The following is a 138,794-nucleotide window of genomic DNA, read 5'->3' as shown; positions in this document are numbered from 1 at the left end:
CGCAGGCGGCCTGTGGATAGGTGGTCGTCCAGCTCTGTACTTGGGGCAGCAGAGTTGCCCGCCAGCATCCCAGGCGTCTGAGCAGCCCTCTTGAGGACAGCACTGCTCACCCTAGTAAGGGAGGGGCCTAGAAAAGGTGGCCTAAAAATTGCCTGCCCTACAACAACTGGCCAGCAAGCCGCAGCTGGCAGTTTAACCCAATCTGCGGCCGAAACCAAAAGAAAAATTTGAGAAAACTCACCATTGGTGTATGGAATGTTCGTACTCTCGTGGATTGAGAAGCTGTTGCAAGACCTGAGAGAAGGACAGCTCTCATTGCTCGAGAACTAGCCCGCTACAACATTGATATAGCGGCATTAAGTGAAACAAGATTGCCTGGGGAAGGTTTCTTGAGCGAACCAGGAAGTGGTTACACCTTCTTCTGGAAGGGTAAGACTGAGACAAAGGACAGAATACATGGAGTTGGTCTGGCAATAAAAACCTCATTGATGCATCAACTCCCAGACCTTCCAGTGGGTATCAATGAAAGATTGCTGAAACTACGCTTCCCACTAAATGCCAAATGTCATGCCACTATCATTAGTGCATATGCACCCACTCTAACATGCTCTGACAACTCAAAGGAACAATTCTATGAAGATCTCAACAGACTGATCAAGGCCACACCTGTAACAGACAAACTACTACTACTTGGAGATTTCAATGCCCGAGTCGGGGCTGACAGCAAGAACTGGAAAGGAGTAACCTGGTCACATGGTGTAGGCAAAATGAACAGCAATGGACTACTCCTTTTGAGCCTTTGTTCTGAAAATGACCTGACCATTACCAACACTCTGTTCCAACAAGCAGCCAAGCAGGGGAGGGATAGCTCAGTGGTTTGAGCATTGGCTTGCTAAACCCAGGGTTGTGAGTTCAATCCTTGAGGAGGCCACTTAAGGATCTGGGGCAAAAATTGGTCCTGCTAGTGAAGGCAGGGGGCTGGACTCAGTGACCTTTCAAGGTCCCTTCCAACTCTAGGAGATTGGTATATCTCCAATTATTACCTATTACAAAACAATGTGGATGCACCGTAGGTCCAAACAGTGGCATCTGATTGATTATGCCATTGTCAGAAGGCGAGATATCCAAGATGTACTGGTCACCAGAGTAATGCGAGGCGCAGAATGCTGGACAGACCACAGATTAGGCAGGACGTCTCTTCAACTTTACATCGCTCCCTCTCGGCACAAATGCCCTAAGCATGTGCGACCTGCTTTCAACATAGCCAAACTGAAGGATGCTCAATGTTTCAACAATTTCCAGAAGAGTCTTGATGACAAACTGACATCCCACGGACAACTGGTCGGTATTGTAACCGAAAAGTAGGACCAGTTCAAGCAGATAATGACTGACACAGCAATAACATCTCTTGGACCAAAGAAAAGAACACATCAGGATTGGTTTGATGAGAACCAAGAAGAAATATGCTCAGCACTGGAAGTAAAGAGAAAAGCCTTTATCGAATGGCAGAATGATCCCTCCTCAGTCTCTAAACAGGACCATTTCAAGTACCTTCAGAGCAAAACACAGAAAGACCTCCGTCAGATACAAGACAAGTGGTGGGAGAGCAAAGCCAAAGAAATTGAGCACTATGCTGAGACCCACAACTCAAAGATGTTCTTCAGTGCTATTAAGACTGTCTATGGACCTTCTAAACTAAGGACCACCCCATTGCTCTCATCAGACAACACAACGCTGATTAAAGATAAAGAAGGCATCAACGAAAGATGGCGAGAACACTTTAGCAACCTTCTCAATAGACCATCAACCATGAATAATAATGTCCTCAATGAAATTCCACAATAACCTACTCTGAAAGATCTTGACTCTCTGCCCACTATAGATGAGATTAAGAAAGCCGTTAGCCAGATGAGTTCAGGAAAAGCTCCTGGAAAAGATGGGATACCAGCAGAGATATACAAAGCAGCAGGTCCAGCAGCACTAGCAGCATTCCACAGCATGATCATCAGCATCTGGGAGGATGAAAACATACCACAGGACCTCCGCGACGCTACTATTGTCTCTCTTTTCAAGAACAAAGGCAGCAAAGCAGAATGTGGAAATTATAGACGCATATCCCGAGTGTAACTGATGGGATTGAGTCATACAGTCACTTTAAACAAAATGGAGGCCAAGGTCTCTCGTGTCATTCCCTTAATCAGGTCATGATTTAAGGGCACACAATTTGGGGCTTTCATTTCCATTCAAATGTAGTTTTGAATTTGGCATTTTTTAAAAACCATACAGGGTAGAACGGCCCAGTCCAGTTGCTATCAGCTTCAACGACCCATGAGTTGGGCAGTGCCCTGACTCTGAAGTGGTGATTACACCCTCACTGGCTCTTGTGACCCTCTCAGGACCAATTCTCCGCCATGTCCTTCAGCAGAGCCAAGTGGAACCATAGGAGCCCCTGTGGTCAGAGCAGGTTTCAGGAGCTCTATTGGTTTTCAGGAGCTCTAAGGTGCTCACTTGCTGTAAATCAGTATGGTCACTTCACCTTTGAGGAGGCTGAGGACCTTAAAATCAAAGCAAGACACTTCTGCCCAATTCCCTGGATATGGAACCCACTCTTGGTGATATTTTTTAAACAACATTCTGGTTCAGGCAGGAATTTTTTCTGCAACATCCCCTATGGCTGGTCAGACTTTTTGGCAAATCTCATCCCACAGCCATCTCCTCATTCACCGAGAATGTGTCATTTTCCTCTCTCCTGGGCTTCTTGCTGGGCTCACTCAGCTGCATTGTCTTACAAGACCTCAGTTCCGTGGCTGCTCATGGATGGAGGGATGGTTTCTGGTAGTGCAGAGGTTCCAAGACTTAACTCAAAACCTTTCTGAAAAAGAGCACTGCTTCCTTTCCCTCTCCGCCACCCCTGCCCTTGACCCATGAGCAAATCTGCTCTAGGCAGTCCTTTGAGACGGCACTGGTGACCCAAGTGGAGGTCCAATGTTAGGCCAGTTTTACTCACAATAGGGTAAGATTCACCTCTGGGCAGACGGTCACCACAAAGGCTGAGACTCCACTTAACTCCCTGCTGAGACCCAGTTTGAAAGTTTCAAACTGGACTAAAGTTTTTCATAGGCATCGTACTGTCCCCCTGCCGAAACGTGAATTTCAGACTTAAAGTCATGACAGGAAACATGCTGGAGGAAATGGAATGAGTCCCATTGATTTCAAAGGGAATTGGATCTCACCTGCTGGGAATGAAGGTGATAAGAATGGAGAAAAGTGGCTCCTTGCTTCACAGTACATTTACATGAACTGCCCAATGCCCCTAACCATGACCAGCATGAATTGAAAAGACTATACTGGATTCCTTTCATGACACCCACTTGTGCTACTGATGCCGCTCAGAATCGCATTGACATTCATTCTCATTGCAGCACCAATAAAGTCAGTGGAATGACATAAGAAATGCAGTTGGCCCGTACAATTCTAAGATGAAAAAAAGCTGAAGAGTGCAACATGCATGTCACACCCTCTGAGGCTGAGATTAGCCCAATAATCACCAACGCTGAGGAAAACAGCTCCATCAAAAGGAGGATTTTGCAAGGCAATCAAGTTTCTTTGGTAACTAATTAGGACCTCCCTGACAAACAGCATCACAGATTCTCCAGGCAGTCCTAGGAACTGTATAAAAGCACACAAGAATCAGCACTCTTCTAAACACTTCTTCAGACTTCATCTCCTCAGTGAACCGGGTGAGTCCAATTCCACTCAATCTCTTTCTAACCTCAGAGATATCACAATAGGGCCTTTTTTCATTTAAGACAGAATCTTGCATGTACTCACTGTGATTTTTGTTAGGGATCAGGGTGTTCTTCCACAACTATCTTCTGTCATTATTCAGTTGTAGATGCTGGTGGAAAAATATTTCCTATTAACTGGACAAAGAATTAGGGCATTTAAATCTTTTCAGAAACTTTAGAAAGTCCTTTAACCATTTTTCACTTAGCTGGATTTCTCAGGTTAATCCAGAAAGGGCCAATTCAGTGGTTTTCTACTTTACTCTGAAGCAGCTGTTACTCCTCACTATTTGAGAACCAACAATAGATTTAGGTGACAAGTGGTGTGATCCAGTCGAGCAATTCCTATGTTCTCCTGAGCAGAAATACCCACTGAAGGTTCTTCTCCTCGGATTGAGTAATTTAGTGTCACTCCATAGAAGTCAGTGGACCTGAGCCCATTTTACCCCATCTGAGGAGTTTGTCTTTTGTGATTTGTTTGGAGAAAAGCAAAGTTTCTGTTTCTTCATCAGCAAGTATTGGTGACTCCCAAGGTTTGGAAACTCAAAGAGCCACACTCTGTCACTGGACTCAACTGGTGTCCATGCAGAGGTTAAATCCTCAAGGGAAAGGATGTGATTACCATGATCCCAGCCATGTTCTCTTTGATAAATGTCTAAAATGGACCCAGAATCCCAGGTGTCCAGCACAGAAATAGTTACACTTAGTCTAGTCAGTCTTTGAGAGGAGATCAAAGAGGCCAGTTGGGAGGGAAGTTTAGTGCGAGTGGACAAGAGGTGTAGAAAAAGAAAATAGGAACAAATACACGACCAGGCACATAGAGACTAAGTCCATTTCTCCTCTCTCTCTCAGGCCCCGTGCAGACCTCACTGCAACACTAACAGAGCTTTTAAGTCTTTCTTCCACCGGCACTTCTACCTTCTCTTTACTCTAGTCCTTGTTGTGTGTTGCAGGTTTACCTCCATCCCAGAAAGATGACTTTCTCCAGCCTGTCCTATCCAGAATGCGGGGTGGCCCGACCCAGTCCAGTTACTGGCAGCTCCAACGAGCCGTGCGTTAGGCAGTGCCCTGACTCTGAAGTGGTGATCAGACCCTCACCAGTAGTTGTGACCGTCCCAGGACCAATTCTCAGCAATTTCCCTCAGCAGAGCGAAGTAGCAGCCGTAGGAGCACCTGTGGTCGGAGCCGGTTTTGGAGGCTCATTCGGTTTGGGAGGATTGTACGGTTATGGAGGCCATTATGGAGGGTTGTATGGTTTAGGGAGATTAGGTGGATACGGGGGCCTTTATGGTTACGGGGGATTATTGGGCTATGGGGGACACTGTGGTTACCCGGGCCTTTATGGTTATGGGGGATTATTGGGCTATGGGGGACACTGCGGTTACCCGGGCCTTTATGGTTATGGGGGATTATGGGGATATGGGGGATATGGCCGTAGGTATCTTGGTGGATATTATGGGCCATGTTAAACCCAGCAGGAACATCTGTGGAAGAAGGAAGAACCAGGAAATGAACCGCAAGATACAGAATCACCCCTGATCTTTTGGGCATGGCTTTCAGAAGTGCTGGGTAAACATGGTTCCAGCTGAACTCAGTGGGAGCTATGTGTGCTCAGCACCTTGGGCTGATAGCCATGCTGCATTTCTAATGTTATGCTTTATGACTCTTTCTGCCAAGGCTTTCCCACCCGTTTGCTGATTCTCTTATTCACATGTGGACTCATTCTGAATTACACGCAGGCTGTTTACACTAACCCTGCAGGGTGAAGGCAACAGGAGCCTTAAGATAGTCATCATTTATGTTCATTATCACTTTAAGTCGCTTTGCAAGGGGAAAAAGAGAACTTGCTGTCAAGAAGAATTAGGCCCTACATGTTCTATCACTACGTACCTTTCCATCACTACGTACCTTTAACGCCTTTGCTGCGGCAGATGTCTAATGGAGAAGCTGCATAGTCTCTGCTTCTATTTTGCTTTGTCTCATTTCCCACCCACTGGGGTAAAATAAAGAACTTACAGTGGTTACAAAGGGGACTTGTTTGTCAACCTCTGCAGCTGCAACAAAGCAAACAGAACATCTTGTCTGAAATGCTCCCCATTGAGGCGTGTGATCGGTCGCAGCCCTTCTTGAAACACTGGAAATACATTCTTTCTGCTCTGTAATATTTCTTCCTGTAGCTCTGTACAGCCAATTTCATTTGCATTAAAAACTCTGCTGCATCTTAATATCAGTCTTCTAGTTGTCCTTGTTCCTCCCTCCTTACTTAAAAATTGTGTAGGATGAAATTCCTCCCTGTGGAGCCAACACCATCAGGCACTTCTCAAATTGCAATTTTCAAAGCCCTGGAGTGATAGGAGAATCAGGCCCTTGGAGTGCTTGAAAGCATTCTGAAGGCCCTAAGTACCAGGGTGGAGTTTCTCCTTGCATTACCTGCTTTAGCAACAAGTCTTTTCCTTCAAAGATAGATTTTCTTTGATTTCAAGAAGGCCAATCACATGGTTCACTGTAAGAGTCTGTGTGAGTCTTTGCAGGACAGTGACCCAGGTTCTCATAAACTTGAGTGAGGAATGTGGTAAATTTTGTGCTACTCTCAGCTTCCGCCCTTGGGCAGGATGATTAAGATAACAAAAGGCTTGCTATTAAATTAAATTAAGGATGATCCTGAAAGCATTGCCAGGCAACCCAGTTAAAAGATAGGAAACAAAAGGTTGGAATAAATGGCCAATTTTCAGAACGGAGAGAAGTAAATACAGTAGTGGTGTCCCCCAGGGGCCTGTACTGGGATTAGCATTCTTCAACATATTTATAAATTATCTAGAAAAAGGGGTGAACAGTGAGGTGACATAATTTGCAGATGATACAAAATTACTCAATTGAGTGACTTGGCAACGAAATGGCAGATGATATTCAATGTTAAATACAAAGTAATGCAAATGGCAAAATATAATCCCAACTATACATACAAAATGATGGGGTCTAAATTAGCTGGTATCTATCAAGAAAGAGATTTTGGAGTCATTTGCAGTACTGAAATTTATAAGAATCCTTCTCACTGTGCCTGTATCATCCTGAACTGCAGAATGCTCATTCTCCAGCTTCAGAAACTTACAAATTATCTCCAGTCACCAATGGGACAGATGCAACTGAGCAATGCAGTTATCCTTAACATGCAGCAAGACCATACCAGGGAACTAGATGTAAATAAGATTGCTGACAGTTTCATCCAGAAAGCTACAGTGAGACATAATGTCTTTAAACTGGGACGTTAGTGAAGACAACTTGTAAGCTATTGCAATGATTTTAATATACTGCAATTCATAATTTAATTAAAATTATAAAGATACCAATGATAGACACATATTCAATAACTGCTACAAACACAGACCCAGGTCTGAACCATGTCTCCCAAAAGCTGCAGGCTTAACTGAAAACAGCTTAAGAAGTGCTCCTGTCTCCAACACCCAGATACCCAGTTCCCAATGGGATACAGGCCCCAAATAAATCTATTTTACTCTGTAAAAAGCTTATATAGGCCGCTTTGGTCACCATCTATAACACTGATAGAGAGATATGCACAGCTGTTTGCTCCCCCAGGTATTAATTACTTGCTCTGGGTTAATTAATAAGTAAAAAGTGATTTTATTAAATACAAAAAGTAGGATTTAAATGGTTCCAAGTAATAACAGACAGAACGAAGTACGTTACCAAGGAAAATAAAATGAAATACGCAAGTCTAAGCTTAATACAATAGTAAACTAAATGCAGGTAAATCTCACCCTCAGAGATGTTCCAATAAGCTTCTTGTACAGATTAGACTTCCTCCTAGTCTGGGTCCAGCAATCACTCACACCCCCGTAGTTATTGTCCTTTGTTCCAGTTTCTTTCAGGCATCTCTTTGGGGTGGAAACATTATCTCTTGAGCCAACTGAAGAAAAAATGAAAGGGTTTCCCAGGGCCTTATATAGTCTTTCTCTCGTGGGTGGAAACCCCTTGTGTTCCGTGCAGAATCACAGCTACAAGATGGAGTTTTGGAATCACATGGGCCAGTCACATGTCAATGCAGAACTCAGTTCTTTACAGGCAGACGCCATTGTTTACATGTTATTTTGAGTGTTCCCAGAAAAGCTCAGATGTGGATTGGTGTCTCTCAAGGTCCATTGTTAGCTAAGTACTCCCAATTACTTGAATAACCCCTTCACACTATGCTGACCAAATCTGCCTTAGGTGCTTTCTACAGCAAACACTTTAAATACAAGCATAGAGCCAACGCTCATAACTTCAGATATAAAAAAGATACATGATTATGAATAGGATGAATACATTCAGTAGAACATAACCTTTACAAAGGTATGTTACATGGCATATGTAGCATAAAACATATTCCAGTTATGTCATATTTACACTCATAAGCATATTTCTATAAAGTATTATGGGGTGCAACATCACAAAAGTCATCTGCAGGAGTCAGGAATCTCATGTGTGATATGAAGAGATTCGTGCCCAGACCATTCATTCCGTACAAGAATCTCATGGTTTTTGAGGTAACTGTGACTCACTACGTTCCATATTACCAGTCTTGTATAAAATCCCCTGGATGTAACATGGCTTGATATTGCAGGTATTGAAGATAAAAAGATTACACTTTCCACTACATTTTTCGTTAACATTTTTGTGGCTCTCAATTCCCAGAAGATGAACATTTTCCACTAATGAAATTCTTGATTTTACAACACAAAAGTAAAAATGTATCCAGACCATCCTGCCTCTTTAAGGACATGATACAATACTCAGGTAGGGAGGAGAGATTTAGCTGTCTAGGGTTTTGTATAAAAGCAATACAGCTCTAGTCTTCAATATCAGACCATACCCATGGACCCCTCTTTGGAACAGAAGAACATAGGCATTGCTGCAGAAGATAGGCGTCTTTCCCATAGTGGTCAGTACGAGATGCTTCACAGGGAGGTGAAAGAAACCCAGCAGAACACCTGCTTCATTTGCACATTACAGTGTGGTGTAAAACCCATTGTGTAGTTGAGAATCAGGCCCACTGGGTTGATAATAGAGGAAGCCCATAGCCAGGAAGGTATTAGAAGAAACTGATCAAGGGTAACATGGCAAATATTAGGAATGATGAATGAGGTGCTGATGAAATGCAGCTCTCTCATTATTTCACACAGAGTTTGGTGCACTCAACACTTTTCAAACCCGGGCCTATGCGATCAGACGTGAATCTGTATCTTGCCATTCATTTCCTGCTTCTTCCTGTTCCCATGGATATGCCTGCTGGTCGTAACATGGTTTACAGTTTCCATTAAGGTACCTATGACCCCATCACGATCCCCCCAACCCTGTTTTCCCCAACAACCATATGGGCCAGTCAGAGGGGTGGTCAGGAGGGCCATTTGGCCTGGGCCTCAAGCTCAAAGAGGGCCTCAAATTTAGACACTTCTTAATTTTTTGGCATTTTATAAGTTTCGCAATTTGTTTTTATGTGCATTCCTATCGAACCAAAATGTGACACACTCTCTCAGCTTAGAGCTGCAAATTTAAGCAAATTAGAGATGTGATTTGGTAAAAGACATAAATTTTTTGTTAACTGATATAGATTTTGTCATATTAAAGAGTTTTAAAAGTACATAAATATTAATAAAAATATATTGGTTCTGATGGCACAAGATTAGACAATGATAAACGTGTCCTCTCAGATCAGTTGATTATATAAACAAACCACTACTAATGGCTGATGCCTGATCAAGTGCGTGTTGAAAGGTAGATAATTGTTACATTTTAGTGTCTTTGTAGTTTTATGTCTAGTTGACTAAGGAATTGTTTATGTGTGAGAATTCCTCATTACTATCTTCATGTGGTAGCTAAAAGAGGTGACTGGTTTGTTGGTTGAGCCCTCACTTGGTAGCTTGGCCATCATCATAGGCTTTTGTAGTCTATAGGCCCAGATTCAAGGTGAAAATTTGTGAGGACAATCTTGTATAGTGAGTTTTGTGAGGACACATGTTTGAAATTTTTGGACATTATCGCTCTGTCTGTATCCATGTCTGCGTTTACTGTATATATGTCATCCCTTTGTTTTCAACTCAGCCTGTTATATTATACCTTGCATGCTTGAGTTTTGATTCAGTGATAAGGATAATAACCTGTTGGACTGTTTTATTTTGTGTTCTTAATTAGTATTCCTTCTTTTTCAGTCTTTTCAGCATTTGTATACCATTTGGCATTTGTGTACATGTTTACAGTAGACGATTTCAAGTGTAGATAAACTGCTTATTTACAGCAGAATATTTCAAGTGTGGATAGGCTACACAATGACCTATAGAGCACTATGAAGAGGAAATTTGAAAGTGGTGCAAGCAAGAGACGGCGAAAACAAATGAGTGAAGCAGCAGCTAAGAGCTCAAAGCCAATAACTTCATTTCTCAAACCACTAGAAAACACACCTTACCCAACAAACAATGCTACAGATAATGAAAACTCCGCAGCTGCAACAGGTGATATTTCAATGCCAATACGTGAACACAAGTACAGTAGTCAAGAAGGAAATGTGCCAACAGTAACAGATGCAGCAGAAGATCCTGTGTACGATGAAGAAACTCAACAGCAACGGGAAGATGTAGATCTTATGCAGCAAGAGCAATTCATGAGTACTACAGGTTTGACTGTGACTGACATTGGAATTATTGACAAGAGCAATGTTGCCCAAATGCAATCTTTTCTTCAAATTAGTTGTTTTGAAATTCCCAGTAACATTCCACGAGATGTTGATAATCATGCCTTTCCTACTCATCTGCTGACAAAAACTCTTCCAAATGGTGAGACCTGCACAAGAGACTGGTTATGCAAGAGTATGGAAAAGCAATCACTGTACTGAGAACCATTCATCATTCACATGTCCAAATTTGAATGCATTCTGAAGTCATCTTTGTGGATGAAGCTACTTACAATGATCCACCAAACTAATCTGATAATTGAACCACACAATACTACACTTGATGTTGAGAGGGATAACACTGAAAGTCTTATCAATGATATTCAACAAATTCGTGAAAAATGGGATGCGATCCGGACTGAGTCCAAATTAGTAGCACAGAATATTGGCATTTCATCTGAGTTCTCCACCAATTGCAACTTACCTACTGAATCCGATACCGAGCAGCATTACAGGGTCCATGTCTTTCTTGTCATCATTGACTCTATTCAATCAGGTCTTACATGGCAATTTGAGTCACTGCGACTAATTTGTACCCTTTTGGGGGTATCTTTAGCAGTTCAACAGGCTGAGTAATGAAGATCTGCTTTCTGCAGCTGAACAATTTCAGCAACAGTATAACAAAGAAATCTCAAAAGATCTCAGTGACGAGGTCATCTTCCTTAAACGAACATATTCCACGAACTTTAAATTGGATTGCAAGCCAAAGGAACTGCTTTAAGAAATACTCAAACTTGGACTCTCTGGGGTGTTTCCTAATATCACAATTGCATTGCATATTTTTATCAGTTTGCCTGCATCAGTGGCTTCAGGTGAATGCACCTTCAACAAGTTGACACAGGTAAAGAACTACCACCGTTCAACTATGGGACAAGAGCATTCGAATGGGCTCGCCATGCTTAATATCAACTGTGACATTGCACGAAAGCAAGGTTTTTCCTCAATAATTAGTGCATTTGCACAGAAAGAGGCTAGAAAAGCATTTGTTAAATAAAAAAAAAATCAAATTATGTTGCACTCTTTTTTTGGTGCCTTATTTTGTTTTCATGTGTCGTCATTTTTTATTTTATTATGGCTAAGGGCCTCAAAAGCTGCAAGTGGCCCAGGCCTCTCTGGACCTCTGCGAGGGCCTAGGTACCGGTCTGCTGCCCTCGATTCAGACAACAAGAATAACAAACATTTATTACTCCTGACCCGATAACAAGAAGACTGGGGATCCAGCACCAGCCACAAGAGATCATTTGGGCAAACAGTCCCATCATGTTGAGCACGTAGGCAGAGTGGGTGTGCCCATGCAAATGAGATAGGGTGACCAGACAGTACATGTGAAAAATTGGGACGGGGGTGGAGGGTAATAGAAGCCTATATAAGAAAAAGACCCAAAAATCGGGACTGTCCCTATAAAATCAGGACACCTGGTCACCCTAAAACGAGATCAACTGTCCACAGCTTACCACTAGATGTCAGGGAAGAGCTCATTCAGACTCTGCTTAAAAAAGAAAGAAAGAATGAGAGACCTAATGAGCTCTTCTGAATCCTTGTTACACTCTTTGACCTAAAAATATCCTGTCTCTAAGAAGCATAAATACATAAAATTTCTATCATTAATGCCTGGGATTTTCACTCCATTAAAAAAATATTGCACAGAAGATGGCTGGGATAGCATTAATAATGCTAGTTTCCTTGTTAGGATGTAACCTCTACATGAGTGGGGGATGGTCTCACGATAGCCAGGAACTTACCTGGCTTATACACTCCTCCAGTGGAATTGGCTAGAGAAAGAATCTGAGTCCTCGCTCCCACTCCTTTACCCAGAGGCTGCCTGACCTTGAGGACTCCCCTTCCACTCTCCTGTGTGGCAGAGACCTTGTAACCCCGACAAGGCTGGGCCCAGGATTCCTGAGGGACTCGACCCGCAGTCTTGTCATGGACACTTAGGACAGGGGTAGGGTGTCCCCACACCGGGGTGCTCTCTTCACACCAGATGCTTCCCTGGCCCAGTGATCACTGCATATAGTTCAAAGGAAAAACAATTTATTGAACAGCAACTAATAAATATATAAGAAAAAAATGGGAAAGGTTAAGGGAACAAGTCACCCCATGCTGTGGGCTGAGGGACACCATGTGATGTTGCACCCCATAAGGCTTTATGGAAATATGCTTATGGATGTATATATGACATAACTGGACTATGTTTTATGCTACATATGCCATGTAACGTATCTCTGCAAAGGTTATGATCTACTGAATCTATTCATCCTATTTATATGCATGTGTCATGTTTGTATTCAAAGTTATGAATATTGGCTGTGTACTTCTTAGATTTTAAGTAGCCTTAGTAAGGCATTTGGTCAGCTTCTTTACAAAGGAATGTGCAAGTTAAGTGCCCAGTCAATAAAAACTTAAGCTGACAATAGACCTTGATAGACGCCAATCCACATCTGAGCTTTCCTGGCTATGTGGCTTGGCCTGTAAAGCTCTGAGTCATGCATGGACATGTGACTTACCCATGTGACTCCAAAACTCCATTTTGTAGCTGTAATTCTGCACAGGTGGAGGGAAGGGATCAGACCCACAAGGAGAAACTATATAAATCCTTGGAAGACCCTCTCCATTTTGTCTTCAGCTGGCTCAAGAGATAGCCTCTCCACTCCCAAAGGATACATAAAGAAACTGGAACAAAGGACAGTAACCACAGGGGTGTGAGTGATTGCTGGATCCAGACTAGAAGGAGGCTAGTCTGTAAAAGAGGCTTATTGGAACATCTCTGAGGGTGAGATTGTATCTGTATACAGTTTCTTACTGTATTAGGCTTAGACTTGTGTGTTTTATTTTATTTTGCTTGGTAATTCACTTTGTTCTGTCTGTTATCACCTGGAACCACTTAAATCCTACTTTTTATATTTAATAAAAATCACCTTTTACTTATTAATTAAATCAGAGTATGTATTAATACCTGCGGGGGGGTGAGAACAGCTGTGCATATCTCTCTATCAGTGTTATACAGGGTAAAATGGATTTATGTGGGGTTTGGACTCCATTGGGAACTGGGCATCTGGGTTTTGGAGACAGGAACACTTCTTAAACTGTTTTCAATTAAGCCTGAAGTTTGTGGGACGTTGTTCAGACCTGGGTCTGTGTTTGCAGCCAGCAAGCCTGTCGGGCTCAAACAGGCAAGATACTGGAGTCCCAAGCTGCCAGGAGAAATGACTCAAGGGTAGTCTCAGCATATCAGTTGGCAGTTCTCAAGGGGTTTTCTGTGGTCCAATCCATCACAGTCACCCCATGCCGAGGGCTGAGGGACACCACGAACAGCCGTCTCTGGAGTGTAAGGGCAGTTCACAGTCTGCTCCTCACATGCGCCAGGCCTCCTGCCCAGTCCCTGACTGTGCTGCAGGGACACTGCGGGTCGGACACTTGCTCTGGCGGTTCCCACACGCCCTCAGGCTCTAGGTAGCAGGACCCTTCTTCCCAGCATCAGGCCCCATGTCGGGGTTCTGATCCCCATCTTCGCTAGAGGCATCTCCCTGTGCTGGACCCTCTGCCCAGGGTCCCCCCCACTCTCCCCAGCTGGTCACCACACCCGGCTCTGGACAGCCCCAGTCCCAGCTCCACTCTGCCCCAGCATGGCTGCGGCTCTGCCTCCAGCTCAGCTCAGCTCTCTGGGCTGCTGCTCTCGCCTTAGCTGGGCCCTGCGCTGGCTCAGGCAGCTCCCACTCACACGGAGGACGGGACCCCAGGCTCCTGATTCCCTCATTGGCCTGCCTGCCCTGTCAATCAGGCTGACCTGCAGCATTAGGCTCTCCCCATTTCCCCTGGAGACTGTCAGTCTCAGGAACCTGATTTCTCATTGGGCCTTGCCCTTTCTTTTGGTACTGGGAGATGGCCACAAAAGCCCTCACTAGGTTTTAGTAAGGGGCCAACAGTGCCCTTACACCTACTGACAGACACACGAGTTCAGTCCAACATCACAAGACGATGCTTTGGTTTGTAAACCTCAGCAAGTCACCAACACTTGCTGATGAATAAACAAAAATGGGTTTTTTTAATCAAAACACAAACCCCCACCTCCTTCTCTGGTGCAAATCTGCTCAGTTCCACTGGCTTCCGTGCAGCTAAACTAAGTTAGGTCAGACAAGGATCTGCACCTAGAATTACTTCTGCACATGGGAACGTAGCAGTTGCCAGGCTGGAAGAGATGAGTGGCCCATCTAATGCAGTATCCTGTCTCAATGAGTGTCACTCACCAGCTACTTCAGAAGAAAGCAGAACAATGAAATAGTCCTTTATGGAGGAAACCTGGGGAGTTTCTTCATAAACCCTTGTCAAGGCTGATTCCCCACTCTGGCACTTCAAGTGCAGATGGTGGGGGCCCACAAGGATTCTAAAAATTAATACTGGCCACTCCAGGCTTGTATTAAACTCCCAAGGCTACAGCTTTTCTCTGACCTGGGATGGGTAGATGCTGCCACCACCCAAGTGCAAAAACCCCTTAGAAAACCCAGGAAGGTGCATTTGGGAATTCCTTCTGGTGGGGTACCCTCAAGTCATTTCACACACACACACACAGAAGAAGAGCTGAGAAAGAAAACAAAGGAAATCAGCTGTTGCCACCAGCTAATTAAACAACTGAAAACTGTATGGGCCAGCTACATTCCTGGGCTTATTCTACTGACTTCACTGATGCTGCAGGGGGATATTCAGAAGCCTTGAAAGGGAACTGTCCAATGTAGTTCAGGAGCACTGGTGAGCATGGGGGTGAGAAATCGCCATGACTGATTTTATTGCTGACTCTACCACTTGCTCCCTGTGTAACCTTCACCTCAATGTGCTTGTTCACCTCCACATAAACCAGATCTCATAATGATATTATGCTTGATGATCAGAGACTCCCTCAAATCAAAGGACTTCAAAGCACTGCAGGCTCATTAAAGTTGTGTGTGCACAGGGTTGAATTATTTTAATAGTAGAATTTTTTGTGGGGTTAGATTCTCCCGAATTATGGATTAGGTTTCAAGGGTTTTCGCAACAATTTTTTTCATGGCCTTTGACAAACCCGTCTCTCTGTCCCTGCCTCCCAGAGCCCTTCACCGAGAGCCTGTGGTGGGGAGGGTGGGTTGGGAACTCACTGGCTGCAGAGTTCCAGGCTCCCCATGTCCCATCCAGGTGAGAGCCGAGAAGCGGCCCGGTGACCAAATGCCACAGCCACCTCCACTGACAAGAGCTGCTCATGTGCTGTGCACACCGGCCCCACATGTCTCCAGAGGCACTGCCTGGAGCTCCAAGGAGGTTGCAAAGTACAAGACGCCAATCACTGCTGGCGATGCCACTGCAAATACCAATGTGGTGCATCTCGCTGCCTTTGGTAACAGCTACTCAGCAGCAACAGGTGGGGCTGCCAGGAGGGGTTGCTTCTTTGCACCCCACCAATCCCTGCCCATGCTTTTGAGGCTGACATAGCCGCAGAAAAATACGCTGGATTAAATGTTAAGATTTCTGATGTCATGACAATAGTCAGTGGATGATTCCTAGCTTCTGAATTTGGGGCTGTTTGATTTTCATTCAGTAAAGCTTTGCATTTCCCTTTAGCAAACATTCCTTTACAAAGCTCAAGAGGCACATACTGAGCCACCAGACATCAGTACAGCTCCATAGACTTCAATGATGTTCTGTGCCTTAAAACTGAGGGAAGGTATTTAATGCTGCTTGGATTAGAAGAAATCCTGGTGGGATGTATTTTCCACTTTAAAAATCATTCTAATTCTGTCTGAAAAGCTTTGTATGGGAGATGGGTCTTGCAGAATTCCCTAGGTTGGTCAGAATTGCAATTAACCCCGTCTCATCCCACAGCAATGTGACCTTTGAATAAGTTGTGCTTAACTCTGTCAGCCTTGTGCTTCTTCCTTTGCTTTATTAGCTGAAGTCTCTCACAAGACCCAGTTCTCTTGGCTGCTCATGGGTGGAGATGCAGCACCTGACGTTTCCCATTGGTTTCACTATATGTTGGATCTGAGCAGCAGGGGGTAGAGGTGCCGCGTATGCACAGAGAGAGAGACATTCCCAACAAAGTTTCTTTCCGCCAGGCTAGATAAAGTGCGTTCCTTCAATCTGAAGTTGATGGAACTGTTCCCTTTTACACTGGTTCAGTATCTACCCTTAAATTTTAAAATATATAGAAAAGGGAAATGCAAAGGTACATGGAATGAAAGTCAAAAAGCCCCAATTTGAAAGGTTAGGAATCACAAACTGAGCACTGGAGTGACACCTGAGACCTTGACATACATTTTTAAAGTGAATCTAAATCTTCAGTGTTGGAACATCTAATCCCAGTAAAAAGTTATTAGTACTTTAGTAATTCATCTCTTTAGCTGTATATAATTTAATTAGTGTTTGTGAAGTGCTTTGAAATGTTTAGATCACAGGAAGACTCAATCCACCCTGAAAGTTACAATTATACCTATTTGCCATGGAGATAAAGGGAGGCACATTCAGACGAAGGTCAGACAGGGAGCGATTGGCAGAGTCAAAAATAAACCCGAATAGTGGGGACTACTCATGCCAAATCTGTTTCTCCTGAACCCTTCTGGATGCAAACATTTTGTTATCAGACATGATACTAACATCTTCTAACACAGTGTAACAGGGATCACCTAGAGCTCAGCCTGTGGTACGAGGAGTCAGAAGTATCAGACTGTATTTCTGTTTCTGCAACTTTCCCCATGTGACCTTCATCTCAATGTGTCTCTCTTTCTAGGCCTATCAAACAGAGGGAGTCAGGGTGTTAAGACTGGAAGTTCTTAAGCGTGCTCAGAACTCCAGAGTTCAAAGCCCCTCACAAACTCTCACTGGTGTTTCACACACACAAAGGGTTGAATTCTTAGAATATTAATAAATTGTTGTTGGGATTAGACGCCTCTGCACTGAGTCAGACAGTCACTTTAAACAAATGGAGGCCAAAGTCTCTCGTGTCATTCCCTTAATCAGGTCATGATTTAAGGCCACACAATTTGGGGCTGTTTCATTTTCTTTCAAATGTAGTTTTGAATTTGGCATATTTTAAAAACCATACGGGGTAGAACGACCCAGTCCGGTTGCTATCAGCTTCAATAACCTGTGCATTAGGCAGTGCCCTGACTCCAAAGTGGTGATCACACCCTCACTGGTTCTTTTGACCCTCCCAGGGCCAATTCTCCACAATTTCCCTCAGCAGAGCCAAGTGGGACCATAGGAGCCCCTGTGGTCCAAGTCGGTTTCGAAGGCTCTATTATTTTTGGAGGAATTTTTTAGATGGAAAATGAAGGTGCTCTCATGCTGTAAATTACCAATCAAAACAAGACTCTTCTGCCCTCTTCCCTGGTTATGGATTCCAGCCGTGGGGATGTCATTTACACTTTAAGTAACATTCTGGTTCACGCAGGAATATTTTCTGCAACATGCCCTATGTCGGGTCAGACTTTATGTCAAATCTCATCCCACGGCCATCTCCTCCTTCACCAAGAATGCGTCATTTTAATCTCTCCTGGGTTTCCTGGTGGGCTCAGTCAGCTGCATTGTCTTACAAGACCTCAGTTCCGTGGCTGCTCAAGGATGGAGAGATGGTTTCTGGTAGAGTAGATGTTCCAAGACTTAACTCAAAACCTTTCTTAAAAGAGCACTGCTTCCTTTCCCTCTCTGCCACCCCTGCCCTTGACCCATGAGCAAATCTGCTCTAGGCAGCCATTTGAGACGGCATTGGTGACCCACGTGGAGGTCCAATGTTAGATCAAGCTTTACTCACCATAGGGTAAGACTCACCCCTTGGCAGATGGCCATCACAAAGGCCCATGTGCCACTTAACATCCTGTTAAGACCCAGTTTGAAATTTTATAATTGCACTCCAGTTGTCTATAGGTGTTGTACTATCCCCTTGCCAAAGGGGGAATTTCAGACTTAAAGTCTTGAGAAAAAACATACTGGAGGCAGTGGAATGATTCCCATTGATTTCAAAGGAAATTGGATCTGACCTGCTGAGAATAGGGGTGGTGAGAATTGAGAAAAATGGATCCCTGCTTCCTAGGACATTTAGAATGAACTACCCAATGCCCCTAATCACGACCAGCATGAATTTAAAGGACCAATCTGCATTCCTTTCATGACACCCACTTGTGCTACTGATGCCACTCAGAATCATCTTAACATTCATTCTCATTGCAGCACCAATAATGTCATTGGAATGACACAAGAAATGCAGTTGGCCTGTACAATTTTAAGATGAAAGACAACTGAAGAGTGCAATGTGCATGTCACACCCTCTGAGGCTGAGATTAGCCCAATAATCACCAACGCTAAGGAAAACAGCTCCATACAAAGGAGGACTTATGAAGGCAATTAAGTTTGTTTGGTAACTAATTAGGACCTCCTCCACAAACAGCATCGCAGATCCTCCAGGCAGTCCTAGGAACTGTATAAAAGCGCTCACCACTCAGGGCTCTTCTAAGCACTTCTCCAGACTTCATCTCCTCGGTGAACCGGGTAAGTCCAATTCCACTCAATCTCTTTCTAACCACAGAGATATCACAGTAGAGCCTCTTTTAATTAAAAATGCAATTTTTAATTTACTCACTGTTATTTTTATCCGGGCTCAGGGTGTTCTTCCATAACTATCTTGAGTAGTGATTCAGTTGCAGGCGCTGGTAGATCCATAATCTGAAGCTAAAGGAGGGACTTTAAGAGCAACATATGCAATTCGGAAAAATATTTCCTATTAACTGGAAGAAGAATTAGGGCATTTAAATCTTTTCAGTAACTTATGAAAGTCATTTAGCCATTTTTCACTTTGCTGGATTAGGAAAAAAAATTCTCAGGTTAGTCCAGAAAGGACCACTTCAGTGGTTTTCTACTTTACTCTGAAGCAGCTGTTACTACTACACAACAATGGATTAAGCTGACAAATGGTGTGACCCAGTCGTGCAATTCCTATGTTTCTGTTTATTCATCAGCTGGTGTTCTTCAGGCAAAGTCACTGAGAGAGGATCAAAGGGGCCAGTTGGGAGGGAAGTTTAGTGCGAGTGGACAAGAGGCGTAGAAACAGAAAACAGGAACACGTACATGGCCACACACATAGAGACTAAGTCCAATCCTCCTCTCTCTCTTGGGCCCCATGCAGACTTCACTACAATTGTAACCGAGTTTTGAAACCTTTCCTCCACCAGCACTTGTATCTTCTCTTTACTCTAGCCCCTGTTGTGCGTTTCAGGTTTACCTCCGTCCCAGAAAGATGACTTTCTCCAGCCTCTGCTATCCAGAATGTGGGGTGGCCCGACCCAGTCCAGTTACTGGCAGCGCCAACGAGCCGTGCGTTAGGCAGTGCCCTGACTCCGAAGTGATGATCAATCCCTCACCGGTTGTTGTGACCCTTCCAGGACCAATTCTCAGCAATTTCCCTCAGCAGAGTGACGTGGGAGCCGTAGGAGCACCTGTGGTTGGAGCCGGTTTCGGGGGCTCATTCGGTTTGGGGGGATTGTACGGCTATGGAGGCCATTACGGAGGATTGTATGGTTTAGGGAGATTAGGTGGTTACGGGGGCCTTTATGGTTACGGGGGATTATTGGGCCATGGGGGATACTGTGGTTACCCGGGTCTTTATGGTTATGGGGGATTATTGGGCTATGGGGGACGCTGCGGTTACCCAGGCCTTTATGGTTATGGGGGATTATGGGGATATGGGGGATATGGCCGTAGGTATCTTGGTGGATACTGTGGGCCATGTTAAACCCAGAAGGAACACCCGTGGAAGAAGGAAAAACCAGAAAATGACCGGCAAGATACAGATTCACCCCTGACCTTTTCAGCATGGCTTTCAGAAGTGCTCGGCAACCAGCGCTCCAGCTGAACTCAGTGGGAGCTGTGTGTGCTCAGCATCTTGGGCTGATAGCCATTCTGCATTTCTAATGTTACGTTTTATGACTCTTTCTGCCAAGGCTTTCCCACCCGTGTGCTGATTCTTTCATTCACATGTGGACTCATTCTGAGTCACACGCAGCCTGTTTACACTAACCCAGCAGTGTGAAGGAAACAGGGGCCTTAAGATGGTCATCATTTATCTTCATTATCGCCTTAAGTCCCTTTGCAAGGGGAAAAAAGACCTTGCTGTCAAGGAGAATTAGGTACAACATGTTCTATCCTTTCTATCAATATGTACCTTTAATGCATCACCTTGACCTTTGCTACGGCTGATGTATAATGGAGAAGCTGCATAGTCCTCTGCTTCTATTTTGCTTTATCTCATTTCCCAGCGATTGGGGTAAAACAAAGAACTTACAATGGTTACAAAGGGGACTTGTTTGTCAATCTCTGCAGCTGCAACAAAGCAAAAATGACATGTTGTCGAAAATGTGTCCCATTGAGGCGTGTGATTGGTCGCAGCCCTTCTTGAAACACTGGAAATACGTTCTTTCTGCTCTGTAGTATTTCTTCATGTAACTGTGTACTGCCAATTTCATTTACATTAAAAACTCTGCTGCATCATAATATTGGTCTTCTGGTTGGCCTTGTTTCTCCTTCCTCACTTAAAAATTGCATAGGACAAAATTCCTTCTTGTGGACCCAGCACCACTGGGCACTTCTCAAATTGCAGTTTTCGAAATGCTGGCCCTGGGAGTGGTTGATAGCATTCTGCAGGCCCTGAGTACCAGGGTGGGGTTCCTCCTGGCATTGCCTGTTTTTGCAAAGAGTCTTTTCCTGCAAAGACTTAGCTACATTTTTCACTTTAAGAATGTAAGTGTTTTTTTCTTTGATTTCAAGAAGGTCATTCACATGGTTCAAGGTAAGAGACTGCCTCAGTCTTTGCAGGATGGCGACCCAGGTTCTCCTAAGCTTGAGTGTGGAATGTTGTAAGTTCTATGCTGATCCCAGCTTCTGCCCTTGGGGCAGGGAGTTTTTTATAATAGACACAGGGTGATTATTATAACAAAAGCCTTGTCATGAAATTAAATTAAGGATGATTCTGAAAGCATTGCCAGGCAACCCAGTTAAAAGATAGGAAACAAAAGGTTGGAATAAATGGCCCATTTTCAGAATGGAGAGAAATAAATAAAATAGTGGTGTCCCCCAGGGGCCTGTACTGGGACCAGCATTGTTCAACATATTCATAAATGATCTAGAAAAAGGGGTAAATAGCGCAGTGGTATAATTTGTAGATGATACAAAATTCCACAAGATAGTTAAGTCCACAGCTGACAGCAGAGGACTCACAAAACTGGGTGACTTGGCAACAAAATGGCACATGACATTCAATGTTAAATTAAAGTAATCCACATGGCAAAATATAATCCCAACTATAAACACAAAATGATGAGGTCTATATTAGCTGTTACCCATTAAGAAAGAGATCTTCGAGTCATTTGCAGTACTCTGGATGCACTATGCTTCCAAAGTACTGCAAATTTGTAAGAACCCTTCTCACTGTGCCTGTATCATCCTGAACTGCAGAACGCTCATTCTCCAGCTTCAGAAACTTACAAATTATCTCCAGTTATCAATGGGACAGACACAACTGAGTAATGTAGCTGTCCTTAACATGCATCAAGACCATACCAGGGAACTAGATGCAAATAAGATGCTGACAGTTTTATCCAGAAAGCTAAGAGATGTAATTTCTTTAAACTGGGATGTTAGTGAAGAAAGCTTGTAGATGATTGCAATGATTTTAATACACTGCAATTCATGATAATGTAATTATGTCATTCATAATAATGTAATCATTAAAATAGTAATGATACCAATGATAAACACATATTCAATAACCAGAATATGAAAGAAGTGTATAATTATGCTGAAAATAATCTATGCCAAAATTACCCCTCCCCTCCCCTAAACACACACACCTCTTCAAAAGAAACCACTGGCAAAAAGAAAAGTTGGTGTCTCTGCTTGACACCTCCTTTGCATGAATTTCACAGCACTGAAGATGAACTGAGAAGATTTAGGGCAATGAGGCAGAAATAGTTCAACTTCATACTGAGATTTTGGATTTCATTGCACCAATAAAACTCAGTTAAATTAATCTTCTCATTCTATACCCTCATGTGTTTATCAGCTGGTCAGCAGCAATGTCCATTCCTTGGTCAAATGACATGACCAAAAGTTGATTTCACAAGGTTGTTGCCAGCACACCTCACTACGCCAATGTCATCTGCGGGAGTCAGGAATCTCGTGTGTGATATGAAGAGCTTTATGCCCAGACCATTCATTCCATACAAGAATCTCATGGTTTTTGAGGTAACGGTGACTCACTACGTTCCATATTATCAGTCTTGTATAAAACCCCTGGATGTACCACAGCTTGATATTGCAAAAACTGCAGATACAAAGATTACATTTCCCACTATATTTTTCTTCAACATTTCTGTGACTTTCAGTTCCCAGAAGATGAACATTTTCCACTAATCAAATTTTTGATTTGACAACACAAAAAGAAATACCTATCCAGACCATTCTGCATCTTTAAGGACATGATACACTACTCAGGTAGGGAGGTTTAGCCGTCTGGCCACAGGATTTGTGTATAAAAGCAATACAGCTCTAAACTTCAATATCAGACTGTACCCATGGACCGCTCCTTGGAACGGAAGAACATAGGCATTGCTACAAAAGATCAGGCCTCTCTCCCACAGTACCAGATACTTCACTGGGAGGTGCAAGAAGCCCAGCAGAACACAGTTCTTCTGAGATCACCTGCCTTTTATATTATCCCCTGTCAGTCAGATCTGTCTTCACGATTGGAGGATACCCTGAAGCACAAAAGTTTATGCCCTTGTCAAACTTGAAGAAATGCAGTAAATCGATCTGTCTCCGTTTGCTCCAGAGTGCTGCAAGCACCATTCCGTCCGCGTCCCCAACAGACAGGTCTCAACTTCTCCGTCCCCTTTGAAATACACCAAGATCAAAAACGAATTTAAAGCTGCAGCATTAAAGAACTGAACAGCCCAAGAATAAACCTTTTGATATTAAGCGATGAGCCTTTCACCACCAGATCACACACTTCATTGAGGACAAATGCCCAAATATCACCAAGATGCCTCTCTAAAATATCTACTTAGTTCTTTTTTCTTTTCTTTCGTTTTCTTTTCTTTTAAATTGGAAGGCCTGGGAACTCGGATCCTTAGAATTGAAGTAACAGCATTTCATGCAAGACTGAAGACTTAACAGAAGGGAGCCTGGGCTAAATCAGCATCTATTCCAATTATCTTACTTGCAGAAGCAGCTTAGCCAACCTTTTTCCAAAGGAGCCACTGATTTTAGATGCCTGATCATAAAATATAGAATATCATAGAATATTGGGGTTGGAAGGGATCTCAGGAGGTCATCTAGTCCCACCCCCTGCTCAAAGCAGGACCAATCCCTTGATAAGAGAGGTTGCAACCAGGCCCATTTTTCTGAAGTACTGAGCACTCAAAACTCCCATTGAAGCTAATGGGAACTGTTCATGCTCAACTTTTCTTGATAACAGGCCACAGGTTTTCCTTACTTGTGCACCACATTGGGGGCATCCAAAACTGGAGCACATTTTTGGTCAAGAGATGTGGAAGCCTTTGGTGATATTACTTGATAACAAATGGAAGAGCAATTAAACCCAAACACCAATAGTATGATATAGTATATATCTGAATTTGAAATAAAGAGTGTGATGGGTTGGATCACAGAAACTCCCCTGGGATCTGCCAACCAGGGACGGTTCTAGACCCCAGCGCGCCAAGCGCGCGCTTGGGGCGGCATGCTGCGGGGGGCGCTCTGCCTGTTGCCGGGAGGGCAGCAGGCGGCTCCGGTGGATCTCCCGCAGGCGTGCCTGCGGAGAGTCCGCTGGTCCCGCGGCTCCGGTGGACCTCCCACAGGCGTGCCTGCAGAGGGTCCGCTGGTCCCGCGCGGCTTCGGTGGCCATACGGGACCAGCACACCCTCCGCAGGCACGCCTGCGGGAGGTCCACCAGAGCCGCGGGACCAGCGACTGGCAGAGTGCCTCCCGTGGCGTGCAGCCCTGCTTGGGGTGACGAAATGTCTAGAGCCGCCCCTGCCAGAATGCTCCCTTTTACAGACTAAACTCCTTTTAGCCTGGGTCCAGCAATCACTGACACCCCTTGCAGTCTCTGTTCTTCATTCCAGTTTATTTCAGTATCCTGGGGGGGGGGGTGTGTGCAGAGGCTCTCTCTTTAGACAGCTGAAGACAAAATGGAGGCGTCTCCCAAGGGTTTAAATATACTTTCTCTTCTGGGTAGACACCCCTCCCTCCCCCTGTGTAGAATCCAGTCACAAAATGGAGATTCTGAATCACATGGGCAAGTCACATGCCCATGCATGACTCAGGACTTGCAGGTAGCAGCCATTACCCACATGCTACCTTGAACATCCTCAGGTAGACTTCTTATGTGGACTGGAGCCTTCCAACTCTTTTGTCTGTTAAGTGCTTCCTGACTGAGCACTTAACTCGCACATTCCTTTCCCAAGAAGTGACCAAATGTTCTAACTAAGGCTACTTAGAAATCAAGCAAGTATACAGCCACTGTTCATAACTTTGAACACACTAATGGTACCTGCATACAACTAGGATGAACATAACCAGTAGATCATAACCTCTACATAGACGTGTTACATGGCATATGTAGCAAAACCCTATTCCAGTTATATCATACATACATTTATAAGCACCCCTCATAAAGCCTTATGAGGTACACTGTCGCAAAGAGGAGTGGAAAATTGTCAAAATAAAGAATAAAGAAAGAAAGCAGAGTAACAAGACTATATTTCCATGAAGTGCTATGTCCTATCCCCAGCTCCAAAGTGGGGTATTTCTCACACAGTTCTCTTCTTCCTTTATTGCAGATGTAGAGTTTGACAATCAAGTCTGTCTGCCACCATTTTTAATTACTTGTTTCACCCTCATCAGTCTCAACTAAAACAAAACACAATAAAAGTAGAGGTTCAAAAAACTTCTCCATTATGCAGCTGTTGTTAGAAAGAAAGAAATGCTCCATATTCATAGATAGGAGATAACCTGGCCTAATTCTCATTGACACTAAAGCCTTTTGACACTGCTCTGGCATGGGAAAGAGCCATTTAAGTTAATGTAGATGTAATTAACATACATACTATGCTCTTCTGCTCCATTTGCACTTCACAGAATGGTGTAAGACCCATCGTGTAGTGTTTTCAGAGTAAACTATGAAGAAGAACCTCTAGAAGGCAAGGCTTTCATGAAGGCATCACAGCACCTACTAGTCAGCGTGGTCTTATGCTCTGATGCCATTCCTGGAAGCAGCAATCTCAGTTTGTCTTTCTAGGAGATATCTCATTCTGTTGGCTTCCAAACAGACTTTTCCTCTGGTTCCACATTCCTCTGAGGGTTTCTGCCCTCAGCTCCCTGGGTTTGTTCAGGCACCACTATCAAATCACAGAAGGTGCATTAAGATTCAGTCTTAAGTTCATAAAAGATGGGAAATTTAGAGTTCAGGCTGAGCCGTTTTCCTTGTTCCATGCCCCACTGTCCTATGGCAGGTGGAATGTGTCTGACTGAGGTGTACATCAGTTCCCAAGGGGTGTGGTGTTGGTGAGTGAGTATAGCTTTGCCTTTAGCTCAGTGTGGAAAGATCTGTGCTGCAGTTAACTGATTATGTTGCCTGTTTATGTGACTAGGTATTAAAAAAAAAAAAGTTGAGAATCAGGTCCACTGGGTTGATAACAGAAAAAACCCATAGCCAGGAAGGCATTAGAAGAAACTGATCAAGGGTAACATGGGAAACATGAGGAATGTTTGCAGAGGTGCTGATGAAATGCAGCTCTCTCGTTATTTCACACAGAGTTCGGTGCACTCAACACTTCTCAAAGCCAGGCCTATGCGCTCAGACGTGAAGCTGTATCTTGCCATTCATTTCCTGCTTCTTCCTGTTCCCATGGATATGCCTGCTGGGCGTAACATGGTCTACAGTTTCCATTAAGATACAGATGACCCCATCACCATCTCCCCATACCCTGTATTCCCCCACAACCATATGGGCCCCTGTGACCATAAAGCTCCTCCTAACTGTATGGGCCCCCATAACTGTATAATCTCCCATAACCACTGGGACACAGGTTACAATATAATCCTCCATAACATTATAAGCCTCTATCAGCACATGTGCCCCCATCACCACCTCCGATGTCAGCTGCACCCGAGGATTCCACTCTGCTTTCCTGAGAGATAGAGCTGAGAGTTGCTCCTGGGAAAGTCATGAGGGTGGTGGTTGAATCAGCATTGTAGAGTCAGGGCAATCTAGAGTCTGCCTTACGTCTGGCTTGTTGCAGCTGTCACGCATGATTTGTGGAATGTCACTTCACACATTTGTGACGCAAGGTGTCTTTCTGCCATGGAGATAAATCTGAAGCACACAGGTGGCAAGACAGTAAATTTAAGGTACATGGGTCGGTGGAATAAAAATTTTAATGATAAACTCCTATTGCAGCTGAGCTCATGTAGAGACCTAAAGAGAAAGACACAGAAAGAGAGAAAGAAATAAAGGAAGGAAGGAAGGAAGGAAGGAAGAGGGACCTAATCAGCTCTTTTGAATCCTTGTTATTTTCTTTGTCCTAAAAATATCCTGTCTCTAAGGGCTGGTCAACACTACAGCTGTAAGTTGGCCTAAGTTACGCTACTTCACTGATGTAAGTAATGTAACTAATAAAGGTAATAGGTAATAATTGGAGATATACCAATCTCCTAGAACTGGAAGGGACCTTGAAAGAAGAAGGGACCCTGAAGAAGATGTAACTTAGGTGGACGTACAGTGGTGTTTACACTGCACTGTGTCGACTGAATCTTCCACAGACATTTTGATTATGAGGCACAGGATAATCCCATAAGAGACCCCAAACAACAATTCAAAGTTGAATTCTTTAACCAGGTGCTAGACTATGCAATACAGTCAGTTGAAGAAAGTTTCATGCAGCTCAAGGAACACAGCAGTATATTTGGGATGTTGTACGATATTCCCAAACTCCTCACTATACCTGAAGAAGCAACGCAGGGCGCTAGAGACAGTGTTGACACATGATGACATGAGCAATATTGATGTGAGTGATTTAGGTGATGAACTGAAAGCCCTTTCAAGATACATTTCAGCAGGATCAACTCCAAAGGCTGTTCTGGAATAGATGTGCACAAATAAGATGTTCACCCTCTTTCCAAATGCTTTGGTTGCTCTGCGCATACTTCTAACACTTCCTGGAACAGTTGCCAGTGGAGAATGCAGCTTCTCAAAGCTGAAGGTAATAAAAACACTTCTACGCCCCACAATGACACAGGAGAGGCTGGTCGACCTTGCAACCATCTCAATAGCGCATGCACTGGCCCAGACTGTGGACCTTCAGCAGGAAGCAGTTCAAATCTTTGCAACCAAGCTGGCCCGGAAACCACCACTTTGATTATTCAAACAGATAAAAATGCCAGTGTTTACTATGCAGACAAGAAAAGTTACATTTGCTGTTCAGGCGTTTGAAAGTTAAGTGTTACTTAACATTTTTGAACAAGGCAACTAAGTGTTAGTTCTCTTTTACTGGGGTAGGTAGCAGAGCAGGGCCATGAGAGGAGCAGAACAGGAAGAAGGCAGAATTGAGACCTTTCAAAGTTTTGGCCCAAGCGAGGGGACATGGGGGTGTCATTTGAGCTCCTCGCCTCAGGTGCCAAAATGTTGTGGGCCGGCCCTGCTGCCCAGGTACCCCTGGAAAAGCAAAGGACATATGGCGACACATTTCCTGATAGGGCCAGACATCAAGGTGGAAGGTGTCCCTATTCCATTAGTCCCACTGCCCCTTGTGTAGTACAGTGCCCTGCACCTTCTCTCGTACGGGCGTGCCACACCTATTCCAGTTAGAGTTCCAGATTTCCCATTGTAGTGGGCCCGAGAAGGTTGGATCCGGATTGTCTAGTACACTACGGGGTGGAGAGGGCTTACTACATTACTTATAGGTTATTTTTACATGCAGCGTAACACAAGTACAGTTACCAATACACCAGCTGCTATGATAATTTACAGCAACACTGAGTTTTGACCACTGGTTTAACATTTTGGCCACCAGCAAAATACTGCCTCTCCTCCTTCGACAGGGTTAAGACGTTAATGTGTTTAGTTGCTGGCAGTTGCAACAAGCTGCCCCTGCAGGCTTTGCGGGCTTTTGTTTATATGATAAGTTTATTGAATGTTTACAGAGAAATGGGCTATTGTTTAAACCAACTTAACCACTTGGTATGGAATCAGGCAGTTGCCCTGGTTTAATTATTTACAGCAATAAGATTTACAGATTTATTTGTGCACCAAAGTTTATATAGCCGCGTGTCGGTGTGTGTAGTGTGGCTATGGGCTGGTGTAATTGTGTCCCCTAGTCATATGTACGTTCCCAGCAAAACACCTCATACACAGTACACCCCATTGTCCACCCCTTGCCATAGGCCATTGATTCTGCTCCTCCACAGTCATAGGAGAGGGGCACAGCCAAACATCTTCTCTTGATTTACACCATTTTACACACCCCTTCATTGATCTGTAGAGAGCTTCTTCTCTTCTTATTTCCATAGGGCTTGTGGGGCCCACCTTAGCTGCCGTTTTATTTCCAGGTACCATGGTAGCTATTACACTGGTGTGCATTTTGCATTCCCACACACATCTCCCCCCAGGTCAGACTTGTGAAGCCATCCCCCACCCACGCCATGAGGTTTTCTGTTTATTGAAACACAACAATGCTAGAAACAAGAGAAACACCACAGACAAACAACACAAAACATAGATCCATGGTATTCTGGGTTATTTTTTTGCTGGCGCCAGCTTGCTTGTAGAGTGTCTGAAAAACAAAAGAAACAATTTCCATCCCCCTGGTGGGGACAGATTATTGCTTAATAATAATACTCTGACTTGCTGCACCCAACCAGAGAGTGAGAACTGTTTTTCTCCGACAATACAAATTCCTTGACAAATTTTTTTGCTAACTGCAGGAAAAGCAGAAGAATTACCCCCAGGCTGTCCTTATTTTGTTTTATAGTTAGGCTAGTGAATTACCCCACTTATTGGCTATTTATGAAATTCATGAGGTGGTGTGCCTCAGTTTCCCCTCTTGTACAACAGACCGGGTTTGCAATCGTTTTTTTTGCTATACCAAGCTCTAAGTTTATTCTTAGGTAATAGCTGAGAGACACCTTTAGATTTTAGCACCATCCACTCACCCACCCACCTACCTTAGGGTGAGCCTGTCCCCCTTATTTTTAGGCTTGACTCGGTTTTTTACTTTTCTTTTCTGGAGGGCCATAATTTGAGTTTTTTAGATGTATTTATTATTTGCAGGTTTTTTGTGCTGCCACTTATGGGCAGTTTTTTTCTCCCCCCCCCCCCCCATCAGCTAGGTAATTTGCATTTACACAGAGGCTTTTTGGCTTGCTTTTGGATTTAAAGCTATGAGCAGCTTAGAGTCTGTTTTAAAAGGGACACATTTTACTTTTGATTACTTTTCACTTTCATTTTCTGCTCCAAGACGCACACAGATCTGAAAAAGAAAGCACAACCGATTGTGGCCTCTTTTGGAGCCCTAATAGGATTTTAATTAAGTACCGTGTTTTGTTTGCATTTCTTTGTCCTCTTCTTTAATATACACATCACACATCCTGGGAAAATGCACATTTTCCCCATAGTTTAACCTCCATAACATGATATTAGCCATATTAATTCTACACAAGGTGTAACTGCCTCCCCTGTGCCCACAGAGTTTTTATGAACCTCCACCAGAGCAGCAGTTTGCTCCCCCAGAGCCACCCCAAGGCTTAGTTCTTTTATTATCGCTCCCCTTTTCCTTTTCTTTTCCCTGTGCGCACACCCAAAATTCTCTTCTGTCTAACATCCCTTGCACTGCGATTACTTGTTTTTCCACAACTGTACCCCGATCACACGCCCATCTTGTACAACCAGAGACAGCCAGGGGCAGCCAAGTTAAGTTTCAGTAGAAACCCCTGACAATCCTTCAGTGATTTTGATTACATCACCTAATAGTTAAATAATTTTGATTAGATTATGTCTCCGCCTGCTGCCTGCAGCAGTTGCTCATAGACCGTTTCTGTGGGGAAAGGGCCCATTTTGTCTAGAATAGCTGTACAGGTTTCTGGGGACAGAAGCGTAGTGGTGGTAGTAGCAAAACAAAAGTGTGGAAAGGTGGGGGTGGGTGGGGGGAAGAGGTGGAAAGAGACCAGTTAACCCTGCGAGGTCAGTTTGAAGTACAGGCTCCCAGCAGCAAATTAAGTAACCTGAGAGAAAGAAGACGGGAAAGAAGCAAAGGACGTAGTTAACTCTGAGCCAAGCGTAGGCTCCCCGGGTTGAAACAGCTGGGAACCCTCCCCCTCCAGGTTCTCATCCTGGCTCTGGGCGAAGAGTGGGGGCTGTCAGCTGCTCCTGCCATTTTCCACTTTGAAACCTTCCCCCCAGGACCAAGTCCCAGCTCCTGTCTCTAAAGCTGGTCTGTTAACTCTGCGTTTGACTCTAAACCTTGTTGTGCCAAATCCTCTTTAACCACCCTAACTAATTTATAACCCTTCAGCAGCCCTTGCTGAAACAGCACCAAACCTGAAAGATTCCTGGCAGCTTCCCATAATGCTGCCCTCACTTCAAACCTCTCACAAGTGGACTTTCCCTGGAAGGCATCCAGTCCCCAGGGGCAGGGACCTTCTTCCACTACCCATATACCCAAGGAGAGTGGGCTCCTCAACCACCCCCCTTTCTTCTGGGTCCCCTGACACTTCCTCCATATCCCTTTTAATCTCATCCCAGGCTGACCCCTGCACCTGGTATGGGCCCTGGTTCTTCCTTATCCAGTTATTCAAAAAATCCTTTACCCTGGCTTGCCAGAACCCGCAACTACCACCACGAGAGTTTGTTATACCCCCTCCAAGCAGCCGCCCGGACTGTTGGGGAGGGGGACTTACAGGCTGCCACTCACCTATCCGATGTGATGCATCCAAGTCACCGGCACCAAGATGTTAGGGGCTTATTCCTTCACCTGCTCACTTCCCTGGTCCTTTTCGCATGAACAGAGAGCCACAATACCCGAAGTCCAAAGGTGCAAACAATTCAATGTTTATTGAGGTGAACTTTTAGCAAGCAATGATTCCAGTTTTCTTCCTCAGCGTCCCCTTTCCCAGCTCTGACACCACAGAGCCTTGTCTGTGTCCCTGTTCCCATTCCCCCTTAGCAAAACATGATTCCAATTCCCCCACCCCCCATTCCCTGTTCCCATTCCCCCCTTTACTTCCTGATTGACTGCAAACTATATAGTAAAACTTGTGTTTTCCTTAGCTAGACCTTAACCAATTATTTTACTAAAATTTAACTAACCAATCCTAACATATTGTAACATAATTATTTAACCAATTATATCCTACCACCTTAATTGGTTTACACCCAACAAAATTAATTATACAGCAGAGAGAAACAATCCCAGAACCAGACAGAGATTATACAGCCAAACAATAGGGAAGTGGGGACTACAGTCATAAAACAACAAAGAAATAAGGATTTTACAGTTTAGCTATTAATAAGTGAGTTTTTGCCAGACAGAATGCTATTAAGCTATGGGGGGGGCTACATCTTTTAGGCTTTTTTCTTTATTTGGAGGTAATAGACTTTATCAGAACAAAATTGTATTTCTAACAGCCCAATAGCACCTTATTTTAATGTAACCAGTTTAAAATGTAAAAATGTAACCATACGCTTCCCAGCTTATGGCTGCCTCTGCTGCTTAGCCAAAAATCTTAGCCTAAAAACACGGCCTTAAACTATCATAGTAAAAAAAGGCCTATAAACAGGCAAACTGTAATTTTAATTCTTTCTTTTATACCTCTATAACTAGCTAAATAATAAACACATACCTAAATTCTTACAGTATAGGCCTTTAGAAACAGGCCTAAATATCTATATCCTAACAGCCGCGTATCTAGTCCTCGATTGGCAAAATGGATCCTTGCTTTGTTAAACAAAAATGTAGCTATGGAAAAAACCCCAGAGCTATCCCCAATACCTCATGGCCTCCTGACAGAGGGGGAAGAGCACGAATGCCCGTTACTTGAGCCACTGCCTGAGGAGCCGTCGCTCTTCGAGGGAGGGGCTGTGCTGAGTGAAATTCTGGGAGTAGCAGATATTGTTTGGTTTGTGGACTGGATGGCTCTTGTTTTTACAAAAGCGGCATCTGCATGCGGGCTTTGCTGCTGTAAAAGTGCCTATGGGTATTTATCAGGAATCACAAGTTCTTTGCCAAGGTGGGCTTCATAGAAGGGATCGTGGGTTTGGCAAGATTTGTGAGTGATATATATTTACTCAATTAAACTCTTACTTAGAAACCATGTGATTCTACTCATCAGTATATTACCAAACAAGAGAAGGCCCCACACAGAGCCACTGCTTTTAAACCATCCGGGAATATAGCATACTTACAACATGCGGTAATTACAACAATCAGAAGAAATAACGAGATGCTGACATAGACAGTCGAACAGTACAGAAGACCACAAATCAGTTGACAACAATTGAGGAACCTGCAGAACCTAATAATAGGGAACTAGATTGGATTTTTTCATACCCCTTCATTATACCACTCACCAGATACACAACCATGTTTGATCCATTTCCATGACCATAACAAGATTGATACCTGCCAGTTACCCTTATGTGGCATTCCAGGTGTTCATAACCTCACCTCTAATCACTAATATTAATAAACTGTCAATCATTCTTTAATCATACCTATACATTATTGCAATCTAACTGCCTAGTTACCAAATTGCAAAAAACAAACCAACCCCAAAGCTGCATCTAATTTGTGAAACTTATGGCGTAACTGTCCTTTTGTGGTTATTTGTTTACTTGTGTAAACCTTCTGCCTGTCTGAGTTGGCAGCAACAAGGGCCGGGTTCAGTATCTAGGGGTTCCATTTTAATAACACAATGCAAAACCAGCTCAAGCCCCCACTCAGTGATATGGGACAATTACATACCACCCCCCGGGTGTCTCTAAGAGGCAATACTTCCCCTCTTGCAAGCACGGAGTCTGAGTGTAGCAAAATCCTTTTAATAAAGGAGGGAAACAATGCGGCATTATGTTGGGGAAACACCACAAAAAGGATTCATAACACAAACCATGAGCAGAAGACCCACCCCCAAGTAAGTTTGGAGGTGTCCTTTTCCCCTCAGGGTCTTAAGTCCAGCAACCCAAAAAAACACCAAAGTCCCAAAAGTCCAACACCCCAAAAGTCTCTTGGGTCCAGAAACCCAAAAATCACCCAAAAGTCCAACAACATAAAAGTCTCTGACCCTGGCCAGTGGACTACCAACCTCCAAGGTTTTTGTGTGTTTTTTCCTTTTTCTCTTTTTGACTGCAACATACTGTTGTTAGATGTTTGGCTGCGTGTGTGTGTGTTCTCCCTGTGTGCTATCCCAGATCTGCGCAGACAGCCGGCACAGCAGTCCTTGAGTGAACCACCCAATGACCACAAGTTCCGTTAAGGTACGAAGGTGCCCAGCCAGGTTTATTGTGGACAAAGCATGCTAATAGCACCTGGCAGACTCTACAAGGATACTAAGACAGGTATGGCCATGACAATGGACACAGCTCAGTGAATGGCTGGATTTTCCATTCCCCCCTCAGTTGGCCAAAGACACTCCCTCTGAGACTCCATTTTATGCATCAATACAAACAAGTTACATACTGCCCCTCTGACGTAGTTAGCTGACACCCTCTGACATAGCCAGTTATCACCCATCACCTTATACATCTCTATCCATCGCACTATTATTCTGACCTTGTCTTTAGGATAGGTCAGCGTGTTCCTGTTATCTTTAGGGAATGTGTTGGTATCGAGGTGTTCTGATACCATCATTCTGGAATGCGTTTGCGTGAGTGCTCTGTGCCTAATTGTGACAGGTTGGGTCACAGAAACCCCCTTGGGACTGCCACCTGATGTGTTGAGACTACCACTGAGCCTGTTTTCCCTGCCAGTTTGGGACTTCAGTACTTTGTCTTGTTGAGCCAGACACGCTAGCCTGCTACAAACACAGACCCCAATCTGAACCATGCCCCCCAAAAGCCACAGGCTTAACTAAAAACAGCTTAAGAGGTACTCCTGTCTCCAGCACCCAGATACCCAGTTCCCAGTGGGGTCCAAACCCCAAATAAACCCATTTTACTCTGTATAAAGATGATACAGAGTAAACTCATAAATTGTCCGCCCTCTATAACACTGATAGAGAGATATGCATAGCTGTTTGCTTCCCCAGGAATTAATTACTCGCTCTGGGTTAATTAATAAGTAAAAAGTGATTTTATTAAATATAAAAAGTAGGATTTAAGTGGTTCCAAGTAACAACAAACAGAATAAAGTAAATTACCAAGGAAAATAAAACAAAAACACACAAGTCTAAGCCCAATACAGTAGAAAACTCAGTGCCGGTAAAGCTCACCCTCAGAGATGTTCCAATAAGCTTCTTTGACAAACTAGACTCCTTCCTAGTCTGGGTCCAGCAATCACTCACACCCCTGTCCTTTGTTCTAGTTTCTTTCAGGCATCTCTTTGGGGTGGAGAGGTGATCTTTTCAGACAGCTGAAGAAAAATGGAGGGGTTTCCAGAGCCGTATATAGTCTTTCTCTTATGGGTGGAAACAGGGCCAGCTTTAGGAAGTGCGGGGCCCAATTCAAACAGTTTCGACGGGGCCCTGGTAGGGATGACTAAAAAAACAAACAAACAAACAAAAAAAGTGGGGCTTGTACTCACCGAGCAGTGCTCCGAGTCTTCGGCGGCACTTCGGCGGTGGGTCCTTCACTCACTCCAGGTCTTCAGCAGCACTCAAGGACCCGCTGCCAAAGTGCTGCCGAAGACCTGGAGCGAGTGAAGTACCTGCTGTCGAAGTGCTGCCGAAGACCCGGAGTGCCGCCGGGTGAGTAAAAATTGAAAAGGCACCTCTAGCCAGGGAAGGGATTCTCACTGGGCGCGGGGCCCTCTTAGGCGCAGGGCCCGATTCGGAGGAATTGGTGGAATAGGCCTAAAGCCGGCCCTGGGTGGAAACCCCTTTGTTCTCCTGTGTAAAATCCCCTCAATAAGATGGAGTTTGCAGTCACCTGAGCAAGTCACATGTCTATGAATGATTCAGCTTTTTGCAGGCCGACGCCATTGTTTACGTTAGTTTGAATGTTCCCAGGAAAGCTCATATGTGGATTGTATCAGAGGGGTAGCTGTGTTAGTCTGGATCTGTAAAAGCAGCAAAGAGTCTTGTGGCACCTTATAGACTAACAGACATTTTGGAGCATGAGCTTTCGTGGGTGAATACCCACTTCATCTGATGCATGTAGTGGAAATTTCCAGGGGCAAGTATATGTAGATTGATGTCTCCCAAAGTCCATTGTCAGTTAAATGTTTCTTGATTGGGCACTTACTGAAAATAGTCCTTTCTCAAGAAGCTGACCAAATGCTTCACTGAGGCTACTTAGAATCAGACAAATACATAGCCAATATTCATAACTTCAAATACAAAAATGATACACACATACAGACAACATAATCATAACCAGCAAAGTACAACCTCCCATAGACTCCCCACTTGGCCTCCTCTGTATAAGAACTGGTGCAACCATAGGACCCTGGGTGCAACAATGATCTATATGGCCACAGTTTATGTCAACAATGTCACACTAACACCTCTTAGGAATGGGTGTTTCTGCAATATCAGCCCTGTTCTTGCCAAATTCTGTGAGCTTGCAAGCAGGCAGAGACTGACTTCTCTTTGCTTCTTTGCTTTACATCAGCAAAGCTTGAGCTACTTTAGTTCAGGCCTTAGGCCTTACACCAGGCCTCTGATACAAGGCCTAATGTTTTAGGCTCTCTTTCTACTATACATACCAATGCACCAGCTTAACCATCTTTTAATTTCATAATGTGGTTGGTGCTTTGCATTGTCCATAAGGGAAAGGGACGTTCTGTTAGAATTATAATCATCATCAATAATCTTGGAATATTTGACCAGTAATGTGAGTCTCTTGTTCTGATTTTATTTTTGATTAAATTGTTTTTTCTGTTGTGTAGGAGGCGGTGGGTCCTACAAAATCAGCTGGAGGGTTATTTGATTCCCTAACGTTTTTCAAAGGGAACCGCTGCAGTCTAAGGCCTTTTTGCATTAAGGAGCAGTAGTAGCAACCATTAGCTAAAAGTGGGGAGTCACGTCCTATCTAAACTGTACAAAACAATAGAATAGCTGGTTGCTAAGAAAGATTCCAGCTGTAAGGAAATATCGCGCCAAGATCGACGGACAGACATTAAGGGCACGGCTACACTTGCAGATGTAGAGCACTGGGAGTTAAATCCACCCTCGGAGAGCGCAGCAGGGAAAGCACTGCCGTGTGTCCACACTGTCAGCTGCAAGCGCAGTGGCGTGGCCACATTTGCGGCACTTGCAGCGGCATTGGGAGCGGTGCATGGGGATGGGAGTTGAGTGCAGTGGGTAAGGGTCGTAGTTTGCAGGGCTGCGTGCTGAAGCTACAGATGTTGGAGGCAGCTGGTGGCAATAAGACCCTGGATGTTGGGGAAAGTGGGTTGGCGGTGACATGGGGGCACAAGGGAAAGTGTTTTGGGACAAGGGCTGCGGGGTGGGAGGATGGAAGTGCTCCATCTTCATTGCTACAAGAGCCTGTATCGAGTCCGCTTGGCGCTCCACGATGCTTAGCAGCCGCTCTGTGCTTTGGTGCCGGCGATCCGCATTCTGCTGGTGGATCCTCCTTTCACTCTCCTGCCACTCCTGCACTTTTTGATTTTCATTAAGGGACTGCTGCATTACTTCATGCAGCAGGTCCTCTTGGATTCTTTGCAGACGCTTCCTGATTCTTTGGAGTCTTTCGGCCGTTGATAACAAGGACGGCTGGGATCTCAAGGTTGCATCTGTAAAGCCAAAGTGCAACACTTAACAGAGGCAGCATTGTTCACACTAGACAGAGCAATGATTCGGCTGTACTTAAAGACAAGTACAGTGTAGGCAATAGCAGAAATTGCCCATCCCAAAGCGAGCACACATAACCATGGGGAGCCCCAAAATGGTGAGTAAGATTGTTTGACGGCTGTACTGTCCTCTGGGTTCTGTACCTTGGGGAGAGCCAACAGCTGCAGGGGGACCCTATACTGAACACTTTCCCCACATTTTCCACAGGATGAGTTCGTCCTGGAAGATATCTTGCTGTTGAGGGTGACCTGGGAAGCAAGGGAGGATCTTCTGCAACAATGCAGCTTCCATCCTGGCCCATATGCAGCTTGCCTGTGTGCAGCAATGGTCCCCCTGCCCCTCACAGCACAGTGCCGCGGACATGTTAGCCTGACTGGGACAAGGAGCACAAAGGAACCTGCGCAAGCACATTGCCCAGCTTCTGCATGAGACCTTGGAAGAGATCACTGAGGCCGATTACCGCGATGTGAGAGAGCACATCAACGCCCTACTCCGCATCTAGGCATGCATGCAGCCCTAACCCTCCTCGTCCCAAGAGCCCACACCAAACAACTTCCTTTCCAAAATAAAAGCCGCTTACCCAGCACCTCCTCTGCTCCTCTGCTCTTCCCCAAGCACCATTCGCTGCGGCTGGCTACCTTCCTCCTGGCTTGAAAACAGCTCCTGGCTGTATGCATCAAGGGATGCCCGACTGTCCCCCTCCTCCTCAGCACCCTCGCTCCCGCTTTCCTCCTCCTTGTCCTGCCTTGTTGACCTGGGCTCTGAAGTGTCCATGGTGGTCCTTGGAGTGGAGGTGGGATCGCCCCCCAGTATTGCGTCCAGCTCTCTGTAGAAATGGCAGGTTACAGGGGCAGCACCGGAGCAGCTGTTTGCCTCGCGGGCTTTGTGGTAGGCATTCCACAGCTCCTTCACTTTAACCCTGCACTGCAGTGTGTCCTGGTCGCGGCCCCTTTCCAGCATGGCCCTTGATACCTGCCCAAAGGTATCGTAATTCCTACGGCTGGAGCGCAGCTGGGACTGGACAGCTTCCTCCCCCCAAACACCGATGAGGTCCAGCACCTCGCCATTGCTCTATGCTGGGGCTCACCTGGTGCATGGAGGTGTGGTCACCTGGAAAGATGTGCAGAGAGCACTCCACGCCTGGCTGAGCAAACAGGAAGGGGATTTTCAAAATTCCCAGAGAATTTAAAGGGCAGGTCTGATGGTTGGTCACCTGAGGGCAGGGCAGTAGAGTTCAAAGTGATGACCAGAGTGGCTAGCACAGGCATTGTGGGATACCTCTGGAGGCCAATCAGAGCACATTAATAAATCAGGGCATCCACACTGGCCCTGCGGCACTCCAGCCAGGGCGCAGCAAGCGTTATGCTTCTCATGGAGCTGGATTACCAGGAGCGCTCCAGCCATGGAGTCCGGGCGCTCTACCTGCCTTGCCAGCGTGGACGTGTCATGAGTTAGGGCATCTGGGGCTGCTTTAATGCGCTAACTCGCAAGCATAGCCAAGCCCTAAAATGTTTAAAGGAAAACTTTGCAAGATAACACTCTGTCTGGCAGAACCACTTAGCAGCAGTTTCAGCAGGGAAAGCTACACTTCCCTTTTGTATGAGCTAATTGTTTTTATCTGGTCTTTAATTGTTTCTAGCTGTTGTGTAACTGGCTTCACAATATTTGAATTTACTCTTGTATGTAGGGGGATAATGTGCTAGGATTGGCTAAAGAATTGTTTCATAATGTGCTAGGACTGGTTAAAATATTGTTTCGTAATATGGTTGGTTAAGGTACAGATAAGTAGGACCTAAGTTTAACTATATAAACTGCGTTCCACAAGGAAGTTCTTTGGAACCTTACTACGGGACACAGCCCAAGTTCAAACCTGCCAGAACTCAATCATCCTGTGCAGAAGCCGGAACCCCAGACAATCCTGTCCTGACTGACCATCAGGAGAAGTTAGTCTGCTTTATCAGGAGTGGTGAGCATTGTGTACTTAGCAAGTGTATTCTGTTGATTAATTGTTAATAAATACAAGTTAAGGATATTATTGGGTAAAGGCTCTTTCACTGGGAAAAGGTCCCACCAACCAGTAGAGGGACATTCAACCAGGCCCAGGGAGGGTAAGGCGTGGGAGCCCTAAATTGTGAAGGTAACACCAAGATTCAGAGTTTTAACTGCTGAATTATTTTTCCATTATTTTTATTTTCCTTTTGTGGTGCTGGCAGGCCAGGGGCCAGCTCATGCCAAGATCCCCATGTCTCAACTGGACACTAGCAGATACATAGCCGGAGTCAATCTGGCTCACCTGTGGATTAATATTGATAAAATAGATATTATAATTATAAGAAAATGTTTAGCAGTTAGACTCTATGAAATGCTTGTGAGCTGCTGCCAGCAGTAATCTCACTTGTAATCTCTATGTTCAGTACTGGACTGTAATATCTGAGCAGGGGGAGGGAGAGCCTCTGTGATTGTATGAATCACCATACAGGAGAGAGAAGTGGTGAAGAGCTGCTCTTTTACAGGAATTGTGACGCCCCTCCTGAAAGAGGAAACCCATTGATACCAGATGGGCTCATGTTGAATCTTACAAGTGGAAACTCCCCACATTCGGATTGAGAAACGGAACTAAAGACTCTTATTGTTCTGCTTTCCTCTCACTGAAGATGAGTCAGGCCAGGGGACTCCTCCCAGCAGCTGAGTTTGCAGCTCAGAGCACAGGGAAGGAGGGAGATAAAAAACCCCAAGCCAAAGGAACTAGGTATCTCTAAACTGCTTGGATTTGTTGTGGGGGGGAGGTTTCCAGGCATAAGCAAGAGATCCCCAGCTGCTTAGCCTGGGTTAGCCCTCAAGGACAAATAGAGCTTGCTGATTATAGACGCCTATATTACCTTTTGAAACCTAAGGCTGTAACTCATTCATGTGTCTATGGGCTTGTCTTCATGTATAGCCCTGCAGCTTTAGTGAAGATGCTACAGTACCACACCGACAGGAGAGCTTCTCCCATCAGCATAGTTAAATCACCTCCCTGAGAGGCGGTAGCTGTGTCAACGGGCGAAGCTCTCCCATCGCCTAGGGCTGTCTACAGTGCGGGCTAGGTCGGTATAACTGCATCACTCAGGGGTCTGGATATTTCACACCCCTGAGCCACGTAGCTATACCCATATATGTTTATAGTGTTGACCTAGCCTATGCTTGCTTAACCTTGTGAATAAGTCTCTGGTTATTCTGCCTGGTCCTTTGGGATTAGGAGTAACCTGAATATTGCTGTGGCTCTTGGTGTAAGGGTCATCCCAGAGATTCACTCGCCTGGGTGACAAGACCGCCAGAGTGCCCAGGGACGGGCTGGGATTTTGTGTAAAGGCTGATAAAGTCCCTGCGGAGTTGGCACTCGGAGCAGTTGGTTGATGAAAATCTGAGTTTCGAATGAACAACTAATTTGGGGTTTGTGCCCTGGTTTTTAACAATCTGCCCCGGGCTCCATTCTCCCAGCCCTCACTGCTCCTTCCCTGGCCTGCTTCCTACAACTCCTGGTTCCCCTCCTTTCTCTGCGTGAACCACTCCCAACCCTCCTTCCTCTTAGCAGGGAGTGGCTGCCTTTTCCCAGCAGCCCTCCCTGTCTGTTGCCAACTTCCTGGTTTTACAGACCCTGCCTAGTCCTGCACGGCTGAAAGGGCTTGCGATCAATCAATTCCCTGCTCCCTGGCTCTTGATCCAGGTGCAGCCTGTGGGGTTAATAGGCCTCCCAGTCCTGTGTGGCGGGGACACCCCATCACATTGACCCCTGACGTGATCATGGAGGATCTGTAGTTTTGGGTAAAATATAATTTATCTGCCAAGCGTGCTTATAGAAATAATAATAGGAATAGTAGAATAGAAATACTTGCGTTGTAAGCTTTGCTATGGTAACCATGGAAGGGCTGGTACACCACAAGTTGCACAAGTTAGAGGGAGTTTTGTCTGCAACTGGGAGAGAGGGCAAGGCCAGGTTCCCCTGCCAGCTGCTGAGGGAGTGGCACCTGAGGAGTGAATGGGAAGACTACCTAGGACTGCTGAAGGAAAGACTTTCATATACCCCAGAAGGGGGGAATGGCAAGTGACCAGGAGAAATGGGGGTTAGAGTCACAAAGAGGACGCTGAAGGTCCTGGGATGAGAGAATTGCTGCCGCTGAAGGACCTGGAAAAGAGACAGTGTGACGGCATGTGAGCACGGGAAGGGGCGTGGACCTTGAGAGCGAATCCCCAGAGTGACCAGGAGGGGGCACCAGACAAGCAGCGAGTGGAGCACCCCGTGACAATCAACACCAGCAATGACAGCTGCCAAGCAGAACTGGGCCGAGTCCCGCTGCCCAGCAACGCACAGACCAGCACTTCCAAGCCCTGGGGCTCCCTCACCCCGAGCAGCAAACGCTTTGTTCTCCAGGAGCCGTAATTAGCTCCAGGTGACAAACTGAGATGACGATGTGATGGAACATCCCTGACTGGTATCTGCACAGCACAGAACTCAAACGGGCTGACTCCATGGGTGCCGAGCAGGCAACCTACCCAAACCCACAGGGAATCCATGACGCTTGGCCAACCCCTAAGGCTTGATCTAGACAGAGGATTTGCTTCAGTTGCTGCCATGGAGACAGCTACGCCATCTCGCCCAGGCAGAGCTCAGCCCTGCTTGTTCCTGTGGGTTGCTGCGGAGCAGCTGCAGGGATGGGTGGCCCTGAGTGCATGCAACGTGACTGGAGGAAACGCAAAGCGAAGCCAGTTCCACCCCAGCCCAGCCCAAGAGCCGCCGTGCACCAGCTGCCCCCTGGTGGCTGGGTACAGTAAACACTCATGCACACACCTAATAACCACAGTCGCAGTACATTACGGCATCCGCCACTCTCAACAGGAGCCCGGCTCAGCGGGACGTCACCTCCCTACGCTGAGCTGGGCTTGGGTTTAATCTTGGCCAATTCTGTGCAACCCAGCCCACAATTTGTGTCTTCCCTGAGTCCTCCCTCTGGTCCCGTCCCAGACAGTGCGATGGGCCCCTCTGTCTAGAGCTCAGGAAGGATGGTCTCCTTGTGCCGGCACTGAACACGGACTGTGAGGATCTGAGCTGACTCCCTGCAGACTCGTTGTGTGACCTTGGCCACGTCCTGTTGTCTCCTGGTGCCTCAGTTCCCCTCTGAAACATGGGGACCATGGCACTGCCCTCCCACACAGGAGTGTTGGGGCCATAAATCCAGTAACAAGGGTGAGGCGCTCAGAGCTATGGTGGCTGGGTCATACAAGTACCTGGAGAGAGATGGACGGTCCGCAGCTGATTACAGAGAGCCCAGGCTGGTGGGTTTCTGGCCCAGTCAGCACTGGCTGATGGCATTAAGCTGGTAGTGTTCTTGCATGCCCTCAATGGAGCTGTGACCTGGGCAGAAGCCACAAGGCCAGGTGTAGGTTAACTGACCAGCCTGGAGCCCAGAGGGAGAGAAAAAATGAACTTGTAACATACCCTTGGACTTCAGACACCGCGCAGCAAACAAGGACAGCGCCCTGGCTGGCAGGCATCCTCTGGGAAGGGAGCCAGGAGCCTGGACTGGATGAATGGGGATTTCACAGGCACCCTTCCCCCGCAAACAGTACCCACACCCCAGCTGCGAGGGGAGAGGGCCCAGCGCGTGGCACTGCCGGGGAACGCTGGCCCAGGGCATCGGGGCAAACCCACCTCTGCGGGAGAGGGGCCTTGGTCTCCTGGGCGCCCTGGTGGTCCCTAAACCCTCCCGAAGGACTGATCTCCAGAGCAGCAGGTCCACCCCCGGTGCCCCAGGATGACTCTCAGCCCCGATTGGCTGAGGCTCAGGGGAGTTTCCCAACACACCTGTCCTGGCCGGCCCGGGGCCGCGGGGGCCGTTCAGCCAGGGCTGGTCCCTGGGGAGGCGCAGGCAGGTTCCCCGGAGACCAGCCCCGGGCCGTGTCCGCCCCATGTCCCAGCGAGGGGGCTCCGGGTCCCTGCCCGGGGTCTCTCCGTTGAGCGCCCCACAGGGCCAGGCAGCGCCCTCCGCAGCCCCCGCCTGCTGCCCACACCCCGGCTCTGTCCCCGCAGCGCCCGGCCCCATGGACCGGACCGGCCCCGGCAGCAGCTTCCCGGAGCTGATCCGCAAGAAGCGGGACGGGGAGAAGCTGCTGGATGAGGAGATTCGCCGCTTCGTCCGGGCTGTGACCCGCGGGGAGCTCCAGGAGGGGCAGATGGGTGAGATGGGCCAGGCACCCCAGAGCCCACCCGGGGGACCTCGGCAGGGGTGGGTCCCAGGAGGGATGGGGGCCCCCGGGGGGGGAGTAGGGATGGGGGTTAGGTCCTGGGGGGTGGGGATGCAGGGGGCAGGTGGATCCTGGAGAAATGGGGGTTAGGTCCTGTGGGGACACTGAGCAGGCGGGTCCCTGGCGGGATGGGGAACCGGGGTTAGGTCCTGGGGGGATAGGGGACCCAGGGGGCAGGCAGGTCCCTGGTGGGATGGAGAACAGGGGTTAGGTCCTGGGGGGATGGGGACCCAGGGGGCAGGAGGGTCCCCGGTGGGATGGGGAACAGGGGTTAGGTCCTGAGGGGATGCGGGACCTGGGGCAGGAGGGTCCCTGGTGGGATGGGGAACAGGGGTTAGGTCCTGGGGGGATGGGGGACCCAGGGGGCAGGAGGGTCCCCGGTGGGATGGGGAACAGGGGATAGGTCCTGGGGGAGCCAGGGGGCAGGCGGGTCCCCGGCGGGATGGGGAACAGGGGTTAGGTCCTGGGGGGATGGGGGACCCAGGGGGCAGGAGGGTCCCCGGTGGGATGGGGAACAGGGGTTAGGTTCTGGGGGGATGGGGGACCCAGGGGGCAGGAGGGCCCCGGTGGGATGGGGAACAGGGGTTAGGTTCTGGGGGGATGGGGGACCCAGGGGGCAGGAGGGTCCCCGGTGGGATGGGGAACAGGGGTTAGGTCCTGGGGGGATGGGGGACCCAGGGGGCAGGAGGGTCCCCGGTGGGATGGGGAACAGGGCTAGGTCCTGGGGGAGCCAGGGGGCAGGCGGGTCCCCGGCGGGATGGGGAACAGGGGTTAGGTCCTGGGGGGATGGGGGACCCAGGGGGCAGGCGGGTTCCTGGTGGGATGGGGGACAGGGGTTAGGTCCTGGGGGGATGGGGACCCAGAGGGCAGGTGGGTCCCCGGTGGGATGGGGAACAGGGGCTAGGTCCTGGGGGAGCCTGGGGACAGCACACCTGGTGGTGACCTTACCTGTGCCATTTCCCTGGGGGGTGAGGACCTCTGAGGATCTCTGCTCTGAGCTGAGAAATGAGCTGGGCCTGGATCCTAGGGGAGCCCCCTCTGCTTTGGCCCCGGCCCAGCGATTGGCCAGTTCTGTCCAGGGCAGGAGGCCTCAAAGTGCCTGGAGTTAAGTGCTCCCCTGGGAGGGGGCAGGGTGGGGAGAGCCCACCCCAGGGGCTGCGGCTCCCGCCCATCCCCTCCCCACAACACACCCCAGCCTGCCCATTCCCAGAGCTGTGGGACCCTGGACCATCCCACCCTGCCCAGCCCCCACCAGTGCTGCCCATCCCCCGGCGCTCTGCCTCCGTCCCCTGGTACTCAGCCCTGGCTCTGCCCCCCAGGGGCCATGCTGATGGCCATCCGGCTGCGGGGCATGGATCCGGACGAGACGCTGACTCTGACCCGCGAGATGGCCGTGTCGGGAAGGGTCCTGGAGTGGCCCGACAGCTGGCAGAGGCGCCTGGTTGACAAACATTCCACGGGGGGCGTGGGAGACAAGGTCAGCCTGCCCCTGGCCCCAGCCCTGGCTGCCTGTGGCTGCAAGGTGAGTGCCAGGGCCTGGCAGTCTCTGCTCCCTGGGCAGAGGTCTGAGTGGGGCCTGGGTGTTCACGGAGACCCCAAGCGCCTGCCCGGGTCCCTGTAGCCCATGGCCATGCCTGGAAGGGCGGAGATGAAGGCGGGTGTGCTGGGAACCAGGAGAGGCCTGTGTCTCCCAGCGGGCGAGCCTGGCAGCATGAGAGTGGGTACTGCCATTGCACGGCTGCCAGCAGAGATGGGTGCCCTGGCAGAGTCTCTGCCCGGTGCGGGTTCCCTTCAGCACCAAGGGGATCATCCCTCCACATCTGTCCTGCCCGGCTGCCTCTCACCAGGGCCTGTGGCCTTCTCCTCCCCCACCAGGTGCCCATGATCAGTGGCCGGGGACTGGGCCATACCGGGGGCACGCTGGACAAGCTGGAGTCCGTGCCGGGGTTCAACGTCTCTCAGAGCCCCGAGCAGGTGAGGGGACCACCGCAGGGGCTGGGTCGGTGCCTGGGGAGGGAGACCCGAGGGCCTGCCAGGTGTGCTACCCCCAATCCAGTGCCGGTGCCCCCTGACTCTGGGACAACGGGAGGGGGCACAGAGCAAGCATCCATAGGGGCTCAGCGCATGATGGAGGCAGGGGGAGACCTGAGCCGGGGGAGAGCCAGTCAGTGCCTTGGCACTCCCCTTCTCCAGGCTCCTCACTGAGCCTCTCAGACAGCTGGGCATCCTGCACCCAGTGCCTCTGCCCATCACGGGGGGCGGGCAGCCGGGCCCTGCCCACCTCCTGGCACAGGCCAGCTGCTCTGCACTTGGCTTTTGCCCAGAAAGGGCCCTGCTGGGGTAACTGGCCGCACCTGGCTCTGGGGGGGGGGCGCATGGGGTCACACACTGACGGCTCCTCCCCGCTCCTGCAGATGAAGTGCATCCTGGAACAGGTCGGGTGCTGCATCGTGGGGCAAAGCGAGGACCTGGTCCCGGCAGACAAGGTTCTCTACGGCCTGCGGGACGTCACGGCCACCGTCGACAGCCTGCCCCTCATCACAGGTACCACGGCAGCTGCTCCCGCGCCGCCGCCTGGCTGCCTCCCCCGGGGCCGTGGCAGGGGGCGGAGGAAAGTGGGGTGGAACCGATGGGGCAGGCGTCCCTGGAATCCACATTGAGGCTGCCCCCTTGGGGTGGCAGAGGCCACAAGGCGCAGTGGGAGCCAGCGCTCTGCGCCCGGTCAGCGATGTCTGAGATCCGGGGGGGCTGAGGACCCTGGGGGACCCAGAAGGCTGCCATGTTCGGAGAGAAGAGAGCTGACCTCGCACCGCAAAGTCCAGCCTCCTTCCCCTTGGGCTGGCTCAGAGCGAAGAGCTCACTCCTTGTGCCGTGCGTGGCGTCGCTGCCCAGCAGCGGGTCAGCCAGCGGAGGGTGCCAGGGACTCGGGGTGGTGGGGAGACTGTGGGTGGGAGCCAGCTAGCGGAAATCCAGGCAGGGCATTGCAGCAGTCCCCGGTGCAGCGGGCTCCTGGCACAGGGCCCAGCCTTGCCCGCGGGATCCCTCCGACAGGAGCTGAGCCGAGGCGGCTGTGCCAGCAGCGCCCCGGCCCAGCAAGGGAGGTGCCCAGGACTCCCCATCTCTGAGCCGGCTCCCCCTGGCGCCGCAGCTTCCATTCTGAGCAAGAAGGCAGCAGAGAAGGTCTCCGCCCTGGTGCTGGACGTGAAGTTCGGCAGCGCTGCCCTCTACACCAGCCTGGACAGCGCCCGAACCCTGGCCCAGAGCCTGGTGAGCGGCCCAGACCCGCCAACCCTGGGGGAGGGGGCACCGCCATCCCCACCCACCCCAGGAGCCCCGAGTGGCCTGGCCCCTCCTTACTCTGCCTGCAGGGGCCTCCTGTCCCCCCACCATCCCTGTGCTGACTGGCCTCCCCTGCCCTCTCCCTATGGGGCCAGAGGCCTCCCGCAGGTCTCTGACACTGGGAGCAGTGCCCGGTTCCCATGCTTGTGCCACAGGGGCGGGCAGCCTGTGCCCTGGCACAGGGGGAGCTGGGACGTGCCTGTCACTCCACGACAACCCCCAGAGGAAGGTCTGTGTTCTTCCCAAGTCTGCCATGCGCAGCAGGACGGCACCCCGCCCCCAGAGGGTGAGGCCAGGCCAGGACGGGTGCTGGGACCATGAGCCAGCAGCACGGTCTGCAGCCCCGTGAGATGGTGACGCAGGGTGGGAGCTGCCCCTCGTCCCCTGGGGGGGACACTGGGCTCCTGTCCCCAGGCCCAGCTGTCGCAAACACTCACTGCCCCTCCCTCCCGTCCCCGCAGGTGTCGGTGGGCAACCGGCTGGGGATCTGCACCGTGGCCATGCTCAGCAGGATGGACGGGCCCCTGGGGCAGCGCGTGGGCCACTCCCTGGAGGTGCTGGAAGCCCTGCAGTGCCTGGAGGGCCGGGGGCCGGCGGATCTGCATCACCTGGTCACCACGCTAGGTGTGGGGAGCTCCAGAACGGCAGCGCTGGGTTGATGCCATCCATGGGCGGCGGGTGAACCGGGGGCTTCGGGAGGCCAGCCCCCAGCTGGACTGCCCCCTCTGCCCAGGGCCCCGCACCTCCCACCCCCTTCCCCTGCCGGAGCCCAGTGGGCCCCCCCTCCCCACCAGCCCCGGGCCACCCGAGCGCTGCCCGCTCCCCTCAGCCCCGAATTGCCAGGCAGGCAGCTGAGCGCGGCCCCAGCCCCCGAAGGTCAGGCAGGCAGGCAGCGCGAGCCCTGGCTCCAGCCGCCCAGAGTCCCTGGCTGCAGACTGGGCGCCAGAGGCCTCCCGAAAGGTGGAGACGAAAGCGGCCCCCTGCCCACCCCCAGCTGCCTGCACTGCTGTCCCGCGGTGCCGCTCTCCCCGACCGGGCTCCAACTGGGGGGGGAGGGGGCAGCTCGGAGCTGCAGCCCAGCCATGATCTGAGGGGGGCGGGCAGCTGTGGGGAGCCACGGCAGACCCTCCACCTGCCCGCGGTGCGGGGGGCCAAGCAGCCCCCAGCCCGTGTCTCACACCCAGGGCAGGTGGGGGTCAGGGAGAGCCGCGCGGGCAGCGTGAGGAGTGACGTGGACTCCCACGAATGAACGTCCACACAGAGCTGCCCCCTCCTAGCGCCAGCCCTTTGTCGCCTCCTGCCCCGGGCCTGGCTACAGTCATATCCCGCCCCCCCCCCCACACACACACACACACAGGACTGGGAGCATGAGGAGGGGGGGGGCGGAGGCCAGTCGCTGAGAGCGGCTCTGGGCCATTGGGCTCCCCGTCACAGCGGGTGACTGCGTGGAACGGGGCCCAGGGGCAAGCCTGGGTCTGCCACATACCAGGCCTGCTGGGGGGCTGTGCCGGGGGCGACGGGACAAGAGCAGCGCCTTGGGGCAGAGGGGTGGGAGGGGGTCTCCGTGTGCAGGAGTGAGACCCCACCCCGTCTCTCCCTGCGCAGGGGGCTCTGTGCTGTGGCAGTGCGGCGAGGCCGGCTCGGTGGGGCAGGGCGCCGCCCGCATCGCGGCCACGCTGGCCGATGGCTCGGCCCTGGGGAAGTTCCAGGCCATGCTGCAGGCCCAGGGGGTGGAGGCCGGCCTGGCCCAGGCCCTGTGCACAGGAACGGAGGAGCAGCGCTACCAGGTACTGGGCCGGGCTCGGGCCCAGGAGGAGCTGCCCGCGGCCCAGGATGGTAAGCGGGGGGGGAGGGAACAAGGGTGGGGCAATAGGAACCAGAGAGCTGGTGCTGGGGAGAGGGGGCCTGGCCCCAAGGGACACTGGGGGGGGGCAGGTTGTGCTGCCCCCTGCACCTCAATGTCTCCAAGCTCCCCCACCCCATCCCCATGCCTGTGACCCCAGCCCCAGCTCGCAGGCTGGTCTGGTGCCTCCGTAACTGCTGGCCTGTCTCCGCCCTCCTCCCCAGGCACCGTGCAGAGGGTCGAGGCCCTGCCCATCGCCCAGGTGCTGCATGAGCTGGGAGCCGGCCGCACCCAGAAGGGGCAGCCAATCAAGCACCATGTGGGGGCCGAGCTGCTGGTGACGGTGGGGCAGCGCGTGGCCAAAGGTAAGAGCCAAGGGCCTCTGCTTGCAGGGCTCCCCACCCGCCCACCTGCTCTGCGCTGCCTGCCCTGGGGTCTGCTCCTGGGGCCAGACTCCGGCCAGGACCCTTAGACCTTCTGTCTATCCGAGGGTTTTAGTCCGCTGCCCATTCCCGTAGTATCTGACCTGCTCTGGGGCACCCATCCCCTTTGCCGTTGTTCTGCGGCTGGCACTGCCCGTTCAGTGGCACAGCGCCTGGGGCCTCACGTGGGTTCCCTTTGCCTGGCACTTCTGGGCTGAGGGCCCCTGGGATGGGGCCTGGCACTGGCTTGGGGAGGGGGCAGACGCCTGGCACTACCCCCGCGCCCACCAAATTGCAAATGGGGTAAGAATGGGATTAGAGCAAGTGGAGGGAGTGGTAGGGACTCGTGAGGAGGGGTGCGCACTGGGGAGCCCCGGCCAGGCCAGCCCATTATTCCTGACACCCCAAGATGACCTGGGAAGCTCCTGCCTCCCGTCCCTTGGGTTAGGAACCAGCTGGTTCTACTTTGGTTCCTGTTTTGATCCCATCTCTGCCCAGGAAATGAGGCCCTTGCTGGCCCTTCCCCACGCCCCGCAGGGGGTGACAAGTGTCTCAGCCCCTGCCCCCCGTCTCCATAGGTTCACCCTGGATCCGGATTCACTACGACACCCCGGAGCTGAGCAACGATCAGAGACGCACCTTGCAGGGGGCGCTGGTCCTGGCAGGCTCGGAGCCCTTCGCGCCCAGCTGCAAGGTCGCAGAGATCATCCTGCCCCAGGGCAGCCGGTCGCTGGAGGAGCTGACAGGGGAGCAGGGCTTGGGGAGCAGCCAGGCACTGCTCTGCTCTGCCTGAAGGGAGGGGTCCCCTGCCAGCTGGCTCCCCACAGCCCCATGCAGACGCTGCCCCCAGGGACCCTCTGCCGCCTGGACAGTGCAACTTGCCTTCAGCCCCACTGCCAGCCCCTGCCAGTGCTAACGACTGGGCAGTAAAGTGTCTCGCTCTGTGTGACGAAGTGGGGCTGTTCTTAATGTTCCCTCTGAATACTGGGGGGGGGCCTCAGTTCCTGGCCGACCCTCTGTCGCCTGGCAACTAATGGCCAGGCCCTTCCCTCCTGCAAGGGGATGCTAAAGGTGTTGGAGAACACAGAGATCAGGTGACCTCCTGGCCCGGGAAAGAGACACAGCCCAGAGAGGCGGGGCGGGAGTCAGTTTGGAGCTGGCTGGGGACAAGGGGTGAGTGCAGATGGGAGTGTCTGGCTCGTGCCCCCCCCCATGGACCCGGCCGAGGGGTCCGGTTCGCGGTACCTACAAGCTCTGTTTTAGCCCGTGTTCCTGTCATCGAATAAACCTCTGTGTTACTGGCTGGCTGAGAGTCACGGCTGGCTGCAAAGTGGGGGGGGCAGGACCCTCTGGCTTCCCCAGGACCCCACCTGGGCGGACTCGCTGTGGGAAGCGCACGGGGGGGCAGAGGATGCTGAATGCTCCAAGGAGAGACCCAGGAGGTGAAGCCGTGGGAGCTTCTTGCCCTGCAGACAGTCTGCTCTGAGGGAGAGGAGGCTCCCCAGAGTCCTGCCTGGCTTTGTGGGGAGCAGTTCCAGAGCAGCGCCCGGGGACCCCGTGACAGTCTGCTACCCCCAGTGATGATTTGGGGTAACAGCCAGTCCCTCGCCCTCTGCTGCACTGTAGCTAGGAGGTTCAGGCTGGGCCAGGCGCTTGGCTCTAGGGGTGCTGCCCCCTAGAACTACCCAGCCCACCTGTCCTCTGTCGCGGGCACCCTCGGGCGTCTGCCTTGCCACCACGACTCAGGCAGGCCGCTCATGTCAGGCTGCTGCTCGCTGCCAATCTGCCCACGGGGACAAAGCAGCTTCCGCCGGCGGCAGCTCTGTTCAACACCTTCTTCCACCGCATGCAGCCTGCCCTGGGGTGTTCACCGGGCCGGACGGGCGGCGCCAGCATGGCAAGGGCCCACCTTGGGTCTCTCGACTATGGGTCACAGGCCAGGGCTGGATCCCTGCTGGCGGAGGGAGGTCCCGCCGTGATTGCAACCCTTGTCTTCCAGCGCAGCTCACGGCCCTCCTGGCCTGCCTGCGGGACACAGCGGCCTTGGGTGACGGGCACCCCCAAATCGGGGGGATCCAGGAGCTGGGCATCCCCAGCCGGGGGGCTGTGAGGGGTACCGGGGGCATCCCCAGTGGGGGGGGCTCTGCAGGGGCACAGGAGACACCCCCAGTAGAGGGCTCTGCAGGAGGGGGGACACCCCAGATGGGGGTTCTGAGGGGGAGGGGAACATCCCCAGTGGGGGGACGCAGGGACACCCCTAGATGGGGGTTCTGAGGGGGGCAGAGGGGACACTCCCAGCGGGGGGCGCTGTGGGGGGAGGGGGACACCCCCAATTGGGGGGTCTCTGGGGAGAGGGGGACACCCCCACGGGGGGGGCTCCCTGCAGACGAGGGTCTTGCCCGTTTTCTGTGCCAGCGGCCTGGCCCCCGGAGCCCCGCCCGCCTGCTGTACCGCGGCAGCAGCGCCGCGTCCCGCCGGCAGGTGGCAGCCACGCGCGCCCAGCGCTGTGCGGGCAGCGCCCCCTGCTGCCGGCAGATGGGAATCACACATCAGCCGCGGAGCCCAGAGCGCAGGCGCAGACCCAGCGCCAGGGGCGGAACCGAGTACCCGCGCTCCGAGAAGGCGGGGGTGTACAACTGCGCATGCGTTGGGCGGGGCCCGGTGTGTGCGCGTTGGTGTTGCGGGATTCGTCACGGCACTTCCTCGTTTGGGCGCATCCCGCACCCGAGCGCGTTCGGAGCGAATCTGCTGATGGGGCGAGACCGCGGCGCTGACTCCAGGTGGGCGGGGGGAGCCTGAGGCTGAGCTGGCAGGGGGCTGCAGGTCGGGAGTGAGGGGCACCAGCAGGGCGGGGAGCCTGGGGCTGGGATAGCAGGGGGCTCTGGGTCAGGAGTGAGGGGCACCAGCAGAGCTGGGGGAGCCTGGGGCTGGGCTGGCAGGGGCTGCAGGTCGGGAGTGAGGGGCACCAGCAGAGCTGGGTGGGGGGAGTTCAGGACTGGGCTGGCATGGGGCTGCAGGTCTGGAGTGAGGGGCACCGGCAGAGCTGGGTGGGGGGAGTTCAGGACTGGGCTGGCATGGGGCTGCAGGTCTGGAGTGAGGGGCACCAGCAGAGCTGGGGGAGCATGGGGCTAGGATACCAGGGGGCTGCGGGACATCAGCAGCACTGTGGGGAGCCCAGGGCTGCAATGGGAGGGGCGCGGCTGGAAGGCAGGAGCCTGGTCTATCTGCAGAGCCGGGAGGTGAGGATCCCCCCATGGGCCAGGAGCCTTTCACCTGAGCTCCAGCGTTACCAGCCTCCTCCTGCCATGAGGGTCTAAACTCAGTTGTTTCTCCCACCTCTGTTCTATGTTCTGGCTTCCCCCAGTCTCCCAGGGCCTGGCCTGCAGGCCGCCCACAGTTCCCGCAGTGCAGAGCGTTACGGAGGAGCCCAGCCCAAAACACTCCTTACTAGAGGCTTTTTTCATCCTTTCAGCTTTGCCCAGGATGTTCCACACCCTCCCGCTCCGGAGCCGCTGGCCCCTGGCTCCATGCGCTGCCCAGCAGCTCAGCCTCCAGGGGAGATCCTGGGCTTTCCAGGAGCGTGCCCAGAGACGCCCTCCAGCCGGCTGTGCCAGGTGGCTCGTGTCGACAGCCAATAGAACAGTCTGGCCGTCACCCTGCTTAAAAGCCTGGGAAGTTGGCAGGAGCGGATACACCAAGCCTGCAGGGTGGTTCCCAGGTGCAGCAGCAGGGACCCACCAGCAGAGGTGGGCAGTGCAGACCCTTTCCTGGAACAGGGTCACCAGGAGACAGTTCTCCCAGGGGGCCCCGTCGACTGGCGGCTCCGCCCCACGGATACAGCTGAGGACTCGGCTGCTCATCACCTGCCTCTTTGGGGGGGCAGCCCTGGGCGGGTGGCTCTACCTGCGCGCTGAAAAGGGGCGGCAGCAGAACCTGCAGCGCATCCAGGAGCTGAAGAAGCTGGCCATCGGCCAGGGGGACTTCCACCTGGTGGACCACACCGGGCAGCCCCGCTCCAAGGCCGATTTCTTGGGGCAGTGGGTGCTGCTCTACTTCGGCTTCACCCACTGCCCGGACATCTGCCCCGAGGAGCTGGAGAAGATGAGCCAGGTGGTGCAGCTGCTGGACCAGGAGCCGCAGCTGCCCCGGGTGCAGCCCGTCTTCATCACCGTGGACCCCGAGCGGGACGACGTGGCTGCTGTGGCCAAGTACGTGAGGGAGTTCCACCCGCGCCTGCTGGGGCTGACGGGCAGCCCGGAGCACGTGCGGGAGGCCGGCAGGGCCTATCGCGTGTACTACAGCACCGGGCCCAGGGACGAGGACGACGACTACATCGTCGACCACACGGTGATCATCTACCTGCTCAGCCCCGACGGGCTCTTCCTGGACTACTACAACCGGAGCAAGAGCGAGGCGCAGATCGTCCAGAGCGTCAGGGGGCACATGGAGACCTACCAGAGGCTCTTCAGCTGAGCCACGCGGCAATAAACGCCCTGCTTGCAGCTGGGCAGAACCATGGGGCCTGGCTCCTTTCCGTGGCCCAGCGCTGCTGCTCCGTGCTGAGCGTTGTGAAACAGGCAGCGGGGAGGGGCCTTCTGCAACTGCGGGGGCTCAGCTCCCCCTGGGCCTGGTGGGCAGGGCCCCTTCCCCTACAGCCACAGGGGCTCATCTCTCCTCCTCCCCCCAGGCCCAGCGGCCTGGGCTCCTTCCCCTACGGCCTCAGGGGCTCGGCTCCCCCTGGGCTCAGCTCCCCCTGGGCCCCTTCCCCTACAGCCACAGGGGCTCGGCTCCGCCTGCACCAGGTGGGCAGGGCCCCTTCCCCTACAGCTGCGGGTCCTCTTCCCCTGTACCCCCGGGGGCTCGTCTCCCCCCCCCCCAGGCCCAGCGGCCCAGGCCCCTTCCCCTACGGCCCCAGGGGCTCGGCTCCACCTGCACCAGGTGGGCAGGACACACACACACCCCACAGTTGTAGGGGCTTGGCCCCTCCTGGGCCAGCGGGGCAGGATCCCCCACAGGCTGCCGAGTGCTGTTCTCTAAGCTGGCTGGACCAGGCCTGTCACCATCAGCCCCAGCTGCTGCTCTGCAGCTCCCAGCCCAGCATGCGGTGCTGCCCCAGTCCTCGCATCTCCTAGAAAGGAGAGAGCGGCGTGTGGGGCGCCTGTGTGGGTGTGGCTGCTGGAGCGCTGGCAGCAGCAGAGCGGCTGTGCTGGATGTGTGTGGGGGGCGGGGGCCTTGGCTGGATGTAGCACCATGTGCTGGAAGCTGCACTGAACCTAAGGATTATTCAAAGCCAGCCTGGGTGGATATTTAAGGGGTGTGGGGTGTTTGCCACCAAGTCTCCTGGGAGGAGCTGGCTGGTCTGTGGGGCTCAGCCAGCCTGGGGAGCCAGGTCTCCTGCTGTCAAGTCCACACCCTGGGGCCTCTGATGCTACTGATTAAAGGATTCAGCTCCTTCCCCCAGCAAAAGGCCCAAAGACACAAGGCCAGTTTGGGGCAGGTGCCAGGCCACGCCTGTCCAGCGGCTCTCCCCCCACCCCACCCCCAGCAGGCTCAGGCGGCACATTGTGGAGCCTGCGCCGTCAGGCTGGGGGAGAAGAGGGGCAGAGCAGCATGCGCCTCACACTCAGTCCATGGTGCGCCCGCCCGTACTGGGAACACTGGTTGGCCCAGTTCAACAAAGCTCTATTGGACCAGGAAGCGGTACAGAGAAGGGCAACAGAAATGGTTGGGGGGCTGGACCAGCTCCCATGTGAGGGGAGAGTAGAAAGATGGGGACTGTTCACCTTGGAAAAGAGACGACTCGGGGGATACAAGAGGGGCCTGTGAAATCGTGAAGGGTGAGGAGAAAATGATCCGGGCAGTGTTATTTACCCCTTCACACAACACCTGAAGCAGGTGTCTCCCAAGGACATGAACAGGCAGCAGGTTCAAAACCAACACAAGGAAGAACTTGCCCAGTGTGCAGAGCTCAGCGCCAGGGGCTGCTCTGAAGGCCCAACCAGAACTCGGCCCGTTCCCGGAGGACAGGGCCAGCCGTGCTGATTAGCCAGGGAGGGCAGGGATGAGCCCACGCTCCGGGTGGCCCTAACCTCTGACTGACGAGCTGGGGGAGGACGGGCTGGAGCACACGGTAAATTGCCCTGTTCTGTTCATCCCCTCCGCAGCCTCTGGCACTAGCAGAAGACAGCACAGGGGGCTGGCTGGTCTAACCCTGTCTTACGCCTGCCAGCGGGGTGGGGGCAGGAGCCTCTGGCCCAGGCGTGGCCCATGCTGGCAGCGGAGGAAGGAATCCCTTGGGGCCACCCCCGGCTGAGCCGTGTTTCTCTGTAACAGGTGCACACTTGGAGGGAGGGGGGAATAGGAAGGATGAGACAGGATCCACCCCGCTTGGCCTGGGGGCATTTGGGGTCAGACGCTGGGCCCAGCCTGGGAATGGGGAGGGCGTAGTTTGGCTATACCCCCCGGAGCCGGAGCCTGGCCTGCTCGCCTGGCAGCCCATGGCCCAATCCCCCCGCCCCCCATCGCAGGGACAGCGCTTCCTAGACCCACACCTGTGGTTTATTACTGCCCAGGCTGTGCCCGAGGACAGAGGCTGTACAGGGTGTGCCGCCGGCACGCAGTATATACACAAGGAATCGGCAGGGCTCTAGGACTGCAGCAGCCCCTGGGGGTGCCCTGCAGCCCGGCAAGCCGGGGGCGCTGTCACTTGGACACAGAGGGGGCCATGTAGGTGCGGAATCGCTCGTGCGCGCGCTCTTGGGTCAGGAGGCGCAGCCGCATGGTGTCCACCGCCTCCTCCAGGCCTGCCTGCTGGCTGATTTCCACCGTGTAGTCATTGGCCTGTCAGGGGCAAGAGCAGGGTTAGGGGGCCGGCTAGGATTGGGGGCACACCCCGGTGAGGGGGCACAGGTCAGGGCCTGCAGAGTGGCCCAGGGGGGCAGCAATGCAGAGACCCTGGGTAGTGGTGCTCAGCCAAGGGTAGAGGGCAGCAGCCTGCGTGGGATTTCCAACTGCAGGGAGCTCTGGGGGAGGCCGCCCCACGGCAGGGTGGAGGGGCCGACTGCTGTTCCTGGGGAGCAGGGACCCCCCTGAGGCAGCCTGCGCCCAGACACTCACCAGCTGTAGCGAGGCCAGCATGGAGCGACACACCTCGAAGGCCGGCTTCCCCGCCACCAGGCTGGCGAAGGAGTGCCACTCGCCCAGCCGCCCACAGCTCGCCGCCAGCTGGTCCCCGTAGCTGTGGATGTCGAAGGCGGCTCGCTCCTCCTGCGCGGGAGAGGGGAAGTTAGACACTGCGCCCAGCACTGAGGGGCCAGGCCAAGCCCCTCACCCACGGCCACTAGCAAACGCTGGCCAACTCCTGGGGGAGCGGGGGAGGACCCAGGCAGCCCCTGCCCATAGCTGCGTTACAACTGTCACTGTGTCCCCACGGCTGAGGGGCACCGGCAGAGCTGTGGGGGGAGCCCAGGCTGGGGGCACCGGCAGAGCTGTGGGGGGAGCCCAGGCTGGGGGGCACCGGCAGAGCTGTGGGGAGAGCCCAGGCTGGGGGGCACCGGCAGATGCCAGAGGTGCCCTCAGACTGGCAGGGGGGGCTATGGGCCAGGGTTAGGTGGGCAGCAACAGTGCCAGGAGCCACCCAGCCCTGGGCTCTTATCTAGGTTCTGCCGCTGTTCATTCCCCAGGCAGCAGCCAATCAGACGCGCTCGGACTGTAGTGCAACGGGGGGTGGCAGCGCCTTTAAGTCAGCAGGGTGAGAGATGCCCGCCAGGGAGTGGGACCCAGGCATGGGCTTCCCTGCAAGGAGCAGAGTGCCAGGCTGAGAGCTCTGGCCAAAGCTGCACGGGGACGGGGACGTGCTCTCAAGCCTCCCTTCAGCAACACCCTGTGTGCCCCAGTGCCAGGGGCCCAGCCACCCTCGCTCCCAGCCCTCCGCTGCACTCTGCACCCACCCCTGGGGCTCATCCCTGCAGAGAGCCTGGCCCAGCCTCTGCCCAGAACAGCTCCCCCCACAGCTGGGCACAGGCTCCCATGCTCCAGCCTCACCTGCTCCTGCAGCTTGGGTTCCATCTTGTCCTCCCAGTCACGGATACGCTGGGACAGCACCGTCTCGCGGGCGTACTTCTGGGAGTTGGCAATGAACAGCTCCTGGGGCCGGAGAGATGGGGGGGGGAGGGGGATCAGGGAAAAGGAGGAGGGGGGCAGATTCCAGCCCCCACCCCAGCTCTGCCTCATTCCCAGCTCCCCGCCGGGCTCAGGGGAACATTGAAATAGAGTCGTGGGCAGAGGTCACTCATGCCGGCGTTTCCAGACGTGGCCGCTCCCCACACCTGGGGCAGCGCTGGCAGGGGCGCGGTCCCCCAGCTGCAATGGGAGTGATGGTGCTCACCCCTCCAGTGCTGAGGGCCCACCCCACGGAGCAGCTCCCTCTCTCCGCTGGAGAGCTCAGGCCTGGCCCTCTAACAGCACAGGCTAGAAATGGAGGGTCAGACAGCTAAAAGGCTGAGAGAATCCAATGCTGTCCCTGGCCCAGCTGGGTGGAGGCTTTTCAGCCTGCCCCCCACCATCCCTCTTGTTCCTGGGCTGGGAGGGAATGAACATTTACAGGCATCTCTGGAAAGCCACGGCCCGTAGCTGCAGCATCAGGAAGGGCCCGGCTTCCCAGGCAGCAAGAAGGGCCAATGGGCAGGTGGCACTGCAGAGCCAGGCTCAGGCAGAGAGGCCCTGCGCTCTGCGCCAACCCGCCGAGGGATGGGTACGTACCACATTTCTCCTCACCAGCTCCTCATAGCTCAGGGAGTCAGGGATCGTGCAGGGGCCTGAAAGAGAAGAGGAATGTTGAGCTGAGAGCAGCATGGCACTGCCGCTCCGAGACAGCGCCAGCCATCACAGATACCCTGCCAACCCACTAACGGGGACATGACTTCCCCAGCGCCATGGGGCTCACTGTCCCCGGGAAGCACATGGGGCTTGCTACTTGAGCAGCTGGGTACGTGCACATGTTCAGGGGTGGGGGGACACACCTCTCTCCTAACATAGGCAGGTTTTGATGAACCCACAGGCCAGATGGGTTTTGCGACACCCCATCCCCCAAGACCCCTTTTTGGATCAGGACCCCCACGGTTACAACACCCTGAAGTTTCAGATGTAAACATCTGAAAACATTAAATTGACCAATTTTAAAACCCTCTGACCATGAAACTGATTAAAACGGACTGTGGATTGTGGTAGGGCTCTACTCATCTCTAACATAGCTGCACCCCTGGAGACTACAGGTCCCAGCATGCAATGCTCCATGGTAAGTTGGAGCACTGCATGCTGGGACACAGGCCACAGGTGCCCAGCTATGGTAATGCCCACTCTATGTTGTGCAGCCTTGCTGAGCTCCCAGGCTCAGGCACGTGGCCAGCACAGGCCCCTCAGGGTAAATGAGGCTCCACCAGTCTGTGACAAGAAAGGGGATCTGCTGGGACTACATTACCCAGGTCGCCCTCGGCCAGCTGCTCCAGGGCCGCCGGGTGGACGTCCTCCTGCTCCAGGAAGTCATCTGCAGAAGGAGAAAGGACTCTGGGCAAAGGTTCGTGGAAAAGTTCCTGCCCGGACGTGGAGCCCTGCTTAGCTCCCAAGTGCTGAGCGCGGAGCCGCTGAGCCAAGGGGAGCAGGGATTGTGGGGAGTCCCTGCAGCCTGCTCAGTCCTTGACCCACCCAAGAGAGCACAAAACCGTCACACAGCAGCTGCCCTGGGCCAGGAAATCCTGCGCTGGCTTCCAAGGGGCAGAGAGGGGCACAGATCCTGCCTGTCTAGCTCAGGTACGGCCCAGCTCAGCAACTCAGAGCAGACACTGTCCGGTAGCCGCAACAGCCCCAGCCCCAATTCTCACTCCAGTTTCTAGCAGGGTTGGCCCAACGTAGCCAATGCCACCCCTCTGATGGGCACGAACTGGCCCAGATCTCCTGGGGCAGGAGTGAGGCACAATGGCCAGGATCCCGTGCCCAGGGCGGCAGTGATGGTACACAGACTGCCCCAGCTCCGAGGCTTTCGGGAGTACCTGCCCCCTCGTCATGGTCCAGGTAGTCGTCCATTCGCTCCTCCTCCACGGCATTCAGCTCCTCCTCGGCCTCCTCCAGCTGCTCCTCCTCCTGCAGCTGCTTTCCCAGCAGCAGCCCCTGGGAGAGGGAACGGGCCTGGCTGTCACCGCTGGTCTCAGTGCGAGTGCCTGCCTGCCCCCACCCGGCGGTCATCCTCAGGATTTACATCACCATGGCACCCCGGGCCCCTGAGCAGCACGTGCTGGGTGGGGCTGCCCACGTGGTCTCTGCCCTAGGAAAGGTGCCCTAGCCACTGGCCAATCCCTGTGGCTGCCCAAGTGCTACCCAGGGCGCTCACAGGACCCTGCCCCCTTCTGCAGGCAGACCGAGGGCACCTCCCATTCGCTGCTGCCTCACCATTCTCCTCTGCAGCTTCCTCTGCGCGGCCATCCGCTCCTTCAGCTGCTTCCAGTACAGAACCTCCAGATCTGCCAAGACACAGTGGGAGCATGGGAACTGCCCTGCCAGGCAGAGTCGGACGGAGCCGGGCTGCGTGGCATGGACGCCCGGCTCGGCTCCTGCCCGCGGGCTCTAGGCACAGCCCTGGCTTGGCTGCAGTCACAAACCGGCTGGGTTCCACCCTCGCCCCCGAGCTCCAGGACAGGCACACGCAGCCCAAGCCCTGGGGCAGGAGCTGCTGCTAACCAACGAGGCATGCAGTTCCCATCCCCCTGCAGTGAGACAGCTGGCTGGGCATCCCGCCCCAACCAGTCTGGCCCAGCGCTCCCTTGGGTGGGGATGCGTGGGTCCAGGTGGGAAGAGGGCTCAAAGCACATTCTCCCCCCGACCCTCCACCTCACCGCCTGGATCTCCCGCCACATGGGAGCCGAGGGCTGGTATATGCTAGAAAAGTGTGTCGACCAAGTGACATCACTAGGGGGTGTGAAAATCCACATGCCGGATCGACGCAGCGAAGCCGACCTAAGTCCCCGTGTAGACAGGCTCTTCCATCGATCTAGCTCCCACCTTTCAAGAAGGCGGATTGGCCCTGTCAATGGGAGAACCCCTCCCGTCAGCACAGCTAGTGTCGACGCTGCAGTGTCCCGCTGGAGCGTTTCCAGCGTAGACAAGCCCGGAGGAACGCCCTGGGGCTGGGACAGCGCTGACGCACTCTTTGGTTTCGCTCTGCGGGCTCCGTGAAAAGCAGGCTCCAGAGGCGTTTGGGTGTGAGAGGGGAGCGAAGGGGCGTTTAGCGCAAGCAGAGTGGGCAGCAAAGGGACGTTGCCTCTCGCACACATCACCAGCCACATCCCTCTCACCAGCGAACGTTGGCCCTTTCTTCTTGGTGGTTCTGCTGTCAGCTCTGTCGTTCTCTGCGGAGAGACCAGAAATGGGTGACATTAGCCAGCCGGGTTCTGCGGGGATAGCCCTGTCAGTCGGACACCAGCCAGCAGATTACTGGGAGCAAGGGTGGGATTAAGGACAGATGTGTGGCTGACCCAGTGCGTTGGGCACCCGCCAAGGATTGAGGTGACCTGGGTTCAAGTCCCTGCTCTTCCCGACTCCCTGTGTCTCCTAGGGTGAGTCACGATGTCCCTGGGTCTCAGTCCCCAGGTGTCCAGCAGGGAGGATACCCTGCCAGGCCTCTCGGGGGTGGGGAGGAGCGATATATTACAGATGGCAAGGCTCCGCTACTATAGCCATAGGGCCTGGATAAGATGGACAAACACACGGATGCCAGATGATGATGCCACCTCCTCTCAAAGAGCCCTTTGGCCATGCACGCTACTTTACCAGCCCTGGTACCACAACACGGTTACAGGGTTACCAGAACCTGCTCTGGAGAGGCAGGGCAGCCTAAGGAGGCCTGCGCTACTAGGGAAAAAGCGGCAAGAGGACCTGACAGAGGGATGCAAACCAGTGGGTTAGGGACGGTCACATCAGACACAGCTCTCTGCTCTCTCATGATACCTGAGCAAAGGGCAGCCACTGATGAGAGGAAACGCCACGTGCCGCGCTCAGTCCTCTCGTAGCAGTGACCTTACTGAGCTCAGAAAGGACCAGACAAGTATCTGTAGATGAGAACACCCACCATTCTATTAGGCAGGGAACAACGAATAAGGAATAGAAACCAGAGTAACAGAGAGATGTTGGGAAGAACCGTCCCCTACAGGCAGGGCCCATGAGCTCTGCGCCCCTGGCAGCGGAACAGGGCTCCAGAGAATGAGTTTTCATTTTTAGGATGCTTGTGGGCCCTCAGCTTTAGAGAAAACCTGGACAATGTGAACCACGCCTAACTGATGCCGCTGTATCTGCCTGAGTCTGCAGACAGTCTGAACCAATAGCTCTGTACCATTCCTCCTATTAGGCCGATTCTGAATCACGATGACACCACTTTAAATGTCAGCACCATTAAGTGTTTCACTGCCGATCATTTTGGCGAGAACGCCCAACTAGAATGGCCTCTCCCATGATTTCAAACCCCCTCCCCAGGCTTGCAAGCCCCCACCTTTTCCCCTGACAGTCTCCACAGTGCAGTTCTGCGCTGGGCAATGCAAGAGTCTCTGGTGTGTGTGGACCTGAGGAGGGGGAACGGCCTGAACTAAATGGAATTTGTTATCACAATAGGCTGACGGGGCCACTCTGCCTTTCAACATCCATTACCCAGCTGGAGAATTCCCAGGCAGCATATTCCGTTCTGGGGTTTCCTGTCCCTTCCTGATGCAGCTGGTGCGGGTTACTGAGCTGGATGGGAGTCCTGTGATCCACACCAAACGGCAGGCAGGAGACAGGCTGAGTACAAGGGCCACTGAACCTGGGGGGTGCGGGGGGGCGCTGTGGTCCCATGTGACTAGAACAAGGGGAGTCCCCAGGACAGAGTCCAGACACCAGCCGCCATGAGCACTGGCCTGCTAAACCCAGGGTTGTGAGTTCAATCCTTGAGGGGGCTATTTAGGGAACTGGGGTAAAAATCTGTCTGGGGATTGGTCCTGCTTTGAGCAGGGGGTGGGACTAGATACCTCCTGAGGTCCCTTCCAAGCCCGAGATTCTATGATGCTGAGGCTGGGGGCGTCGAGAGGCCATGTCTCTCGGCAGAGAAGGGCCCTGCCAGGGAGCAGGCTGCAGGGTAGGGGAGCAGAGCTGGAGCGAAGATACTCACGGCTTGCAGAGAACCACTTCATGAAGTCCTGCAGCTTCCTGGGTGTCCGCCTCTTCCGCTTGCTGCCGGGCACATCGTCCAGGTCACGCGGCACCGTGAAGGGTCTGCCTGGAGCCGGGTGCAGAGAAGGGAGTGAGCTGCAGTCACAGTGGGTGGGGAAAGGAAGGAAGCAGGGGGGGCTCTGCCAGTCTCTGCACCAGCAGCCACCAGCACTGGGCGCAGGTTCCAGGGAGACCCCTGGGCGGCTGGGTGGGCGTTAGCAGCCACTCACACCCAGCCATGCAGTCACATGCCGCAGGACTCAGGACAAGGTCTGTAAGCGTAGTCCCCGCTGGATCTGCCTTCCACTTCAGAGGCAGCTCCGCACGCTCTGTGGCACTGGAAGACGCGCTGCTGAGGCCTGACACCACCCCTCTTCCCAGCACGGAGCAATCCTGCAAGCGCCTGGGGAGGCGGGTTTGGGGCTGGCCAGGAAGGAGGAAGGCGCCTTTGCTTTACAGCATCAGGGTGTCAAAGTGCAGCCCACGATATCTGACAGCCTGGGCTGCAGCCGCGCTCTGGCTGGGTGCTCCGGTCCAGGCAGCCAGGGACACTCTCTCCGGGTCGCACGGCTCAGCTCAGGATGGGGGCAGCCACATTCACTCCACCAGCCACCCCCATCTAGGGGGAACGGTAGTTTGCTCCATGGACAGCAGGAGGCGCTAAGATGGGGGCTTCCCTGCTCATAGCACAGGCGCCCTTCCAGTGGTTCCTGCTTCCGGGGGCTAAACACCCAGGCTAGGATATCGTCCCAGGCCCTGCTATGGTCAAGCAGCTGCTAAACCCGGAGAGCAGCCAGGCCAAGCCACCCGTCAGCTGGCCCCCCGTTACCTTTCTTAAAGGGCTTATCCTCAGAGTCGTCAAAGGGGTCAAGGCTTCGCCACGGATCCAGCATCTCCTGGCACAGAACGTGAGTGAACGGTGAATGGGACAGCTCGGTGGCCAGGCTGCCAGTTCCCACTCGATTCCCCACGGCAGTCCCCCGCCCTGAGCAGGCAGGGAGCACCCCGTCTCACCAAAGCAGGGCTTAGGCAGCCAGTTCAGGACCCACAGCGATGAGCTCTAGGGCCTGTGCCCATTGGGAGCGGCTCCCTGGCAAACACGGTGCCGCAGGGAAGCGCCCAGCTCACCAGCCTCCACCTGAGTTACTATCTGGGAACTGCTCTCACTGCCAAAGGGACTCTGCTGCCCCTCTGGATGTGTCCCTACGGACCTCTCTCACCTTGATGTGGACACTGGGCTCCACGGCCGGGGCCCGTTCCCGCAGCATGTACCCCTTGCCCTCGGGCGCACTCTAGCAGGCAGAGAACAAGGCAGTTAGTTTCCTGAAGCATCGTACAGAGGCGAGAGTGATCAGCCGGGCCTGTGGGGACCCCAGGCTGCTGGACAGGAGTGAGTGCGGCAGCCCCACCTCCCCACGCCACCCCCACGACGATGGCCCTTCTCCTACCTTCTGCTGCTGAATTTGCTCGACAGCAGCAGGACCGGTCTCCACGCCCCCTTCTGAGGCATCAGGCAAGAAATCACCTCCTCCTCCCACATCGTCATCGTCGTCACCACCACCACCCCCGTCTGGTGCCACAGCGCCTACCAGAGAGGGGCACAGTCACTCCTGGTTCCCTTTCCATCCATGGGGCCACAACCAGCGTAGGAACAGCCCCTGGAAAGCCACCCATCTTCCACCCTCCCTGCTCCCGAGAGGGAACCTCTCCTTCCATTCTGAAAACTAGCCCCCTTTGAAGGCTGCAGCTCTTGAGAGAACAAGACTTGGTTTCGTTCATAACATAGGCCAGGCAGAACTCGAGCAGCCCCAGTGACCCCTGTGGTTAGGAACCAGGCTGCCGGGCCCATGCTATGGGGGTGCCACCCCACCCAAAGCCCACCAGCACCCCGGATCTCACACAGCAAACTGGCCGCATCTCTCACCTTCATTTTCAGAGAAGTTCAGGACCGGGATAGGAGTCTCACAGGCACTGACCTCCATGGGCGCGTTTCCAGATCCCGGGGCGGCAGTCTGCCCTCCTGGCAGGGATGAGGCAGAACCGGGGGAGAGGGAGAGACTTGTTAATGATGTCCCCCAAGCATCACCCCACTGGGGTCTCAGCCCTTGGCTCCCTGAGGACCCCCCCTTGAATAGCTGCTGGGTTGGTGACCAAGGCTGGCTTGTATAGCCAGCTTCCCCCATACCCCTCAAGTCGGCCTCTCCCATGGACTCTGCACCTCCCACATCCCCTCCCAGGAGGTCTTTGGAGTGGCTATGGGAGGGTAAGGGGAGATCCCCAGCCCAATCCTGCACCTGTAGCACTGCCAAGGTCCCCAGCCTGGCGTCTTGCTTGGAAGCACTGCGTGGGTGAGAGGCCCGCCAGCTCCAGCATGAAGGCTCCGTTGGCGTGAGGGGTGCACGTGTTCATGCGGAAATCCTTCCGGCTGGCCAGGATCTCCCCCTTCCGGCTGAGAGGAGAATGAGGGCGTTAGAACGGCTCTGACCCAGCACTATCGCTGGTTTCCAGGGTGCGGCCAGAGTGTGGGTTCGTAAAAGGTCGCATGGGGTGCCAGGAAGAAGGGAAAGAGACCGAGACCTGGAAGAGACCCGCTGGGTCCCATTGAGCCCAGTCACATCCCCAAGCCAGCATAGAATGGGACTTCTTGTTGGCTCAGATCCTAGCGGGGGCGCTACATAAGGGAGACCAAGATCTCCTCGTCTCCAGGCTGGCCACGCTCTTCTAAGCGGCACAGGCTGGTGTCACATCCCCCTGTTGTTTAGCGAGACAGGACAGGTTTAGCTCCGCTCATCTCTCCCTCTGCACCCCAAAAGCTTTGTTACTCTCTGAACTGCCCCCACCCCTGCATAGACCCCCCCCTTTCCAATACAATGGGGCCAGAATCCCAGCTAGGATCTCCCCGGAGCCAGGCAGAAGGGAGCTATCCCCTCCCTGCTCCAGGACGCAAGGCCTCTATCAGCCCAGGCTCATGGTGGCCCATCTCGCCTGGCAATCTCACGTCGGATTGGCTTCTCACTCTCCCGCCTCCGTTCCTGGCTGATCCCCAGGCTTGTCCTTCCATGATTGTTCTTCCCCCAGTTGCATTTCCCATGAGGAATCTCATGCGATGTCCTGCCCACATCTCTGAACTGGCTGGAGCCCTCTGGATTATTTCCCTCCCCCTGCTGTTCTCCCTCCTCCAGCTCGTTAATGAAGATGTTGAGCAGGGCCACCAGTGGTGAGAAAATCCAAGCGAGACAGAAAGCAGATGGCAGGAGAGGAGTGACTGAAAGGCGTTACGAGGGGAGCCGTTACCTGAACAGGGGGTTGTCCTTCTTTTCTGTCTCCTCTGGGGGTACCAGGGCCATCGGAGTCAAGGGGACAATGTTCACAGTCTGCAAAGACAGGACAGCATGATCCCAGCTGCCCATCGCGGGAAGAGCGGGGCCCGGCTGCACTCCACAGACAGGGCCCTTGCAGCCGGGAAGAAGCGTTCACACATACAGAGAGTGTTTTCATCTGCTTCTCAGGGCAGGCTGGGTGCTGGGGAGCACCGTCCTGCCAGGGTACAAACACCAGCTCCCACCAGCCAGATGGAAGCCACTGGTACCCACGGTGTGTCACCACTTGCTGCCGAGGAGGGTTCTGGCTGCAGGGATGCCTGGAACTACTCCCTTGCTGGCAGAGGTCTCCCCTAGCAGCACTGCTCAGTTAGAGGGGGTGCTGGGCTGCGCAAGCTGGCACATTGGACACGGCAGACTCTAGTCTCGGAAACCCCCAGATCAGGAGGCAGAAGGGACATGAGAGGGGCATGAAGGACGGGGACCACATCACTTACATTAGGCTGGTGATCTTTCTTCATGTCCACGCTCACCACGTTGGTGTCCTTGATGTCATCCAATGAGAGGAACTGCAGAGCGAGAGCAGTAAGACGGAGCACTTCGCACAGAGAGCTGTCTCTCTCTGACATGCCGTACAGACACTCTGCTGATCCCCACAGCGCCCCCGAAGGCAGGTCGGGGTCTCCGGGCCACGGGGGAGGGACGTGACATGGAGTGACTCCTGACTCCTTGCCCCGGGCCCAGTCTACCCTGATCCAAACGAGAACAGTTCTGCAGATCTGCACCTGATCCCGGGATCGAGAGGAGGCAGAGAGCCAGTGGGAGCTCTCCAAGCGGTGCACAGGGACCATGGGCTCCCAGATACTTGGTGGCAAACTCCTTCCAATGCAAGCTGGCCTCTTAGCAGAAATGCCTTAGAACAGGGTGGCCAGTGAGTTTGGGGATAGCCGCAGAATTCACTGATACACTGGTATCTGTATAGAGGCAGTGTGACACACACACAGTGCACTGAGCCTGGGAGCCTCAACAGGCCCTGAGAAATGTCCCTCGCTCCCAGGGGCCTTGGAGCTGGGAACCTTTCATCTCCACAGACACCACAGGGCAGCCACTGCTCCGCCGAGGGCGGCACGCCAGGCTCCCCCAAGCAGCACTGCTGGTTAGCCATTACAGCTGTATGGGGCACCAGCCAGGCAAGCATTCACACCCCCTTCAGCTGGCAGCCCTCCACCTCCTGGGAGGGAGAGAGCCGTGGAGGTCAAGTGTCAGTCTCTGGGGTGGAGCTGGAGGACTGCAGAGGCCGAGGGCTCTGTCCCACAAGGTGAAGGATGCTGTAAGGGGATGCTGTAAGGCTACACTTACGGTGGCGTGTAGAGTACAGATACTGCACGCCCAGCTAGCAGCGCAGACACGTCTTAGGCAAGTAGAATACAGTCCCCCACAGGCCTGAGCCCTGGGTATAAACACGCCCAAGCAGGGCCTTCCACGTCCACACTGCTACTTTTAGCAGAGCAGTGTCCCACTGCCTCCCCACTGCAGGAGCCTTTCCCCGCCACGGTGAACGGTTCTGCCAGTGGGGAAAAGCCCCGGCAGGTCCCCGCTGCCTCCCCACTGCAGGAGCCTTTCCCCGCCGCGGTGAACGGTTCTGCCAGCAGGGAAAAGCCCCGGCAGGTCCCCGCGTTCCCGCTGCCTCCCCACTGCAGGAGCCTTTCCCCGCCGCGGTGAACGGTTCTGCCAGCGGGGAAAAGCCCCGGCAGGTCCCCGCTGCCTCCCCACTGCAGGGGCCTTTCCCTGCCGCGGTGACAGGTTCTGCCGGCAGGGAAAAGCCCCGGCAGGTTCCCGCATTCCCGCTGCCTCCCCACTGCAGGAGCCTTTCCCCACCGCCCCGGCAGGGGCCTGCTGCCTCCCCACTGCAGGAGCCTTTCTCGCTGGTGTGTAGCTACAGGTGTATCTGTACTCGACTCACCATCATAAGTGCACTCAGGCCCAGGGTGTTTGGGGCAGGGGCAAGTGCTGTGGAAGCTAAATACCCCGTAGCCAGAGAAGAGCAGTTTGGGACTGGCCTGCTGGCAAGTGATCATAGCAGCTAATCAGTCAGGGCACAGTCAGACTTGGTGCCCGAGTCTACAGCCTAAGGTCACCACCACCATTTAACCTACCAGCCCGGTACCTAGCACACGCCAGGCAGAGGCTGCTGGGATACTGCCCGCACTCCCCCTGCTGGCGCACAGAGGGACTGCACACAGAAGGACGCACACCACACCTGCTGTCTTACCTCTTCCTCCTCCGTCCCGGGCCCAGCGCTCACGTCAGCGTCGGTGCCGTCCTCCCCCACGGACGTAGGCTGTTTGTCCCGCCTGGGTCAGGGAGGGAAAAAACACAAGGGGGCACTGGAGTTTTCTAAAACCATTATTGTCAGCTGGGCAGTTTCCTGGGGCAGAGCCGGGGATGTCCGAGTCACTGGTGGGTGTGCTGGGGCAACAGCTACTCTGACAAAAGACACAGGGATGTAACAGGTCCCCTCCAGCCCAGGAGTGGGCGGCAGATAAAGCTACCGGGGCCTCTTTGGTCCTTGTGAAGTGCTATGGAAGGGCCCAGCGTTGAATAGCCCAGGGGGGAGACAGCCACGTCAGTATGTTATTCTTCTGATGGGAGCCAGCTAACGTGCACTTGGTTCCTATATGCAGGCCTGGCTCAGGGCTGGAGCCCACCACTCCTGTGCAGGGGCGCAAGTGGCTCAGAGGAAATGGGATCTGGCTGCAGTGGGGAGGGGGGGGCTTAGGCCTGGCCAGCAAATCCCTTGCTTGTTGAGTCGATTCCGTTTCCGTCAGGGAACGGGGAAGGGAAGCGGAGGGGACGTTTCACTTCGAGGCAGCCAGCCCGCAGCTCCAGCTCCCTGCAACACCAGCAGCACCCTGCCCTGTTGGCTCTGTCCCATCTCGCATCAGCAAGGCCCTAGCACGGGGGTGGGCAAACTTTTTGGCCCGAGGGCCACATCGGGGTTGCTCAAGGCTCTGCCCTCCCAAACAGCCTGGCCCCCGCCCCCTATCCGCCCCCTCCCACTTCCCACCCCCGACTGCCCCCCTCAGAACCTGCAACCCATCCAAATACCCCCTGCTCCCTGTCCCCTGACTGCCCTCCCGACCCCTATCCACATCCCCGCCCCCTGACAGGCCCCTCAGGACTCCCACTCCCAACCCTCCCTGTTCCTCATCCCCTGACCACCCCCCCAGAACCTCCACCCCATCCAACCACCCCCTCCTCTCCCCACGAGATCTCCCACTCTCTTACCCAACCCCCCACTCCCTGCCCACTTACCAGAGCCGGCTGCGCGCCTCACGCTGCCCAGTGGGAGAGGCGGGCCAGAGCGCGGTCAGCACGGTGGGGTGGGGTGGCTGTGGGGGAGGGGGGAGAGCAGGGGAGGGGCCGGGGACTAGGCTCCCCTGCCAGGATCTCAGGGGCCGGGCACCATGGTCCCACAGGCCGGATGTGGCCCGCAGGCCGTAGTTTGCCCACGTCTGCCCTAGCAAGCGCCCCTGCTGAGCCAGGCCTCTGGCTGAGAGGAGCAGAGGAGCCCAAAGGGAATTCCATTTCAGAGGTCAGTTTGTGTGGCTGGAGCCAAGTGCCTGTTCAAAGTCAGAGCCATTGGCAGAGCTTCACCCGTCCGGGGGGGTTTCTGTTTCAGAACAGCTACTGCTGTCCACCCTAAACAGACCTCTCCTCTCTTAACCGAAGACCTGGACTGAGCATGGGCCAGTCAGAATGGGGATATATGGGGATGGAAAAGTTACTAAAGAGGCGACATGCTACATTTGAAAACTGCTACTAAATGGGATCACCCTGCTAGCGAGGTGCCGAAACCCCCCCACGTCCCAGGCCTATTCGGCCACACTGCCTAGATCCTCCTTCTATTTAATACCTCCACTCACCGGCCTGCATTGTAATCACACCAGCTCAGCCCCAGTCCTACAGCTGGATCCCCACCTCGTGCCTGCACAGAGACTCACTGACTTCAACATTATCCCAGGAGGATCCTTTTGCAGGACTGGAGCCTAACATTAAACCCAGCAAAAAATAACCACCGAGATTGTCCTGGATGACAACAGTTTAAAACCAGATAAAGAGCGAGCCTTATGATCTGAGCAGGGAATCAGGACGCATGGAGCTATTCCCCGCTCTGTGGGGGACTTCCTCTGTAGACTTGGGTACGTCACTTCACTTCCCTCCTGCAAAAGGGGGGTAATTTACCTATATCTAAGGCAGGGGTCGGCAACCTTTCAGAAGTGCTGTGCCGAGTCTTCATTTATTCACTCTACTTTAAGGTTTTACGTGCCTGTAATACATTTTAATGCTTTTAAGGTCTCTCTATAAGCTTATAAATATATAACTAAACTATTTTTGTATGTAAAGTAAATAAAGTTTTCAAAATGTTTAAGAAGCTTCATTTAAAATTAAATTAAAATGCAGAGCCCCCTGGTCCGGGGGCCAGGACCCGGGCAGTGTGAGTGCCACTGAAAATCAGCTCGTGTGCCGCCTTCGGCACCTGTGCCATAGGTTGCCTACCCTTGATCTAAGGGAAGGGGTGTTGGAAGGATTAGTTAGTGTTTGCAAAGTGCTACAAGACCCTTGCTTGGAAGAGACTAGGGAGGGGCAAAGAAGCGTGACAGTGATAAAAAGGGCAGGAGCTGCCGATCAGAACCGAGATGCATGAGCCTGCTGAGCTGGGCTGGGGGAAGTCATGGTGGGAGCCCCCCGTACTAAGCCCAGACAGACTTTGCAAGAGGCAACCTCTCGGAGAAGGAAAAACTTGACTTACTTTTTGTTGGAGATGAAGTCGAGGGCCTGGTAAACAAGAGAGTAGAGATATTCCACCTGCCAAAACAAGGCCAGAAGGTTAGAGGCCGGGAGGCAAGGATCTCAGGGAGGCTGCCTCTGTTAGGGTCTAGGGTAAACGGGGGTCCCTGAAGAGGCCCCTTGATCACTTCAGTGTTCTCACCAGGTCTTGGCACTTTCAGCCTGAGCTCCAGCACAGGGGAGCGTTTTGCCTGAGGAACAAAGTACTATGTGGCGAGACTGGTAGCTTCTCCAGGCTGCATGTCCATATACAAACAGAGACGAGAGCAGCCACAGTGGGGGCTGGGTGATGTCTACCATTTCAGGGCTACATTTAATACATCAGCACCTGTGCAGCTGGCTTAACCCTTTCAGAGTGAAGCAAAACTCCCCAAAGCACCCACTGCCCAAGCCTCCAGCTGGCAAACCCCACAGAAGCTCTCCTCCCGGCCTTGCAGGGGCAGCAGGAGTGAGCACAGCAGTTCCCCTCGGCTTCCCCACCTTCTTGCTGTAGATGCAGGCAGAACCCTGGATCAGCAGAGCCGCCTCTATGAAATTCATGGTGGTTTTGCCGCCGTCGAAGGAAATGCAGATCTGGTCCAGCTGCAGAACACGCACATGGGAAGACACAAGCTGATTTTACAGACTGGGTTGGAGAGGCAACACAGCAGGAAGAGAGACTTTGGAGGGGACAAAGCCCTGGCCCCACAGCAAACCTGCAGTGGCACCTGGGGGGCGCCATAAGAGGGGTGAATGGAGAATGCAAGACTTTTCCCATCACATTCTCTTGTAATCTTTGGGGCTAGAGCTCTTCCACAGGTGGCAATGGTTCTCCAAGGAACAGGTCTGTGCTGTGCAGAGCATCTTTTCTAAAGCTCCTGTGGATCCAGGAGCACTTCACAGGGAGGGCAGGGAGCAAAAGGAAAAGGTCTGAGGTCCAGAACTTGATATTTAGAGTTTAAGGCCAGTGACAATGTGGCAGGGCTGGCCTAAGGGACAGGAACATTAGGGATCGAAACGAGCGCCACATGCTAGGAATTCCAGCTGCATGGACACACTGTGGCACTTGGATACCGACATTCCTCCCCGCTACCCTGGTCTTCGTGGATGGAAAGATTACCTTACCTCCTCCAGATACTCCCCCAGCTGGGCTGCCACATCCACCTCCCAGTTCTTTGTGAGATCTCGGATGGGCTGCAGAAGGTGCAGGAAGCGTGACTCCACATCCTCCATTGTAACAGATCCCTAGAAGTGCAAGAAGTTACATTTCATCCAGGAGCCAGGCAGACAAGCCTACAGTCAGTAGGGGACAGGAGGACGACACAGGTCCATCTGTTTTCTGACAACGATGTCATTTGTGGCCTGTAGTCATTTAATGGGATGCAGTCAGCTCAAAGCTGGCTCCAATTTTGTTTTTATAAAATGTCAGCTTTTGTAAAACCTGAGGCCAATCAAAATGATGTAATTCAAACAAAAAACAGGGCTTTGCTTTGACATAAACATTCCCCTGTGTTGTCACAACACAGGGTAACAGTAAGTTAGTGTCTGAGAACCTACAAATAAAAATATTTATATTTTAGACCTACACAAATGCCTGTAAATAAACAAACCCGACCATGAAACTGACTAGAAATCCCAGTGAAAAAAAGTGAAGCATGTAGCTGTCAAAGTTAGACTGAGGACTCTCAGTTTGTCAGACCACTCTGTTTTATTAGCACAGCGCTCTGCTAATAACACCCTTATAATGTGAGCACCATGCAAGACACAAACTATCTTATTTATACAGATAAAAGGGTGAGAACTTAACAAAGTAACAAAGGAAGCAGAATCAGATAAGTTTACCTGGGCTAGGCATGCATATCTTATTTCCTTACTAACTATTACCGATCTTCTGTTAATGTTTCGCCATTAGCACCACTGTTTATGCCTAATGTTTCTTTTCCTGGCACCTGTATTTCAACATTTCTTATTTCTGCTTAAGGGTACATACAACATTTCTTTAATCCATTCTTATTTTTACAATATAATTCATTCTACTTTCACATAGCATAAATTACTGATTTTATTATTTATACATTAGCAGCACCTGGTCAGAATTATGGCCTTGTTGGGCTGGTTAATCTGCAAACCTGAGCTCCAATTCTGCAAACAGTTAAGCACACATGTGACCCGACTCCTGGGTCTAAGGACCCAGTCTGGTACAAAAAGTAATTTTCCCTCTGTTGATACTCACACCTTCTTGTCAACTGTAGGGAATGGGCCACATCCACCCTGATTGAACTGGCCTCGTTAGCACTGACCCTCCCACTTGGTAAGTATCAGAGGGGTAGCCGTGTTAGTCTGGTTCTGTAGAAGCAGCAAAGAATCCTGTGGCACCTTATAGACTAACAGACGTTTTGCAGCATGAGCTTTCGTGGGTGAATACCCACTTCTTCGGATGCAAGCAGTGGAAATTTCCAGGGGCAGGTGTGTATATATAAGCAAGCAAGAAGCAAGCTAGAGATAATGAGGTTAGAGGCTTGCATCCGAAGAAGTGGGTATTCACCCACGAAAGCTCATGCTGCAAAACGTCTGTTAGTCTATAAGGTGCCACATGATTCTTTGCTGCTTCTACAGAATCAGACTAACACGGCTACCCCTCTGATACTTGACACCATGCAAGGCACTGCATTTAGCCGTATGGAGTGGAAATCCATCAACCTCATGAAGAAACTTGCACAAATACAGACGGATATCATCTTCCTTTCCAAATGTAAACGGATGGACATCATACCTAATGGACTAAAGGTAAAAAATCCACTGCTATCTACATTACTACACAGACCACAGTGAGAGATTATGCCGTACTCTATCTAAGAAACTGAGGAACCACCTGATCAGCATCCTATACAGCAAACAGGAAAACATCAAAAAAGAGCTCTCCAACCTAGAGACTCTCATCAATAACCAAACTTCCATACAAACGGACTTCACTAAAATAAGGCAGGAGATCTACATTACCCACTTCACCTCTCTAAAAAGGAAAAAGGACTGTAAGCTGTCTAAACTCCTACCTGCCACATGGGGCCACAACCGTGATACCCCTAACCCACCCAGCAATATCGTCAATCTATCCAGCCACACACTCAGCCCAGAAGAACAGTCTGTCCTATCTCGGGGACTCTCTTTCTGCCCTGCCACCCCCACCAACATGATACAGTTCTGCGGCGATCTGGAAGCCTACTTTCGCCGTCTCCGACTCAAAGAATACTTCCAGGACAACACTGAACAGCGCACTGATACACAGTTACCCTCCCACCAACAGCACAAGAAGAAGAACTCCACATGGACTCCTCCTGAGGGTCGAAATGACAGTCTGGACCTATACATTGAATGCTTCCGCCGACATGCACAGGCAGAAATTGTGGAAAAACAACATCGCTTGCCTCACAACCTAAGTCATGCAGAACGCAATGCCATCCACAGCCTCAGAAACCATCCTGACATTATAATCAAAGAGGCTGATAAAGGAGGTGCTGTTGTCATCATGAACAGGTCTGACTACCAAAAGGAGGCCGCCAGACAACTCTCCAATACCAAATTTTACAGGCTACTTCCCTCAGATCCCACTGAGGAATACACTAAGAAACTGCACCATCTACTCAGGACACTCCCTACACTAACACCGGAACAAATCAACATACCCTTAGAGCCCCGACCAGGGTTATTCTATCTACTACCCAAGATCCACAAACCCGGAAATCCTGGATGCCCCATCATCTCTGGCATTGGAACTCTCACTGAAGGACTGTCTGGATATGTGGACTCTCTACTCAGACCCTATGCCACCAGCACTCCCAGCTATCTCCGTGACACCACTGATTTCCTGAGGAAACTACAATGCATTGGTGACCTTCCAGAAAACACCATCCTGGCCACCATGGATGTAGAGGCTCTCTACACAAACATCCCACACACTGATGGAATACAAGCTGTCAGGAACAGTATCCCTGATGATGCCACAGCACAACTGGTTGCTGAGTTCTGTGCCTTTATCCTCACACACAACTATTTCAAATTCAATGACAATATATATCTCCAGATCAGTGGCACCGCTATGGGCACCCGCATGGCCCCACAATATGCCAATATTTTTATGGCCGACCTGGAACAATGCTTCTTCAGCTCCCGTCCACTCACGCCCCTTCTCTACCTACGCTACATTGATGACATCTTCATCATCTGGACCCATGGGAAGGAGACTCTGGAAAAATTCCACCACGATTTCAACAGCTTCCACCCCTCCATCAACCTCAGCCTGGACCTATCTACACGGGAGGTCCACTTCCTAGACACCACGGTGCAAATAAATGGTGGTCACATTAACACCACCCTATACCGAAAACCTACCGACCGCTATGCCTACCTTCATGCCTCCAGCTTCCATCCCGGGCACACCACAAGATCCATTGTCTACAGCCAAGCACTGAGGTACAACCGTATCTGCTCTAACCCCGCAGACAGAGACCAACACCTAGAAAATCTCCACCAAGCATTCTCAAGACTACAGTACCCACACGAGGAAATAAGGAAACAGATCAACAGAGCCAGATGTGTACCCAGAAGCCTCCTACTGCAAGACAAACCCAAGAAAGAAACCAACAGGACTCCACTGGCCATCACATACAGTCCCCAGCTCAAACCCCTCCAACGCATCATCAGGGATCTACAACCCATCCTGGACAATGATCCCACACGTTCACAGGCCTTGGGTGGCAGGCCAGTCCTCGCCCACAGACAACCTGCCAACCTGAAGCATATTCTCACCAACAACTGCACACCGCACCATAGTAACTCTAGCTCAGGAACCAACCCATGCAACAAACCTCGATGCCAACTCTGCCCACATATCTACACCAGCAACACCATCACAGGACCTAACCAGATCAGCCACACCATCACCGGTTCATTCACCTGCACGTCCACCAATGTAATATATGCCATCATATGCCAGCAATGCCCCTCTGCTATGTACATCGGCCAAACTGGACAGTCTCTAAGGAAAAGGATAAATGGACACAAATCAGACATTAGGAATGGCAATATACAAAAACCTGTAGGAGAACACTTCAACCTCCCTGGCCACACAATAGCAGATTTTAAGGTGGCCATCCTACAGCAAAAAAACTTTAGGACCAGACTTCAAAGAGAAACTGCTGAGCTCCAGTTCATCTGCAAATTTAACACCATCAGCTTAGGACTAAACAAAGACTGTGAATGGCTTGCCAATTACAGAACCAGTTTCTCCTCCCTTGGTTTTCACACCTCAGCTGCTGGAACAGGGCCTCATCCTCCCTGATTGATCTAACCTCGTTATCTCTAGCTTGCTTCTTGCTTGCTTATATATACACACCTGCCCCTGGAAATTTCCACTGCTTGCATCCGAAGAAGTGGGTATTCACCCACGAAAGCTCATGCTGCAAAACGTCTGTTAGTCTATAAGGTGCCACAGGATTCTTTGCTGCTTCCACTTGGTAAGGCAACTCCCATCTTTTCATGTGCTGTGTATGTACACCTGCCTACTGTATTTTTCACTCCATGCATCTGATGAAGTGGGTTATAGCCCACAAAACCTTATGCTCAAATAAATGTGTTAGTCTCTAGGTGCCACGACTCCTCGTTGTTTTTACACAGGTGCAGGCTCACTCATGGCCCGACTACTCTGAATTTGGGCATCACACAGGAACTTCTTACGTTACAGGGAGAAAAAGCTGCCATTCACTGCACACCTGAATGTTCTCCTCAAAGCCAGCCCATCCCATGTGCCTCTCCTGCTCCCCATCCTGCCCTCCCGGCTGTGGCTAGTGCCTCACCTCGCCTCCCCGTTTTTAGCCGGTGTCAGACAGTGGGCCTTGATGCCTCATACAGGACTGCAGTATCCATCTGGCTGTCAGAGAGGGATGGAGGGGTCAGACCCAGGAGCGAAGATGGAAGGGGGGGGGGAAGGAATGTGACAAGTTGGAGTGATAAGGGCTCAGGGAGGGGTCAGACCCTAGATCAGTGGTTCTCAACCAGGGGTACGTGTACCTCTGGGGGTACACAGAGGTCTTCCAGGGAGTACATCAACTCAGCTAGAGATTTGCCTAGTTTTACAACAGGCTACATAAAAAGCACTGGCGAAGTCAGTACCAACTAAAATTTCACACAATGACTTGTTTATGCTGCTCTATATACTCTACATTGAAATGCAAGTATAATATACATATATTCCAATTTATTTTATAATTATATGGTACAAATGAGAAAGTCAGCAATTTTTCAGTAACAGTGCGCTGTGACACGTCTGTATTTTGTGTCTGATTTTGTAAGTTTTGAAGTGAAGTAAAGCTTGGGGTATGCAAAGCAGAACAGACTCCTGAAAGGGGTACAGTAGTCTGGAATGGTTGAGAACCACTGCCCTAGGACGCAGTCCAATCATGATACGCAGGTGCAAAAGGGGACAAGGATAAAGGAACCAGGGTCTTCCCAGACTCAAGATGGTTTGTGTATCTGGGGAAAACCCTGATACCAGACTGGGATCTTCTACAGAGCATCACACCCCCACATACACACTCTGGCCCCCAAACGCCCCCCCCCCAAGCTCTGGCCTCCCATCCCCACAGCACCCATCTCAGCTCTGCCCCAATCCCCAGCTCCCACAGCCCTGCCCCCCATCCCCACAGCACCCCCCAGTTCTGCCCCAATCCCCCCACAGCTCTGTACCCCCATCTCAGCTCTGCCCCAATCCCCAGCCCCCACAGCCCTGCCGCCCATCCCCACAGCACCCCCCAGTTCTGCCTCCGCCCATCCCCACAGCACCCCCAGCTCTGCCCCCCTTCCCCACCCTCCCACGCTGTCCCCATCCCCCAAAGCTCTGTGCCGCCCATCCCCACAGCACCCCCCAGTTCTGCCCCAATCTCCCTCACAACTCTGTGCCCCCATCTCAGCTCTGCCCCAATCCCCAGCCCCCACAGCTCTGCCCTCCACAGCTCTGTGCCCCCCATCCCCACAGCACCCACCAGCTCTGCCCCAAACCCCCCAGCTCTGTGCCCCCATCTCAGCTCTGCCCCAATCCCCAGCCCCCATAGCCCTGCCGCCCATCCCCACAGCACCCCCAGCTCTGCCCCCGTCCCCCAAAGCTCTGTGCCCCCCATTCCCACAGCACCCCACAGCTCTGCCCCATCTCCCCCAGCTCTGTGCCCCCCATCTCAGCTCTGCCCCAATCCCCAGCTCCCACAGCCCTGCCGCCCATTCCCACAGCACCCACCAGCTCTGCCCCCCTTCCCCACCCTCCCACGCTGTCCCCCTGTCCCCCAAATGCCCCCCACAGCTCTGGGGCCCCCATTCCCACAGCACCCCCCAGCTCTGCCCCATCCCCCCCCAGCTCTGTGCCCCCATCTCAGCTCTGCCCCCTCAGCTGTAGCCCCGCCCCCCAGCGCCCCTCCCTCCCCACAGGACCCCGCGGGGTTACCGACCCTCCAGGACCGGCCCGGAGTCCAGCAAGGAAAGGTTCGGTCACGTGACGGGACCTCCCGCAACACGTCCCGTCCCGCCCCGCTTCCCGGGCAGTACCATACCGGGGGGGGGGGGGCGAGGCATTGGGGTGTCCGGACCGTACCACGGCACGGGTCGCGGCGGGGGCCACCAGGACCGTACCACACTCACCCCGCAGCACAGGGGGGAACAGCTCCGCTCCGCCTCAGCCCCGCAGCCCGGCCACCATTTTGTTTTTCCCGCTCAGCGCGGTGACGCGGGTCAGCGCGTGAGGCGGGCGCGGTGACGCCGCGGAGGGGGCGGGTCTCCCCGGGCGCGGGGCGGGTACTTGGGAGCGCGCGGGCCGGGGACGTGTCGGGCGCTCGGAGGCTGCGTCCCGTTCCCGCCGCTGCGCCATGGGGGAGCCGCCGCGCCTGGCCCGGCAGCTGCTCCTGGGCGGCCTGGCCGCCGCCTACGCCGCCGCCTTCGCCTCGCTGTATCTGCAGGTCCCGGGTACGGGGCGGGGCCGGGGCGGGGGAGGCACCGAGCAAGGGGCTGCGCTGCCTCGGCCCCCTCGCCTGGGGCACAAGGGACGAGCCGCGACCCCCCCTCGGCTCCTGTGCGGGCCTGGGGCAAAGGGGGGGGGCTGGTGCCGCCCCCCGGGCTGCTCCGTGGGGCGGGGGGAGGCCGCCCCGCCCCGCCCGCCCGCCCGCAGCGGGGTCAGACGCTGCCGCCCCCCCCCCCCCGGGGCGGCGGGGGCTGGGGAACGAGGCGCAGCGCAGGGAGGCTCCCGGACCAAGGCGGAGGCTGGGCGGTGACGGCCCCGGAGGAGGAGGAGGAGGAGGGGGAACCTCTGCCGCGCTGCCCTGACTCCCGCCGCTCGGGGTGAGGGGAGCAGAGCGGGTCCCGGCCGCAGGGCCCCGCCGCGGCCAAGGGGCCGAGTCCTGTCACTGGCCCGCGCCTGGCGCTCGGCGGGGACTCGGTCCTGCCCCGGCCTGAGCAGGGGTCGCTCCCCTGAAGTCAGGGGGGGGCTGGCTGGTGTCTGGAAGTGGCGGGTGCAGGGTGAGGGGGTTGGGGGTTATCTGGGGGTGCCTAGGGCCCCCATTGCACTCCTCTGCTAGTACCCCTCAAAGACTAGTGTTTAACCCTGAAGTAGGACAACATTATCTCCTCCCAGACCCCGCCTGCCCTGCGCAGGGAGTCTGGCGGAGCTGAGCATGGACCAGGATCCCCTGAGTCCTAGGCTAGTGCCTTCCCCGTGCTGCCTTTCCCTTGTGCCCTCCTCCTGATAGCTGTTCCCGTTGCCCTTCTTTTCTGTAGACGTTACCCCTGCCCACAGAATGCTGCCCTGCTCCCAGGGGCACTCCCCTCCTCCTTATCCCACCATTGCTGCTGCTGCCTCTCTCCCTGGGAGCTGGGCCTGCGAACACAGGCGGTGCTTGACCCCAGGTGCAGAGTTCTGTACCAAGGTAGCGGTTCCTTGAGGCCTTCCAGCTGCTGCCTTCTTCCTGGGGACTCCGAGGAAGTAGCTGCTGCTCTGCCCAGCTGGTCCCTCCCTTTGCCCAGTACCTCCAGCCTCTGCTTAACCACTTTATTTGAGAGTCTTTCCTCTGTTTCCTCCTGTTTTCTGTTTCCTGCCAGTTGCTGGCCCTGAGCTGGGCAAGCGGCCAAGCGTGCGGCCAAGCACTCAGCCGCTCCAAGCAGGGCTTTTAATCTCCCGAACTCGAGGCTGTGCTGGAGCATAGCAGGGGGGCTTAGTGGCCCTTAAAATCTACAGGGGGAGGATAATTTTTTCCCCCTCCCGCCCCCCATGAGTCCAAAGCTTCTCTAGAGAGTGAAAGAAGATGGCTGTGGCACAGTTTAGGCCCTCGCCCTTGAAACAGCCATGTCCTGCAAAGGAGAGTCCCCTGCAGGCTGGGGAAGGAGAGAGAGCCCTTGCTCTGCGAAGACTAAGGCTGTGGCTACACTTAGCGCTTCAAAGCGCTGCTAAGTGTAGTCAAAGCATCAGCGCTGGGAGAGAGCTCTCCCAGCGCTGTCCGTACTCCACCTCCCTGTGGGGAATAACGGACAGCGCTGGGAGCCGCGCTCCCAGCACTGGGGCTTTGACCACACTGGCGCTTTGCAGCGCTGGAGAGGGTGTGTTTTCACACCCTGCTGCAGCGCTGCAAATTTGTAAGTGTAGCCAAGCCCTAAAAGGCTTCAAGTGTGTTTAAGGCCTTGAGCACATTTGAGTCCAGGCCATGCTGAGTACAGTGTGCTTGGCTGCTATACCTCTGCATGCTGCTGGGCCCACCTGGATGGACTGTGCATCACTCTGCTCCCCCAGTTGGCTGGGCAGATGCCTAGTTTGCTTGGTGAGCGTAGTCCTTGTAACCATTCCACGTGGGCAGGCTTAATCTGGCAGCCGTGCCAGCTATGGCCAGGATCGTTAGGCAGCTGTTCACCCCGGGAGCTCCAGATGGATGTTTCCCATGGTATGTTCATTCCCTCTCCCAGGCTCAGTGCCAGCAATGGAGGGTTGAATGTTGCTGCTGGGCTTCTGGACCTAGCTATATTCCTCTGATCCTGGCTCCTAGGGGGTGGGAGTGTGCTCAGTGGGTCCTTCTCCCAGGGCAAACTTGCTCACCAGAAAGGCTGGGTGTCCCTTGGGAAGGGAGGACTGCATGTTTCTAGCAGACGAATAGTTACCTGCAGGGAGAGGTTGCTGGGTGCTGCAACTTCCTTTCCTGTCTCTTCTCTTCCCCCCCCCCCCCAGGGCTCTATGGGAAAGATGGCATCCTGCCAGCCCGCAAGATGCTGCGTCTCTCTGGGAAGGGCTTCTGGGAGCAGCTGCGGGACTCCCCGACGCTGCTGTGGCTTGGCCCACGCCTGGGGCTGGACACGGAACAGGGCATGGAGCTGCTGTGCCTGCTGGGCATACTGACCTCCTTCGGCGCCCTGGTGCTTGAGCCCCTGCGGGACAGCCTCGTCTTCCTGCTGCTCTGGGTGCTCTACCTCTCGCTCTACCAGGTATGTGGGCACTGGGGTGCGTATGGAGCAGTGCATCTTTGGGGAGTAGAGGCAGTCCCTTGAAGTGTGCGAGAGGGGCAGACTTCTCATCTGTGACAGGTGCATGGTGGGAGTGCCCTCCTTGCTGCTCTGCACCCACCCCTCATAGAGCAGGGGGTTATCAGTGTCCCTGCTTGGGGCAGGGTTTGCTCACCTGGTCCTCTTCCCCACCTTCCCTGCTGTTCTTATTTAGCTTCTTGCTCTTAAAGCAGCCCAGCTCTCCTCCTGTCAGTCCTCTCCCTCACCTGTGCCCAGGGGGGGTGGGATGGGTGATTTTTCTCTCCATAGCAGGTGTTGGTCTTGCCATCTCAGGTTGAATTCAAGTGTCTATTCCCTGCCCCTGTTCCTGGTGGCTCCACAATGTCCCCCAGTTCCTTCTGGGGTTGAAATTCTCCATATTTGGTCTGTGACTACTGATTGGGCTTTGGAGTGGCCTCTTGGGAAGTGAGCATGTCACATTCTCACCTGCTCAGAGCAGGAATTTTACTCAAATGACTTGGACTAGAAACATCATACTATACCTGGCTTTTAAAAAAAATAAACTCAATCTCTTAACTCCCCAAAGCAAGCCAGGTTTGCAGAGAATCACTTTGCTAAGCGCACCACCACTAAGGTCAGGATGTTGCACACAAGCATAGTGGTGCCTGACATTTTTAGCACACTTAAGGGATCTTAATCTGCTGGTGGTGCTTGCAGGCTGCCTGGGCCCAATAGCTCCTTATTGAGGAACTTGCGGTGAGAGTCAGGTATCCTGGCAGTTTGTAAGCATGGTTTCTCTTCCTTCTCACACCAGGGGAATTAAATGCAAAAGGTGGCACTTGTTGTGTTGTATACCCTGAATTCCCTTGTGTAGGCAGCGTGGCTGAGTTAATCCTGTCAGTGCTACCTAAGCTTTCAAGAATATCCTGGCTATTGAGTGTTTGATATTTTGGCCTTAACACTGCATTAATACTAGTGTGTTGTGTTTAATTGCTGGCTCTGATCTCTGATCAGAACAGAGCTTCTCCCAGCTGCTGAGACAGGAGTGGTTTCCTGGCAGATCTCAATCAGAAGTGATTCCTGCAGGGTTGGGTGCAGGAGAGTGGAGCTGGCTGGATCAGTTTGGGACACTAAGCAGACCAGCCATCTGGGATCACTGCATCCCAGGTGCTCTCCCCAAATCCATACACCTGTCTGGTATCCCTGTGTGCGCCAAGCAGTGAGTGCTGACAGCCTGCTCCAACACTAAGTGTGCTGATGTTACACTTGCTCCCACATAGGGCTCTGGCCCCGTGCCAGCCAGCTCCCCACTGAGAGCCTGATGGGTGGTTCTGTCTCTCCAAGGAGCTCCACTCCAGTTCGGCTCAGTCTGACCTAAGTACTCTAATACCAGCGGGTGCCTTTTCCAAACCACCCACAGCTCGTGCAGCCCTGCCAGTTGTGGTGGTAGGTGTGGAAAGGGGGCAGGGTGGGGAGCTTGTACTGTGGCTGTGAGTGCTGCCCCCAGCTGTGCAGAGGGAGTGAAGTACCCTGGCTGCAGCTTTGTGTAGCCAGGAAAAGCAAAGGTAAATGGGCTGTCGTCTTCAGTGGGTGCTCCCTTGAAACGGTGCTCTCTGCCTTCCAAACTGATGGAGTTTTGGGTCTGCTACGTGCAGCATCTCAGAGGCCCTCTCTGTCCCCAGGACAGTGACCTCTGGGCTGAGGTTTAGGAGGACCTTACTCTGCCTCTGCTGGGAGTCTTGCCTCCTTCTCACGCAGGCCCCAGAGCCAAGCCAGCACCTTATGTGTGTTGTGCTGCTCTCTGGAGTGTAGCACAATCCACAGCTCTCCCTTCTTGGCTTTGGGGATGTTCCACTTGCTGCCTCTTCCCTTTTAAGGTGACATTGGAGAAAAACATCATTCCTCTTATTGGAGCCTCCAGGGCTCCTCCCCCTGGAACAGCAGTGACTCAGAATCTGGCAGTAATCAAATCCCCTGCGTTTCTAGTATAGTGTTGGCATGTCCACAGCTGTGGGCGAGTGAGGAGCTGGCCTCTGGCGTCAGCCTGTTACAGTGTCAGTATTGATCTTCCTGCCCTATCTCTGAGCACGCTTAAAGCATTAGTGGGCATGAGCGGCTAATAGCACCAGGGCTAGAGGCAGCCATAGTGCAGGCTGGTATGGAGCAAAATTCACCTGCAAATGCCCATCAATCCTGACTCGCAGCCCCCTGCTATCCCAGCCCCGGGCTCCCCCAGTTCTGCGCCACCCCTCAATCCCAACCCACAGTCCCCTTGTCCTTTGAGTCTCCCTTGGATAATCCATCTGGGTGCCAGGCTCGACCCAGACAGCCCATCCCGCTGGAACAAGCCAGACCTGAAGCAGACTCTCCTGAGGAGGCTGGTTCAGTAGCTCCCAGCATCACCCAGCCTTGTTGGTGCACACGACATAGGTGTCTCCCCACCCTGTCTGTCTTTGCTCCCCACGTCCAGGCATTGTGCTGTGGCCTTACCATGGCCCCACAACTCTTGGCTGTGGGACAGTGCCTAGTCTCAGTTCCTGGGGGTTGGATCAGGGCCTGTTGCCACAAGGGAGCTGGCATTGCTACCTGAAATGTGCCCAGGAGAAGACGTCGTCTTCCCATGAGCCTTTGCACTCTTCTCCCTTCCAGTCTGGATGGAGAAGACCGGAATGGGGCGATCTTGTGATCAGAACCTATTTGTGCCTGTCACTCCGTAATGCAGCCTGGGTCATTGTTGACACCCTTGTGTTCCCTCTCTCCACAGGTGGGGCAGGTGTTCCTGTACTTCCAGTGGTAAGTGACTGTCTCCCCAGATTTGCACGTGGCCACTCCTGTTAGGTCGTTCAGTCCTTTCCAAGCACAGCTTCGGTTCCTTGGCCAGGGGGTGGGCTGTGGAAGCCCCAGCTGTATCCTGCAGGTGTTCACATGACCTCTTGTATGGCTGCACCATAGCTCTGTAGGGGTTCGGAGTGGCAGGTCTTGTGCTGTGCTGAATCAGTCCAGGGAAGCGATGCTGAAGCACAGATCCCTGCTCCGTGCTGCCTGGACACTGCTATCCTGACTCAGTGTAGTCGGGGGGCCTCTTGTTCTGGGCATTCCTGGGAACTATCCAACATGTAAATCATACTTGGTCAGGTGTGCCAGGAACTGGTTCTGACTGTTACCGCCTGGCATATGCTCCTGGGGTACAGGGAGGTGGCCGTTCTCTTTCAGGGTGGCTGCTGTATGTCTAGGTGTGTGGGACTCCTATTTCCCTGTGAATGTTCGCTGGGGCCATTTCAACAGGCATTGTCTGGAGTGGGCCACAGTTTGTCCTATTTTCAAAAACGGCGCCAGTATCATGCTAAAGGCAGGGGAAAGACACTGCCTCTGCAGTGATACCAGAGGCCATCAGCTTGGTGAAGATCACCTCCCCTCTGGGGAAGGGGGATCACCAGCTAAGCCTGGAGCGTCTACCCTAGCGACGGCCACTGCAGCATCCTCCAGGAGGGCCCGAGCTCTGGATTACCATGGGGATTGTATACAAGTGGCCAGCGAGTAGGATTGATGCCTCATCGCGGTGACAGTTAGCCACTGGTGACCCCCTGGCTGTATGTGGGCAGAGGTTACAGCTCAGCTGTATCATGTCCCGCATTGCTGCCTCTGGGGACTTGGTCGCAGTGTAGCCCTGGCTCGTGCCTTGCCGACCCCTGGACATGGGTGCTCTGTAGGAGCAGTCTGGGCGTCAGCGCTCTTGTGCAGCCATGCATGCGATCTTCATGCAGGTGGCTAGAAACGATTTGCAGCCAGGTGAAGCAGCCTGACTGTGACCTTTCAGAACTGGCCTCTTGGAAACTGCCAGGCCAAGAGGCAGGTGGAGGGGGCCTCTGTATGTAGCACCCATGGGGCCAGGGCAGTCGAGGGCAGGCTGGCTCCAGCAAACAGGGAGCCTGTGGCCCTCTGATGCCTTGTGTGGTGTGCTCCCTGCAGGGACAGCCTCCTGCTGGAGACGGGCTTCCTGGCCGTGCTGGTGGCCCCCCTGCACCTGCTGAAGTGGCGCTCCACAGCCTGGCGGCCACACGACAGCATCACCTTCTGGCTGATGCGCTGGCTGCTCTTCCGCCTCATGTTTGCCTCGGGAGTGGTGAAGCTGACCAGCCGCTGCCCGACGTGGTGGGGGCTCACAGGTGAGGGGCCTGGCATGGCCACAGTGCGGGGATGGCATCGCTGCGGTCAGCCCTTGCAAGCACTCCTCCCCAGCACCTGCGGGGGCGGGTCAGTGACACTGACCCTTTTCTACGGGTTGAGAGGGCCACAGAGCCTGGATGAGAGAGGGGTTCCTGGCTCCCAGCCCTGTGCTCAGTCCACGAGGCCATGCTGCCTTTTCCAGACACTGGCAGGGTTTCCTGCCCCAGGCCTCATGGCAAATGAACCGCTGTGCAACCCAAGTGACTTGTGCAGGGCAGCACTTAATATTGTGCGCAGCTTGCTCCAGCATCTCTGCATATCCCTGAATGGCCTCTATCTCCACATGGTCCTGGCCTTACCCGCTCTGAGCCACACTCAGTTATTACCCTGCACTGGCTCCTCCTTCCCTGCCTGTGTCTAATACATCCCCTCATGTCCCTCACTCTGCTCTCTTCTCCCCCCCAGCCCTGACCTATCACTACGAGACCCAGTGCATCCCTACGCCGGCCGCCTGGTTCGCCCACCAGCTCCCTGTGTGGTTCCAGAAGTTCAGCGTGGTGGCGACATATATCATTGAGATCGCTGTGCCCCTGCTGTTCTTCTCCCCCATCCGCCGCCTCCGCCTCTTTGCCTTCTACTGTCAGGTACGTCCACAGCCAGCCAGGGCTGGAAGGCTCCGGATGCACCCCTGGGAATAGGAGCTGGAAAGAGCGTTCAGGGGCCTGGTGCTTGTCCCACGTGTTGTCCAGTGGGAGCCATGAGTTCAGATCTCGCTCTCGGGTATAAGACTTAGGGGACAGGAGACCAAGGGGGATACAATGGAAATGGGCATCCCTGCAGTCTGTTCCCATCATGCATTGCAGGCTCACAATGGTCAAATGCCAGTGACTTTGGACCTGTCAAGTTCTGGGCCCAGAAGGGGGTGTTCCTGCCTTGCTCACTGGAGGCAAAGGGCAGCAGAGCCTCCGACTGAAGGGGGCAGCTTACAAGCAAGATGGGTTCCCTCCCCTTGCAAGGCCGGACAGGGAGGGTCCCCATCGCCTCTCTCCTGGACACCTGCCTCTCGTGCCAGGATCCTGGCCCGTTGGCTGCTGGTGCCAGCCAGAGGGGTGGTCATTCTGCTGTGTGGATCTCTGTTAACCCTCTGGAGTCTACAAGTTGCCTCCTAGGCTGAGGGGCAGGCAGTGCCAGTGTGGGGCTGCTCCCCTGCACAGAGCAGGACCCCTCTGGGCAGGACTGTTGAGAGTGGAGGCCTCTCGGGCAGGGGATGCAGGGGAAGGGATGTTGGGTGTTTCTCTTGGCAGTTTGTCCCCAGTCTCAGGAAGGGAGGTGCTGGGGATGCCAGGCCGGTGCTTCATGCTGTGATGGGACCCTAGCCATGGCTCTGACTTCCTGCCCTCCCCTGCAGGTCCTGCTCCAGTTGCTGATCATCGTCACAGGCAACTACAACTTCTTCAACCTGCTCACCATCGTCCTGTGCTTCTCGCTGCTGGATGACGAGCATGTGGGGCTGTGGCTGGGGCGTGGCAAGAGGAGACCCGCCAGCGGTGAGTCTCTATGGGTTAGGGCTCTGCTGTGGGTCTCGGCTCACCTGGGCTCAAGCTGCTCCACAGGGTGAGGTGGATTCTGCTCTAGGGGTGGGCAGGTCCTGAGGCTGATCCAGAAGTAGCAGAGGGGGAGCCCTTGGCAGAATTCTCAGTGATCAATCCCATGTGCTGTGCAAGGAGCTTACCCTGAGCCCTGGTGCAGACAGCAGATCCTGCAGCAGACTCACCTGGGCTATTTTAAACTGCCCCATAATTAACTTTCAGGGGGTGGTAGGTCTAATAAACACAGCTGCATTGAAACAATCAGTGGTGCTGTGGGGTGGGCAGGAATTGTGGGAGAAACACATTGGCTGTGTGCATCTGCTAAAAGGATGGTGGGTGAGGTAATGGCTCTGTCAACAACAGAAGCTGGTTCAATACAAGATAAGCTTTTGAGCGCCCCGAGCTGCTCATATCTGGAAAGGTACTCGGGCCTGGTCCACAGCGGGAACTTCAATTGGCATAGCTACATCTCTGTAGAAAAGTCCTACCCTGAGAAACAGCAATGCTGACCTAACCCCCAGGGTAGACAGTGCTTGGTCAACAGAAGAATTCTTCCATTCAGCTAGCTACTGTCTCTCCAGGAGGTGGATTACCTACGCTGATAGGAGAAGCCCTCCTGTCGGCGTAGGTGGTGTCTACACTAAAGCTACTACAGCAGCTCAGCTGCAGCAGTGTTTTATATGTAGCCGTACCCAAAATGTAGCCATGCCCAGTGTCTGTGCTAAATGTTAGCATAAGGAGTTAACACACATTGTAATAGATGAGTGCAGTGGGCCGTTAACACCTCTTCAGTCCTAGGACAAAAGTTAGTAGGTCACAGATTGTTGTAATGAGACTTAAAATTAGTGTCTGAGTTCATGAATTTTAGTGTCCAGCAAAGTTCTGAATTTAAACTCCCAGGCTTATCTTCGGAAGGTGCTGTGCAGGCTTCCTTTTAGGACAAGGACTGAGAGCCCAAGTATGGAGTGATCACTTTGTGAAAAATGTTCACTTCAGGTGATAAGATGTTTTTGTCTTCATGAGCTCATTCAGGAGCATAGTGATAGCTGTTGTGGCGTTTGACGCACTGGATGCGGTACACCATGTGTTGTGATTGGCCTGCATAGGCTCTTGATCCTCGTAGCAGTGGCTATATCGCTGCAGGTTTTGCAGCTGTTCTGGCAGGGTCTGGTGATGCTTTGAGTTGGTGTATTCTTGGCTGCGGGGGACTTCTGATGTTGGGTGCATGCTTGAAGGCTAAAAGGGGAGTTGGGAAAGGTTTCTTATAGGATGGGGTCCCAATCGAGTCAGGGTAGTAATTATTTGATGCCAGTATGAGTTCCAGTGTGGAGTGGTAGGTGACAACTAGAGGTGTGTGGTCAGTGGGTTTTTTCTGGATTGAAGCAAGTTCTCTCAGGTTATTGTAGCTTGTTCCATGATGCGATATACTTCTCTGGGCAGTCCTTGCTTGGTGAAGGTGGTTTTAAGTGTGTTAAGTTGTGCATCCCAGACTTACTCCTCCTTGGAGCATGTTCTGTGGTACCTGAGTGGCTGGCTGTAAGTAACTGGTTCCTTGCTATGTCTGGGGTAGCTGCTGGATCAGTGGAGGTGGCTGTTTGAAGGATGAGGAGCATTAACAGTGCCACTCAAACTGCCATTGTAGGGTTTCAGAGTTAATAGTTAAGCGGGCCCCCATGGCACAACTATGCTTCCCTTGGAGCTGTTTCAGGCTCTCATCAGACTCTGGCAGACAGCATTGTGCATCAGTTCCACTCAGTCCTTGTAACATCACTTGTTTCCTCCTCTACCCTGCAGCCTGGCCTCCAAGCCTGCTGTCTGTCCTCTCCACGCTGCTGGAGCTGACTGTTTATGGATTATTCATCTACTGGAGCATCCAGGACTTTGGCCTGCATTTCAACTGGGAGAAGCAGCTCATTGAATCCAAAACAGGTGTGGTGCTTCCTCCCCTCACTGCAGGTGGGACAGCATGCACAGCCCACAGCCGGGCACTGATGTGCCCTCTGGCTGGTATCCCATCTCTTCTGTGATCCCCTCTGGGCCCTGCAGCTCAGCCAGGAGAGTGACACTAGCAGGACACAACCTTGAGCAGCTCCTGACCCAGCTACTATCCAGGCAGCATCCTAGCAAGGCCCCGCTCAGGTCAGGTGCAACTTGGCTGCCCAACCCTCTTACTCTGCCCAATGGCAGAGGTTGGTCCCTGTCCTGGTGAGCCTGTTGACTTTGGCTGAGTGACTCAGAACGAGCCACCTTGTTGCCAACAGTGATGCCCCTCGGTGCCTCTGTGTCACATGACCTGAACTCCTTCCTGGAGGAAGGGAGTGATGTGTGGGTCCCTTCTTCCCTGCCCAGGCACTATCTGACTCCTGTGGTTTTACTCCTCCTCTCTAGCTTTCACTTACCATGACTTCATCCAGTGGCTGAAGACGGTGACTCTCCCTTTAGTGGGGTTGGGCCTCCTCTCCCTGGCCTGGGAAATCCTCTCTGCCATGTACAGGTGAGCCACTGTTCCCAGGACAGCCGGGTCACTGGCAGGGGCAGGCTCTGCTGCTTGCTGTGCCTCTGAACAGGAGGGGTGTGACAATGCGGTTCTGGCGGGATCCAACTGAGTGCCAGTTCAGGACAAATCGCTTAAACAGGACAGTTACAGCCCAAGGCTGGGGTTTTTCCACCTCTAAGGCAAACCAAACCAGCCAGACAAAAAGGACTTCGGTTTTACCCCACTGGCTAAACACAAGTCACACAAGCAATCTCCTTAGACACTCCAGTCTCCCAGTATCACCACCAGTGCCACTCGTCCTGGGGATGAATGGTTATGAAAACCAACCCCCAATAAAAGAAAAAGGTTCTCTCAATCCCAAAGAATCAAGCCCCAGACCCAGGTCAATATACACATCAGATCTCATCCACAAATCATGCTGTTGCCAATCCTTTAGAATCAAATCTAAAGATTTATTCATAAAGCCAAAAAGGTAGAGATGAGAGCTAGAATTGGTTAAATGAAATCAATTGCATACAGTAATGGCAAAGTTCTTAGTTCAGGCGTGTAGCAGTGATGGAGTAAACTGCAGGTTCAAATCAAGTCTCTGCAGTACATCCCCTGCTGGGTTGGGTCATCGGTCCTTTGTGCAGAGCTTCAGTTTGTAGCAAAGTCTCTCCAGAGGTAAGAAGCAGGATTGAAGACCAGATGGAGATGAGGCATTAGCCTTTTTATAGTCTCTTCCAGGTGTAACAACCTCTTTGTCCTTACTGTGGAAAGTTACAGCAAAATGGAGTCTGGAGTCACATGGGCAAGTCCCTGCATACTTTGTTGAGTCACAAGGCGTATCTGCCTTCTCTCCATGGGTTAATTGTGTAGCTGATGGTCCTTAATGGGCCATCAAGCAGGCTAGGCAGAGCTAACACCAACTTGTCTGGGATGTTTCCCAGAAGCGAGTTGAAAATTTTAAAATACAGACAGTATAGAGCAATTACAAAGTGATACATACAGACACCATAACTTTAACCAGCCACCCCTAACCTGGTCTTAGACACCTTATATGACCCCCTTTGCATAAGATTTGGTGCCACTATGTTCTACATGGTCCCAGATTATATCAATCACGTCACAAGGGGTATTGTGGCAAGCATCAGTTCTCCGCTGATTATCCCCTCCTGAAGCTGGGGGGACCTGCCCTGGAGGTGCAGCCATGGGGTATGGAGGGGTAGAACGATGCAGCCAATCCATGCACAGCTCTGATGGCACATGACTTGGAGCTAGAGTACAGGGGGTCTGAGGGAATTGGCACCCCTCAGATCAGTGGGGCAGGCTGTCTGCCTGGGGGATCCCAGGATCCCCACAGCTCCTGGTTGTTAGCGTGGTCTGCAGCATCACTGCATTCAGATCAAGAGTTTAATGCTGTAGCCACTGGCTGCCCTGGGAGAGTCTTGTCAGGCTGGCTCACAGGCTGATGAGGCCCCATAGGGTCAGTCTTCCCTGCAGAGCTAGCTGGAGTTGTCTACGTTCTCCTCACCCCTCTCCAGTTAGCCTGGCTCGAGTGAGAGCAGCCACATTGCTGAGAGCGCTCGCTGCTGTCGGCACTGGCGCGGCGCAGCACGAGAGTGCAGATCTTTGGGGTACTTCCCAGGGTTCTTAGTGCTGCAGTAAGCTGCACTGCTCTGAGTTCTTTCACAGGATATTGTGGGGGAGCCTGGCTGCCCCCTTGGGCATGCTGGGGGGCAGGGGAGAGGCACTGATGGGCTACCTGCACTCAAGGAGAGCTAGCCTCCAGCATGCTACAGAATGGCTTTGCTGACAGCTGATGAGTTGCGCTAACTGGAATTTTAACCTGTACCCTCTGCCGGGCCAGCAACTCATGTGAAAAATCCCACTCCTGTGGGTTAAGGGCTTTGGGGTTGGGGATGGGACTGAAGTTAAACTCCAGTTGTCTTGGCTGCAGAGTCTCTAGTCTGGCGCAGAGCTACGGGCTGCTGCTGGCAAACCCTTTGTACAGCAGTGTCTGGCAGCCTGGCCCGCTCAAAGTGGGGCAAAGTCTGCAGCCCCTCCCCCAGCTGTGCTAATAGGGGACTTTGGCCCTGTCTGCTGACCTGTCCCTCTCCTGCCTCCCCCACAGGTGTGCATGTGTCCGGGGCTTTCCCTGGAAGCTCTGGGCTACTCTCCAGTGGGCTGTGTTTGCTGTCGCAGCAGCAGGGATGTTTGCCGTCAGCCTGGTAAGTGGGCGGGATGGTGTGGGGCAGCGGCCTATCATGTCTTGTGTGGTCTGGGGATTGAGGGTTGGCTAGTTACTCCCCTTCCATACCTAATACAGGCCAGGCAGGGTCACTGCATGGGCTGGTGCCTGGTTCCTGCAGCCGCCCTCTAGGGCAGGGGTTCTCAGATTTTTTTTTGTACCAGTGACCCCTTTCACACAGCAAACCTCTGATTGCGACCCCCCTTCTGCATTAAAACACTTTGTTATATATTTAACACCATTATAAATGCTGGAGGCAAAGCGGGGTTTGGGGTGGAGGCTGACAGCTCGTGACCCCCCCATGTAATAACCTCATGACCCCCTGAGGGGTCCTGACCCCCAGTTTGAGAACCCCTGCTCTAGGGAGCCCAGGCTGGTAGAGGGCAGGCAGGATTCAGGTTGCTGTGGGCACTTCAGGAAAAGAGAAGGCAGGTGGAGACTGAGCCTCATCTGCTACAATGCAGATTGAAGCTCTGCCTCAAGGCATTAGAGCCTTCTGGGTCAGTGGGCCTGCGGGATGCAGGAGGGACAGAAGGGTGGGTAAAGCCCCGGGTGATAGGATCATACTACCTAGCTCTTGCAGCTCTAGCTTCATTGCAGTCTCGGGTTCTGACTACTGGACCCAGGCCCACCCCCTGAGGCGCAGTAGAGGGCAGTGCCAGCTCCTGGGGGGAGTGCATTGGCAGTGCAGCAGGGCAGAACGACCAGTGCAGGGGAGCAAAGCTGTGAATGCTGCCAAGGCTACATCCTGGTGGCACTCCCTGCTGATGAGGCTGGTCTCTAAGGGCCACTGGTGCTGGAAGGTTGGCTTGGGTCTAGGGAAATGCCATCTGGCCAGCCCACAGAATCCCCACCATGGGTAACGAGTCAGATACTCTGGCTGGGTAGCTGCAGGAGCAATTTAGTGATGCCCTGAGGTCAAGGTCCATCTTCTGGGCATTGGCTGGCACTCTCCTCATGGCTTGGGTGGACAGTATTGGCTATTGTCTGCTGCAGACACCAGCCAGGGCTGCTTCCTGGTCTGAGTTGGGCAGGGCCAGCAGTTGAACTGGCCCACGCTGCTGTATCCCTGCTGCTGCATCACCCCTCCCAGTGCCTATTGCATGGGGTGACTGAGCCGGCCTGTTCTCTGCTGCCTCCCAGGTGCCCTTCACCTACATAGAGTACGAGTCGAACGGGAAGCTGTGGCCCAGCATCCACCAGATGTTTGGTGCTGTTGACCGCTACCAGCTGGTGAACTCATACGGGCTCTTCCGCAGGATGACGGGGGTCGGGGGCCGGCCAGAGGTGGTGGTGGAAGGAAGCTACGACAAGGAGAAATGGACGGTAACTCGCTGCCACACCCTGCTGGTGATGTCATGCAGCTGCTGTAGCTTCTCCCTAGGGAGGTGATACATCTGGGAGGTGCAGGAAGAAGGGGGTGGAAGCCTAGGTTAACCCTTGAGACCCAGCCTCTGATGGACATCAGCAGTGAAATCAACACTAGCTAGCCCCATTGATGCCTTGCAGAGCCAGCTGGCCTTATCACCTCCTCTCCAGGGAAACCGCCCCTGGGATCCCAGAGCCTGGGGCTTGACTGGAGTGACATGCTCTGGAGGTGCTGCTGGGAGGGATGGACCAGCTGGTGCCCCCAGTCCTGGCCCCACAAATCCTGAAGGACTGGCAGTATGGCTGCTTCCTGGGGCCCCGAGACAAGTGCTCCTGCTACAGGCAGAGCAGGGTGCTGTGGTGCACTGGGTAAGCGCTGATCCAGCGCATTGCTAGGAATGCTGTACTGAGTGTCTGACTGCTTGTGCGATGCAGCCATCAATGATCCCTCCTAGCAAGAGCTGGCTGTCGGCCCCATTTGCAACTTGGCCTTCTGGTCTAAGGCCCCATGCATCTAGACATGGCATCCTTCACTTCCTGTCCTGAACTATTGTGTTAGCAGCTGTTTAACAGCACCGTGTCCCACCCCAGAGGTGGCTGCGTTTAGGGATGGGGCAATGATGCTGTGAAGTGCTTTGGGGCACTGCTGTTGGCATCCTCATTCCAGCCATGTTGGTCCAGAATGTCCAAGCCCCACTGTGTGGGGTGAGAGCAGTTCAGAGGCACCTTTTGCCCCATTCTGCTCTGTCCCTGCAGGAGATTGAGTTCATGTACAAGCCAGGGAACGTCAGCGCAGGGCCTCCTGTGGTGGCCCCGCACCAGCCCCGCCTCGACTGGCAGATGTGGTTTGCAGCCTTGGGGGATCACACCCACAGCCCCTGGTTCACGAGCTTCGTCTATCGCCTGCTACAGGGCAAGAAAGAAGGTGAGGAGGCCATGCATGCCCAGGCACTGTGTCCCCCAAGCTGAGCCCTCACCCTGCCCACCCAGTAAACTCACGTGGTGCCCTGGGCAGAGGGTGTTACTCTGCTCTGTTGACAGAGCTAGTCACTTCGGTGGGTTGGGGTTGAGGGGCACCGGCAGAGCTGTGTGCGTGAGAAGTCGGGGGCTGGGAGCGCGGGGGGGAACTCTGGGTCAGGATTGACATGAGCAGAGCTGTCTTTCATACCACTCCCTGCTTGCCTCTTCGCCTCAAATTGGCCAGCACTCTGAGTCCCTTGCTGCTTTCCTGCCCCGCCTCCCCAGTGCTGTGCAGTGGAGCCTGGGCATGCCTGTGCTAAGGCAGTCCTGGCCCTAGGCCTGCCCAGACCTGGGAAGCCATGCTCTCTTGGAGGTCAGCAAGGGGCCTCCCGACCCCGTGTGAGGCCAGCCGCTGGGGTGTGGTGGTAAGGCATGCTCTGCTCTTCCTCCTGCTGGGGTCCCCGCAGTGACAGGGTGGGGAGTTAGCTGCTCCATGCATCGTCGTGGGCGTTCACTCCTGCTGGAGCACTTGGCCCAGGCTCCGGTAGATGCAGCTGCATGGGCTGCTCTGGAGTTTTGCCCTTCAAGCTTCTCTCTGCAACACTGAGGGCTAGAAACCCTAATGTGAGAGCTGAGACTCCGGTGGGATCACCAGGCCCCACAGGCTGGGGCCCTCAGCATGCCCTTGATACCCGGCGTTAGTGCAGCTGGGCAGGAGGAGCAGCCTGGGTAAAGGGGTGCTGGGGCCCTGTGCTAACTCCTCTGTTCCTGGCAGTGATCCACCTGATACAGGTTGACAAAACTAAATACCCATTCAGCTCACGGCCGCCTGCCTACATCCGAGCCCAGCTCTACAAGTACTGGTTCACGGAGAGCACCAAGGACGGGTGAGTGATGCCAGCGCCCTTTGCCATCAGCCTCCACTGTCCCCAGGGCCAGCGTTCCCTGGTGGGTAACATGCTACCGATCTGGAAAGGGGGTGGTAACGAGGACGCAAAAGGAGGATGCTGTTCTGTTATTAGTCGGGACTGGTGAGGAACTCCAGAGACCCGGCCAAGCTGGGGGAATGGGCAAGAGCCAATGCAATTCAGTGGTAAATGTGAAGTTGTGCCTGCTGGAGGGAAACGTTTAGAGCCCTGTCTGGTGAAGTGATTAAATGAGCTGTCAGCCCTTGAGATGGGACTGGGTGACAGCTGTCTACGCAGTGCAACTGCAGTCGGAAGCTCCTAGGATGTGTGCGGCCTGGGTTGGTGAATAATGGAACTAGAGCTGGGAAAATACTGACCCCTGTCCTGTGTATGGGGTGGGGAGACTCTTGGCTGCAGAGGGCCTAGTCAGTCAGAGGTCACTGCCTCCCAGCCTGGCTTCTGCAGGTGGAATATTCTGGTCCTTATGCAATAACCCTTCAGGGCAGGGCCTGCTGTATGGGCAGGGCAGCTCTCGAGGAGTGGGGGTTGGGACCGGACCGTCTGCTCACCATGGCTGATCTGAGCAACTCCTGCTTCTTCTCCCTTCTCTGCAGGGGCTTCCCCCGCCAGTGGTGGCGGCGGCAGCGTGTGCAGGAGTTCTACCCCACGGTGTTCCTGGGAGACCCCAATCTGGAGGCCATGCTCAATCAGTACGGGCTGAAGGTAGGATTGTCAGAACACCCCCTCTGGGCTGTGAGCCATACCACACCTGGGCACTTCCAGCGGGAGCCCTACAGCAGCGTTCTTGGAGCAGGGAGGGCTGCCTGCTATGGGGTTGGATTGCAACGTGTCCCCCTGTGCGCACACACCTTGTACGTCTGCCTTGGAATCGCCTCTGAGCAGCAGAGCCCCACGTGCCCCTTTGCCGTGGGGACAGGGGTATTTCATGGCCCTGTGCTAAGACCAGGCGCTCAGCAGTGCACCTCAGCGAAGTGGTGGTGGAAGAATTGAGCCCCAGTGGTGGGGGGTGCCCAGGAAGGGACCGCCCATAGGCTTGGTGGGGCAGCGGGGGCTCTGGCAGCCCAGCTATGTGACTGCATCTGCACTCACGTCTCTTCCTCTTGGTGCAGGACAAGGCACCCCTGAAGCGCCCTACAGACGCCCTCCTGCCCACAACCCTGCAGCTCATCCGGGAGCTGAGCCGCCCCTACACAGGCCCTGCCGTGGTGTGGACACTCTACCTCACTGCTGCCACCATCTGCCTCCTGCGAGTGCTGGGCAGCAGGACGCTGGGCAGCGCCTCCAGCGGCCGGCACAAAGGCTCCAAGCGGCCTGATGCGGCAGAGGGAGACAGGGACCAAGCAGGCAGTGAGAAGAACGGGCAGGTGAGGAAGAAGGAGGCAGAGGAGAAGGCCGAGGGCAGAGCCCGAGGGGCTGGAGACGCCCCTTCCGATAGCCTCCGGAGCGCCAGGAAGAAGAAGTAGCCCCGAAGGTGCCAGCTCTAGGACCCCCGCCCCCTTTCTTCCAGGCAATGACTGATCTCACCTCTGCTCTGAACTCCTGTCTCTGGGCTCGCCGCTCTCGCCTTGCCTGGCTCCACTCTGATGGCTCCACAGGCCTCGCGTGGGGGCCCATTGGTTATCAGTCTCCACCCCCTTCGGCGCCATGTTGGCCTGGGCTTCCTCCCCCCATAGCCCTGTGGATCTGGGGGGGCTGCTCTGCCTCCCCTCAGGACGGGGGTGGAATGTCGCTTACACCCCAGTCTGCCCAAGGAGAGGCCATGCCCTGACCTACCCCTCCCCCACCTTGCTCTGGGTGGGGCAAGGGGCTGAGGAGAAAGAGCTGTCGTCCCCTTCCCTTAGGGCTGCAGTCTCTGGACACCGGTGTGGTCAGTCCCTTCCCTTCCCTCCCCGCTGCCTGCGCCTGGCCCCGCCGGGGAGCTCGCTGCCCGAGGGCCATGGCCAGTATATCCGGTTATTGCTGCTGGACAATGGCCTTACTCTGCCCCCCGAGCTGCCTACAGCAGAGCCAGGGCCAGGAGCCACACAGTCTCCCCCGTGGCCAGTGGCTCTTGGGGCTGAATTGCCCCAACCTGCCCGATCTCCAGCTCCTAGGGCCACTGGAAGAGGGGCAGGGTGGGAATCCTGGCTCGCAGCCTGGAGATGCCTTTAGGCCGGGAGCCATGGCCCAGCTTGGATGAGCTGCAGGCTCCAGCTGTGCCCAGCCCTTCCCCTTGTGCTGAGGGCCAGCAGTGACATGCTCATTGGGCCTTCTGCCACCCGTGTGGAAACCTTGCCATCGTCTCCCCTTCCACTGCTGCCTTACGCTGCCCCCTCCTGTACCCGCCTGCGGGTGCAGGGGCTGTTGTGCTTGCCCAGGGTTGCTGGGGTCCCATGACCAAGTACAGCACATTCAGGGGCACGGGCACTCTGACTCGCTCTCCCTGGCCCCTCCCTTGGGCACAGGGCGTGGCTGGAACGGGCTTCCTGGCAGCCGTTAACAGAGTGGAGATGTTTCCTGTAACTTTCTAAATAAAGCCTTTGACATTCCAGCCCTGCCTCCCTTCCTGGTGGGGGGAGTGGTTAGCTCCTTAGCCGGGGGTGGGGAGGGAAGCATAGGGCATGGATGGGTGGCTCCTGCCAGGCTGCCCCTGGCTGTAATACGAATTCCCTGGGGCCATGTGGGGGCGGGGGTGCGCACACTCCCTCCCCCTCTGAATGTTGAGGCTGGGATCCTTGGGCCGCGGGGCCCTGGAAATGTAGCTGCGGAGGCCGCAGGGGGGTTGCCTGGCTCAGGCTGCTCTGGACTAGCGGCTGGGTGCTCTGCCCCCTCTAGCAGTGCTGGGTGCGCAGCTGTGGGACTAGGATTTCTGCTGTAGCTGTCTCCATGGCACCACAGTGCTACCACCCCTCCTAGCCAGAGAGCTGCCTGAACCCTAGTGTAAAGGAGGGAGGTGCTGAAGCCAGCTCATGTTTTACCCCTTCTGGGCTCTGAGGCAGAGTTCACTGGAGGCAGCTGCTGCAGCAGCTGTTATAAAAAACCCCACTTCCTTCTCCCCCTCCCCTGCCAGTCCAGGGTCTCAGGGCTGAGCCCCCATGTTCTTTGGCCTTCAGACCTGCTTCTCTTGTCAGGCCTACATCCTCCTGTGGGCTGCTGAGTGTGCCACGGCAGTGCCAGCTGCCTTTCTCAGCAGCTCTAGCCTCTTGCATGGCTTCCAGCAGCCCAGCTTGTGTCCTGGGGCCAGGGACCCTTCACTGCCCCCTTAGAAAGCCAGGCTGTCCCCATGCACCACCCCTGGAGGAGGACAAAGGAGTGTTGGTGCAGGAGGAGATGCTGCATGTGCAGGCCTGGAGAGCAGGTGCTGAGGTGAGCTGCATGAGGGCCTTGGGCTGAGCCTAGGGGGGCTGGGGCTGGAGTGGATGGTAAAAGTGAGAGTGCTGCTCCCCAGAGTCAGAAGGGGGAGAGGGAGGAGTCAGGCCCAGGCAATGGCTCAGCAAGAAGAGGCGCCACTCGTTACTGGGGCAGCGGAAAGTAGTTGGCACGGGGAGGCGGGGGTCTGCTGCAGCCTGTTACCCAGCTCGCAGCAGGTGTGTGGGGAGAGGCTGAGGCCCCGCATCACCTCAGTACCCCCACCCCCTTTGCTGTGAGGCTAGTTCTGTGGGGCTCTGCAGCAGGCGTGTAACAGATCCAGCACCGTGTACGCTAACAACCCATTTATTGAGTTCAGAGAACAACCCCCAGCACAGCGGCGCTCCCCTTGAGAGGGTGATCACATGCCATCTGCCATACCCCGCCCCCGGCTGCAGAGGGCTAATGCGCTGGGCTGGGCTGGGGGCTTTCAGCTCCTGCTGATGCCGATGGGGGCTTGTGCAAGGGCAGAGTAAGGGGCAAACCGGAGTGGTGCTGTGTGGTGGGAGTGGTTGCGTGGGGTGGGGCAGCTTGGCTGGCCCAGAGATGGGAGGGGGTGGCTGCAGCGTGCTCTTTGCCCATGTGCCATTCTGCAGTACCCGGGCCTCAGCGAGCCGGAGTGGGGAACAGAATGAGAAATGTGGCAGCAAGTGGAACCATCTCATCTCACCGCTTCCACCTGCATGTGCCTTTGCTGGCGTGGGGCTACTGGCTCCCCTAGCAGCCCAGCCCAGCTGCACTGGCTCAGGGGCCCTCCGTGCAGGCTGACTGGTGGGGGAATGCAGGGCCAGGCCTGAGGGGGGCTGTTCCCCGGGGCCTGGAGGCTGGCTCCTGTTGTGCTCACGGATTGAGCTCATCCAGCTGGGTGAGGGTAGGGGACTGGGTGGGGATGCGGCAGCGGGGGCAGGCAGGTGCTTGCTCGGCTGGTTACCAGCACAGCTGGCCTGGGCAGTACTTGTCAATCAGGGACTGGTAATAGGGCTTCAGCTGCGTCACGTCGGGCAGGTCCTCGCACTTGGTGTACAGATCAAACTTGCTGCAGGGAGCAGAAAGTAAAGGCTGAACTAGGCTGCTCCCCTCCCAGGAACCTGGCAGCAGAATGGGGACCAGCTCAACTGCTCCCCTACAGCAGCCCGAGGCCAGCACCCTGCCCTCTGGCACTGGGGCAAGCATCTTAGGCAGGCAGCACTAATCCACCCCTGTGCTGCTCTCTGCCCCCCAGCCCATGGAGCAGGGGCGTGATCAATTCTCTCCCATGTCTGTAACTGGGTAGCTCTCCAGGGCTCCCTGTAGGCGCAGCACCTTGTTCTCTATACGCCTCCTAGCCAAAGCCAGTCCCCAAATACTGGCCCTCAGAGAACAGCCTCAGCCAGGGAGCCTTCCCCAGCTGCAGCCCTGCTCCCATTCCCTGCTGACTCCAACCTCTCTGTTCCATTGATCTCAAACACTGTGAGTGCCAGACTGGATCAGCCCTGAGGTTCCTCCTAGCCCCGGATCCCGGCTTCACCCGGGGAAGGAACCAGCTGTGTGGGAGGAAGGTGCAAGCACTCTGCAATGGAAGGTGGGGGATGGCAGGAGCCCACCTTAGGTCCCTTCCTGCTCTCTAATAATTGGAGAAGCTTAATATTGATGCAAAAACATGTTAGCATCAATAACTGTGTGTTCCTATTCTCCCCATAAAATGTCCAAGGCCTGCGTGAATCTCAAATTTTTGGCCTCTGGCTTCATGGGGCAGAGAGTTCCCCAGCTCCCTGGTACTCTGGGTTTGGGGGCGGGGGGAGGTCTTTCCTTTTATCAGTTTCAAATTTGCTGCCTTTGCTTGCATGGCCACAATGCCCAACCTCTGTGCCTGGCTCAGCAGCCCCTTCCCCCCGCCCCAGGGCTGGGGCACGCACTTGAACTCCTTGACCCAGGCCAGCATGCGCAGGTCCTCGTTGCTGCACAGGTGCATGTAATCCCCGCCCGTGTGCCAGGGGTAGAACGAGTGGAAGCGGATCATGTAGAAAGCCTGCAAGGGGAGAAAGGGGTGAGAGGGGCAGCATTGGCCCGGACCCACCCATCCCACCAACTCTGAGAGCGCCCAGCCCAGGGGGCTCCTTCTCGCCAATCCCTGGAGCCAAATCTCCCATTGGTGTCCCCAAGGCTGTTGGTGCCTCATCCTCAGAGCCTGCAGGAGGGGGTGTCAGCGCTGTGCCAACAGGCATTAAGGAGCAGGTGGAGGCAGAGGAACCGGACTGTGAAGACTTCCTGCTGCTGCAGGGGGTTGCATAACCCAGCTGGACAGCAGGGGAATGCCCATGGGGCGAATGCCCAGCATGCTGTCCCTGGGGGCGGCAGGAGACAGTCTGAGCCAGGGGGCAGGCGTAAATCAGTTCTCACAGCCACATACTCCCGTTTCGCGCGCACACCCCCCCAAAAAAAAAACCTCCAAAAATCACCAACCCCTTACCTCCTGAGGGAGAGCAAAGTTGTTGAATTTCATGACTTGGTGCATGTACTCTGGGGAGAGAGCAGTGTTAGCCCTGCGAGCTCGGGCACCCAGACGGGCTCCAACGCCCAGCCCCAGCCTCTCTGCTACCCCCCTCGGAGCCTGGCGGCTCTGCCAGCCAGAAATGAACCTGCAGTCAGGACTGCATGCAGCTCTACAGCTATGGGCGCCTAGCAGAAAACCAGGCCCCGGGGCTTCTGGCTGGGCACCCAAGGTCACTGCCCACATCTGACAATATTAGCCCCAGTGCCAGGCGCAGCGCAGAGCAGTCAGGGGATGGAGCACCCATCGCAGGAGCTGACAATGCCAAAATGACAGCAAAGCAGGGTGGGCGTGCCGCCCGAGGGCAGGACTCCTGGGTTCTGCTCCTGGCTCTGACAGTGGTTTGCAATGCGACCTTGGGCGAGTCTGTGCCTCTGTTTCCCCAGCTGTGAACGAACAGGGGAGACACAGGTCATGCACGACCACGGGAGCACCTCTGTTAGCTGGCAGTAGGCTGCTATCCGCTGTGGCCCAGCCGCTAGCCAGCGACAGGAGAGATGCTTTGCAAGGCTATTCCATCATAGTGCCCTAAGCCCCTGTGGATGGGGATGGGCGGCTGGGGGGAAGATCCCGGTTGCCCGGGGCAGGGGGCGAGCATCATGTGTCTGGAGAGCTGCCCCCGGACCGCAGTTTGTTCCTCTGATACCCGGCTGCTCTTTGGCGGAGGCTGGTGGCGAGGGGGGTGGGGGCGCACAGGCTGAGGGAGCAGCAAGGTGAGGCGAGGGCCAGGGAGGCAGGGCCTGATGTGCAGGAAGTGGGGAGGGGGACAACGGGGGAGGAGAGGGCGGTGGGTTTGGCAGGTGGGAAGGGGGGTGCAGCTGTGGCCCCTGCGACGAGGGGGATAGTGCAAAGGGAGCCCCATGGGACACGGACGGCAAGGGGCAGCGGAAGGCCCCCAAGGAGCGCGACGAGGGAGAGCCGGGAGGAGAGGGCAGCCGAGAGCTCCAGGAGCAGGGATCTGCTCCCACGGGTGCACTGACCCTCACCCTGAAGGGGCCCTAGAATCCCCCTCCCCGGCTCCGTTCTCCAAGGGGCTTCCAGAGCCAGGCCCAGCCCTCGGCCGCAGCCAGGAGCCTCCGCCGGGCGCCTCCACCAGGCCCAGCCCTTGGCCGCAGCCAGGCGCCTCCGCCGGGCACGCCCTTACCGTCGTGGCCCCAGGACATCAGCACGTTGGCCAGGCCGCAGCGAGGCTGGTAGATCCCGTACTGCGTGCTGAGCAAGAGAGAGAGCCGGTCAGCGGATCTCCCGCCTCGGCCCCTCTTGGGGGAGCGCCCCGCAGGGCTACAGGGCACGCGCGCTGGCTCGGAGCCGGCAGGGCAGGTGCCTGCAGGCGGGTGCAGAACATGGGCCGTGGTAACAATCGGCCGACTCGGCGTGTTAATTGTTGGGGAAACTGAGTCTCGTCCCCCCCCCATCTGGGGGGGAAGGAGGCCAGGACCCAGACCCGCCCGTGAGGGGTGCAGCGGGGACTCGGGGCTGCAGCTGTGCCTTTGGAGGGGGATTACACCTCACCCACCAGCCGCCCCAATGCCCAGCTGCTCTCACCACCCCAGGCCCAGCTCTCTGTTGCTGCAGCCCACAGACCATGAGGGGCGGCCCTGGGGCGGGGGGGAGCGGAGCCGTCCCAGTGGGAGGCTGCCTTGTAGGGTGCGGTGTGCCTAGGGGTCACTTTCTAGTGGCACGGGACCCCCAGGGCTCAGGTGCTCTGGCGGGGGGGGAGGGGTAGGACTCACTTGTACAGGGGGTTTTCTGTGTCGGGGTTGTCGTGGAAGGTGGAGTCGCTGAAGACGACGGACTCCTGGACCCTGCAGCCCACGGGGAACGTGTCGCCCACCACGGCCCACTGCAGAGAGAGCACGGGAGGAAAGGGCTCGCCAGCCATGGCCAAGCTGTTTTGTCCTGGCTCCATCCATGGTCCCTTCAGTGCACAGCTGGGGGGGAGGGTAATCTGCCCCGCACCAGCCCCATCCTGGGCTCTCGTAGCCAGAGATCAGCCTGAGCCCACCCCTCGCCTTGCATTTGTGAGCATTAACTGCAGTAGCTCCAGATCTCCATGGGACCCCTGGACCATCCTGTTCCTGAATCTTGCTGGGTGCTTGGCCCGTCCCGCTGGTCGGGCTCTGAGCTGGGCCCCTGCTGTCCTGGAAACACACAGCTGAGGAGCTGGCCAGGGGCTGGGGGACGACCCCCCCCCCGGCTCCCCTTGCAAAGGGCGCTGTGTCTGACGTGCTCTCTGGCAGGTGGCCTGCACGCAACTAGCCTAGGGCACTGCCCCCCTTCCTACCCCCCCCCCCCCGGGCTGATCCCCAGGGGTCACACGGGGGCGACCAGTCGTGCTGGGTGCATTCGACCCACTCCCCTGCCTGGAGCACACGCTGCCTCCGCGGCTGCTCACCTGCGGCTCCCCGGCCAGGGCCAGGATTTTGCCCATGTCATGCAGCAGCCCGACCAGCTGGAACCAGTCTGCGAGAGAGCGAGCGGAGAGGGGTCAGCCTGGGGCTGGGGTGGGGGCAGCCCGAGCCCACGCTGCTTTCTTGGCTGCACCCACAAGGAGCTGCGAAGGCAGCAGCCTCTCGCTCGGTCCCTACCTTCCCGGCTCTGCGGAGACCCCAACTGGGACCCTGCCGCCAAGCCCCCCAGTCCCGACTGGCCCCACCTTTGTCCGGGTGGGCCCGGCGGATGCCCTCGGCGGTCTGGTACGCGTGGTAGGAGTTGGGAAAGTCCACGTCCGGGTCCGATTCATCCACCACGTTGTCCAGTAAATCCAAGGCCTCCATGATGCTCATTCGGCGCTGGGCACAGGCCCCGTACTCTGCGCCCTGGGGAGACGGGAGCAGCTGAGGCCCAGCTCTGAGCACAGGGGTCACTGCCAGCTCCTGGGGCAGGAAATGGGGCGGGAGAATGTCTGCACCAGCCCCACTCCCTTGGCTGGGGTCCCCAGGGGCTGTCGGGGGGGCAGCGTTCCCTAAGGGGCTCTGGGGAGGAGGGGAGGGGACTCCCATGGGCGGGGGTCCCCAGGGGCTGTCGGGGGGGCAGCGTTCCCTAAGGGGCTCTGGGGAGGGAGGGGGCTCCCGTGGGCGGGGGTCCCCAGGGGCTTTCGGGGGGGCAGTGTTCCCTAAGGGGCTCTGGGGTGGGGGAGGGGGCTCTCGTGGGTGGGGGTTCCCAGGGGCTGTTGGGGGGGCAGCGTTCCCTAAGGGGCTCTGGGGCGGGGATGGGGGAGGGGGCTCCAGGGGAGCTGGGCTGTGGCTAACCCTTTCCTAGACACAGCCGCTGGAGAGTCATAGCCCTGTCTCAGGAAGGGGCTGTTTGAGTGTCTCGGGGGGCTGGGTCAGCAGCGCTGGAGGGTCACAGGTGGGGCTCTGTGCGTCCCCAGGGGACGTACCTTCTTCCGGACAAAGTCTACGGTCTGGTGCGTGTGCATCAGCAGGTAGGTATTATACACGCGATCTAGCAGCGGCCCGGCCTGGAACAACACACCCGTGACTCAGACGAGAGCCCAGACCTCCTGCTCCAGCACCAGCCTCTCCAGCAGGAGGTAGATATGGAGCTCTGGCCATGGGGAGCAGGACAGGAGCACTGGCTGTGGGAGGAGCTCCCGGCTATTCCAGTCCTGGTCACTCCCAGCAGGGGGCGCTGTAGGGAGCGGGGCAGGAGCACTGGCTGTGGGAGGAGCTCCCGGCTATTCCAGTCCTGGTCACTCCCAGCAGGGGGCACTGTGGGGAGTGGGGCGGGAGCGCTAGCTGTGGGAGGAGCTCCCGGCTATTCCAGCCTGGCCTCTCCCAGCAGGGGGCACTGTGGGGAGTGGGGCGGGAGCGCTGGCTGTGGGAGGAGCTCCCGGCTATTCCAGTCCTGGTCACTCCCAGCAGGGGGCACTGTGGGGAGTGGGGCAGGAGCGCTGGCTGTGGGAGGAGCTCCTGGCTATTCCAGTCCTGGTCACTCCCAGCAGGGGGCGCTGTAGGGAGCGGGGCAGGAGCGCTAGCTGTGGGAGGAGCTCCCGGCTATTCCAGTCCTAGTCACTCCCAGCAGGGGGCACTGTGGGGAGTGGGGCGGGAGCGCTGGCTGTGGGAGGAGCTCCCGGCTATTCCAGTCCTGGTCACTCCCAGCAGGGGGCGCTGTGGGGAGTGGGGCGGGAGCGCTAGCTGTGGGAGGAGCTCCCGGCTATTCCAGTCCTGGTCACTCCCAGCAGGGGGCGCTGTGGGGAGCAGGGCGGGAGCACTGGCTGTGGGAGGAGCTCCCGGCTATTCCAGCCTGGCCTCTCCCTTGGCCCCTCCTAGCCCCAGCAGGGAGTGCAGTTGCTGGGGTCACTGGCTTGCCAGCCCGTTGGTCAGAGCAGAGTGGCTCCAGCCTGAGCGCCTAGTCCCCTAGCCTCAGGACCCGTCTCTGCCTAGACGTGGGGGGCTGACACCCATGCCCACGGGGTAGGCCCCAGACAGCCGGTGGCAGGCGACAGGGCGGCGGGAGCTCACCGTGTAATTCCTGTAGTCTGTTTTCAGCTTGCCATGCTCAGCCCCTGCCTCCGGCCGGTAAACTTCAGAGGGGTCTGCGTCCTGGGGTGAGGGAAGCTTCGCATGAGGGACCAGCGAGGGTAGCGCCCTCCTGCTCCCCTCCCTGCCACCCCCTCCCACCCAACCACGGCCATGCCACCCATACAGAGGTTATTGCCTCAGTAGATCAAACGGTATGTCCAGGCAGTATGTCTGTCTGTCTGCTGTGTCAGAATGTCCAACTGTCCCTTAGTCCATCACTCTGTCTGTCCATGTTCCACAGTGGACTCCCAGTTCCACCGAAGATGTCAGGGAGCCTGGAAGCTCTCAGAGACCTGGTTCCCCAGCAGCCCACCTGCCGGGCTGGCCAGCGCTGGGAACCCTGGAAGCCCGGACTCCCCAGCGACTGCCAGGCCGGCTGCCGCAGAGCCAGGGAGTGCATGCGCAGGCAAGGGACCCGCCTGCTTCCCACGAAAGTTTTGTTGCAACTGACACATTCCCACAGAACAGTTCGACTTCAACAAATCGGCATTTTCTGATGGAATCACGATCCAGCAGCAAATTCCCAACCAGCTCCAATGCCCAGCTGTGTGTCACTAGTGATAGCTACACCTTTCCTGTTCTTATAGTTCTGACAGGTTTCCATGCCCCGCCCAATCTCCCACCGCTATTATAATCCACCAATCAGACTCCAGCCTTAGACTGCATGCCCCTCCTTCCTGTCCAATGAGATGGCCGTATGGCTCTGGAAGTCCTGCCTACTTTTTCCAGGACCTCTAGGTTTCAGGTTTGGTCACATAGGCACCATTCAGCCATTTTGGGAAAAAAACGAGATTTTTTTTGAAGTTTTTTTAGTGTATCCTTACTGGAATCATTCAAAACAAACAAATAAATATAAATCTCATGTTCCTTCCTTATTTTTAGTGTAAAATATACTTTGTGTGCAAAAATCAAGTTGATTAAATAATTGTACGAAACCACTACAGTAGTACAAGTCTAAATAAATTAAAAACATGCCACAAAAGTTTAGTAACAGAGCAATAATATATATATGAGAACAATACATTTTTATATATAGGCATGCATTATCCTCAATTTTACTGTTAGTACAATTTAAGTGTAGTCAAATTACATAATTGTATAAATACATGTAAAATACATGTAATAAATACATGTAAAAAGGCTTAATAACAAAGGAACAAAAGAGAAGTGTTATGTTTTACATATATAACTTTTCCTCATTTTTAAAGTATTCTTATTATGTATTCTCTTATGCAGTTAGCTCAATTCTAAATAAATTAAATATACCAGTATGCAAAAAAAGACTTAATAACGGAGAAATAAATGAGAAATGTTTATATATATTTCTATGCTATATAGCATGCATTTTTCTGATTTTGTGGGCAGTTAGAACATTTCTAAATAAATTAAAAACATGCACGAAGGCTGCAAGGGATTCCTGATAGAAAGTGTAAATATCACTTTAGGGTTAATGATGTGTGTACAGGGTCTAGCTGTTTGACCGCTGCCTTTCCGAGATGGCCAAGAAAGTTTTTTAAAGGGATGAGGGAGCCAGGAGAAAGATAAGAAAAGCCACTTATGCAACAGAAAGTGAATATTTTGGACCTCATTGTGATGGACAAAGATGAATTAATCGCTGGACTAGAAGACCCCGGTGATCATGACATAAAATGTTTGATTCCACAATCCTCATTTCCGGGGTCCACACTTTAGAAGGATGTTTAAAAATTGAAGAAGATGCCAAAAAGAGCCTTGAAGCAAGAGACATAAAGAGCCGCCTGTTTAGCTCACCAACAAGATGTTGAAAGGTGACTCTTGGTTCCCGTGTACAGGGACCTTCGGCGAGAGAAAAGACTGGGCACTAACGGGGTCTGTAGTCTAGCTGAGGAAGGCAGCCCAAGAACCAGCAGCTGGAAGCTGAAGACTGACCACATCAGATTAGAAATAAGGCGCATTTTGTCGCAGTGAGTGAGAGTGATTAACCATTGGCACAAACTGCCAAGGGGGGTGGGGTGGTTTGTCCATCTCGGAGGTCTTCAGATCAGGACTATCTGTCTTTCTGGAAGAGCCACTTTAGCCACAGCACAGGTTATGCTGTAGTGAAACACCCGCTATTGGGCTACGTACAGGGGAACTGGGTGAATTTGAATGGGCTGTGATATGCAGGAGGCCAGGCTAGATGATCTAATGGCAGGGCCGGCCTTACGGGTGGGCAATGTGGGCAATCATCCAGGATGCCATGGTCAAGAGGGAAGGAGCCTGCTGGGCCTAGGGTGCGAGGCCATGGAAGGGAGCTCGGGCCAATGGGAGGGAGGCAGCGGAGGTCAAGGGCAATGGAGGGGGTGGGAAGCCTGAGGAGACAGCGGGGGCCAGGGTGATGGGGGGATTGGTGGGGGGCAATGGAGGCCTAGGGGGACGGGTGGGGAGCTCAGGGAGGCAGTGGAGGCCAGAGCACCAAAATCCAAGTTCACCCAGGATGCCATTTCCCTACGGCCCGCCCTGTCCAACGGTCCCTTCTGACCTTAAACTCTATGAACCTATGAATCTACCTCACTGAAAATGCCCGGCTCTGGGAGCGTGCGACAAACCACACCCCACTGCCTGAGCCAATTAGCAAGTCATCTTTAACCACATGGCCTTTTGCAGAATCATACATCATAAAATATAAGGATGCATCACATTTTTCTGAGCCAATCAGAAAGTTTTTCTGATCCCCATTGCCTTTTATGGTACTGTACCAGGCTTTTCCCTCAAATTTCCCTATTCAAGGTAACGTATTTCGTTATCCTTTTCTCCCAAATGGCAATCAGCCCCTACTGGCTTCCACCATAAAGAAATCTCATTATTTTAGTGAAATTTTGCCTACATGAATTGCACAGCATGAAAACCTCAACCCAACCCTGGGGAGGGGAGGGGCCTCAGAGGGAAGAGGCGGGGCAGGACCACAGTTCGGGCGACAGTGGGCCCCCCCATTTTTAGGGGGCTTCCGCCGCTCCTGGATGAGGTACCCCGCAGGTTGTGATAGCCATGTGCAGAACCAATGGATTTTGAAAGGTGTGTTATGGGGGATGTTGATTATCATGACAGTGGAGATTTGCCTACATGTTTTGCATCTGTTGTTCTGGCAGAGTCTGGTGTTACTTGGGTTGGTGGGTCCTAGTCTATGGGGAGCTTGTTTCTGATGATGACTTGGCAAGGTTGGGGGGTTGTTTGAAGGCCAAAGGGGCGTTCAGGAAAGATTTATTTCAGGATGAGGTCCCCATTGAGTATGGACTGTAAGTGTTTGATGCTACCCTATATGGGTTCCAGATTAATCGCAGTTTTAATCGCGCTGTTAAACAATAGAATGCCAATTGAAATTATTAAATATTTTTGGACATTTTTCTACATTTTCAAATATATTGATTGCAATTACAACACAGGATACAGAGTGTGCAGTACTCACTTGATATTATTATTATTATTTATTACAAATATTTGCACTTTTAAAATGATAAACAAAATAAATAGTATTTTTCAATTCACCTCATACAAGTACTGTAGTGCAACCTCTTTATCATGAAAGTGCAATTTACAAATATAGATTTTTTTTTTGTTACATAACTGCACTCCAAAACAAAACAGTGTAAAACTTTAGAGCCCACAGGTCCACTCAGTCCTACTTCTTGTTCAGCCAATCGCTCAGACAAACAAGTTGGTTTACATTTACAGGAGATAATGCTCTGCCTGCTTTTTATTTACAATGTCACCTGAAAGTGAGAACAGGTGTTCACATGGCAATTTTGTAGCCGACACTGCTAGGTATTTCCGTGCCAGATATGCTAAACATTCATATGCCCCTTCATGCTTCGGCCACTATTCCAGAGGACATGCTTCCATGCTGATGACACTCATTAAGAAAAAAAAAGTGTTCATTAAATTTGTGACTGAATTCCTTGGGGGGAGAATTGTATGTCCCTTGCTCTGTTTTACCCACATTCTGCCATATATTCCATGTTATAGCAATCTCAGATGATGACCCAGCACATGTTGTTCATTTTAAGAACCCTTTCACTGCAGATTTGACACAACGCAAAGAAGGTACCAATGTGAGATTTCTAAAGATAGCTACAGCACTTGACCCAAGGTTTAAGAACCTGAAGTGCCTTAAAAAATCTGAGCAGGACGAGGTGTGGAACATGCTTTCAGAAGTCTTAAAAGAGCAACACTCTGATTCAGAAACTACAGAACCCGAACCACCAAAAACAGAAAATCAACTTTCTGCTGGTGGCATCTGACTCAGATGATAAAAATGAACATGCGTTGGACCGCACTGCTTTGGATTGTTATCAAGCAAAACCCGTCATCAGCATGGATGCATGTCCCCTAGAATGGTGGTTGAAGCATGAAGGGACACATGACTCTTTAGCGCATCCGGCACATAAATATCTTGTGACGCTGGCTAGAACAGTGCCACGCAAACGCGTGTTATCACTTTCAGGTGACATTGTAAACAAGAAGAGGGCAGCATTATCTCCTGCAAATGTAAACAAACTTGTTTGTCTGAGCGATTGGCTGAACAAGCAGTAGGACTGAGTGGACTCGTAGGCTCTAAAGTTTTTCATTGTTTTATTTTTGAATGCAGTTATTTTTTGTACATAATTCTACAGTTGTAAGTTCAGCTTTCATGATTGCACTACAATACTTGTATGAGTTAAATTGAAAAATACTATTTATTTTGTTTTTTACAGTGCAAATATTTGTAAACAAAAATCAATATAAAGTGAGCACTGTACACTTTATATTCTGTGTTGTAATTAAAATCAATATATTTGAAAATGTAGAAAACATCCAAAATTATTATTTAATAATAATTATTTACATAAATGATATTCTATTATTAACACCACAATTAATCACGATTAATTTTTTAATCACAATTAATTTTTGAATCGCTTGACAGCCCTAATTTTAAGTCATGGCTTTCTAACTGCCTGAAGGACAGAGATAAAGGTTTCCCTGTCTGACACCTTCCCTCGCCCCTTCCATTTTTCTGAGTTTTTAGTGGTTATCTGAAGAAGCATGTGCCCACAACCTCACATTCCCCATTTTTCTCGCGCTAATAGCTGGTAACTAATATTGCATCCTCTCCATCTCCTTCTGCTAAACGTACTATTTTTAGTCAAAGGTCTAATGAAATAAAAATTAACTCCAATTAATGTTTTAGAAAGTATTTCTTACATGCTACGTACAGCAAGAGAAAGAGCGAGAGTAACCCAGGCTTTGAAAAGTATAATTCAGAAATAGGGCCCGAGGATAAGACATGAGACCTGGCTTTTATGGGAAACTTTGACAACTGTCCGGAACCTTTATTTAGCGAAGCAATGTTATGTGCATTGTTTGTCAGTTGTCATACTTTAGCCCAAGTGAACACTTGTAACATAGGAGCAGCAAAGAATCCTGTGGCACCTTATAGACTAACAGACGTTTTGCAGCATGAGCTTTCGTGGGTGAATACCCATTTCTTCGGATGCACCCACGAAAGTTCATGCTGCAAAACGTTTGTTAGTCTATAAGGTGCCACAGGATTCTTTGCTGCTCCTACAGAACCAGACTAACACGGCTACCCCTCTGACACTTGACTTGTAACATAAACTCTCTCCCCTGCCTCTTGAGGTGTTATCTCCCCACCTTTCTTTTGCCAGGCTTTCTAATCATTTTCCCAAGGGGATCAGCAGTGAGAAATAAATAAATTACATTAACAAGGGCATCGGACACATTGGGCATATATAACAGGCCAAAACGCCATGCTTGGTCATTTCTAACTGGCAAGAAAAATGCTCAGTGATATATTGTAGCAGTAGCTGCAAAGCAACAATTACATTTAAAAAATTACATATTTGTCCTCACATTGAAGGGGTCCCAAGAAATAATTCCCCCGTTCTTGTACCAAACTTCACATTGTACACAAACTGTGACCCTAGGTACTTGATAGCGATAAATACACAAGACAGCGTTTGATAGACCTGAGAAATCATTGAAAACAGAGGCGTCATGGTGACTAAAGCCCTAATGCAGAGTGGTTTGGGAGGGATTAAAGGCTTTGTTGAAGTGAAAGAGGATATGATGTAAGAGTGGATTTGAAGAAAACGGGAAAGCTCAGAGGTATTTTGCACCAAATATGAAATTGCAGAACTGCAAATTGTTAAATGTAACCTATTGCTTAAATCAGCCTTTGTCCCGGATGACTCGAGGATAGCTAATGTAACACCTGTTTTTAAAAAAGGCTCCAGAGGCGATCCTCACAATTACAGGCTGGTGAGCCAAACTTCAGAACAGGCAAATAGGTTGAAACTATAGTAAAGAACAAAATGATCAGATGCATAGATGAACACAATATGTTGGGAAAGAGGAAACAGGGCTTTTGTAAAGGGAAATCATATCTCACCAGTCTAGTAGAATTCTTTGAGGGGGCCAACAGGCATGTGGACAAGAGTGATCCAGTGGATATAGTGTACTTGCACTTTCAGAAAGCCTTCGACAAGTTCCCACGCCAAAGGTTCTTAGGCAAAGTGAGCAGATGAAATTTAATATTGATAAGTGCAAAGTAATGCACATTGGAAAAAATAATCCCAACTATATATACAAAATGATGGGATCTAAATTAGATGTTACCGCTCAAGAAAGAGATCTTGGAGTCACCACGGATAGTTCTCTGAAAACATCCATTCAATGTGCAGCAGAGGTAAAAAAAGGCTAAGAGAGTGTTAGGAACTATTAGGAAACAGATAGATAATAAAACAGAAAATATCATTATGCCACTATATAAAGCCATGGTACGCCCACACCTTGAATAGTGCGTGCAGTTCTGATTGCCCTATCTCACAAAAGATATATTAGAACTGGAAAAGGTGCAGAGAAGGGCAACAAATGTTATTAGGGGTCTGGAACAGCTCCCATGTGAGGAGAGATTAAAAAGACTGGGACTGTTAAGCTTGAAAAAAGGACAGCTAAGAAGGGATACAATAGAGGTCTATAAAATCATGACTGCTGTGGAGAAAGTGAACACGAAAGTGTTATTTGCCCCTTCCCATAATGCAAGAGCCAGGAGTCCCCCAGTGAAATTAATAGGCAGCAGGTTTAAAACAAAGAGACAGAAGCACTTCTTCACACAACACGCAGTCAACCTGTGGAACTCCTTGCCAGGGGACGTTGTGAAGGCCAATAGTATAACTGGGTTCAAAAAGAATTAGCTAATTTCCAAGAGGACAGGTCCATCAATGGCTATTAGCCAAGATGGTCAAGGACACAACCCCGTGCTCTGGGTGTCTCTAGCCTCTGATTGCCAGATGCATCTGGCACTGGTCAATGTCAGAGACAGGATACTGGGCTATTTTTATGTTCTTATGTTCTCCCATCACCCATATACCTGCCCATATGTACAAGCACATGGGACCCTTGACAGAGGAACAGCTCACATACCTTCGTTTTTGATAAATTGGAACCTACCAACAAAGTATAAAATTAAAAAACAGTGCAATATAAAGTGTGCAAACAGGAGCAGCCCTAGACATTTTGCCAGCCAGGGGGAAAACCTTCCACATGCCACCCCTGCCCCACGAGAGGCCAAGGGGCGGGGGGAAAACTAGCCAATCAGTGGAGCACAAACGGCCAGCCAGTCAGCGTGCAGAGAAAAGAAATAGCTGAATGGCACAGCTGTATGGCCCACCCCCTGGAATTGGGTGCCCAGGACAACCACCCTGTTCACCCACCCCTAGAATCACCCCTGTATGCCAAGATCTTCACCCTCTCGCCACCCCTTTTGACACCAGTCCCCACCCTCCGATGAGCCAGCTGAAAGGCCTTCCTTCGGAAGGGCGGCCCCATACCTGTTAGCTAAGAAAGTGCTGTCCAACCATTGGATGAAAGAGGACGCGCTTTCTGAAAAGGCTTGTTGACTAAAGATGGAGATACAGCCAAAGGTCTTGAATCCAGCCTCGCCGCCACCCAGAGAGAAGCGGCTCATGAAGAGATGGCATACGGGTGAAGTTGTGGGAACAGAAGAAACCGCTATATTATTGGCACACCGGCACCAAGCCAGGCGGCCATGGTGGCTGACAATGAAAGTAATCACAAGGATGGGGCAGAGGAGGAGAACCAGAAGACGGCTCCTGAGCCCTGCTGTTGTTTGAGGTGCTGAAACTCAATGAGGAGACCCCAAGTCATTCAAACAGTGGGGTGGAAGAGATGAGGCACACGTAAGTTATTTGGGGATGTTTTCTGCCCTGTGTTATGCAGACCAGATGAGATGATTCAACGGTCCCTTCTGGCCTTGGTATCTACGAATCTAGGAAGCTGCACGTATGAATGTTTAAGGCGCTGGCGCAAAAGGCGCGGTAGCGGTGAGAGGAGCAGGCTACGGTTGCTGAACTTGCTAGAGCAGTTGGTTCCACCACACCCGCCAAAAGGTCTGTGGAGCAAGACCAGCCTGAGGCGAATTTTTTGTAAAGGCCAAAGAGGCCTCCTGGCACAAACTTTAAGGTTTTAAAGTGTGGCGTAAAAACCAAAATCAAACCTGGCTTGTGTTTCGTATTTAAATCCCTCAGCAGCTGAGCACTGTTTCCTCAGATGCCTTGGAGTACCAGTACACCACCGTCTCTGAAGGCACGAGTGGGTTCGGCCCGGCCTGCTTTCGCCAGCCCCAAAACCAGATGCTCAACAGGGTGCTGGGAGAGCAGAGTGTGATAATTCTGCAGCTGGGTTTTATTGGGCTGCCAAATTCCTGCCTCTAAGCTAGATAAAACGTAGGGGTTTGTGGCTGATTCAGGACTTTTCATTTCTTTTTTTGTATTTTGCTAAATGGGCCAAATAAGTGAATAATGCAAAAATACTGACTATTAAACTGCTTCAGATACGCTGAACATTTTGTTTGTATCCATTGCCCGCCCAATATTAAAATGTGGGTTTCCCGAACACTCCATTGTGTTTTTTTCATTTATTAGATCCAAGTTTTACCAATACACATTCTTTTACATAGAGCAGGGATAGTTTCATCTAGGCCTGCATTTTGTCTCCTGCCTGGGTGTACTGACCAATTGTACACAGAGTTCCTTTAAGCTGGGCTGTGTATGTGCTGTATAAAATAGGGCTGAAAAACAAGTATGAGTGTGTACGCTTTGGGGGATGTGCAGTGGGATTGCCTGGTTTTTATTCTTGATTCCTCTGAAATAACTGTTATAGACCTTTACAGATAGAGGGGTGTATGGGGATAGATAGATAGATAGATAGATAGATAGATAGATAGATAGATAGATAGAGGGGGTGTGTGTGGATAGATAGATAGATAGATAGATAGATAGATAGATAGATAGATAGATAGATAGATGGGTGGATGGGGATAGATAGATAGATAGATAGATAGATAGATAGATAGATAGATAGATAGAGGGGTGGATGGGGATAGATAGATAGATAGATAGATAGATAGATAGATAGATAGATAGATAGATGGGGTGTGTGTGGATAGATAGATAGATAGATGGGGTGTGTGTGTGGATAGATAGATAGATAGATAGATAGATAGATAGATAGATAGATAGATAGATAGATAGATAGATAGATAGATAGAGGGGGTGTGTGTGGATAGATAGATAGATAGATAGATAGATAGATAGATAGATAGAGGGGGGGGTGTGGATAGATAGATAGATAGATAGATAGATAGATAGATAGATAGATAGATAGATAGATAGATAGAGGGGTGGATGGGGATAGATAGATAGATAGATAGATAGATAGATAGATAGATAGATAGATAGATAGATAGATAGATAGATAGATAGATGCAGGCAGCACACACTGGTTGCTAAACAAGGCTTTGCATGGTGCTCTGCATATGTCCAGTTTCTATTTACATGCACTTGTGACCCATGCACTGGCTGTCCACATGTGCCCGGAGTGTATCGTTTTCTAAATGTAAGGGGACTGTTGGCCCCTCACTAAAACTCAGCGGGGGTGTTTTGATTGGCTGGCTCCCTCTACCGAAAGAAAGGGGAAGAGTTGATGGGAAACCGGGACCCTGAGACTGACGGTCCCCAGGACCAATGGAGAGAGGCCAATGCTCCAGGCCAGCCTGATTGACAGGGCAGGCAGGCTAGTCAGGGAGTCAGGAGGCCACGGGGGTCCCGTCCTCCCTGTGAGCTGGAATTGCCTGGGGCGGACAGATTTGGGGGGGCGGAGCTAAGGAGAAAGCAGGGGCTGGAGCTGAGCTGGGGAGCGGAGCTGGGCCGGCCAGAGGGGCCAGAGACGCAGCCCAGGGAGCAGGTCAGAGCTGGGAGCAGAGTCACAGAAGCAGCCCACAGAGCAGATCCAGTGCTGGTAGCAGAGCTGCAGCCACAGAGCCAGGGACACGGCCCAGGGAGAGCAGATCCAGTGCTGGGAGCAGAGCTGCAGCCACAGAGCCAGGGGGGACAGAGAAGCAGTCCAGGGAGCTGGAGGCTCAGCAGCAGCAGCAGCCGTGCTGAGGCAGCGTGAGGCTGGGGCTGGAGCTGGATCCGGGGCTGGAGCTGGGGCTGGAGCTGGGAGCAGTCCGGAGCCGGGTGCGGGGAGCAGCTGGGGAGAGCGAGGGGGACCCTGGGCAGAGGGCCCAGCGCAGGGAGATGCCCCTGGCCAAGATGCCCTGTCGGCCAGACTTGGGGGGGATCGTAACCCCGACAGGGCTGGGGCGACGCTGGGAAGAAGGGACCTGCTACCTGGAGCCAGAGGGCGTGTGGGAATCGCCAGAGCAAGTGTCCGACCCGCAGCGTCCCTGCAGCACAGCCAGGGACTGGGAAGGGGCCTGGGACGTGTGAGGAACAGCCTGAACTGCCCCGACATTGCAGAGACACTGGCTGTGACGTCCCCGTGCCACAGAGCAGGGTGACGGGTTTTCCTTTCACCTTTCCTGTTTTTTCCTTGTTTTTTTTTAATTGGTGGCTGTTTAATAAATTGTATTTGCTTTGAACTGTGTGTAATGATCAGTGGGTCAGGGAGGTGCCCAGTGCAGAGCGAGCCCCCCAGAGTGGGGACACCCTCACCCCTGCCCTACGTGACCACGACAAGGTTGGGGGTCGAGCCCCCCAGGAATCCTGGGCCCAGCCTTGTTGGGGTTATGAGGACTCTGCCACACAGGAGAGTGGAAGGGGAGCCCTCAAGGTCAGGCAGCCTCTGGATAAAGGAAGTGGGAGCGAGGACTCAGATCCTTTCACTAGCCCACTTCACCGGGTTCACGTATAAGCCAGGAATGTTCCCCACAATAGCGGGACCCTTCCCCCGCTTACATAACGTTCTCAGTTGTGTTACGTTGGAGGGTTGCAGAACCGGGGAAGTCTTTGTGCTGTAAAAGAGTGTCTGTATATCAGACATTAACTTTAGCATTATCCTTTCCGTGCTTGGTGTGGAGAGAGGAATTGGAGAGGGGGAAGGGCAATCCCGCAGGTCCTGCATAGCCTTGTTACTGGGCTTTGGGTTACCTAGCGACACAATGACAAAACGGCCAGGAAGATTTCAAAGAAAATAACTTTTTCCTCGTGGAGCTTTTCTCAGGAGTTTTGGGAGAGTTTAAACCAGGGCACTCCGCAGTTCGGCTTTAATTTGTTAAATAGCAGCCACAAAGGAGAGTGCAGGGTGTGTGTGTTTGTGTCTGTGCGGGTGTTTAATTTATTTAGAATTGTACTAACTGCTTAAAAGAATATTTTCTCTAAAAATGAGGAAGATGCATGAGGCATTATATATAAACACTGCTTTGTTCCTCTGTTACTAACCCTTTTTGCAAGCGTTTAATTTGTTTAGAATTGAACTAATTATATAAATGCATATTTTTCTCTAAAATAAAGGAAAATGCAATAGATAGATAGATAGATAGATAGAGGAGGTGTCTGGGGATGGATAGATAATAGGTGGGGGGGTGTCTGGGGATAGATACATTTATTCCTTTGTTATTAAACCTCTTGCACATATGTATTGAGAATTTTGCCAGCACTTTCATACAATTATTGAATCAGCTTTATTTAGCATTGTAGTACTGGCATAAAAAGCACATTTTTTTCTAAAATGAGTGAAAGGCATGAAATCTATATTTAGTCATTTATTTTTAATGATTCCAGAAGGATGAATTAATGAACATTTTTTTAAATCTTGTTTTTTCCCCCAACAGGGCCAGGGCCCATGGCACCGTAAATGCACACATGGCTCGAAAGGGACCTAGGGGTCCTGGAAAGGGAGGACATGATAGGAGGGACTTCCAGAACCATACAGTCAACTCATTGGACCAAAAAGAGGGACGTGCAATCTAATGCTGGAATCTAATTGGGACAATATCATGGGGGAAGGGGAGTTGGAAACCTGCCAAAAATATATGCTGAGGAAAGGTACAGAGATGTCACTACTTATGTCATAAGAACAGAAGAACGGGATATGATAAAGGGCTGTAAAATCATGACTGGTGTGTGAATAAGGAAGTGTTATTTACCTGTACACAAGAACCAGGGGTCACCTGATGAAATGAATAGGCAGCAGGTTTAAAACAAAAGGAAGTACTTCTTCTTACGGCACACAGTTAACCTGTGGAACTCACTGCCATGGGTCAGAACAATGGTCCATCTAGCCCAGTATCCTGTCTTCCAACAGTGATCAGTGCTAGATGCTTCAGCAGGAATGAACAGAAATGGGCAATTACTGAGTGATCCATCCCCTGTTGTCCAGTCCCAGGTTCTGGCAGTCAGAGGTTTAGAGACACCCATAGCATGGGGTTGTGTCCCTGAATGTCTTGGCTAGAAGCCATTAATGGGCCTGTTCTCCAGGAACTTATCTAATTCTATTTTGAACCCAGTTATACTTTTAGCCTTCACAACATCCCATGGCAGTGAGTTCCACAGGTTAACTGTGTGCCGTAAGAAGAAGTACTTCCTTTTGTTTTAAACCTGCTGCCTATTAATTTCATCAGGTGAGTCCTGAGTTCTTGTGTACAGGTAAATAACACTTCCTTATTCACGCACCAGTCATGATTTTACAGCCCTTTATCATATCCCGCTTTCGTCATCTCTTTTCAAAGATCAACAGGCCCAGTCTTTTTCATCTCTCCTCATATGGAAGCTTGTTGCCCTTCTCTGCACCTTTTCCAATTCCAATGTGTCGTTTCTGAGATGAGGCGACCACACCTGCACACACTATTCAAGGTGTGGGCGGACCATGGATTTATCTAGTGCCACTCTGATATTTTCTGTCTTACTACCTATCCCTTTCCTGGTGGTCCCTAACAATCTGTTGGCCTGTGTGTCTGTGTTCTACTGATGGTTACGGGGTTTAATGTTTTATTTAGGCCCTGACCTATTGGGGGGAGGGGACATGTATCCCCCTATCCTCTAGCAAACAGTTCTAGGGCCCAAGCATAAGGGTGAGAGGTGGGCAAGTGTGCCTGGCATTGCTATGAGATCAAGGAGAAGTGGCTGGACCCTGAGCCCAGTGCGTCCCCTAGCATCTGGGCACCGCAGATCCAGCAGATCTGTACATGTGGGAGCCAGTGCGGGAAGGCAGGATCTATATGCACAGGATCGACTAGGAGCTTCCACACACACTGGGGAACCTGCAGGGTGTGTGCATGCAGGATACCTGATGGGGCGTGACGGGGTCTTTGCACGGACAGTCGGGTCTGTGCATAGGGGATCAGATGAGAAGCAGCAGGATCTCTGTGTGTGGGACCCAGTAGGGTCTGAACACAGAGGATCCAATGGTCTCTCTGCATATGGGGGATTGAGTGGAAGATGCAAGCTCTGCATGGTGGGGGGGAGGGGTACAGTGGCGTGTGTACACAGGGGAGCCCTAGGACCAAACCCAGCAAAGGAAAATCTCAGGGGAACCTTCCTGCCAGCAGCTGGTGAGTCATATCCCCGGTGGAATCAGTGGGAGCCTTGTCTCTTGGGCCACTGAAAACTAGCCAGGGTCTAGCCCTGGCGAATAGACGCTGGGCACAATCCGGACCAGGAGGGTGGGAGGTGGGGGGATGATGGCTGGGCAGGATGGGACGGGAGTGACCCGATGGCTTTTCCTCTGCTGCCTCTAGGATTCAGATCCCAGGCCAGTCTGCCTCTCCCTACTCACCATGCGCACGACCTTCATCCCGGCAGCCCCGGAGGAGGAGAGTGTGTGAGGAGGGGAGCGCTGCAGTCTCTGGGGCTGGGGCAGGTGTCTCTCTGGGTTTATAAACCCCCCTGAGTTATGCAAGGAGGGCCCAGGACTGGCCAGAACCTGCCCGAAGAAGTGCTGACCCCAGGGCGAAATGAGTCACCAGTTAACTCGCCCTGGGCCAAACTCTCATTGCTTGGAAGTAGCTTCTGGGAAAGTAATTAATGCGTGAGCCTTTGAGAGCTGGGGGCAGGAGGTGACAGCTGCAGGGGGGGGCGGCTGGGGGAGAAGGATCTTGTTGCTGATCCCGAGGACTCGCTCTGTGTCCCTGAGAGGCACAAGCCAGTGGCCTGTCCCGTGCCCCAGGCGGGGTTGCACCGGGGCAGGGGAGAGGCCAACCCAGCAGAGCGGGCCCTGCAGAGCTAGAGGCCTTGTCATAGGCCCAAGCATTTGGGGGGAGATCAGGAAGTAAAAGCTCCACCTGGCTAACCCAGAGCACTTAATCTTTCACCTCAAGCCCTCCCCCGCCTCCTTTCTCATTCTCTCTGGACAGCACCACCCGCCTGCCCGGCACACAGACCCATAGCCTGGGGGTCATCTTGCACTTCACCCAGCCCGGGACCTCTGAATCCTGCCATTGCTTTCTGCGGAATAGCTCTGAGATCCAGCCTTTCCCGGCCATCCACCCGGCCAAACCTCTCCCCGGCTCGCTCCCCGCCCCGTCCCAGCCCGGCTGAACGCCTCTGCAAAGACCCTTTGCCTTTTGCCTCCCTCTTCTCTGAGCCTCTTCCTGGCCCAGCCTCATCCCCCTTATCATCGCTCAGGCCTTGTCTGCGCTCGGCTTTAACGCTACTGCTGTAATTAAACCAGTAGAAGCTCCTTAGGGGAGAAGCATTTATGCTGCTAGCCGGGTATTTGATACCAATACAGACGCTCCCCGACTTACACAGGGTTCTGTTCCGGAATGCCTGCGTAAGTCGAATTCTGCATAAGTTGGGAATGAATACCCGACAATTACGCAAAAAAAAAAAAAAGCTTATGGAACTTTTTCCATAAGTGCAGATTTGCGTGAGTTGGGTTTGCATAACCCAGGGAGTGTCTCTATAGCTAGTCCTGCTTGGGAAGGGTGATAAAGTACCCGGTACAAGGCATCTTTATACTGGTATAAATGTGTCCGCACTATTGGTATCACTATAGTGGTTAGCAATATAGTTCCACCAGACTGACTTTCAAGTGCAGCTCAGGCCTCATTCACTATCTGACGCCTGCCTCCAATCAGCCCCTGGCATCAGCCTCCATCGCCCCCTTGTCAACTTTGTCAACAAGCCCCTTTGCGCTTTCTCCCACGCTGCCCTTCATGGGTGGGAGGAGCTCCCTGGAAGCGTCCACAAAGCCACCTGAGCAGCCGCCTTCAGAGCCCTCGTTAAAGCTCTCCTCTGCCATGACGCCCACACGAAACATGACGATGGTGAGGCTGCCGGTGCACTGAGACCCCTGCCTGCCATGCGGACAGGGGCGCGCTCTCCTGGTTGAGAACCTCTGTCTTATTAGAGTGTCAGCTCTTTGGGGCACGGCCCATCCTTTCGTCCTCTGTACGTACAGCACCTAGCACAGTGGGGTCCCGGTCCTTGGAGCAACCTGCCGGGCACTACAATCTCACTGTTAGGAGCTGGCTGGAACGTTGCTCTGGGGAAATGGGCGTGTGACCATGCCCAAGCACTTCTGGCTGCGTATTGTTCTGGGTAGGGCTGCGTGTGGGAAGGCAGAACGGAGCCAACTGGGAAAGACCGAGAGAGCGAGCATGAAGGAGCAGGTGCAAGCACAGTGGCTGATGCTGGAAGAAACCTGGAATGAGACGAGCACGCTTGGTGCTGTGCGCGAAGGACGCTGTTTCCTGCTTTTGGTTTCCTTCTAGACTTGGAGCCGCAGCACGCGGTACATTCTTTGGAGACCAGCAAAAACGCATCAAAGAAAATACCCGATTCCATCCTCTGCCAGCTGGAACGGCCCCGGGACCCCGGGACTTTTGGACTAGCTGCTCGGGTCAGAAAGGGACAATACAAACAATAACAATACCCATACTAGGGTGACCAGAGGTCCCGATTTTATAGGGACAGTCCTGATATTTGGGTCTTTTTCTTGTATAGGCTCCTATTACCCTGCCACCCACTGTCCCGATTTTTCACACTTGCTGTCTGGTCACGCTAAACAATACCGTGCTGACTGCATTGTCACAAAGCCTTGGACAAGGGCCCTCTCAAGAGGCTGCTCCGGAGAGCGAGTGGTCGTGGGGTGAGAGGTCTGGCCCCAGGGCTTCCAATCCAGCTCTACGTTCAACCCTGAATCTCTGGCCCTCGGCTAAGGTGCAGAAGCATCCGGGGTAAATTCCCTTTCCAAAGCCCAACATGAAACAAAACTTCTACCTAATCCATCTGTGCTCCCTTCCCTCTGCTTCTGCATCCAGCCAATCGCCCCCCAGACCCGCCCATCCAGACTAGCTCTCTGCCTAGCTGTCTGCCTAGGAACACTCCACGGATAGATGCTGGTGTCCGGGTTTTTAATGGCCTAGCCTTAAGCATGGGCGGTGCCACCCCAAACAGCCCCGCGGGGCCCTGCCCACCCTCCACCCCAAGGCCCCCTCCTGCTGCTGGTTGGCTCCAGGCCAAGCAGGCTGCTCCTTTTCCGGGAAGGGAAGCCTGCTGGGGCTGAGGCTCGGGCAGCTGGGAATTGGGGTGGCTGGGGCCGCCCAGCACTGGGGGGTCCCCCGGCACTGGGGCCACGCTGCCTAGTGCTCCAGGGCTGGGGGGGGGATGCTGCCCGCCGGGCACTCTGGGGCTGGAGGCACTCGGGTGACCCGGAGCTGCGGGGGGACAGAGAGGGCTGGCGGCTGGGGGGGGTTCTGAGCTTGGAGGGGGAGGGGGCAGGGCCTCAGGTGGAAGGGGTGGGCCGGGCCAGGGGCTAGCCCCCCCTGAGCCCCTGGTTCACCCACTGCCCATGGCCCTGAGCACTGCTGGGAGTTTGATCCCTTTTCTGTGAGCGGGGAACAGCCTTTGTTTTGTTTTTGAAACTGGAGCTGGCTGGGAACGATTTGTTGTGAGCTTTCATTCCCCAGGTTAGTTTGTTCCTTGGCCCAGGACAAGGGAAGCCTGGTGTGAGCAGGTACCAGCGCTCCTGGGGGTTGAGCCAGGGCCGTTGTTGTTGATCTGCCTTTATGCAGCGTTGGAAACATTCCTTTGGAAGCACAAGCTGCTGCCGGTGGGTTTCTGTGTCCCAGGCTTCCTGCCTTCCCGGACGGGGATAGCTGGGATGCTTGGGATGTTTGACACTATAAACTTTCCCTTCCAAATGGCAGCCAGCCCAGCTGAGACAAAGGGCAGTGGGGCAGGGATGAAACTGATATGGAGCCAACACAGACTGCTTGTGAGGCTAGAAAACCCAGCGGCACAGCTACAACCCCCAGCTGATGGATAGGCCCAGCAGAGAAAGTGAAGCCCTGTCTGGATCAGTGAGAGGCCTGTATACACCGAGGAGGTGGGTGATCACAGCTGCCCAGCGGGCTTCCTGACCCAGTTTTTGTCTCCAAGGGCTATTCCTAACCTTGGTTATATATCGTCCTTTATTAAAGAAAATGCTTTATGGGTCTGAGCCCGAGAGTGGCATAATCTTGACCTGCTTTCCCATCCCATCCCATCCCATTCTATTCTATTCTATGCAGAGGTGGCAGCGATGCCTAGCTAGATAAGGGTGCCTGAGAATTTCCCATTAGAACACTCTTTTCAGTTGCTTGTAACTTTGCCAAACTGTAACGGGTTGGGCTGGTTTCCCACGCCAGGTGTCTGCATAAAGGGTGTTTTGTTAAAGTTTCATCTGAATCAGTTCGGCCATTTCTGAGACTGGGATTAGGGGGAAAGACGTTATTTTGCCCATGTTACTTTTTTTTTTTTTTTTTTTTACACCCATTTAGTTGCAAAGCCTTAGCACCTCCCATGCTTTGGAGCAAGGACTTGAAGTTTGCCAGGTATATTGCTCTGGTGTCACTGAGGTGTAAATTTCGACGTGCATGTGCTCCTTAGAGACTTGTTAGCGTTCGGTAGCTAAATCCTCGGAAGGGTCCATCTCCGGTGAGCTTGGTCCATCTCCGCACAGCTCCTACATGTGGCTGGATGGCGCGTCTCTGGCATCTCCCAGAGCAACTGACCATGCGCCATCCCAGGGCTATGGGGCCTGAGCAAAACTTGCCCTTGCAATTGCCACGGGACACTGTGGGGGACCAGGTACCGGAACTGAGAACAGGGCAACTGTCTCTCCTGTGCGCTCAGTGCCCCTACGGCTGGGCCCAGGCGGCGTAGAGCGGAAGGAGGGCAGGCAGAGGGGCGGAAGGTTGTTGCAACTAGTTACACGGCTCTCCCGTGCTAACTATCCCACCCTGCCGGTGACCCAAGATGGGGGTCAATATGGTTCCACATGACGGAATTTCTCCTGTTTCAAATTCTAATTTTTTTTTAACTATAGCAACGTACGTCCAAAAAAACTGTGTTACCGAAGATTAAGGTTGCAAAGTCCGGCACTCAAAAGTTAGGCAATGCCAGAAGGAAGTTCGCCCAGGACATCCTTAAATTAGCCCCTCGTCTTGCAGAGGTATTGTGAAGATAAATACGTGCAAGCCCCATAGATACACGCTAATGTGGTGTTCAGGGTAGGGCTTGGCTGGTGTGGGTTAAATAAGGCCTGGGGCTCCATGCTGAATGTGGAGGATACAAAGCGATATTGAATAACTGACTGAGACGGGTCCTGGGGCAAACACCCCATAAGATCACGTAATTAAAGGCTGGCTCGTAAGGGATACACACGAGGGGGCTGAAATAAGGTTGCACAGGCAACTTAATACTGGCCTTTCCTCAGTTCCAGTGGGGGTCTGTTCCCCAGTCTCACCCTGGCCCCCACGAAAGCGCTGTCCCCTGCACAGGCGAGCTTTACCCTGGACTTCCCCAACTGTTCCGCCGATGGTCTAGATCCCGAGCCGTAGCCCCATTGATTACTCCAGCCTAGATCCCCCCCTCCTGCCACTCCAGTCCTGATCTCTGGCCTCCCTTGCTATGCCAGGCCCGTCCCTCCCAGATCTGCTGTGCCCCACATTCCTAACCCACAACCACTTCTGCTAGTCCAGCTCTGGGTTCTCCACACACACAGCAGTGCTGAGGCCTCTGCCTCCTGTCTGCAGCCGCCGCCCCTCAACTCCCCACTACTCCAGTTCTGGGCTTCCCAGATGCTCAGCTCTGCTAATACTCCTCAATCCCAGCTCACAGCCCTCTGCTATTCCAGGCCTTGGCGTGTGTCAAACTGCGTGGAAGGCTTGTGCCCACCTGGAACGCCTGGGTGAGCCCCTGCTATGTAGTTTACTTATGGCCTAGCAGGGTTTGAACCTAGACTCACCAGGCTAAAGGCCAGTACAGACTCCTGCTGTCAGCGCTTCCAGTTTGCTTTCCCTTAGCACAGGAAGGCAGCGAAGTTCAGTGGTGTGAGCAGAGGACTGGGAGCCCTGAATTCCAGCTTGGACATCAACACATGGTGCCCTTGAGCAAGTGACGTCATCCATCCGTGCCTCAGTTTCCCCGCTTGTAAAACTGAGCTAATGTTTAGTCGCTGCCTGTGGGTGAGGCGGGGTGAAGGTCAACGTACGTGCGGACGGTGCAGTGCAGACAGACAGCTCTGTGCAGGGGCTGAAGCAGCCAGCGACCAGACAGGAAACATGACTGTGCACAGGGAACGGGTGGGAAGGAAAGAACTTGTCAGCAGGGGGCACTGTGACCTCAGGGGAAAGGGCTGCAGAACGGCAACTGGAGGAGCGTTTAGCCATAGGACAGGCGCTAATTATAGCCCTGCGGCCCCTGCAGTTTTGCCTTTTGCTCCCCAGCCTCCGAGTCACTCACACGCTCCCCAAGCGATGTCTGGGCTGGTGAAAGCTGGGAGCGAAGCAGGGGACCCTCCCCCCTCTGTTCGTCTCTTCCCCACCCACCCTCTGCTGGCCCTGGATCCGAATCAGCCCAGTTTTTCCCTGGTGTCACCGCCCACCCCCTGTGCTGCCGCCAGTCACCGGTTAAATGGCGTTAGCCCCGGCTGGTCCCCAAGCAGGTTTCGAAGCCCTTGAGCCCTCTCTCGCGCCCTCCAGGAGCAGCAGAAGTTACTGGGTCCTGGAAGGAGAGAACATGGGCCCAGTATGGACAAGGCGCCACCTCTCTTGCTCTGTCCAACTCCTACCCTGGCCCTCTCTCTCCTTCTGGTCTTTTGTGTTGGGTCAGGTTGCCCTGGGCACCGCACGCCGCAGCCAGTGCGGGATGGCCCCGAGCTGGGGCTCTGCTTGGCTTATGGGCGGGTTCCACGCTGCATCCGGCAGGGCCCGTGGCGCCGGCGAGCGCAGCAAAGCCGTGCTGAGGGGGAAGGGAGCGAGGCAGCCACAGGGGGAGCAGTAGGGTGACCAGATGTCCCGATTGTATAGGGACAGTCCCGATATCTGGGACATTGTCTTATATAGGTGCCTATTACCCCCCACCCCACGTCCCGATTCTTCACCCTTGCAGTCTGGTCACCCTAGGGAGGAAGCAGCCCTGCCGGGGGGCTAGGGTCAGTGTGGGGAGAAAGGGGAATGACCTTCTTTTCCCCAGCCGGTCCCCTATGGGCTCCAACCCTGGGGCTGCCCACCCAGGCCCAGCCTCTAATGCTATTACCAGCAAGACAGTGGCAGGCTCTGAAAGGCCCTTTGTAACTGGCCTGTTTATTTCTGCAGCTCCCAGGTCAGGGCATCCTGTGCCGCTCTGATCCTGCCAGAGCTCTTATCTGCTAAACCACCATGCAGCACATGTTCTCCATCCCAGCTGGGCCTGCCTGCGATCTCACTGCCGTGAACCAGGAGGAATCCATCTGGACTCAGTGTCGGAGAGAGGAGAACAGGCCCATATTGTGCTGCTGGTGCGAGAGCACATGGGCACTCGGGGGCACCACCGTGACACAGCTGACGATTCACAAAGAGGCTGGCCTCAGAGGAGCTCACCAGGGAATCACTAAGGTTGACTGATGATGTTACACATCATACAGCGAGGAAGAAACTTCCCTTCCCTGGGGAGCCGCAGGTACTGAATATTCCTCAGCATTCAAAAAGAGAGAAAAGACATTCTTGTCATATTATTGGGGCCACCAGATGGTGCTGTAGCCGGTAGGGTTACACATTCTTTTAAAATGATTGTCTAGGCAGTTAGATCTTGGAGAAATGCTGTGGGGTTAGTTGTGGTGTAGTTCTTGGAAACTGCGTGTTAAGCACTCTTAACACAGTTAAGAGTGTTTGCTGCCTTAGATTCTCTAGCTGAAATAATTTTTTAGGTGTAGAGTTGTTGCCTACAGGATACCCTCATGAGCAAACGCGTTACTGTTTACAATGCAATTACATAGATTTGCATGTGAAAACAGTGAGAAAGGCAAACATCAGCAGCGTTTGGATTATTCGTGGGGAACAATTTAGTAGATGATTGTAGCACTTTGCTCATGGATAATCTACAGCGAAGACTTTGATTCTAACAGATGGGCTCATTATATGCACTTGCCCAGTGAATGGTTAGTGCGAAAGTATTTCATCAAACTATTTGCTATTGCAAAATGAGTGGAACATCTCACACTATGTGATGGGTCAGCTAGATCACATGTTATTGTTTTTGCTCCTAGGCTGGATGTTTCCCAAACCCACAGAGCCCTTTCAAATGTACAAAGGGAATCAAAGCAGGCAACAGACACCACAGGACCTGATGGGTTGTTTTAATTCAGGCAAATGTTTGCAAATACTTTTTTGCAGTATCTTCTTCTAGCTCTATCTAAGTCTGTTTATTGCCTTCCTGTCATTTCTGTGAGGTGCTCAAGACACCATGGCACTGAGCAGGCGATATAAACACTGACTGCAGATTAGATTAGCTAGAGGTCTCCGTGTGTGTCTGCAGGCAGGAGGAGCCAGTAAGGGCTGAAATTGGCATGAAAAGAGGCGTGTGTTTTGTTTTACTGCTTAGTGGCCTTTTCACAAAGAACCAACCACTCCAGTCTGGCTTAAGGGTTTAGCTAATCCCCAGAGGCTAGCCGGCCTGGACTATGCGAAAAAAGCCCTGGTTGTGCACAAATGCAGGAACGTGGCACCACAGCTGAGATGCTCTGAGCTGGCAGAGGGGACGACGCTCTCCGCCTTCCGCATGCACTAGCACGGTTGTGCTGCCCTGCCCTATGGCTAAGCTTAGTGCCTGGCTCCTCCTGCCCTATGGCTCCGGCTGGGTTCTCGCTCTGAACTACCAAAGCAGACTCAGCGCTGGGAAACGATCCCATTCGCCAGCTGTCTCAAGGGAGACCACTCCCAGTCATAAGCTACCTAAGTACAAAGCTACAGGACCAGAGAAGGCTGCAATCTTCTTCCTCAAGCAGGCCACTGCGGGCCTGGCACGACTCCAATGAGATTAGTATTATTATTGGGGGACGGAAGGTGGCTGTGAAGGGAGAGGTGGGGTGAAGGGATAGGAGTGGGAGCAGTGCGGGGTGGGGAGTGGCCCCAGGCTGGAAAGGGGGTTTCCTGTCCTGGTAGTTCCTGCCAGTTCCACGGCCCAATCCCAGGTGCTGCTGCCGCTACTCCACCCTGCCAGGTCCCGCTCTTGCATCTGCCCCCCACTCACCACCACATGTGTGAGTTTACATGGGGATGGATCCCCCACAATATTTCCATTGTGGGGTGTTAGTCCCCCTCCCCCACCCGGTTCCTCTGCCCCGGTATTTATGGGCATTGTGTTAGCACCTATGAGGCCGTAGCAGCCTATGAACACGCCAGGGAAAGCCTTCGGTCACGGTGCTAGCAGTATGTGCTGGGGCAGGCATGTCTATCCAGGAGGCAGGGAGATTTATTTCCTCCGCCTTTATACAGTCAAATCCTTTGGTGACAGGGCTCCATTCTCCCCACGGGAAATGACCGTGTTTTGTTGTGGATGAGAGTTCCCCAGGCCATGCTGGATTCTGCTCGCCTCTCCTGCTGACAGCACGTGGGTCATCCTGGCAGGACTCCTGCCCCGGGCTCTTGCATAAATATTCCTTTGTCTAAAGAAAGCTGGGCACCACACCCCACGACTGATAACCCTCCTCCGCAGTGCACAATTCAGACCTGCTCCCCGTCCAATCTCCCTGTCCAGCGCTGGCTGAGAGAGGAACGGAGCAGGTAGCAGGAATGTGAGTTGTGAAATGCAGCGTCGATTGCAAACAACCTGAACCACGGATCGCAGACGCAAACACCAGCCAGATAACCAGCCAGCCAAACGTGCAGGGCCCTGGTGTCAGGCCTGAAACCCCCCCCCACACACACACACACACCTCGGGGTGACCCCAGGAAGGAATCTGGCCCTGTGCTTCCTTAGTGTCGAACAATCCATTCATTCTCTCTGTATAAACGTTTAAAGTGGCAGAATGAAATTCAGCGTGATCAAATTGACGCTCGCTGAAAGGTGGAATTCAGGTGGGAGGAGATGCCAAAGACAGGACTAAGGACATTTTCCTTCCCTATTTCAATGTTCCACGGTTCCCACTGCAAGGAAAAAATGCAGAGAATTCGAAGGGGGGACACAAAAATGATCCAGGGGCTGGAAAACACGCTGTACCAGGTGAGGGTAGAGGAGCTCACCGGATTCAGCTGATCAAAGGGAAGCGTCGCGCGGTGACTTGATTGCTGTGTCTGACACACGGACAGGAGAACGGCTGCTGGGCGGCTTTTCAATCTTGCTGACAAAGACGGAACAAGATCCAGCGGCTGGAAGCCGGAATTAGCCCAACTCAGCCGTGCAGTAAGGTGCAGCCGTTTCTTGGCAGGGGGGGTGGTTAGACGTTGGAACCGTTCACTGGGGCAGTGATGGCCTTTACAAGGAGCTTAGAGACCTTCTGGAGAGAGCGGCTTTAATCCAGCCCCTGGCAGAAATTCAGCTGCTTGTGCGTGTTATGGGTAAGCCTGGATGGGCGTGGACGTCCCGTCCAGCCTGGGAATCTGTGACTCTGTGAATGCCCCGTTCATCCCCTGCCTTCACAGGCCCTGGGGAGAATGGGGTTGCCAGGATTGCCCTCCTGATAGGGTTGCCACTCGTCCAGTTTTCACCCAGACAGTCCGGGTCTGGCTTGTGCGTCCCAGCACCATTTGACAAGCCCTGATCTGGGGAGGAAGAGGCAGAGCAGGGGCAGGGCCTTGGGGGGCCGGCTACCGACCATTAGAGGGGTGGCCACCCTCGCCCTCAGCGTGCTCATAACACTCGCGGCTGGGTACGATGACAATGTCTAAATCGCATTCCTTAGGCTTCAGCTGGTTACCTCCAGGGGTCAGGAAGGAATTGCCCCCTTGATACACCGTTATAATTGTGGGGCGGGGCGGGGCAGGGCAGGTTGCCTTCCTGTCAAGCATCAAAGGTTGGCCACGGTGAGCAATGGGTACTGGCGGGGATGGACCAGTGTTGTGAGGTGGTGCAGAGCAGCCTCTGTCTCACATACCTGGCTAGTGGGTCTTGCTTCCATGCGGAGGCTCTAACTGAGCCCCAGATTTGGGGTCAGGAAGCAATTTCTCCCGTCAGTGTGGCAGGGACGTTGGGGGGTTTCACCTTCCTCTGCAGCGTGGGGCACCTGTCAGGATACCCGGGCAGGTCTCAGTTCCTGCCACCGCAAACACCTCGGACATTCCTGGCATCTCAGACTCTCCTGGTCTCTGCCTGTAGGGACAGTTAATTAAAGTCAGCTTAAGTTTGGTTAAGAAAATAATATCTGCTCTATGGTTTGGAACTAGTACGGGAAAGGCCCCAATCAACACATAAAAGAAGGTCATGAGAATAAGAAGTAATATTGCTTGTAGTGTGGGAAAGACGTTTGAACTGCTCAAGTGAAAAGCTGCAGCAATAAGACAAAGGGAAACTGTCTTAAAAGAAACAAGCGAAAACCTTCCCACGGCTCTCCTGGTAAGCACTGGGGGTGGGGGGAGGAGATAAGAAGGGAAGGCCTTGGCAGAAGGGAAGGAGCAAGGCTGAACTTCTTCAAACCGGGATTTGCTAAAGCTAGCGAGTTAGCTGGGGTGTCTAAAGAGAGCGGTGAATGTGAAGGTGCTTTGTCAGACCCGACCTGATCACGCCGGGGCACAGCAGGCTGAGACGGTCATCCCCAGGTCTGGCCCGTTTGTAAGTATGCTGAGCACATGCTTGTGAACACTTTGTTACTGTGCTGGGCATAGTGACGGCTGGTTTTTAGACTGTAGACGTGTGTGGAGCAATTGTATAAATGCCATTTGGCCATTGGATTTAATCAAGGACTTTCTGGTTAAATTAGTGTTCTGGGAGTATCCTGCCTAAATGATAATAATTCCAGTGTTCTGGGGAGGGTCCCCCACTGGCATTACTTTCAGTTGCTCTAAAGCCCCAGACTGAAGGCATAGAGACCTGTCCTCCAGGGCCAGGATAATTTCTCTCCTAACGAGAAAATCAATAGCAAAAGGGAGATGGAAGGTGCTTTGGATACCTGTGTGGAAAGCTTCTTGGCAAAGCTTGGCAGAGGTCTGTCGAGTGCCACTGAACTTTTAAAGAATAAAACCTGTGAGTGACCTTGAAGACAAATATTAACACTGCCTTCTTAACCCCCCCCCCAGGGTAAAGAAAGCCACCTAAGGCAGTGGCGTTGCACGCGGTGGCTAAGGCTTTGCAGGCAAAGTGCGCCACCTTGATGGATAAGTGCAAAAAGCACAAAACTCAGCACAGGGCCGCGGAGAGAAATCAGCTGATGAGTGTTTCACTTTGGGAGGTAAGTGATTTAAAAAGAACGAGCACACGGAGTTCAAAGTAGCTTTTGCACAAATTCACACCTCAGAGTTCAGGGGGGACTAACCAGTCCGGGGCTGTGGACATGTTAAAAAACTGGAAGGCGTCATCCTGAGGGTGCTAATGGGTTAAACGCTTGGTTTAATAATGAATCCCAGTTCTAGCAGTACAGCTCGGGGACAGTCACACTCGGTGGAACCCTGGCAGTCAGATCATGCAAACAGGAGGTTAGGTGGCAAAATCACCACCTCTCTGCCTTTCTCCCCAGGAGCCTTTACAGCCCTTCCGAAGGAACATGGACTCTTTGCCCAAAGAAATGCCCTGTGAATAATCAATTGTAAATGGCTGCTGCCGGCAGAGGGACAATAGCATTTGACTATGACTGAAAAAGACAGAGGGATTTCTGTGAGGTTGGACGGCTTCTCAGTGTACCAGTGGGGATGTAACCTGGGTACAGTCATGGAAGCAAATTATTAAGAACAATGAGAGGGGCGTTGATCAGCCCAAAGAACAGATTGTAAGAAAAAAAGGGGAAACCATCTAGTAAGTTACAAATCCTGCCTGTGGGAACAAGACCAATCTCAGTGTAACAATCAGCTCACGGACGGCTCCGATAGCTGAGACAGAGAAAGGAGGAAAAACAGCAGTAAAACCAACCATTGCTAGGATACAGCAGTTACCAGCACCAGGCCAGAACAGTTCTCGCGCCGGTGGAAAAACTTATTCGAAGCTTAAATATCAAAATAAAATGGCAGGTTAGAAACGTGAGCGACTTCAGTGTGTCCTCGGCTCCTAACGCACAATCTAAAAAGGGAAAATGACAGGAGCATCAAACCATTTTTAGGAAAGAGGAAGGTTCCGCTGGGGGTGAAGCCAAGCAAGTTAAAAATATTTCTTTGGTCTCTTGTAATAAACGGTTTACAGCCCGGCGAGGAGCCGCAGAGTTTAATTTTAGGAACCCCCCAGCTATTTAAACAGAAAAGGTAAAATGTCCGTGTGAAATAAATTGGCTTTAAAAAAATCCTCTAAAATCTATCCAAATCTTTCATTCAAAGCTGCAGAACTGACAGACACTTTTTGCCAAGCACAGGTAGCCAGTGTTTGTAGGGTTCATTATTTAGCATGTAAACCTTTGCTTTTATACAGTTCAACGTCTTTCTAACTAAGAACCAGAGGACGGGATCGTTGCTGTGGCAGAGTCGGGCAGGACCGGGAGAGTGGGGCGAGACCTTGGATCCTCTTCCAATAACAAAGCAGCAGCTGAAAGAGCGGCAGGAGAAGAATGAAAAATGACAGAGCCAGCGCCCCTCGGGAGCAAGGGCAGGGGTGAGCTGCACAACAGAAGCAATGTTAGGAACACAGAGCCGTAAGGCGGTCCTGAGCAATCAGACAGTCACTTTGCTACGGGGCCGTGGAAACTCTGCAAGCACAAAATAAAGTTGCCCCTCATGAGAAGATTGCTGTAGCTAATATAATGTTATAGCGAAGAAAAATGGGAGTTAAACTCTGGAAGGAATGTGCATTTCCCCCGGGACTGTGCAGTGGATATGGAAAAGGGGTAAAAGAAAGGTGAACAAAACATGCTATTTAATTCAACTCTTCTTTTTCCAGTGGCCGTGTGCTTCGGAAGCAGAAACCAACCCAGCACCAGAAAAGATCCGTGCATTTCTGAAATGGCCCTTAACCGGTGTAAATCTTTTCCAAACGTCATGATGAAGTGTGGTATAAAGTAAATGTTGTTAGGGAGTGAAACGCTACCTGGTGGCGTGGTGTAAATGAAAAAGAGTAATTGTATTACAGCTAAGTAACTGAATAATAGATTGAAATGCCCTAGATTGAAAACAAATCCAGCTAATGGTTTAAGGTTAAACCTGTTAAGAAAATGTTGTGCAATATGGAGATGATATTCTGGTGCACACTGCTGACAGGAAGCCCTTTAAAAGCATTGGAAACCCTGTTCGCAGGAGGATTCCTTCCTGGGACTACCCCTGCAGCCCAACCAGCAAGCTGCAGACAGACAGAAGGGTGAAGTGATTTTGGAGCTGCCCCTCCCTGATTCAGATCCAGTGCTGCGATCGCCGCTGGGCGTGACGGGCTTTAGTCAGGATTTCATCCCTGCCTAGGCAATTGCTGCACGTCTCTACCAGCTCCTGCAATAAAAGCTAAAGAAGGAATGGCCCCGTCCCCAGACATTAAGAGAGCGTAGCCGTGTTAGTCTGTATCCACAGGAACAACGAGGAGTCTGGTGGCACCTTAAAGACTAACAGATTTATTTGGGCATAAGCTTTTGTGAGTAAAAAACCCTCACATTAAAAGAGGCTTTAACACAAGCGCCAGGTCTTGGCACCCCAGATTAGAGAAAACTTTTTGGCTTGTTTGTAACAAGCAGGGACGCAGCTGTTTCAGCTGCATGGATGCAGGACAGAGGAAAACCTATTGCGTATGCATCCAGGATACTGAATGGAGCTGAAAACACTTTTTGCCTGTTTGGTGGCCTCGACACATTTTAGATGGGGGTTGGGACGCTGCTCATACTCCCTTCAAGTATCCTTCGTCTGGTAAAACCAAGGGTTTGACAGTGTCTGCGCCCGCGAGTGTCCTGGAAAAGGGGCCCTCGCCTTTTCTCCCATGAGCAGTGAGCAGTTAAATTCTGAAGGGCTGCACCCTGAGGGGCTGAGAGCATATGTTGATGGGTCGGCCTATCACAGGTAGGGTGACCAGACAGCAAGTGTGAAAAATCAGGATGGGGTGGGGGGGTAATAGGAGCCTATATAAGAAAAAGACTCCAAAATCGGGACTGTGCCTGTAAAATCGGGACACCAGGTCACCCTAGGCCCAGGATCTGTGCAGTGCAGGGCAGTACGAACACCGCCCAGTACGCGGAATTGGCTGCTGTAACAGAGGGATTCCCACACTGTACCAAAGGACAAGTGCCGGCAGGTGTGATACGTTCAGACTCTCAGTGAGTGTTTCCCCTGGTGGAGCACGAATTTATTTTGCCTGCAGCTCACGATCCTTGATGCTATCGAGCCCTTTTGTCCTGTGCCTGGGAACTCACGAATCAATGGGGTGAGTCAGCGGAGTCTGTGGTTAAGGTAAAAGTTCACTGCAGACATGGGGAAGGCAGCAAGAAAACAGCACGGGGTGGATGAAGCTGCTGCCAGTGGAGCTCCAGTGTGGGTCCCACCCCCTGCTCATCCGGTCCCACTCCAGCACTTTGATTTAATAACATTCCAAGAGGCTGCTCCACAGGGATCTGCTCTTAAACAAAAAGTAATGCACGGGGCGCCGAACCCGTTCAACGGCAAATCGCTCCTTGGTTTAGCTTCCCTGCTCTGATAGGTGCTGGAACTTGGGGTGCTGCCCTGAAGTGGTTTGCATCAGACAGTTTGGTTCAATGCCTCTCAGCCCCCCCACGGTACAAATTACTCCAGCATCCCTGCCCACTTTGAATTCCTCCACAGCCTCTTCAAAGGGAAATGTTACGATTGGTGCATGAGGTACCGTCGGGGGCCCACCGAAGTGCTGATGCCACTTTGCAGTGACTGATGAAGGCAGCTGGGTGGCCCGACTGTAAAAAAGATGTAACCATTCGTGTTAGCCATGGCCTGGTTTGTGCTAATAGCAATCCACCAGGGAAAGCAGACTGTGGATTTCCCCGGGCACAGCACTTCTGAGAGCCATGGGAAAGATTGCAGATTAACTTCACAGGGGAGTTGCCCCCGCACAAGAAGAGGCAGCCAATATTTATGGGTAATCGTTGATGCCTCGCCTACTGGAAAAGCCTTGGCTCCTGTTACAGCCAAACTCTTAGAGTGGAACATGTCTTTTCTGGAGGATGCCCCACACCATAGACAGTAACCGGGGAACAACCTTCGCAGGGAAGGTGATGAAAGATGATTGCATCATGCTGGGACTAGAGTAAACATTTCACATCTTAGAGTCATAGAATCAGAGACTCTCAGGGTTGGAAGGGAGCTCAGGAGGTATCTAGTCCCACCCTCTGCTCAAAGCAGGACCAACCCCAACTAAATCATCCCAGCCTTATCTCCCCCAGGCTTCTGGCTCAGTGGAAAGGCCAAACTGAACGATCAGAACACTGCGAGAGAAGGTGGTATGTGAACCAGGCGAAGACTGGGATGGGAAATTGCCTGTGATTCTTATGGTTTTATGGAGAACCCAAAATAAACCAAGCGGGATCTCTCCTTTAACTGCCATGACAAGCTGAGAAACGAGACTCCCAGAGCATTTGTTCACTGGTCCCATGCCAAGCTTAATGAAGGAAGGGTTGGTCACAGAACAATGGGTCAGACCGCTGGAAAAAAATGGTACAAGTCATGTGCATGTGTAGTGCAGAGTAGCAGGGATGGGATCATGCCAAAAACGAGGGCATGCTTTACCAACAAGCCCAAAATCCAGAGGGCAGAGCGCTGGTCCTAACCCCGGAAAAACCCCATTTCCAGCAGCTAGGTGGTGAGGCCACTGCTATCTAATGCAAAGAAGGCAGCTCTGCAGTTCTCTGGTACAAATAGAAGCAGGACCTACAAGCAAGGATCGATGGCTACATGCTACTCCAGTTGAATCTGGTTAATTGTTCCCACTGAGGCCATGTCTACACTAATGAGCTTACGGTGCCACCGATACAGCTGTGTTGCTGCAAGCGCATTCATGTCGCCGCATTGTGCTCTCCCGTCGACATTATAAAACCAGCTCAAGGAGCGGCGCTAGCGACATTAGCAGGAGAGCGTCTCCCGCTGACATAATGCTGGGCACACGAGTGCTTAAGCCGGCAAAAATTATGTTGCTCCGGGGGTTGTTTTTTCACACCTCTGAGCAATAACAATTTTGCTGACATGAGCACTAGTGTAGGCGTGGCCTAGGGCAGCACGGGAAATCGTGGTTTGTTCTTCAGGCTGTTGGTAGCGTCCGGAGAGGCCAGTGTGATTGTGCGTGGAGAAGGCACGTCAATAAAACGCAGAAATAATAATCCGAGTTTGGGGATCTGAGGAAGCAGCTGTCCTTGAAGTGACAGCCGGAGCCCAGCTCAGTCAGGGTGTGAAATAAACAATGCCACCGGATATCGCACACAATTCTGTAAGTGGCCTGAAGACAAGCAAAAAAAAAAGGTGATTGCATAAGAATTGACAATTGTAGCATCAGTCCCTATTTAGGGAATGGTACGATTTGAGTTTTCCATATGTGCATGCTAGGCATGAGGGGCATTACACGTTTTGTGTTTCCTGTAACATTTAATCGAACAAGGGTTTAGCAATGTGCACCCTTCGGAGCATCAGGAAAGGTAGCCATAAGGGCGGCACAAATACCGTACATTGGAAAAAAACCCCACAATGCCCCACGGTGGAGGCAGGACCCAGTAATGGACGGGTATTAAGGCCCCTTAAAAAGCTCTTCAGTTATGTTCAATTTATACATGTACCTGTGTTGTTCAACTTGACTTCACTGCATTTGCCAAAGGGATTATGTCTGCCAGGGTTTGGCCAATGGTAACGCACAATGATAAAGGACTCTTGGAAAGACTTTGTCGATAGAAATGCAGATATAAGCAGAGTCTGAAAGAACTGATGAATTCTCCCCTGACAGCTAGTTAGAAGGGGGAGAGACTTCAGGAGCAAACTGTATTTACATGAACACACCCTCTCTGGTGGACTGAGAGCAATCAAAGGGATACAATCATTCCGGGGTACAAAATATATCGGAAGGACAGAACAGGTCGTGCAGGGGGAGGAGTGGCACTATATGTGAAAGAAAATGTAGATTCAAATGAAGTAAAAATCTTAAGCGAATCCACATGTTCCATAGAATCTCTATGGATAGAAATTTCATGCTCTAATAAAAATATAACATTAGGGATCTATTATCGACCACCTGACCAGGACAGTAATAGTGATGATGAAATGCTAAGGGAAATTAGAGAGGCTATCAAAATTAAGAACCCAATAATAGTGGGGGATTTCAATTATCCCCATATTGACTGGGAACATGTCACTTCAGGACGAAATGCAGAGATAAAATTTCTCGATACTTTAAATGACTGCTTCATGGAGCAGCTGGTACGGGAAACCACAAGGGGAGAGGCAACTCTAGATTTAATCCTGAGTGGAGCGCAGGAGCTGGTCCAAGAGGTAACTATAGCAGGACCGCTTGCAAATAGTGACCATAATACAATAGCATTCAACATCCCTGTGGTGGGAAGAACACCTCAACAGCCCAACACTGTGGCATTTAATTTCAAAAGAGGGAACTATACAAAAATGAGGGGGTTAGTTAAACAAAAGTTAAAAGGTACAGGGACTAAAGTGAAATCCCTGCAAGTTGCATGGGCCCTTTTTAAAGACACCATAATAGAGGCCCAACTTCAATGTATACCCCAAATTAAGAAACACAGTAAAAGAACTAAAAAAGATCCACCGTGGCTTAACAACCATGTAAAAGAAGCAGTGAGAGATAAAAAGACTTCCCTTAAAAAGTGGAAGTCAAATCCTAGTGAGGCAAATAGAAAGGAGCACAAACACTGCCAAATTAAGTGCAAGAGTGTAATAAGAAAAGCCAAAGAGGAGTTTGAAGAACGGCTAGCCCAAAACTCCAAAGGTAATAACAAAATGTTTTTTAAGTACATCAGAAGCAGGAAGCCTGCTAAGCAACCAGTGGGGCCCCTTGACGATTGAAATACAAAAGGAGCGCTTAAAGACGATAAAGTCATTGCGGAGAAACTAAATGGATTCTTTGCTTCAGTCTTCACGGCTGAGGATGTTAGGGAGATTCCCAAACCTGAGCTGGCTTTTGTAGGTGACAAATCTGAGGAACTGTCACAGATTGAAGTGTCACTAGAGGAGGTTTTGGAATTAATTGATAAACTCAACATTAACAAGTCACTGGGACCAGATGGCATTCACCCAAGAGTTCTGAAAGAACTCAAATGTGAAGTTGCGGAACTATTAACTAAGGCTTGTAACCTGTCCTTTAAATCGGCTTCGGTACCCAGTGACTGGAAGTTAGCTAATGTAACGCCAATATTTAAAAAGGGCTCTAGGGGCAATTACAGACCGGTAAGTCTAACATAGGTACCAGGCAAATTAGTCGAAACAATAGTTAAGAATAAAATTGTCAGACACATAGAAAAACATAAACTGTTGAGCAATAATCAACATGGTTTCTGTAAAGGGAAATCGTGTCTTACTAATCTATTAGAGTTCTTTGAAGGGGTCAACAAACATGTGGACAAGGGGGATCCGGTGGACATAGTGTACTTAGATTTCCAGAAAGCCTTTGACAACGTCCCTCACCAAAGGCTCTTATGTAAATTACGCTGTCATGGGATAAAAGG

General features: G+C 53.0%; 7 protein-coding genes and 1 long non-coding RNA gene across 21 annotated transcripts; 6 read left to right on the top strand and 2 right to left on the bottom strand.

Annotated features, from left to right (window-relative positions):
• Nucleotides 1-4,759: 4,759 nt before the first annotated feature.
• Nucleotides 4,760-5,254, top strand: LOC123346948 (claw keratin-like). The gene has a single exon (XM_044984387.1). It carries the CDS (start codon nt 4,760-4,762, stop codon nt 5,252-5,254), a length of 495 nt encoding a protein of 164 aa, XP_044840322.1.
• A 9,866-nt stretch (nt 5,255-15,120) lies between these two features.
• Nucleotides 15,121-20,257, top strand: LOC123346937 (claw keratin-like). The gene is made up of 3 exons (XM_044984378.1): nt 15,121-15,252; nt 18,700-19,017; nt 19,742-20,257. The coding sequence occupies exon 3, from the start codon at nt 19,763-19,765 to the stop codon at nt 20,255-20,257; it is 495 nt and encodes a 164-aa protein (XP_044840313.1). The 5' UTR covers nt 15,121-15,252; nt 18,700-19,017; nt 19,742-19,762.
• A 19,085-nt stretch (nt 20,258-39,342) lies between these two features.
• Nucleotides 39,343-50,469, top strand: LOC123363488 (thymidine phosphorylase). Of its 3 annotated transcripts, none has more exons than XM_045004501.1 (10): nt 39,343-39,487; nt 43,589-43,735; nt 45,123-45,325; nt 45,679-45,777; nt 46,218-46,347; nt 46,952-47,070; nt 47,604-47,766; nt 48,748-48,978; nt 49,210-49,350; nt 49,986-50,469. In XM_045004501.1, the coding sequence occupies exons 2-10, from the start codon at nt 43,600-43,602 to the stop codon at nt 50,198-50,200; spliced, it is 1,437 nt and encodes a 478-aa protein (XP_044860436.1). In that variant the 5' UTR covers nt 39,343-39,487; nt 43,589-43,599; the 3' UTR covers nt 50,201-50,469. The 3 variants fall into 3 exon arrangements, with proteins under 3 accessions (XP_044860436.1, XP_044860445.1, XP_044860427.1); XM_045004510.1 differs by lacking the exon at nt 39,343-39,487 and adding an exon at nt 39,603-39,658; XM_045004492.1 differs by lacking the exon at nt 39,343-39,487 and having other exon boundaries at nt 41,634-43,735.
• A 1,566-nt stretch (nt 50,470-52,035) lies between these two features.
• Nucleotides 52,036-53,925, top strand: LOC123344223 (protein SCO2 homolog, mitochondrial). 3 transcript variants are annotated; one of them, XM_044980164.1, is made up of 2 exons: nt 52,036-52,187; nt 52,880-53,925. In XM_044980164.1, the coding sequence occupies exon 2, from the start codon at nt 52,891-52,893 to the stop codon at nt 53,878-53,880; it is 990 nt and encodes a 329-aa protein (XP_044836099.1). In that variant the 5' UTR covers nt 52,036-52,187; nt 52,880-52,890; the 3' UTR covers nt 53,881-53,925. The 3 variants fall into 3 exon arrangements, with proteins under 3 accessions (XP_044836099.1, XP_044836117.1, XP_044836107.1); XM_044980182.1 differs by lacking the exon at nt 52,036-52,187 and adding an exon at nt 52,201-52,230; XM_044980172.1 differs by lacking the exon at nt 52,036-52,187 and adding an exon at nt 52,512-52,646.
• Nucleotides 53,926-55,947: 2,022 nt separating this feature from the next.
• On the bottom strand, nt 55,948-79,759 carry NCAPH2 (non-SMC condensin II complex subunit H2). 7 transcript variants are annotated; one of them, XM_045027458.1, is made up of 22 exons: nt 78,468-78,556; nt 76,637-76,710; nt 71,910-72,029; nt 71,286-71,387; nt 70,768-70,823; nt 68,227-68,308; nt 66,452-66,523; nt 65,929-66,008; nt 64,929-65,083; nt 64,559-64,654; nt 64,083-64,219; nt 63,855-63,926; nt 63,464-63,530; nt 62,594-62,701; nt 60,753-60,806; nt 59,851-59,921; nt 59,454-59,571; nt 58,886-58,951; nt 58,168-58,223; nt 57,451-57,552; nt 56,524-56,673; nt 55,948-56,247 (listed from the first exon to the last, which is right to left on the bottom strand). In XM_045027458.1, exons 3-22 carry the CDS (start codon nt 72,015-72,017, stop codon nt 56,110-56,112), a joined length of 1,890 nt encoding a protein of 629 aa, XP_044883393.1. In that variant the 5' UTR covers nt 72,018-72,029; nt 76,637-76,710; nt 78,468-78,556; the 3' UTR covers nt 55,948-56,109. The 7 variants fall into 7 exon arrangements, with proteins under 7 accessions (XP_044883393.1, XP_044883421.1, XP_044883402.1 ...); XM_045027486.1 differs by having other exon boundaries at nt 76,637-76,706; nt 78,468-78,525; XM_045027467.1 differs by lacking the exon at nt 78,468-78,556 and adding an exon at nt 78,278-78,353.
• LMF2 (lipase maturation factor 2) lies at nt 78,635-97,572 on the top strand. Its single transcript, XM_045027434.1, has 14 exons — nt 78,635-78,788; nt 81,031-81,284; nt 84,067-84,095; nt 85,272-85,468; nt 85,935-86,113; nt 86,878-87,016; nt 88,853-88,987; nt 89,447-89,552; nt 91,669-91,765; nt 92,929-93,111; nt 93,910-94,078; nt 94,889-95,000; nt 95,636-95,744; nt 96,152-97,572. Exons 1-14 carry the CDS (start codon nt 78,692-78,694, stop codon nt 96,503-96,505), a joined length of 2,160 nt encoding a protein of 719 aa, XP_044883369.1. The 5' UTR covers nt 78,635-78,691; the 3' UTR covers nt 96,506-97,572.
• Nucleotides 97,573-98,719: 1,147 nt separating this feature from the next.
• Nucleotides 98,720-119,689, bottom strand: MIOX (myo-inositol oxygenase). Of its 4 annotated transcripts, XM_045027519.1 has the most exons (10): nt 119,580-119,689; nt 105,426-105,506; nt 104,342-104,422; nt 103,616-103,778; nt 103,355-103,422; nt 102,693-102,802; nt 102,104-102,171; nt 100,879-100,928; nt 100,325-100,437; nt 98,720-99,465 (listed from the first exon to the last, which is right to left on the bottom strand). In XM_045027519.1, the coding sequence occupies exons 1-10, from the start codon at nt 119,595-119,597 to the stop codon at nt 99,357-99,359; spliced, it is 861 nt and encodes a 286-aa protein (XP_044883454.1). In that variant the 5' UTR covers nt 119,598-119,689; the 3' UTR covers nt 98,720-99,356. The 4 variants fall into 4 exon arrangements, with proteins under 4 accessions (XP_044883454.1, XP_044883479.1, XP_044883464.1 ...); XM_045027544.1 differs by lacking the exon at nt 103,355-103,422; XM_045027529.1 differs by lacking the exons at nt 98,720-99,465; nt 100,325-100,437; nt 100,879-100,928 and adding an exon at nt 101,737-102,003 and having other exon boundaries at nt 102,053-102,171.
• A 3,006-nt stretch (nt 119,690-122,695) lies between these two features.
• LOC123370398 lies at nt 122,696-127,437 on the top strand. The gene is made up of 3 exons (XR_006579404.1): nt 122,696-123,134; nt 126,388-126,730; nt 127,317-127,437. It is a non-coding gene; the product is annotated as an uncharacterized LOC123370398 (long non-coding RNA).
• Nucleotides 127,438-138,794: the final 11,357 nt, after the last annotated feature.

Source organism: Mauremys mutica, chromosome 1 (genome assembly GCF_020497125.1).
Source record: "Mauremys mutica isolate MM-2020 ecotype Southern chromosome 1, ASM2049712v1, whole genome shotgun sequence".
NCBI classification, from domain to species: Eukaryota; Metazoa; Chordata; order Testudines; family Geoemydidae; genus Mauremys; species Mauremys mutica.
This window is presented reverse-complemented; position numbering and strand designations above follow the sequence as displayed.

Coding starts and splice junctions, on each gene's coding strand:
- LOC123346937 (XM_044984378.1), top strand. CDS start 19,763: ATGACTTTCTCCAGCCTCTGCTATCCAGAATGTGGGGTGGCCCGACCC.
- NCAPH2 (XM_045027507.1), bottom strand. CDS start 72,017: ATGGAGGATGTGGAGTCACGCTTCCTGCACCTTCTGCAGCCCATCCGA. Junction 58,952..59,453: donor GGACCATGACGAGGGGGCAG/GTACTCCCGAAA, acceptor CTCCTTCTGCAG/ATGACTTCCTGGAGCAGGAG. Junction 56,248..56,523: donor TGCTGGCCTCGCTACAGCTG/GTGAGTGTCTGG, acceptor TGCCCCTGACAG/GCCAATGACTACACGGTGGA.
- LOC123363488 (XM_045004492.1), top strand. CDS start 43,468: ATGTCCCAGCGAGGGGGCTCCGGGTCCCTGCCCGGGGTCTCTCCGTTG. Junction 43,736..45,122: donor GCTCCAGGAGGGGCAGATGG/GTGAGATGGGCC, acceptor TCTGCCCCCCAG/GGGCCATGCTGATGGCCATC. Junction 45,326..45,678: donor TGGCTGCCTGTGGCTGCAAG/GTGAGTGCCAGG, acceptor CTCCCCCACCAG/GTGCCCATGATCAGTGGCCG.
- LOC123346948 (XM_044984387.1), top strand. CDS start 4,760: ATGACTTTCTCCAGCCTGTCCTATCCAGAATGCGGGGTGGCCCGACCC.
- MIOX (XM_045027519.1), bottom strand. Junction 103,423..103,615: donor CCGGGCCCACCCGGACAAAG/GTGGGGCCAGTC, acceptor GCTCTCTCGCAG/ACTGGTTCCAGCTGGTCGGG. Junction 102,172..102,692: donor ACAGAAAACCCCCTGTACAA/GTGAGTCCTACC, acceptor TCTCTTGCTCAG/CACGCAGTACGGGATCTACC.
- LMF2 (XM_045027434.1), top strand. CDS start 78,692: ATGGGGGAGCCGCCGCGCCTGGCCCGGCAGCTGCTCCTGGGCGGCCTG. Junction 89,553..91,668: donor ATCCTCTCTGCCATGTACAG/GTGAGCCACTGT, acceptor CCTCCCCCACAG/GTGTGCATGTGTCCGGGGCT. Junction 95,745..96,151: donor TCAATCAGTACGGGCTGAAG/GTAGGATTGTCA, acceptor CTCTTGGTGCAG/GACAAGGCACCCCTGAAGCG.
- LOC123344223 (XM_044980164.1), top strand. CDS start 52,891: ATGTTCCACACCCTCCCGCTCCGGAGCCGCTGGCCCCTGGCTCCATGC.